This window comes from Acipenser ruthenus, chromosome 2, assembly GCF_902713425.1.
Source record: "Acipenser ruthenus chromosome 2, fAciRut3.2 maternal haplotype, whole genome shotgun sequence".
Taxonomy (NCBI): Eukaryota; Metazoa; Chordata; class Actinopteri; order Acipenseriformes; family Acipenseridae; genus Acipenser; species Acipenser ruthenus.
In genome coordinates, this window is record NC_081190.1 from 34,231,993 (window position 1) to 34,349,122 (window position 117,130).

General features: G+C 39.1%; 1 protein-coding gene across 2 annotated transcripts; it reads right to left on the reverse strand.

Annotated features, from left to right (window-relative positions):
• Nucleotides 1-1,258: 1,258 nt before the first annotated feature.
• On the reverse strand, nucleotides 1,259-69,633 carry LOC117408808 (chondroitin sulfate N-acetylgalactosaminyltransferase 1-like). 2 transcript variants are annotated; one of them, XM_058994691.1, is made up of 8 exons: nucleotides 69,412-69,633; nucleotides 48,376-50,375; nucleotides 36,631-36,847; nucleotides 31,118-31,219; nucleotides 6,233-6,411; nucleotides 5,715-5,809; nucleotides 4,883-4,964; nucleotides 1,259-1,888 (listed from the first exon to the last, which is right to left on the reverse strand). In XM_058994691.1, the coding sequence occupies exons 2-8, from the start codon at nucleotides 49,040-49,042 to the stop codon at nucleotides 1,599-1,601; spliced, it is 1,632 nt and encodes a 543-aa protein (XP_058850674.1). In that variant the 5' UTR covers nucleotides 49,043-50,375; nucleotides 69,412-69,633; the 3' UTR covers nucleotides 1,259-1,598. The 2 variants fall into 2 exon arrangements, with proteins under 2 accessions (XP_058850674.1, XP_058850678.1); XM_058994695.1 differs by lacking the exon at nucleotides 31,118-31,219.
• Nucleotides 69,634-117,130: the final 47,497 nt, after the last annotated feature.

The following is a 117,130-nucleotide window of genomic DNA, read 5'->3' on the forward strand; positions in this document are numbered from 1 at the left end:
CTGAAGACAGTTTACTGTCAAAAGTCATACACCATGGCAAGACTGAGCACAGCAACAAGACACAAGGTAGTTATACTGCATCAGCAAGGTCTCTCCCAGGCAGAAATTTCAAGGCAGACAGGGGTTTCCAGATGTGCTGTCCAAGCTCTTTTGAAGAAGCACAAAGAAACGGGCAACGTTGAGGACCGTAGACGCAGTGGTTGGCCAAGGAAACTTACTGCAGCAGATGAAAGACACATCATGCTTACTTCCCTTCGCAATAGGAAGATGTCCAGCAGTGCCATCAGCTTAGAATTGGCAGAAAACAGTGGGACCATCTACTGTCCGGAGAAGTCTGGTCAGAAGTGGCCTTCATGGAAGACTTGCAGCCAAAAAGCCATACCTCTGACGTGGAAACAAGGCCAAGCGACTCAACTATGCACGAAAACACAGGAACTGGAGTGCAGAAAAATGGCAGCAGGTGCTCTGGACTGATGAGTCAAAATCTGAAATATTTGGCTGTAGCAGAAGGCAGTTTTTTCGCCGAAGGGCTGGAGGGAGGTACACAAATGAGTGTCTGCAGGCAACAGTGAAGCATGGTGGAGGTTCCTTGCAAGTTTGGGGCTGTATTTCTGCAAATGGAGTTGGGGATTTGGTCAGAATTAATGGTCTCCTCAATGCTGAGAAGTACAGGCAGATACTTATCCATCATGCAATACCATCAGGGAGGCATCTGATTGGCCCCAGATTTATTCTGCAGCATGACAACGACCCCAAACATACAGCGAAAGTCATTAAGAACTATCTTCAGCGTAAAGAAGAACAAGGAGTCCTGGAAGTGATGGTATGGCCCCCACAGAGCCCTGATCTCAACATCAAGTCTGTCTGGGATTACATGAAGAGAGAGAAGCAACTGAGGCTGCCTAAATCCACAGAAGAACTGTGGTTAGTTCTCCAAGATGTTTGGGCCAACCTACCTGCCGAGTTCCTTCAAAAACTGTGTGCAAGTGTACCTAGAAGAATTGATGCTGTTTTGAAGGCAAAGGGTGGTCACACCAAATATTGATTTGATGTAGATTTTTCTTCTGTTCACTCACTTTGCATTTTGTTAATTGATAAATATAAACTATTAACATGTCTATTTTTGAAAGCATTCTTACTTTACAGCATTTTTTCAAACCTGCCTAAAACTTTTGCACAGTACTGTATATATATATATATATATATATATATATATATATATATATATATATATATATATATATATATATATATATGTGTCAAATCTAACAAAAATCTAAACTACCACCAGGTCCTTCATGTAGATACAGTTATACAGCAATCAGTCTAACCTTTCATAGGCAACATATTTATTATATGGTGCACACATATACATATAATGTAATATATGTTTCATATAAAACATACATGTATGAAAGAAGAAACTTGAAAGGGGTGATACAAGGCAAAACATGGCATATCTTCGTTTTCGATTCATGCCACACATTTATTTTCTACATGGGGCCTGTCCCAATGCTGGCGTCATTGCGATTCTGTTCTATTTAATCCATTGAAAGCCTCCACCTTGGCTATGCCACCCTCCTGGTATTGTTGTGCCCTCAAGTCTTCTTGAGGCTGGTCTTGTGCTTCTGTTTGCGCAGGTGGGCCTCGATCTCGCGTCGGAAGACCAGCATGCCGAGCTGGCCATGAGAGGCCTCGTTCATTGCCTTGGACTGCATGCACATCTTGTACTGCTCGGCCGTCAGCTCGTCCACGCAGCGCTTCTCATGCCACAGGTGGAGGAGGCCTCGCACCGGCGTCCGCACCACCACCAGGTTACTGTGCAGGTACTTCCTGTAGAGGTGCACGTCCTCCCCTCCCCAGCCTTTGATGTCCACATCAAAACCACCTGTTCGAGACACAAACATTATTTAATTATTTGGAAAAGAGCCGTAACAAGAGTTGGAGACTTGGGGGGGGGGGGGACACGCAGAAAGTCCAGAGAGGTAGGTAATAGGAACAGTTTGTGAAGTAAGCGGTTTCAGCACGTTGGCGATCAAAGCGGATTTAAAGCGCATTGTGTTTAGGTTCTGTAATACAGAGACTCTACAGGTGGTGAGCTTGTCTCAATCTGTTTCTGTACAACAGAAGCTGTGTCTCCCTTTTAAAAGTCTGAAGACCGCAACCTGTCGGCAAACAATACAATTGTTTACATTCAACGTATTTGTGTTACCTGCTTGCCTGCCTGTCCGTTGTCTGCCCTGTCACAGGGGTTATCTTCAGAATATATCTTCAGAGTACATTATTCTGAATTTCATCACATTCAATTAAAAATAACTTTATGTTCTGTTTTGCTCGGTTAAGTTGTGTAAATGTGCAGAAAATTTGAGTTTTCTTTTTTAGTTCCAGAACTTTGTTTTTGAAGACATGTACCCAACATAATTAACTGAGCTTTACAAATACTCCCCGCAGTTCTAAGATACTTTAAAAGCAGAAATTCATTCAACATGCTGATTTAATTTTTTTTTTTTAAAGTTAACATTTAGTTTTCCTTCTGGAAAAAAATATGCAAATCTGGGGCAAGTATTTGGTGAATCTGGCCCAAGGAATGAAACAGAAAAATGTCTATTCATAATACACTGAATTTTGATGTAATAAGAAGACAAACAATTTGACTCATGCCTTCATCCGTATAAAGCAGTACAAATTATACTGGAATCAAAAAATTCAATTTGCAATGTGCTTTACGTACCATTAGATGGCAGTATATACAAGCAGACTTTGTTCACATTTGATACATTTCTACATGTATTGATAATAATAAACCATGGAGAAGGTTCATCATTTTTTTTTCTCGGTTTAAATTTAATTAAAACATGAAATAACAAATTAAATACAGGCCCCTGGATTGCTGCTCATTTCTTATGATGCAATCAAACATTCTCATACATTATATAAAGTATGATTTGAAACAAGAAATAATTAAATCTACAGATGCATGTTTGCAAAATATACTGTACATCAGATTCTCTAGAAGTGTATGGTTCTTTTTTTTACACATTAACATTCTTATAAAGGATAACTGTGGTATACTATGTAATTGTGTAATAAAGTGTAGTAAATCCAAGTAAAACCAAAGTGAAATCATGGTAAACTACATGCAAGCATAGTAAATCACAGATGCAGTAACTATGGCCACGCAAGGTAAAAGCAAAGTAGACTAAAACAAATCAATGTGCAAGTTGACAGGATAAACTTTTATAAGAGTGGACTATCTTCTGCCTGTAACAGATAATAAAATGCATAACTACAGTGTGTCTAAATAAACAATTAGGTCAGCTCACCATAACAAGATTAAGATTAAGATGACTTTTGAGAAACAGCATTTTTACATCACTGTTACATTTTTTTAGTAATTTGTGAGTTTTTTGTTTACATAGAATTTGGCATCTGTAATGTCATTTAAGTGTTTTTTTTGGGATGAAATCAAAAACTTACTACCTTCAGCATGTCATAAGCATGCACAGAAATTAACGTGTTCTCAGGTTACGTAACACATTTTCGGGTTACGTATGGTTTAATAGAGCTATTTCACCAGGAGCGCGACAGATTACAAAGCAGAGGAAAAATCGTTGGAAACACACACAATAAATACCAGATATGGATACATTTTATATTGAACCATGAGCATCAAAACAACAAAACCCACAGAATGATGATACAGAACTTCCTTCAACAAGTTCAACCATAACCAGAACAGCGAGGAGGTGGTGCTGTGAGTAAAAAACATAAAGCTGTTATTTACCCTGCGAAATTAATGAAATATGAAGACAGCTACTTGAATTTTGGTTTTATTTGTACTGGAAGTGGAGATATACCTCAACCGCAGTGTGTAATTTGTGTACAAGTACTGTCCAATGAATGTTTGAAACCCTCCAAATTACAGAGACATTTAATTACCAAGCATGAAATATATAAAAACAAGCAACATTCATTTTTTGAGCGAAAGGTTAAGGAACTGCCTGGTACTAAAGCGCAACGAAATCCACAACTACCGCAGATAAAAAGCTGTAGTGTCATTGTACATAGTGGCGCAGAAAATTGCTAAAGCAAATAAATTGCGTACGATTGCTGAGAAGCTGATAATGCTGTCTGCCATTGCTTGGCCTCAGAAGCAAAAAGGTTGAGAACCCCTGCTACCTGGTTCTCCAAAAATGTCCCACTGAGATAATGTAATTGAAGGCTTCTGCTGGGATTAGTGCATAACTTAGAGGTTACACTCTTGTACCTGTCTGAGATGTGTTTGTTTGTTCAGGAATTAAATGTATCATGCATTTAAAATGAGATTCATGAGATGCAACATCTTGTTTTTCAGCACTGACCTTGGAAGAACACACTGAGCCACTGCCAAACATGACAAGAATCAACGTTCTTATACCAATCACGGAATTAAAAACAAACACTTCCATTATTATCAAATGGAAAGGCAGATTAGTTGATCAAACAGCTTCTAGAAATGTATGTGACATGATTGAAGGAAAGTACAGCGTAACAAACTTTTTTTTTATTATCACCTATCCCCTGTGATATAACGGAGGCGTCTGTGTCTGTGCTGATGTTTTGGTACACTGTGCTGATTTGTACTGTTTTCCATACTTTCTTTGTTTTGCCTCATTTAACATTGTAGGCATTCATTCAAGTTTTAAATGTTTAGATTTGCCTGGAAAACTGTCTGACCGGGCTGTTGGGAATATCATCAGCATGCATGTGTTGTATTCTCCACCTACAACCTCTAGCAGTTTGCTTCCATTTCATTACCTCATGTACAGGTTTGTTATTTTTTATATTGCACAGCACCCAGTAACAAATGCAACAAAGCTTTTCCCTGTAGGCACAAGCTTACCTATATTGATGAAATCAGATCTATATTGACAAGTCATTCCAAATCCAAAATCTCTCCAGAATCCTGTGTCTTTTTTGATGACCTATGAAAAGAAGAAGAAAAAAAAATAGTTGAAAGTGATATCACCATTGCAGGAACACATTTCTTGGGGTAAAATGCAATATGCCACCTACTCATTCTGTATAGGTAGTAATAAAAAAAGTGTTTCCAGGAAGAGAGGCTGAGGCACTAGGCACTTGTACCCTGATACAATATACACAATCACATGAAAACAAGAACAGAAATATCTAGTCAACCATTCGGGAATGGACAGGAAGTAAACAATGTTTGTCAAATCCAATGTTAAGTTAGCTTATTTGTCTTCAAATCAAGGCTGATTGTAAAACAAATTCCCCATTCCACTGGGATTTGTCTGAAATCATTTGTAATAAGAAGTCAGTTTGATGTGGAACAGGTTTATGCTTTTATCAAAATTGTTTAATACTAAATTAGCAACAACATTTTCATAATACTACTATATAACATCATTTGTGGCTGTGAGGCTATATTTGAGGCTACATTTTTTCCCCAGTACTGCAAAGACCAGGGTCCTCTCTGGCAGTGTACGTAATTAACCCACTTACACTGAAAAACAAAAGAAAAAGAAAAGATTGACATTTACTATTAATATTCGAATGTGGACAACTGTCAATACCGGAAGGACCTCTTAAATTAAACCCTTGAGTTATTTACCTGAAGTTTTTTAACATCATTGGTGGTAAATGCTTTGTGTAATGTGTACTACAGCACCAATAGATGACAAGGACTGGTTCAGTAAAGGATAAACACTTACTAATTGCTGTTCTATTGGGGGTATTGCATCATGATGACCGTAGATTAAACCAGGATTGTACTGACTGAAAAGGACTGGATAGAAAACCCTTTTGCCTAAAAAAACAACAAAAACGGTAATAGTTTCTGTCAGCAAACATCAGAAGAATACAATTATGTAAAGATGAATGTGGGTATATAAAATAGTATAGGCACAGATAAAAGCCAGATCTGACTTTTCATACCTTGTTTTCTAGAATAATGATATGTACACCATTTTTTTTTGTTTACTCTTTTTTGAAAGGATAATTATAATTTCCTTTAAACATTTTGTTTTGACAAATGCTTCCATGGACATGGTGCATTCATTATACTGAGAAGTCATCAAAATCAGACTAATGCCAAGCCCAATACGGGTGGTTTTTCATACACATAAGTTTCGTCACCAAAAAGTCTGTGGCTTGCCAGCAGTCGAATATTGATGACTCGTCCAATGTTCACAAAATGGTCCTTCTGACTTTACACTGTTCCCAGCCACACCTGGTTGTGCGTTTAGTCTGCAGGCGTTGAGGAACTCTGAGGTGAAGTAGATATCCACGTCACAGAAGAAGAGGAGAACGTTGTTTCCTTTCCAGGCCCGGGCGCCCACGTCCAGTCCCTTCCCTCGCGAGAACTCTTCATTCAGCTGGATGAAGGTGTAGTTCTTGAAGTTCACCACCCTTAGTGGGGACAAAACACATCATCATTAAGAGACTTCATTCACACCAACCGTCCCTGATTAATATTGACAGCACAACGACTGCAGTCTGATTCACATCAACGTTCATGGCATTGCCATAGCTTTACTTTGTAACTCTTGTGTTTATTAAATAGAATGATTATGTATATAATACAGAGGAGACAGTAAATGTTGTGTTTATTAAAGAGAATGATTATGTATATAATACAGAGGAGACAGTAAATGTTGTGTTTATTAAAAAGAATGATTATGTATATAATACAGAGGGGATACATTTGAGTTGATACATTTGTATGTGTTTATTTCTACTGGAAATGATTCAATTAAATTATTTCAATTTTAGCGGAAGATATAGAAATCCTGTTGTAGTTTAATCTTGGACATATTTAATTAACAAGTGCAAAATGCATCTCAACAGCTGTCACCATTTATTAAAAAGGTGCACCTGGCTAATGCCTTAACAACTTGATGTATTTTCATGATGTTATTTTTGCCATATTTTAATGTTTGCTCCTTTACTTTTGGAGTAACATACAATAGAAAAAAAGAGAAAACATGTGAGAGAGCAAGACCAAGTGAGAGTGAGTGGTTACTGAATACTTACAATGGTTGATATTGAATAGGACAGATAGATAAAAACTTAAATCAGGATTTTCCCCAGGCCTTTTCCGACAGGCGCGCCGTCTGGCTGAAAAAAACCCGACCCGCCCCTCTTGCAGATGCTACTGTGCCTTTAACAATGAGGACTGATTGCGCTTCTAGCAGACTAGATCACTTGCGTGTTTTTGGGTGAAAAAAAAAATCTTGGAACCACATGACAGCTGTGTTATGTCCTGACACAACATTTAACCAATCAGAGAGTTGAAGGGGCGGGTTCTCTGTGTTAAAATGTGTTATTTTCAAAGCAAAAACAGTGACAATTAATGCAGGATTTTCAAAATAAGCCAGCGGCCTCAATCCACCGCCTAATACTGTATCTGCACCGGCTACTTTATTAAATAAAATATTTAAATTATTTTCAGGTATTATCATTTGGTCCATTTTTTGTCGTATTATTGTACTGTAAGGTTATATATAGTACATAATAGCTATACATATGCACCAAAAAAAAAAGTGTATACCTTTTGTTGTGATATTGTAAAAAATATGTACCCAGGTCCTTGTGAGAGATATTGGGGGTTCATGTATAGAGGCTGTACGCCTTTAAGAAGAAAGGCATGATGGGGTATCAGCTGAACACTTGTCAGCTGACATACAAATGCGTAAGTACAGAGGTGCTGGATTATTACACTCCGATTTCATGCAACAGTTATGATGGTGACGAAATGTGTGTGAGTACTGTTGTGAAAAAAAAGGTTAAAATGAACAGTTGCATTCAAAAAATGTAGAACAAAGAAAAACAAAAATGGATGTGCATTAACAAAATGCCCTGAAAACCTAACATAAAGAAAACCATTTAAATGAAGTAATAAGCTCAATAATTAAGCTAAAAAGGAAGTGAAGAGGTTATCATTTTTTTATTTTTTTTGTGAACTCCGATAAACCTACGATATCTTTCCCCAGTCAGACAACAAGACAACACATTATTCAAATTCTTTGTTGTATTATATATTTAAGGTAAGGCAAGTGTATTTTTCCGTTAAAAGTGCTCCCGGCTATAATGTTCTGCCACCCGGCTGTACAGAATTCCTGGGGAGAACCCTGTTAACGTATAGTCATTGAAGAAAGGTGACATTGAGAGACTGAGGTAATATATTATAGGTGGCTATTGAATAGGAGAAGGGAAAGAGAGACAGAGATGGATAGGAAGGAGAGTAATTCTTGTTTTTATTTTAGTTACTGTACTGTATCAACAGTATAGACATACCCTGAACCCCCTCAGCATCACTTCAGCTGAGGGTTTGCATTTTACGAACTATTTAGCATTATTATGATAACATCAGCTACACTTATTAATTAATCCCAAAAATAACCAAAAATAACTGGCATGTTTGAAAAATCAACAGTTTCAGAGACAATCTCGAGTACAATAGTCAATAGTCAACAAAACAAATGGAGGGAATCACAAAATGTTACTTGATGGAGTCATGGCTACGTGATTTGTGGGAAACTGACTGATGCACTGAAGTTTTTCTTTTTTTCTTCTGTTTAAAGCCTGGCACACTTATTTATCATGGTATGCAATCAAAGGTCTTCTAAAGCTGTAGTGACGAGGCTGTCAGAAGTAGCTTTCCAGTGACTGGGTGTTGCTAGCTATTTATTCCTGAAACACTAATGCCTTAAAAGAATGACTTCTCGTAGTTTATTTTTCAAAGTGGATGCTATTTACTCTCATTTCATTGAAGTGGAAAAACATATTTTTATTTTAGTTCAATTTACTGTAAGGTCTCTAAAGCACATGTTGTTTCATTCTCATTTTGTAACATTAGCAGGCACAAAACACGGGTTATTATTTATTATTATTATTTATTTCTTAGCTGACGCCCTTATCCAGGGCGACTTACAATTGTTACAAGATATCACATTATTTTTACATACAATTACCCATTTGTACAGTTGGGTTTTTACTGGAGCAATCTAGATAAAGTACCTTGCTCAAGGGTACCGCAGCAGTGTCACCACCGGGGATTGAACCCACGACCCTCTAGTCAAGAGTCCAGAGCCTACTCCACACTGCTGCCCTGGGTTAATTAACTGTTGTGTTGATCTAAAAAGTGTGGAAACTAAATATTTATACATTTATAAACCTGTAGTCATCGACCGTTACTGTATTTTTATTGTACATAGTAATGACAATAAATGGCTTAAGTGTGTGTGTGTTTAAGACAGTGTGGATCTTATTGACCATGGTAAGTCTGCAAACTTTTGTTAAATAGTACAGGTGTCTTAAATTTAATTAAACTTGTTGTAAAAATTGAATTACACAAATGCTTTCAGACTCCTACTGCTATCAGTCTTCTGCAGCTGGGTTAAAATCCTTTGTGCATACTGTAAAAAAGGAAATTGAATATCTGCTATGTCTGCTTCATGATTAATAAATCAATTAATCTGCCTTTCTTAAAATGTAACAAAGCAGTCCATTTAAATGTTCTTTTTAAGTAAAAAAAAACACATCAGTTTATTTTAAGTCGGAAATAAAGTATTTGTCTTAGTTTTCTCCACTAGCTTCATTAATAATGCAGTAAAAGGAAAAAAAAGAAAGCCTACGCACCCCGAAATATATATTTGGTGTTGGGTTTGTAATTATTGTAAATAGTTGTGTTTAAAATAGGGATTGTATATTGAATCCCTGCATTGTGTCTAGTTCACCTCAAACAGGCAGACAAGCCAGCCAAGTGAGAATGTGTAACATTTATTTACTAAAGGACGTTAATTTTAGTGCATGCATTAAAGTGATCATTTATTAGTGCGTATGGAAACCAGGCTTTAACCACTGATAGGCACTATTTTTCTGGCCTGAAAACTAGTGATGTGCAGTTCGAGACTTTTGATTCATTTGGTTCATTCAGTTTAGTGAATCAATTCAACAGATTTGTTCGTTTGATTCACTGATTCACTGACACGAAATAAATACATCTTGCTGAATTACTTGGTTATGAAAATGTGTTTGAACGGAAAAATCTGGCAGCAAGGGTCATGTAAGTTATGACTGTTCACTTGGTGGTCCGCACCATAAAAATGAGATATACACACGCACGCACGCACGCACGCACGCACACACATTGTAATGTACATGAAACTGTCTATATAAATTGTATGTAGGCCAATATACTCAAATAAACTGCTTTACACAAAACACATTACCCCCACTGCACGATTCCTAGTCATCAATAAGTATGCAGGCACGGTTTCAATCAATTAATCAACATATTACTGAATGTATTTTATAATAGAAAATATGCAGATATAACTAGAAGCAGCTTTCCCAGAATGCTGACAGAAAAAACTCAATATCACAAATGTAATATAATGGGGAAAACAGTTAAAAAAAAAAGATTTGCTAGTCCACCACGTTCGCAACAGGTGTTCCCCACTGGAGGCGGAGTCTCATCTGTATGTGGGGCGGCTCCTTCAGGACAAATCATTCCTTAACAGTCATTGCCCAGCCCCCACTCCGTGAATATGTAGGCTGTTATTGCTATTATTAATAAACCCTGCTTTAAATGTACAGGACTTTTTGTTAGCTATATTCGTCACAATGACCACCACCCTATATATTTACACTGTGATATACACAAGCCTCTCGAGCACTGTTGTCCAATACGTTAGCCACTAGCCACACACTAGACACCGTCGTCAGGCATGTGATCTCAATACATATATTTGCACGTCATATGCATGCGTACACTGACCTTTTTGTGCGTTTGTTGGTGAAATGGTTAGATGAAAAGCAGTGCATGCAAGTGTTTTTTTGATCGTTGTTTGTTCTTTATTTCCTTGGTTTCTGCTTATTGGTTATCTAGATTTGTACATACACGACTTGAGCAAGGCGAGTGATACAAAAACTCCCTACCATGTACTTCAATGTGAGTGTCGACACTGTTTAAAAGAGATAGTGTTGCAGGACATGTAGCATTTGCTTTGTTCTGCTGGCCTGGAGCAGTTATTCTGATTGGTTGAGCTGGTCACGATTAAAGTACTGCTCGCAACAGCTGGACACAAGCCTAGAAGCTACACGAACGTATGCTGTGTCTGATCAAATCATGCCAGAACTTTGGTGAAAGAGAAAGGCTGCAAAGCTTCACAATGAATGGTGATGGATGTTTGTTGAGATGATGTTTGTCAAGTAAATTTATATGTAAACATAATTGTGTTGTTGTTTGTTGATTTTACCTCTACCACAGACTTGTGTTAAAGAAAAACACGCTAAAAATGATGGTACTGCTAAAATCAAACTTCCATTAAAATCGGCTAAATATCTGCAGTCAGTGCAATATGTAAAATAATAACCTTCTCATTAGGTTTATGTTATGCAAGTATTGCTGAATTTGCAATACTTAAATGATTGCCGTTCTATACCAAAAATGCTATTACTATTGTGATTCATATTTAGGCAGTAGTATGATATAAATGTTGGTTACCACCACTGTTATTATTACTTAATAAGCAGGAGGTATTGTTTTTGTGACTCCCTTGTTTCAGCAGCACACTGGTAATTACAGCTATAGCAGGTGTAGAATGCTATTAAGAGAAAAGAAAAATGATATTAATTCACATACAGTAACACGTCAACACATAATTTGAAAATGTCTGATCTGCCACTTCTGGATGACATTGCTAAAGGGCCTCTTGGCAAAAGAGAGCATTTTGGGATCGGTGTGACGTATTCGCAGCAAGTTCAGAAGAACTCTTCACAAGATACCGTGTTCCAAAGGCAGTCCTAATGGAATTGTGTGACATGTTGTGTCCTCTGTACATTCAAACAGACCAGCAGATTGGAGTAAAAAGGGATTTTCATTCAATTGCTGGGTTCCCCAATACGATCAGTGCTATAGACTGTACTCATGTAGCAATTAAAGCACCAAGAGTGAATTAATTTAATTTTGTGAACAGGAAACAGTACCATTCAATGAATGTGCAGGTTATATCTGATGCCTGTCTCCATCTACTAAATGTTAAGCTTAATGGCTAGGCGGAACACATGATTAATTTATTATTCAAAACAGCAGTGTGGGCACTCACCTAGAAAACAGAGCAGTGACAAACAGTTACATTGACCATTTCTCTCTATATAGGGATGGTTTAAATGCAATTTTATACATGCAAACAACTTTTGTGACATTGACATTTATTAATACCTATTAATTAGAAATGTGAGTGCAAGTGCCTTACGAAAGATTGATAATTTGGGTTTAATTATGCATGCGACAATTCTTAAACGTAATCCGTACGAACAAATCAAGAAATTTATTCACGCATGAATGATAAATATAGGCTCAGGTTTGTGTTTTGAAGGTTTATCAATATATTATTTCAGGTCACATTGCTAAAAAAATAAATAAATAAATACAGAATAGCTTTTATACCATTGTCTTCTCCAGTGAATTGCTGTTGTAGAACCATAAAACTAGACAAAGGATCAAACATCTTTATAATTAAAACTTTAGCACTGGCCTCATCTCCATAGCAACACTGATAAATTCCGAGGTTTAGCAACACTGATAAATTCCAACGCCCATGCTCAACCAAGTTTGAAAAAAAAAAACAAAAAAAAAAACAGTCAAGGTTACAGGAAAATTATTTATCTTTGTTTTGAGTTTGTCTAGTCAGTCAAAAAAATGGAGAGCAGCTTTTAACAACTTGAACTGCCAGCTGCAACATCTAGAAAACACCCAATGATTCAATAAACTTGGAAGAAAACTCAAAAATATTGTTCAAGGACTTAAAAGAGCTCCATTAACTGGGCTCGTCATTGAAAAAATAGAAAGCAAATCATTAAAGAATGAATTAATGGACTGAATTGGCCAATCTGGAATCGATCCATTTTAGTGGAAGAATATCTGTTCTTAATAAACAAAGGCTGAAAGGGGCACCATCCCTCCGAGTTGCCTCACACTGTATTAGTGCTGCAATCTGAATGAAGTATTTTCTCCACTTGAACTAAAGAATACAGAAACTATACTTGGGGAATGTAATAAATGTATATTTGCAGAAAGGTTGGTGATGTGAAATGTGAAGAGGTGGATCATACTTTGCTTTATAACACAAGGGCTAGTTTTAATCTTTCATGAAAGTAAATGGCCAGCTAAACAGCTATATCAATTACAAAGCAATCTATGAAATTGAATAATAGGTGCTGGGTTTTTTTTAAGAATAAATGAATGGGTGTTATAGCTGTGAATTCTAATTTTAATAACACATAGATAAACAATTGATTGTGATTTTGTAATCTCCCATTCAGTAGAATTCACTGAATTTATATTAATGTATTTACTGACTCATATTTACTCAGACAGTTATACTGTTATATACTCATGTTGTCAATTTGCTGACTTGGAAGTGTTGATGTTATTGTTGAGACAGTTTACAGAGAAGTTAATGAAAGCTTGCCTTTACACAAAGCATCTACACTGAAGCTGAGATATTACCTGATTATTGTTGCATTGAGATTAATGTGTTGATTTATGCTATTTTGATATTAACCTTCTATTCTACTTTTGTACCGTATTTTATTTACAAACATTTGATAAAATGTATAAAAGATAAACCAGTGTTGTGTGTTTTATTGTGCAGTTGTTTCCTCGCCATCTTGAACTTGTTTGAGAGAAGTTTGTAACTACCACTTTCAAACACAAATGCTGCTACTGAGCCGTCTCAGAGACGTTTAAAAAATAATTTTACATACCCATTCACACACCACAAAATTGCGCAATCTCTGCCAGTATAATACCGTCATAACCCTTTCACACAGCCAAAGGGATCATGTGAGTACAACTTTCAAACCTGTCAGTCAACAGATTGTTTTCATGGCAACGGCAACAGAAACAAAACAAAGCAAATAAATATATAAATAAATAAATAAGTCATAATAACGTGGGCAAGCTACCTAAAAACAAAAAAAAGAGTGGTGCTGGAGAACTGTAGTGTACTGTAAACTTCCCTGTGCTCGCTTTGTCCTCTCTATTAATATATATATATAGATATATATATGTGGAGAATTTTAATAAAAATATTTAAGCGGGGATGCATTATTAATATTATTTTCATTCAGGCGTTTGATACCAACTGCAGTAAATTAAAAGTTGCAGGCTTGTCGACCATCAATAAAAAAAAAGTTCTACCTATTGCATATAATGTTAACAGTTACAAAAAAATTGCAGATGCATTGTTTTTATATATTGTAAGGGATTGTAAGGGAAAAACTTAAAAAACTGAAAAACTTACCATAAAAGATGGTAAATACAACATAAACAAACTGGTTGGTAAACACTTCTTTGTACAAAGACAATACATGGGGGGCATTAGGACCATGGTGGAAACTACTGGAGTCAGGGATGGCTCCAGTTCAATTATTCAATTTAATGTCTAGTCAATTGTTGTTAATGATGTAATTGATTTAAAAACTCACTGTTTGTGAGTGTTGGATGAGGGAGAATGTGAGGAGTTTGGTTGGTGACTGGGTGACTGGGTGACTTTTACGTGATTTACTGGTAAATGAACACTGAAACAGGTATTTGGATTTTGACTTTGGATTGTGATTTGGTTTTGACGACGAGGGAACAGACTTGTATTTAGATAATATCACGACCTGTTTAGGTAGGGCCTGAGAATGGGTTAGGCTTTTGTTTTGTTTTCATTTATTTTGTATATTATAAATAATAAACACATGCTATGGCAGGGGTGGGCAATCCTGGTCCTGGAGGGCCGGTGTCCCTCCTGGCTTTTGTTCCAACTGTGCTCTAAATTACTTAATTAGACCAATAATTGGTAATAATCAGTACAATTAAGTAATTTAGAGCACAGTTGGAACAAAAGCCAGGAGGGACACCGGCCCTCCAGGACCAGGATTGCCCACCCCTGTGCTATGGTGTTTCACTGCATCCTGGCTGTCAAGTCTTTGTTTAAAGGAGAAAAGATATATGACTGGAAGGCAATCCATCACTATATTATATATATATATATATATATATATATATATATATATATATATATATATATATATATATATATAACAGTCTGTTGCTTGATTTGAGTTTCCTCTGCATTCTTGAAGTCTCCCGATCACATTAACTGGATTTGTGTCGGGTCTGCCCACAAATTCTATTGCACAGTTCAAAGTGCTGCAGCTGTTTAGTAGCTGCCTGTGGCAGGGTGCCTGACCTCTGTGTATATATTATGATTTATTGTATAGATGATTGGTGGAAAGCCCATATGATTATTGAGTATTATGTATGATTTAAAATGCAGGACGAGCAAGGTTCTGTCAGCCATGTTAGTGTGTGGTTTTGTTTTTATAAATTACCTTGTGGGAATGCGTGACTGATCAGCTACTGAGTGTTTAATTTGCTGACAGTCACTCATCTTTAGTAAACCCGTGCACAATGTGACCGAGGGATAAGTTAATTGCTAGCCAGTTAGTCCCTCGGTCACAACTTTAAAAGAGCTGCAGTCTAGCTGCACGGAGGAGAGTGTTAGAGGCGGGATGTGAGTCTGAAACGAAACAATTGCTGCTATAGATTTCATTATACTTGTTACTGTTTCTTCCGTGTTTTGTTTGACTGTTTTGTTTTGGCCCTTGTGCCGTTTTGTTTCGAAGTCTGTTTTTTTTCATTTCATGGTTGCGCTCAGCATTTAAGTGCTCAGTTTCACCAAATCCAAGTCTCAGTGTGTTCCATCATTTCCTGGTTCTGATAATATACACAGAGGGCGGGCACACTGCCACTCCTAGAATTGTGAAGTTAACAATTGCTTAACTTCTACCGGTCTCCAATTACTACCTTGTTCTTGATCAGTCATTGTATTTGAAAAAAATTAAAGTGTGTAAAACAGATGATTAGAAATACCCAACAGGTCTGGTATACAGTCCCATGTGATGTTGACTTTCAACCCACGCCCACTATAGCGTTTCAGTGCCGGCACAGCATTTAACACAGGAGTTAAAACGGTTCAGTGTCTTCTCTGAACTACCTCGCGAGGTAGTTAAAATATGATGGCTCTGTGACGGTATAGGCAATTCACACAGACTAAAATGCCACATCAGTGTTGGTTCTGAGCAGCCATAATTCGTCTGTGTGAAAGGGGTATTAAGACGGCTAAATGAATTAAACCATTACACATGTTACTTAATTATCTTTAATTGGGTATCTAAACACCAATTCTCCCTACACTGTATAAATGATTTACATGTTTGAATGTCAGCAATTTAGGATATGTAATTAAAGGAGTAATTTAAAATGTACTAAATCACTTTCTTTCTGTGTTTTTAATTGTATCTGAGAAGTACTGAACAGTAATTAAGATATGTTGAGCCCACCTAGCGAGGGCAATTTTGCAAAGAGAACTGGCATCTTAATTGAGAACCCTGATTTCAATAAAACAATAAAAGAAAGTTCCCCCCTCCAAACCATGCTGGAACACAGACCTTGCTGTGGTCATAGCTACTTTTTTTTCCTGTGAAGTTATTATTTTAACAAAAAAATATTAGAAAAGGCTTGCTTTTCCTCAGCTTGCATTTCAAAGATATCTGGCAATATAACATTTAACACTGGTGAATCTAGAGCTTCCGTTTTGAAGACAGCAAGGGAAAAAACAGATCGGTTCCTTTATGGTACACTTCCTATGGAGAAGCACAAACCAATTACGCACTGCCATGTTGTAGCATTAACAATGAAGCCAAAGTCCTTATGTTATTCACTAGTTATGACCTTTTAAAATAATAATGTAGTTTGTTATTTCTCTCTCTTCCAGGCATGAGCTGTTCTTTCTATTCCAGCTGCTTCTAAAAGCACTGTGCTGCCAAAAGATGTTTTGGAAACTGAATTTAAGTGCAATTTTTGTGCCAGCTGTACATAACCACTAATTACTAATCCTTTGCAGAGCAATATTCTTCCAATTTTACACAGCAAAAAAAAAACATTTTACAATTGCAATTGCTTTCAAAGGTATTTAAACAGACCCTCCCTAAAGGAAATTAAACCTATGAATCTTATTCTATCATATTCTATTTCCATGTCTGTTGATTACAGATTGAAGCAAGAAAGCTTTAACTGAGAAACCTTGTGTGCCTACAGCTTAAACAACCTTGGGGAACAAACAGGACAGCCAACAGTCTGGTTTCTGAAGAAGTACAGTGTAGTGCACAGAATGTGGAAATAACAGTGGTTATTAGTCACACAGGAATCACTTTAAGTACCAATAATGTTTCAGGAGAGGGCCTGCTAGTTTGCTACAAGGTATAACAAAACCAGTACTTTGCAAAGGATCTATTTATGAATTGCCAGGTAGACACTCCTTTAATACAGCCCCAGCTTTCTGCAGATCAAAGAGAGTGAGAGTATTTTATGGTACTCCCAGCCTCCCACTCCACAAAACTTAAACTTATGAGTTACGAGGTGCCTGGAGTTCTGCACTGAAATTTACATGAAAGACTTCAGAATAATTCTCTACTTGAGCCCCCTTTCTCTCGAGGAGTAATTTATGACAGAATGTACTGTGTCTCTATTTACAGTTTAAAAGGGGGAACGTTGTTGGATTGCATGTAGTAAAATGGCCTTGGTGCTTAAGTGCTTGGTTGTGGTAGGAGGGAAATAGGTTTAGTCACAGTCCATAGGCCTCATGAAATAACGCTGCTGGGACTTTTGTTAAAGTTTTAATTTGTTTTATACTGCAATACTGCATATATTCTCCTTTCTAATATATTGTGACAGGGTAGCAGTGTGGTGACGTCAGGCCAGATGCAGGAAGAAAAACAAACAAAAATATTACGGTGTAAAAGGCACGGCGTGCGCCGTTTTTATTTTTAAACACAAAAATAAATAAAAAATTTTAACAAAAAAACACTGCTCCCAGAGCAAAATTAAACAGTTAAACAAAAACAAATCTTGAACACACAACAAAACTCCTCTCACTCTGTTCCTCCTCTCATACACCCACCCAAAGTGCAGAGAGCTGCAGGCTTATATGCAGGTGACCATCTCCTGCAACAATTAATCACTTCATTAATTCAGGAGATGGCCACTTTCTACACAAGGTTTTTAATTACTATTGGCAGAGGACAAGCTGCTGACCTCGCCTCTGCCAGAACACATTTAAATAAAAATAGCGAAACAAATGCACGGCTACGCCGTCATTTAATAATACATATAAAAAAATTATAATAATAAACAAATACAAAAAAATACAACTGCACAGGGGAGGAGGGGTACCCCGTTCTAATATAAATAAACAAATACATTTGTTTAAATAACAAAACAAAACAATACAATTTATGGCAAGATATTTACAGCTTGTAGTTCAATTATAGTAGTGAAGTATTAACAGTGTAATCCTAAAAGGGAAAAGCAACTCCACAGGAGGGTCTCTAAGTTGTTGCAGAGCTTTAAGATATATTGAGGGGTTACAGGACATGACCGCACATCTAACACCGCGTGACCCAGTACAGTGCAACCCCACCACTGCGTGACCCAGTACAGCGCAACCCCACCACCGCGTGACCCAATACAGCGCAACCCCACCACCGCGTGACCCAGTACAGTGCAACCCCACCACCGCGTGACCCAATACAGCGCAACCCCACCATCGCGGGACCCAGTACAGCGCAACCCCACCACCGCGTGACCCAGTACAGCGCAACCCCACCACCGCGTGACCCAGTACAGCGCAACCCCAATGCCGCGGGACCCAGTACAGCGCAACCCCACCACCGCGTGACCCAATACAGCGCAACCCCACCACCGCGTGACCCAGTACAGCGCAACCCCAATGCCGCGGGACCCAGTACAGCGCAACCCCACCACCGCGTGACCCAGTACAGCGCAACCCCACCATCGCGGGACCCAGTACAGCGCAACCCCAATGCCGCGGGACCCAATACAGCGCAACCCCACCACCGCGTGACCCAGTACAGTGCAACCCCACCACCGCGTGACCCAGTACAGCGCAACCCCACCATCGCGGGACCCAGTACAGCGCAACCCCACCACCGTGTGACCCAGTACAGCGCAACCCCACCACCGCGTGACCCAGTACAGCGCAACCCCACCATCGCGGGACCCAGTACAGCGCAACCCCACCACCGTGTGACCCAGTACAGCGCAACCCCACCACCGCGTGACCCAGTACAGCGCAACCCCACCATCGCGGGACCCAGTACAGCGCAACCCCACCACCGCGGGACCCAGTACAGTGCAACCCCACCACCGCGTGACCCAGTACAGCGCAACCCCACCATCGCGGGACCCAGTACAGCGCAACCCCACCACCGTGTGACCCAGTACAGCGCAACCCCAATGCCGCGGGACCCAGTACAGCGCAACCCCACCACCGCGTGACCCAGTATAGCGCAACCCCACCATCGCGGGACCCAGTACAGTGCAACCCCAATGCCGCGGGACCCAATACAGCGCAACCCCACCATCGCGGGACCCAGTACAGTGCAACCCCACCACCGTGTGACCCAGTACAGCGCAACCCCACCACCGCGTGACCCAGTACAGCGCAACCCCACCATCGCGGGACCCAGTACAGCGCAACCCCACCACCGTATGACCCAGTACAGCGCAACCCCACCACCGCGTGACCCAGTACAGCGCAACCCCACCATCGCGGGACCCAGTACAGCGCAACCCCACCACCGCGTGACCCAGTACAGTGCAACCCCACCACCGCGTGACCCAGTACAGCGCAACCCCACCATCGCGGGACCCAGTACAGCGCAACCCCACCACCGTGTGACCCAGTACAGCGCAACCCCACCATCGCGGGACCCAGTACAGCGCAACCCCACCACCGTGTGACCCAGTACAGCGCAACCCCACCATCGCGGGACCCAGTACAGCGCAACCCCACCACCGCGTGACCCAGTACAGCGCAACCCCACCATCGCGGGACCCAGTACAGCGCAACCCCACCATCGCGGGACCCAGTACAGCGCAACCCCACCACCGTGTGACCCAGTACAGCGCAACCCCACCACCGCGTGACCCAGTACAGCGCAACCCCACCATCGCGGGACCCAGTACAGCGCAACCCCACCACCGCGTGACCCAGTACAGTGCAACCCCACCACCGCGTGACCCAGTACAGCGCAACCCCACCATCGCGGGACCCAGTACAGCGCAACCCCACCACCGTGTGACCCAGTACAGCGCAACCCCACCATCGCGGGACCCAGTACAGCGCAACCCCACCACCGCGTGACCCAATACAGCGCAACCCCACCACCGCGTGACCCAGTACAGCGCAACCCCACCATCGCGGGACCCAGTACAGCGCAACCCCACCACCGTGTGACCCAGTACAGCGCAACCCCACCACCGCGTGACCCAGTACAGCGCAACCCCACCACCGCGTGACCCAATACAGCGCAACCCCACCACCGCGTGACCCAGTACAGCGCAACCCCACCACCGCGTGACCCAATACAGCGCAACCCCACCACCGCGTGACCCAGTACAGCGCAACCCCACCATCGCGGGACCCAGTACAGCGCAACCCCAATGCCGCGGGACCCAATACAGCGCAACCCCACCACCGCGTGACCCAGTACAGTGCAACCCCACCACCGCGTGACCCAGTACAGCGCAACCCCACCATCGCGGGACCCAGTACAGCGCAACCCCACCACCGTGTGACCCAGTACAGCGCAACCCCACCACCGCGTGACCCAGTACAGCGCAACCCCACCATCGCGGGACCCAGTACAGCGCAACCCCACCACCGTGTGACCCAGTACAGCGCAACCCCACCACCGCGTGACCCAGTACAGCGCAACCCCACCATCGCGGGACCCAGTACAGCGCAACCCCACCACCGCGGGACCCAGTACAGTGCAACCCCACCACCGCGTGACCCAGTACAGCGCAACCCCACCATCGCGGGACCCAGTACAGCGCAACCCCACCACCGTGTGACCCAGTACAGCGCAACCCCAATGCCGCGGGACCCAGTACAGCGCAACCCCACCACCGCGTGACCCAGTACAGCGCAACCCCACCATCGCGGGACCCAGTACAGTGCAACCCCAATGCCGCGGGACCCAATACAGCGCAACCCCACCATCGCGGGACCCAGTACAGTGCAACCCCACCACCGTGTGACCCAGTACAGCGCAACCCCACCACCGCGTGACCCAGTACAGCGCAACCCCACCATCGCGGGACCCAGTACAGCGCAACCCCACCACCGTATGACCCAGTACAGCGCAACCCCACCACCGCGTGACCCAGTACAGCGCAACCCCACCATCGCGGGACCCAGTACAGCGCAACCCCACCACCGCGTGACCCAGTACAGTGCAACCCCACCATCGCGGGACCCAGTACAGCGCAACCCCACCACCGTATGACCCAGTACAGCGCAACCCCACCACCGCGTGACCCAGTACAGCGCAACCCCACCATCGCGGGACCCAGTACAGCGCAACCCCACCACCGCGTGACCCAGTACAGTGCAACCCCACCACCGCGTGACCCAGTACAGCGCAACCCCACCATCGCGGGACCCAGTACAGCGCAACCCCACCACCGTGTGACCCAGTACAGCGCAACCCCACCATCGCGGGACCCAGTACAGCGCAACCCCACCACCGTGTGACCCAGTACAGCGCAACCCCACCATCGCGGGACCCAGTACAGCGCAACCCCACCACCGCGTGACCCAGTACAGTGCAACCCCACCACCGCGTGACCCAGTACAGCGCAACCCCACCATCGCGGGACCCAGTACAGCGCAACCCCACCACCGTGTGACCCAGTACAGCGCAACCCCACCATCGCGGGACCCAGTACAGCGCAACCCCACCACCGCGTGACCCAATACAGCGCAACCCCACCACCGCGTGACCCAGTACAGCGCAACCCCACCATCGCGGGACCCAGTACAGCGCAACCCCACCACCGTGTGACCCAGTACAGCGCAACCCCACCACCGCGTGACCCAGTACAGCGCAACCCCACCACCGCGTGACCCAATACAGCGCAACCCCACCACCGCGTGACCCAGTACAGCGCAACACTTTGTTTTGACTTTCTTTTTTTATTTTGGTACTGTATATCAAATAATAAAAAAAAAAGTGCTTTGAACATGAATTGCTTCTGAAGTGTCCCTTATCGGAACTCTGCATGGAAACAAACCATGCAGCTACTTCACAATAACTTAAGACCCTGAATGCATCTCGTGCAGGCAGCAAGTATAGCTACAAAGTTGTGTGCGGTGATGCGCTGTAACGGGGCTCACAGTGGTGGTCTGTCGCTGTAAAGGGGTCCCGCGGTGGCGGGATTGCGCTGTACTGGGTCACGCGGTGGTGGGGTTGCGCTGTACTGGGTCACGCGGTGGTGGGGCTGCTGTAATAGACGCGCTGTAGAATCCGGATACGATATTGATGTCCATCCAATTAGTGGCAGATCTCGATACTGACATGATTAAAATTAGGCTATTGAGTACCTGACAGAGTTTGGGCCAAAATAAATGTTACGCAGACTTATTTGACAATAGCACCAAATCAAGTACATTTTTAACACCTCCTTTTCTCTTCCAAACATGCAGTCTGAAGGCTTTGAGCCTACTACCCACACATGTCATTATCTGCCACTTCAGGACCCCCACTTCAGTCATTAACACTTAATCAAAGATTCTGTACAGAACCAAGATTCTTTATCTGCACAGTACTTTCATACACATATACCGCATTGATTCATTCTGAAAGCACGTCATAAATAGTTTAATGCATTGAGTGGATTAATAGACACAAAGCTACTTAATAATTTAAGTCTTTTTAAAATGTCAGTCTGTCAGTATTTTCCCTTTCAGTCTTGGTTATTAATTTAAAAAAAAAATCTGATATTGATCTTTCAGAACTTCAGTAATATCAAAGTTGCTTCATTTACTGAACATTCGCAAACCTGCACTCTATGTTGAGCCTGGATCCTTTAACCCTTTGCGGTCCTATGTCAGGTCCGACATTGCAATTATTCCTATCCAGTCCAATGTCATCAAATCAAAAAAATTCAAAAAACAGGTTTCTAGTCGTTTTTTCTCCGGAAAAAGCCGAGAAAACCATTCAATGGCCGAGTGGGAGCGACAGGAGCCGAGACAAGCCGAAAAAAAAAAAAGGGCGTATCTCGTGAATAGTCATACTTGCCCCTGGCATCAGATAGGGGCGGCCATAAGGAAACAAGCTGGCTGTTACTGAATCAGCACACAGAGAATATCACAGACATTTGCAGAGCTTTTTTGAGATGTTATACTAATAAAATAATGACTTGGATTGCATTATTGAGGAGTTTGGTGAAGAAACGAGTGATCAGGAGATGATTGATCGGTATGTACGACTTGAAGGCGATGGCGAACGAAAGGGTGGGGCGGGGCTGGAGATGCCTAGTGAGTGCTTTGTTGATATGCAGGGCCTCTTAAACCCGTTTGACTGTGGAAAAAAATACTTTCAAACAGCGCGTCTAAAATTAACTGCGCGTGTGAAAATAAACTGGACCTGACGCGCACTTAATAAATGGACTGCAAAGGGTTAATCGGAAAACCCTCTCCTCTTTTTGGTTTTCAACATGGATTGTAGGCTTTACTCTGGTATTTCTGTGATAAAAAATTATATGTTGTAAATAATGTTTGGTTTGCGTGTTGGTAGTGGTGGTTGGAAAGGATGGGGTTAATTCCTATCCCTGCCAAAATCATGTGAGAATGTGGCTGGAGCCTTTATTGAATAACTGATGCTTAATTAGACTCCAGCCACATGGGATATAAGGGGAGAAAATCCTTGTTTGAGAGTTGTTGGGAGTCGGTGAGTGAACACTGTGTGGTTTGTTTTATGGCTACATATATCAGTGAAGGCGAATGCCCAGCCTGACATTAATATTGTTTTGTTTTTGGGACTTGTTTTGTTTTTTATTTATTTTTGTTTAATAAATGTTTAAACCCGCAGGTACTCTCTGAGTCTCTCTAACCCTTTGCCATCCTGTCACAGGCAGTAAAAGGGTTTGTGGCAGAGCAGGGCTCTGCCCTTGTAAATACTGGCAGGGATGGGGTTAAATTCTCCTCCCTGCCCAGGTTGATTGCGTCAGGTGGGAGCAATCAATCAATTAATTATTCAATTCTCACCCAACCACCTGGCATAAAAGGAAGCCTCAGCCACCCATTCGAGAGAGAGTTCTAGAAGGAGAAGGTGGTTTTGGGGTTTGCTGTGTTTTGTTCATTTTTGTAATCCAGTGACAGTAATACTCAGCCTGGAAGCCTTAGTCTTGTAAGTTGCATTTTGCGTTTATTTTGTGTCTTAGAAACCTGTTTTGTTTGGCCCTCGTGCCGGTTTATTTTGTATTTTTGTGAATTAAAAGCTTTATTTTGAACTTTTCACAGTGTCTGAGTCTCAACCGCTGTCTTCCTGTCACAGGGTTATTAACCTAGGATTCTCTGTTGTACCATTGTGTTTTAAAAGAAGTAAGTAGAAACATGCAGAACCAGTACATGAGGCTGGTGTTCAGTTATAACTAGTTCTCTTGATGCTTCTATTCCATCTCCACATCTTGGAAGGCCTCATTTTCACTGAAAAGCAGCCATTGCAAAACCAACCACCACTGTATTTGTCATCCCTATCTCAGTACTTGTGGTAGGGTAGTGTATAACCTCATTGGCATAGTAAAAATAGAATGAATGCGTGTTCTTCTTTAAAAGGTTACGGTACTATGGAATGCAACATTGCTTCTGTACTTTTTATAGTGTGGCACTAGAATAACAATTACATCTTATAATCTCTGTTATGTACTTCTGCCTTGGAAATGTGCTTACTATACTGTACCCCCGGAAACTCAAAACAAATGCTGCAGATGGGGATCTGTGTGGTTTAGCCAAACCCATATGTGTGTGGAGATCAAAATCTCTCTTGGATTACCTTATTTGTCACAGCCAAGTACAAAGATCTAGGACTTCTTGGAAAGATTAACCAATTTCCTCCACAAGCCATTAAAAATTCAGTGTGGTCTTGTCAAATATATTGTGAAACATACAGTGTGTTTAGTTACGGATTGAAGCAAAAAAGCTTCAACAAGTGAGAAAGCTTGCGTGACAACAGTTCAAACAACCTTGGGAAACAAACAGGACAGCCAACACGGTCTAGTTTCTGAAGTGCACAGAAATAAGCGTGGTCTCGTTAAATAAATAAAAAAACGCCTATGTGTCTTGGGAAGCTGAAATCTTGTGAGATGGGTTTAAATGGAAGGTTTGTTTAAAATGCAGATGCACAGGGTAATTGCAATGGCAGTATTTTCCTGCTTAATGAAACACCTAAAACTGCACAACTTAAATGTATAACGCACACATTAGAAATCATCTTTCTTACAATACCATTTGTTATACTGTAGATATTTGTAAGCAGTCAGGATTTGACAGCTCTGCTTCTAAAACTGACAAGTGTATTTTATATGTCTTATTTAGTATTTTTATGAAAACAAAAGATTTTACATTGGCATCTTTTTTGTGATCAGCTTACTTACTTGGTATTAAATGAAGTTGAACCCTAATATTTATATTGTCAAACATGAAAAAAAGGTTGTAACTAAGTTTAAAATTCAGCGACTACTTTGATCAATGTCATTTACATAAAACCTTCTGCCTTCTTAAGCATCAAAAGACAGAAAGCATGCAGTATTGTACCATGAGATAGATTCTTTGAAGAATCTGAAGTAAAGAATGTTGTCCTTTTAAGTTTCTGAAAATATATGGAAAGATGTAGATTGACGGATGGATTAAATTAATATGATATACATATTGAACTTCTTGTTTCATGAAGTAAAGGTCATCTGTTCCCAAGATACCCTTGATTAGTCCAATGAATATTAGCTGCCACTGTAATTATGCTAAAAACTGATGGCAGAGCAGATTTAACTCTTAACTCACAAATGGAAACTGACAGGAAAATTTATTCCAGTTTGGTAAAAGCCACTTAATGCACAAAGTAGCCAAATGCAGTTTAATTAATAGAGAGAGCATTCATTCCGAATTAGTAGCATTAAAAATGAACTCATAACCTACATCCACTACCCATAGCCCCATATTCTGATACTCTCAATGACTTGTCCCAAGCAAGTTTTTAGAAGGTCTGTTTTTATTATTAAACCAACTTTGTTTGAATATAATAATTGGACTGCCTGATTATTTATCCTGCCACATGACACTCCTATACTAATAAGCAATGTCATTAGCACACGGTATTCATTTTGTCATTGTTAAAAACATTTTTTCTTCAGAAAGATCATGGGAACCCCTGTAGATTCAGCACAAAAAATAATCATTTCACAAAGCAATGTAATCATATAATTCCTGGTGTTTTGCTTGAACCCTATTAATGGGTATTATATGTCAGTGTCATTTTGCACACTGTAATTGTATTGTAATTGCCCCTTTCACACTGGCATGCTCTACCCCGGCCAGAACCCGGTGTCATGCGGACCGGCTACGCAATTTCACACTGCTTTTGATAAAGCCGGGTTGACCTGGGTGACAGACGCAAGGACACAATGCGTGTATCAATGCATCAATGCCCCGGAAGCAGCTTGTTACAGATGCTTCCATCCAAGCTCCTCTGGATTGAACCGTCGGCCCAAATGTTGATTAGCGCAAATGTATGCAACAAAAATATGGCTAAACAGAATAAATAAAACATTGCTTGCGGAAGTGAAACCTTCACGCAGGTGTGGCAGTTTGTTATTTTGTCGGCTTAAGAACATTCGTCATGCATTTTTTCTCGCTCAACCCTGGTCAAAGTGTGTAGACCCACATCCTGGTTTCACACTACATGGGATTGTGACCCGGGTAACCAGAACCGTCAATACAAAATATAATAGTTAGTGATCTAAGGCACATACATTAGTAGTTTTCAATGGTTTCCAATGGATTCTGGTCTCCATTTACATACTTCTTCGTCTTGTATTTACTGTACTTTACAAAGGTGGAAAGTTAAAAGATGTGAACAAAACCTATAGTAAGTCAGTGGCTGAGTATTTACCAGGCTTCTTATTTCAAATAGCCACATTGTGATGACCTTGACCACCTGTCACCTGCAGACCACTCTGCCCAGCCATGCATTGCTGAAGACGCTGCCAGATGGCCACCTTTGTGGGAGTCACCTGTCTGCAGGGCCAGGAAAACACAAGAGCTCTGAGTAGACAGAATCATCTGTTTAATCAAGCTCAAGGAAAGCTTGATTCATAAAACAGGGAGCCTGGCAGCACTTTTCAGAGAGAATATTACATTTTTATAGACTTGTGTGTTAAATTCAAGTACAGTAAGCAGTCTGATATCAGTCTTGACCAGATCTATGTGCTGAGGGCAGAGGTCCTCTTGTTTTCCAGATAGGCAAGTAACACTTAATTGTTTACCACATGAACTTGCACATATTTATCACAAAGCTATCTTACATGTTACTGCAATCAGAATTTGTCCAAAATGACAAAAGCGTTTATGGTACTTGAAGTGGATTTTGAGTTTCCTGTCAAGATTTTACACGGTGGCACTAAATGCGAAATTAAAATCCCAATGATTAAAATCCCACTATTTCTAAGTTTTTAAAACACTACACACTTTCATTCCTACCATTGAAAATGCATCACTAATATTAATTTTAGATTATTTTTTTTTTAATTTAATCTGTCCCATGCCTGCCAAATCCAATAAACAATAACCACATAAAATGCATTCAGTAAACATGATACATATGGGAACTACGTGGCTGATAAGGAGCATAATTAAAATTGATTCACTGCTATTTTCCTTGCTATCCTTTAAAAATAAAATGAATTATATTAAAATAAATGTAAATCACTAGGAGAGAAGATTTCAAAAGAAACCCATACGCTCAACAACAAGGATTATAATTAAAATGTCAGCAGTAACAAAAAAAACATTCAAATGACTCTTCCCAGCTGAATATTCTTTGGAACTTTGTCTTTCTGTCTGTCAGTTTGTAGCATGCAGCATAATAAGTTTGCTGTCTACTCCTCTTAATTGAGTGGTAGTATGCCTGGCCAGGCTACATGCATATATTCCTATTATATTCGATCCTGTTCTAATAATAAGAATACAAAAAAAAAACCCTCTCTGTGAAATAATACCATCGTTGGTGTGTTAATGTTATATATTTTTATATATATATATATATATATATATATATATATATATATATATATATATATATACATATAAAGAAAACCACTTGGCTCCAGTCTGTGTTTTTTGCCTTGCTGAATTTCAGTGCTGTTTTAATTCTCTCCATCTTTCCAAAAGCGTTTTGCGCAGGTCCTTTCCGGTTTTCCTTAGTTTGTCAGTGATTTTGTCTTTGCATAGTGCCGGGTAGTTTAAATGGACAGAGAAGATACAGTAAGGAGAGCCGACTTTCTTTTGTACTTGTGTGATAATGCGGGCTATAGAACTATGGTTTAGTTTACCCATCCATTTATACAGCTTAATTTTCGTTAGTCTGTGTTTTGTTTTCAGGTCTAATTAGTAGTCAAACATATTTCCTTCTTTTCATTTGAATTCAATTTGGTTTGACTTTAGATAGTGATAAACGCAGCTTTTACTTTGTATTTTTTGTTATGATTTTTGAAATGTTTTTTCCACACAGCCGCCAGCCTACCTACAGCAAGCGGGGTGAGATCTATCCAATTGTTATCTTTTTCAATCTGCTGCTGGTATATGTATTTTTTTTGTGCGTGTGAATGGCCATTCCGTTTCGGGTTTTTTAGGAAGTATTTTTGTTTTTTTTTGTGACGAAGCTCGGGACTTGGACATTCATTTTGAACTACTTCTTTTTCTGCGTTATTTTTCAATGTGCTTTACAGAACTGCATTGTTTATTTTTGTGTTTGTTTATTTCACCACTGTGTGATGCTGTACATTCAGTGTATTAATTATGCTGCTAGCTTTAATAGTACAATTAAAGGATATACCTATTTGTTTCATTGGGTCTATGAAATACTGTCCGAGCAGCTAAAGATTGTTTAAAACCACTGGCTTCTTTCTCAGTACTCTATATTACTACAGTGTGACGGGTTACTTTGGGAACCAGTCTATTCTACTCTACTACAAAGTGACATTTTGTTTAGTTATATATATATATATATATATATATATATATATATATATATATATATATATATATATAAATGATTTCCATTACACAAGAGTAGATCTTAAAACTTCATGCTGATTTGTACTCGGCTCTCGCCAAGATAAGCACCAACTAAGATGAAGCTTTACAGTAAACTAATGTGATCCATCTGTGTCTCCATCTATTTGCGTTTCCTTCCATATGATGATGTAGATATCCTTCTGCCTGGTGTTGATGGCTGAAGTGTAATGCTGGCTCCAGGGATCAGCTTATTTGCCTCCCTAGCGCATCAGCACACACAACAGCTGCGATGCTGGCTCCGGAGATCAACCACAGTGCGGTCTCCCCAACACATCAGCATGACAAACATCTGGATTAATCTAAGTAGGGTACATCTCTGGGGTCTTCAAGTGGGCACCTTCCATCCTCTGTGTTTCGTCGACTAGCCCACAACACCTCAAGAGGGCTCGACGGTGATTCTGGCGTCCCAGCATCACCCCCCTTATTTTATCTAATGAGTATTTTGAAACAATCAATAACAAATAGAGGATATTCAAGTATTGTATATCTCTGTTGGTGACTATTGTAGTAGGAAGCAAATACATTTTTGTCACTGGCATTTACTGAATTTAAATGTTTTCTTTATTGCTGTACCTGGTTGCTTCATAAAGATTAAGTAATCCGTTACAAGTTCTGTATCGGCTTAACGGAACTTGACAAAATGCTGAAGATGCAGCTAAAGATACTTTGAAAGAAACTCAGCACAAACAACAAGAGAAACTGCTTTACTGAACAGGTTTCTCATTTGATAGATCTAGTAGCAATAATGTCTGATATTACGGGATTTACTCCCTCTTGGGTGCAACTCTTCCCCTTTTGTGTACTGGGATTGACATTAAAGATTCAATCAAGCAGCAGAAACCACACTGGTCTTTGGCAGCGACATTGCTTACTAAACGGTTTACTGTCAGATATCAGCAAGCTGTCAAAAAAGGCGACCCTCTTTATACCAGACTATAATTTGCTTGTTCAGTTCCCATCCAACCTTGCGTCCTGTTCAGGACATTAAAAACATATTGCAAACACAAACACATTTTTAACCACATTCAAGCAAATTGTTATCAAGATATAACCATCATAGCCAAAGACAACCAAGAAATCACAAATAAGTACAGAAACACCCTACTTACAAGAATTTGACAAATTAAGTCCATATCAAGCTTTATCAGAATTGGATGATCGCTTATCTATATACAGTGGCTCTCAAAAGTATTCACCCCCCTTGGACTTTTCCACATTTTATTGTGTTACAACATGGAATCAAAATGTAGATTTTATTTTTCACTTTGACATAATGGACTTTTTTTGTGTTGATCAGTGGCAAAAACTCCTAATTAAATCCATTTTGATTCCATGTTGTAACACAATAAAATGTGGAAAAGTCCAAGGGGGGTGAATACTTTTGAGAGCCACTGTATTTATACATCTAGTGGCATACAAGCACCTCAATATATTCCTACTAAAGAAAAGTTAAGAAAAGTATTCATATTTGGGAGCCAAGCTTTTTTTTCTTGTAAATGTCAATATGAGAAAAACAATTGCTGGCGTGGCTTCAAAGTAAATTTACTTTCCTTCACTTTTTGAAATATAAATATATAACAGTCTATTGCTTTTTATTTCATAGCCAAATAATTGATTGATGGCAGAGTCAATCCTGAACCACAGGGGAAGATGGAAGAAGTTACTTTTTTCTTGACTATCAGAAACATAATGTACTTTCTCTACAAAAATAAAATCCCTCCTGTGGTTGCAGAGAACAACAACAGGATGCACGGAGTGAATCATTGTCTTAAGGCACCCCCCAGCGATGCTTTAAATGTAAAAGATAACTTATCACAACAATACAATCTGATACTTACTTTGAAGTATTTTCCAGTATTGCTTTAACCTCGCTCACTTGATCTTTTCCAAAGTAAACCACAGTGAGGTGGATCCTCCCATCCTGTCTGACACAAACTTCCCTGAAAGAAGAACAGCAAATATTAGTCTATGGGCATCTAGAACCTGCATCAATAGATCCATATGGCTGTCTTCTTCAGCCCCAATGACTTCCATTAGACACAAATTCTCAAAATCACTTGAAACAGAGTTTCCTGATACAAAATGTCTCACCTTTTTCTCACACTATTTTGGTAGTACCTTTTGGGTAATTTGAGTTTCCATGTAGTTTTCTTTTAGGGAAAAGAGAGAAATTCTCCTTCCAAATGCAAATGACCTAATTAATATTCAAATACGGGACTACCGATATCGTGCAGCTTTCTTAAACTGCAGCCTGCCTCATTTGACCACCAAAGAAATTAATAAAAAAAGCCTTCTTTCCTTTGCTGTTTTCCACAATGAAACCCTTATGGTCACAGGCATATTATTCTCGGATTTGTGTGTGTTTACACATTGTTTTACATTTCGCCACAATTTGCAATTCTGTTTTAAATTCCACAAGCATGTAAATCAACCCGATCGAACTGTAATATAGCTTTAAGTTTTGAGAGCAAGAACAATGCTCCATATTAAATTGTAATCTTGTTTTAAATCTCGCAAGCGTGTACAGCCCTCCAATAGAAATGTAGGAATTTGCTGCCACTCAGTAGTTGGGGTGGGTTTGAAGTAGGGGTGGGCATCGATATGAAAATTGTATATCGATATCGTGCACGTATTTCGATATCGATAATATCAAAGTCTTCCAAAACAGTATATTGTGTTCCTAGCTCTGTTTTCAAGTTACAAGCACTTGAACACACCTACAGTCACAACACTGGAGCACTGAATAAGGGGGTGGTAGAAAGTACACATACGGGCATGCCTGACATTGAAACCGGAACGCTATCTGTTGAAGCAACAAAATAATAGGCAACAAACAAAACTTAGGAGCTGACTCATGTCACGTGACTCAAGCCTTAGTTTCGGTTTGCTGCAGTATCGCTTAGACTATTACGGTGCCTGAGATATTCACGAGAGAAGGTCGGGCCGGCAATACACTACACCTGGGCTCCATATGGACTCCAAAGCTAAAACAATTCAACCAGGCTACCTGGACTAGAATTATCCTTTGCATAGTGTAATAGGATGGGTGCCTGACAACTACAGCACACCCTCGCTATAGTGAACCTGTTAGGGTGTCAAGTCTTTTGTTCATTATATCGAGGGGTTCGTTATAGCGAAAAGACAATCAAAATGAACCATAAACTGTTGGAGTAAGTTAATGAGATGAGATTGTGATTAAAAGTAGAAATACATGTACCTGTTCGTCACATGTATCCAGTATTTTCTTTGCTTTATTCTATTCTTTAAAGAACTAAAAAGAAAAAAACCTAAATCGAAACTGAACTTTTACTCTAAATCAATCTTTTTTTATTGTTTAGTTGGGATCCAGAAGCCAGGTTCGTTACTGCCGGAGGTTTGTTATTATGAAGGTTGTTATAGTGAGGGTGTGCTGTACCTAAAAGGAAACAAAAATCAAGTCACTAAATCCACATAACTGATACTAAAGCACCGTGGGGTCTGACTGGACCCCAGGTTACCTTATGAGGGTTAAGGCAGTTTACTAAATTGCTCAACAAGTGTATTAAAATGTTGGAGGCTGTGGGTTTTAAAGTTGGCCTGCCTAAAGGCAGTTCTCATGTGAAGAGTCTGGGGTGGTCAGAGGCTACAGGAGCTACAAGAGCAGGAAATATTAATGCATATACATATATTAAATGTGCATCAGAATTGTAAACTGTGGGGCTCCCAAGTGGCACATCCAGTAAAAGCACTCGCTAGAGTGCAGGATGCACTCTATAGCCTGGACATCGCGAGTTCGAGTCCAGGCTATTCCACAGCCGACCGTGGACGGGAGCTTCCAGGGGGCGGCACTCAATTGGCTGAGCGTCGCCCGGGGGGGCGGAGGGTTAGGTCGGCCAGGGTGTCCTCGGCTCACCGCGCAGCAGCGACCCCTGTGGTCTGGCCGGGCGCCTGCGGGCTTGCCTGTAAGCTGCCCAGAGCTGCGTTGTCCTCCGACGCTGTAGCTCTGAGGCGGCTGCACGGTGAGTTCGCAGTGTGTAAAGAAGCGGGCAGCTGACGGCACACGCTTCGGAGGACAGCGTGTGGTCATCTTCGCCCCTCCCGAGTCAGCGCAGGGGTGGTAGCGGTGAGCTGAGCATAATAAAATAATTGGGCATTTCAAATTGGGGAGAAAATAATAAAAAAAAAAAAAAAAAAAAAAGAATTGTAAATTGTACACTTTTGTAGGCATTTCTAGTATTCTTTGGATTTTAACATGTACAAGTAGCAACAACAGTTACTTGGCGATATCAAATAAATAGTAAGACATAACACACAATGTTGCTTATCTGCACCCTGCCAATTGCTATGGGAACAAAGACAAAGGCAGAGGGTTTATTTTTCATTTGCAGTAGATAACTGCCTGGTACAAAATTGTTGTAAGAGTTAAGAATGCCTGCTAGGGCACTGCTACTGACTCCTTGACATCAGCAAGCTGTTATTCTGAACTTCCGAGGGAGGCCACAGCAGGAAGTATTTTCACAGCTTAGAAACTACCTAAACAACCTCAGTCAGCTTCAGCCACAACACTGAATTAACCAAAAGAAGGCTGAGAAAACAGTTATGTAGAATACTGTTTGAATACATAACATATTGCATTGAATAAAATGTGTGTTTTGACTCATTTTATAGTGCTAACCAAGGCATTTTTCTTGCATGTTCTTATTTGCAATATTATCACTGGTCCCTCTTATTCTGTTGAAACTCTTATTGTTCGCATTTTGAATTGAAATGTCTTCAAACCCACTCCGTTGTCCAGCTGAAATCACGCCATGTGACCTGTAGCAAATTTGCTGAGATGCAGCAGTTTATCTGTAATGCTGAGTTTGAAATTAAGTGAATTAGCTTAAAAAACAAGGGAATAGCCAAAGGAATACATTTGTGTACCAAGTAAGAAGTAAAAAGCCAGTATCTTAAAGTGTTAGGTGTTTATCTTCCGGAGATAAAGAAGTCACATGTGGCAGCCATCTAAGGTCACAGGTGAAAGAGAAGGGTGTTGTTAGATGTTGGCTGAGGAGTTTCCACAACACTGAAAATGTGAAGTTGCTAGGTGAAATGGTTTATGAGATAATAGCAGGTCTAGTTGCCAGCAGATTGGCAAAGTCATACAAGCTCCCTGATCTCAGTAAGAAAACTGATATTAAAACCATGTTTGCCATTATTTAAATTAATATGGCATACTGCCTCTTTAAAGATGGGAGTCTTGGAGACCCAGATGCCACTTACAGGTAGGTGACACTTATGGAATGAACACTAAGCTGTACAAACTGACACCAAGCACAGGAGCAGAGTGGAAGGCCACACAATGCTCTTTTCATCGGGGGGAATGGAAACATGTCTGCAGAATCCCTTGTGATCTCACCAAGCCCCAGTGAAATACTACACTAACAGTTAGCAGCTACTTCCTGAAATTCACGGCTGCTGACCTCACAGAGTCTGAAGAATTTACCATAGTGTTGTGGTCCGTGCATTCACTTTATTATAAACCAAGCCACCAGCATGAAGACGTCTGGATGCATAAAGATTATAAAAAGAGTGTAGTGCTTAAGCGGTATGCCGCTGTCAATAAAATGGTATCTAAATGTAAGCAGGCCAAGCCAGTTCAGCAGGGAACTCTAAATGTATCTTTCCTTCAAGCTCCATAGGACATAGAGGCACTTGAAATGACTAATGTAGAATGTGGAAAATGAATGCGAACTTCAGAGAACTTATTGATAGTCACAATAACAACAGTACCTTGGATCCTAACTTGTGCAACAGACTGGAAGAAAACACTTTTTTGGCTAGGTTGCAACCTTCAATATTGTCAATAGGATATGAAAGCAATCACCTCTATGCTGTCAGTTCTATTCCAGCCCGTTAATAGAAATTTCCAAATGGTGGCTGGAATAAATGATGGCTGATGAGATATGATGTGAAATGAGTTATGGTTACCTAAGCTCAGTTGCCAGGCATCAGATGTCCAGTGGCAGCTGGCACTGAATTAGCACCTTTGCTGAAAGAGCATGGTGACTGAACTACCTTTCCACCACTTTTAGAGGGCAGCCTTACAAGAGCAAAGCTTAACTGCTTTGGTAAGGCTCTGCATATTATCGGATGTTGTCAATGTACAATGCTGTCAACCCAGCACCTTTCATTTGAATTATTAAATCACAAGAAAATCAAAGCAAACAAAAACAAACAAGGAACCAACCCATAATAATAATACTAATATAATAATAATAATCTTTATTTTATATAGCGCCTTTCAAGTGCACATCTCAGGGCACTTCACAAGAATAAAAAAGCAATTTAAACAATGACATTTACTTACAAAAAAGACGACAATGTCCAATAAAACAAGAAAAACAATAACTACATACAACAACACATAACAGGTCAGACAATAAAAGCCAAAGTATAAAAGTGGGTTTTCAGTTTAGATTTAAAAATACTAACAGTATCACTGTCCCTTATGACCTTCAGAAGGTCATTTCACAGCCTAGGTGTTATACAGGAAAATGCTTGGTCACCAAAAGAATGCTGCTTAGTTCTAGGTACTGATAGTAGGCCAGAGTCAAAAGATCAAAGGCTACACATAGGAGTATATGGTGAAAAAAGGTCACAGATGTAGTTTGGTGCTAACCCATGCAGAGCCTTAAAAGTTAATAGTAGGATTTTAATTTTCACTCTGAACTCCACTGGAAGCCAATGCAGGGAAGCTAAAACTGGTGTGATGTGATCATAAGATTTTGTTTTAATTAGAATGCGGGCCGCTGAGTTCTGGACATATTGCAACTTGTTAAGAACATTTTTTGAAACACCAGCGAGCAAAGCATTGTCTATACGGGAAAAAACAAAAGCATGTATAAGCTTCTTTGCATCCGGCTCAGTAAGACAAGGGCGAATACGAGCAATATTCCACAGGTGGAAAAAAGACACCTTAGTAACATTGCGAATATGCTCTTCAAAAGCCCAATTTAGATCAAAAATAATACCAAGATTCTTTATACATGTGCAAGGCCGGGTTTCAATTCCATCAATAACCAGTTTAAAATTTTCGCATTCATGAAGCTGATATAAGGAGCCAACCAGCATTACCTCGGTCTTAAGGATTGTCTCATGGTGACATTTACCTGCATCGTTAGAATTTAAAAATACTAATACTTTAAACAACCTATTGAAATACAAATTGAAATTGTGTTAGATGACATGGCTTTTTTGTGTTGTTTTTCATCCAGATGCTTCCACAAGACTATGAAACAAAAAATACATAATTGTAATTCATGGCAGAAAAACTGTCAACCTTGAGTTGCTGGTCTACAGGATAAATAAAAAAATTAAAAAAGCAGCTTACCTGAAATTGTGCATGAACTGTCGAAATTTGTCTGCCCTTTTGGCCAGAGGCACGATAATATTGATCTGCATGTTGGAGGTGTCGACTCTTTCATTCTTCACCTTCATAATGGGACCAAACGGGCGGAAGAACACCAGCCGTTTAAATTCATGACTACGGTCACCTTTGAAAGTCAGTTCGTACAGAGTGCCTTTGTCCCTCTCTGTGCGGTAGATGCCTGCCGAGGAAATTGTATGTGGAACACAACGTTAGATGTCTAAAATCTATCAGAGAGCTCACACACTAATAAAAACTGTGTTGTGGAGCAGACATATAGCTTTCTTTTTTATTATTTTTTTTCAGGCTCGATTTGTAATAGATTTCAAAGTAAATGGAGCATGGAAGGCCTGGATAAATAACTTATCACCACAAATCTATGATGTTTGTGGATCCTACTGAATTTTGATAAATCTGTATATATCCCAGTAAGGTGTGTGTGGAATTTACTTACAGGGGTGTATTTGGCTAAAAGGTAAAACAACACTTTTGCCAGGACAACCTGCCTCAGAATTTTACAAATAATAGAAATAATCAGAAGCATTCAGGAAGTCCAGAGCAAATCCATTACATTATCACAGTGTTTCTCCTAAATATGACGACCACTTGCTCATTTACTGAAGGTCAACAGGACAAAACAGTAGGCTTAATTTGTGTCATATCCAGGATATGGCTCCATAGTAACTTGCAAACAACAGTAAAGAGGGTGACAGTCTAGGTAACTGTTTTAAGGCTTTCTCAAGCTGCAGTTGATCAAAACTATCAAATTCCACAACTGCAAGAGCATTAGGCGATTTTCTCAAACTGAACTGCATACCAGAAAAAAATGTAAAATCAATTTTCTTTATGAAACTTGAACATGTGAACGTGTAATGATGTTGTATTTAATGAATACATGCTTGTCTCCACCAGATCCACCAGTTTAGCCCTCACTGTCAGAGCCCGTGTTGTGCAGACAGGAAAAGGGATTCTTAAAAGGGTGGGCAACCTCTGGAGAGGATCCAGAGTAAACAGCACCCTGCCTTTGGGCCTCGGAAACCCCACATGGAAATCAAGTCATCAAAACAAATACGGTCAGAATCTTAAGCAGCTGCATTAATGTCCTTAAGTACATCAGCGTAATACCACCAACAGGATGTCACAGGAAGTGATTATTACGCACAACTGGCTTTCTGATATCATTGAACATAGCGCTGTCTCCTTGGGACTGCCCAAGGACTGAAAAAAAGGACCCTAACAGATTACTTGCAAAATCTTTAGACCTAATCCTACTTTTCAGCTGTATAGGGAACACAGACCTCTACACTCAGACTAACAAGATTGACTTTATGCAACATCATACCTTGTTTATTATTGACAGTATTTGAAATATCTGTCACACAGCTGTTCTTGGGGTCCGCTATTTATCTTTCTACTGCTGAGTATAAAAAGGATTTCAAGGGATGCTGAAAAGAGGGTTCCCTTCAGTATAAGGGGGTTGTACTGGAGCAGAGTCTGCCCCAAATCAACCACAATTGAAAAATTCTGCATATTCTCATCAGAAGTCCATGGTGTCCTCCAACATTGTGACCTACATATTGTAGGCCCATTTACATTGCTTGTTGATCTCAAGTGCAAGCGTGGATAATCAAAAAAGCCACACTAACCATAACATTCGATTTGATATGGTAATGCGGATTCAAGAAAATAAAAGGTTGCATTTAAGACGGATCGGACATTGCTGCAACTAAATAAGTGCACTGTTTATTTTCAATTTTTTTGCTTTAACAGTGGCAAACACAGCAATTGTTGCAGATTACTGCATGGAAGCCAAATGGTATGACAAGTGATTCAAGTACAGTACAACCTGACCTTTAGTCTTGCAGTTCCTGGTTCATTTCTTTTCAAAGCCAGTGTTATTAATGTCTGGCAGCAAGAAACCTCTGCCGTGGGCTGTTGATTAAAGTCAAAACCAGCAGTGAGGAGGAGACTTCCACTTTATGACACTAATTTATCACTGGATATATTACAAAATGAATTCCGGTGAATATATTTTAGTCATGGCTCACTGCAATACAATCATAACTGACACTAGGTAATATCATGGATGTAAATGAGCTATTTTACCATTATTAACCTCATTCTTAGTACTGTATGTACAATTAAATTGAAGGATAAGGGTCAATACAATGACAGTAGATGAGCATGCATTACCTTAGTCATCAATTCAAACAGGGATACATTAATAATAAAGAGATACAATTAAAACATGAAATGATATATTAGGAAAATGTCGGAATGGATACTAAGCTGTACAAACTGATTCTATAATATATGTATTTAAAAAGTATCCTTTTAGGCAACAGCATTTTTGTAAACAAAGAATTCCTTATTATTTTTATTTGTTTATTTAGCAGATGCCTTTATCCAAGGCGACTTACATTATTATTATTATTATTATTATTATTATTATTATTTATTTCTTAGTAGACGCCCTTATCCAGGGCGACTTACAATCGTAAGCAAATACATTTCAAGTGTTACAGTACAAGTAATACAATAAGAGCAAGAAATACAATAACTTTTGTTCAAGCAAAGTACAAGTGTGACAAACCACAATTCAATAATACAGCAGGTAATAGTGATAGTTACATCAGGATATGATTAAATAGTGATAGTTACATCAGGATATGATTAAATACAAAGTACTACAGGTTAAACACTTGGCAGATTACAGTATTCTGAAGTACAGGATTAAATGCAGTAAAATAGGGGGCAGATAAGAGCAAAATAAAGCACATTTACATGAAGGGTGATAGTGTCCCAGGGCAGCAGTGTGGAGTAGTGGTTAGGGCTCTGGACTCTTGACTGGAGGGTCGTGGGTTCCATCCCCAGTGGGGGACCCTGCTGCTGTACCCTTCAGCAAGGTACTTTACCTAGATTGCTCCAGTAAAAACCCAACTGTATAAATGGGTAATTGTATGTAAAAATAATGTGATATCTGTATAATGTGAAATACTGTATAATGTGATACCTTGTAACAATTGTAAGTCGCCCTGGATAAGGGCGTCTGCTAAGAAATAAATAATAATAATAATAATAATACAAACAAACAGAGGAGTTCTACAGGTGCTGTTTGAAGAGGTGAGTCTTAAGGAGGCGCCGGAATGTGGTCAGGGACTGGGCAGTCCTGACATCTGTAGGAAGGTCATTCCACCACTGCGGAGCAAGGGTGGAGAAGGAGCGGGCTCTGGAGGCAGGGGAGTGTAGCGGAGGTAGAGCTAGTCTTCTAGTGCAGGCGGAGCGGAGAGGTCGAGTGGGGGTGTAGGGAGAGATGAGGGTCTGGAGGTAGCTGGGTGCAGTCTGGTCAAGGCATCTGTAGGCTAGTACAAGAGTCTTGAACTGGATGCGAGCGGTGATCAGGAGCCAGTGGAGCGAGCGGAGCAGTGGAGTAGCGTGGGCGAAGCGAGGCAGAGAGAACACCAGGCGGGCAGCAGAGTTCTGGATGAGCTGGAGCGGACGGGTGGCGGACGCAGGGAGGCCAGCCAGGAGGGAGTTGCAGTAGTCTAGGCGGGAGAGTGCCAGGGCCTGGTACAGAGACTAGGGTGTGTGAACTATGCATCAGCTGCAGAGTCACTTACAATTACGTCTCACCCGAAAGACGGAGCACAAGGAGGTTAAGTGACTTGCTCAGGGTCACACAGTGAGTCAGTGGCTGAGGTGGGATTTGAACCGGGGACCTCCTGCACAAGCCCTTTTCTTTAACCACTGGACTATGCACAAGAAAGGGCATTCGCTTACTGAGCCTCACTCGCTATGAATTGTGATGCAGTATGTTAAGAACACAGCAAGACTGAAAAGGGAAGCCCTGTTTTACATTGAGTCAATGATACAATCCAGTAAAGAAGAGAGTGGTTTTGGCATTGTGAGCCACCACATGCAGCAATAAGCACTAATTGCACCACAGTTGTAATGGCAGGTATAATCCATAACTATTAAACACTCAATTGTGCTGAATGAAGAAATACCAAATTAAACTAAAATTCAATGAAAAATATTTTGAATAGAAGTCATTTTCAACGTCTTCTTCCAGATGGTGATGGATTGGTTTCTATGAAGCCTGATTTGTATTTCTGTTTCTTCAGTAATGGGTTTTGGATGACCTTTTATGTCTTTGTGGTTTTAGCTTCTTTTACTATTTCATAATGACTGGTATACAGAATATATTATTTTTGCAATTAGTTTGAGTGGTTCTGAATTATGTTGCTCCATATATTGAGATGCATTTATTCTCACTAAAGTGTCATATGTTTTTTCTGGAACCATCAATCACAGATATATGGCCAGACAACAAGGGTCTCAAGAAAGTTTAAAGCCAGTTAGAAACTGTACAAGCTATATAAAAACTAAAAGACCTCTAATGACTGTAAATATCACATTCAAATAGTTAAAGGAAAGGTTGAATTTGTAGCTATAGTGAAAATCAATATTAGGCTTAACTTGAAATGCGTCTGTTTAAAGAATGGAGCCCTGATTATAGGATGCTACTGTCTGGTAGTTGACTTCGTCAGGAAAATAGAGACTACCAAGCTATAGCCTTCTAATTCTTATATTTTCACTGGTCATAAAAACTAATAGTGCAAAGGTACAGACACGACAGAGCAGTGAAAAGATATACATGACATATCCACTTTGAGAAACTATAAGAAATGTTAACAGAAACAAAAGAAGTTTGTCTTTAAAGTGATGAAGCTGTCCTATAGACTGAAACAAAGTGTGATGGTGTTGCGTGGAGAGCACTGACGTCAAGACAAAAAAAAAAAGAAAAGGAAAGAGCCGAAAATAAAGATGTTATCATGATAGGCTTTCCGCAGGAAATATCTCAGAAGACAGGGAGAGAACAATGACTTTCTCATTTGCCAACAAGAAGGCAGCCACTGGACTCTACTGGCTATTCAAAACTTCTGAAACAGATTACATAGTACACCGTTTTTGGACAAATACCTCCTTCTTCCTTTATGAAAATGTGTTGGGGGAATGCCATTTCTGATAAAAGTTGCTCCTAATTGTATTATTATTACTTGTACTGTGATTCTTGAAATGTATTTTTGTTTATGACTGTAAGTCGCCCTGGATAAGGGCATCTGCTAAGAAATAAATAATAATAATAATAATAATAATAATAATAATAATAATAATAATAATAATAATAATAGGTAAAATTAACTATGTAACCTTTTTATAACTTAAAAAAAAACAAAAACAGAATTGACACTGTGATATTATTCTGATTCTATTTCTTTTTTTAAATCCCTGTTTTACCAAAGTTCATTTTAACTTCATATCTACAGTAGTTCAAAACAAACAGACTGGGCCATTGGGGTCCATACATGTCTTAACAATATTTCATTTTTCAAACCAACTGCTGGAGCTTGTATCATAGCAAGCCTCCATGTTTCCAGCAATGATACTGCACTTAGGAGCTATAATTCTTCAATAATTAAGAACATAAGAACATAAGAAAGTTTACAAACAAGAGGAGGCCATTCGGCCCATCTTGCTCGTTTGGTTGTTAGTAGCTTATTGATCCCAGAATCTGTCAGCTTCAACAACATTACTGGGGAGTTGGTTCCAGACCCTCACAATTCTGTGAGTAAAAAGTGCCTCCTATTTTCTGTTCTGAATGCCCCTTTATTTAAACTCCATTTGTGACCCCTGGTCCTTGTTTCTTTTTTCAGGTCAAAAAAGTCCCCTGGGTCAACATTGTCAATTAATAATGGAGCTTTATAATGCAGTATATTTTATTAATAGGGGATTTCACAGTTTAACTTAAATTGATCTATTATACTAACTTAAAACAGACAACCAGCTGTAAAACAGGTACAAAGAAACAAAAGTGACAGACAGTGAGTCAATGGCTGACTTTTTTTTTTTTTTACATTTTTAAACATGGAAAAAGTCCCACATTTCCAGACATAGAAGGTCTGGTATGTTTCTGTGGTCAAGTTAAACACATAAGCCAAAATCTGTTTCTGGGAGCTTATGTCCTCCTGGCACTTCTCTAACCTCAAATTCAGTTCAGTGACTTTTAATTGTTGATGTAACAAACTCCATTAAACACATCTCTGCCGATTTTCCAGGGTTTATGCCGATTTTCCACAACGACTGCATTACCAGTGAGGTAACCGATCCTATTGTAATATTCCTGCTTGCAATTACACATAAATGAGTCATTAAATTACATAACTGTACAAGGCAAAAATAAAAACCACAACTCCAGTTCCTTATTTCCGTGATTTAAGGTTATTTCTCCCCTTTGGGACACACAGTACAGCTTGTATTCCGTATGCCTGACATTTTCACAAAAGCAGAATGTTCTGTTCCTGTCAGTTCCTGTCACTCGCAATGCGAGATGAACAGTAACAGTACCGGCACTGAAAGAAACCCTGTAAAATGGAGGGCGCGTCTACAAAAAGATTTTTAACTAAGGGGTGCTTTGCATTTTAGAGCACTGAAGAATCCCCTGGATTTAATCAACCACCTACTCTTGTGTGGATGTGGTTACCCATTTAGTAGATCCTGAAGAATCTCCTGGATTGAATCAACCACCTACTCTTGTGTGGATGTGGTTATCCATTCAGTAGCTCTGTATTGCTATCTCTCCATCAATATTTTCTTCCATACTTAGCAGGGAAATTAATTATGTTCACCCTTTATAAAAGTTTACTACAGTAGTTTTTGCATGGTATTTTTGCAGTTTTCCAATGCTTTCCCCGTGGTTATATTATGTGTTTACCATTGTTTACCATGGTTTTAAATATGCTTAACCATACCTCTTGGGGGTTTACAATGCTTACCTGTGCTTTACCATCATTTCACTATGCTTTATTACACTTTACTATACTTTAACTACGGTAAACCTTTTATAAGGGACTATAGCTCACTCCACAGCATTATGTCAGCTATATATATATATATAGATATATATATATATATATATATATATATATATATATATATATATATATATATATAGATAGATATATACACATATATATTAAGTTCTGTACTCAGATCCAAGCTTCAGCTTTACGTTCACTCATCTCACCATTGTTTGTTTTCAGATTCATTAAGAAGTTTTTTTCCAGTCCTGTGAAAATCCCTTCGTCACAGTTACCTTCACACATTCCCTTACAAATTTCAAGTTGCCAATGAGGCTGGCTTGCAGTTATTCACACAGCGCGGACCCCTCTTGCACAGATAGCTGCTTGAAGTGAAGGGATTCCTGTAAAGTGCATTTTAGAAAGCTGGACTGCTCATTCAGTGAATGCTGAGACTGAATTACTCGGATTAGCATATCAAAATGTGGAATAATTTCTGTGTGTGATACTTAAATCTGCTTTGGAGCAGCAGCCATCTCTAACAACATAAACACAAGCCCACAACACTTATTCACCAAGTCTCTGAGAAAAACAAAATGCTATGCTTCTATACTTTTGTATAACAGGACTAAAATAATGATCAAAATGAACTAATAACTACCAAATCATGTATTTACGGTTTTTAAACCATTATTAATTTTGGCAGAAGACCCTTATTTAAAAATAAATAAATAAATAAATAAATAAATAAATAATAAACTTCCATAGTGCACCACTGAAATGTGATGAATTCTAAAAGAATACATCCAATAGGTTGAAGTATAGCTGAACATAAGTGTGTTTCCTTTACTAAATACAGTAATACATTTCACAAAATTGAATTTTGAAAAAGGCCATCCCCTTTTTCAGATTCTATTTTTCTTATTAGGCTATGGCACTGCTTGATTATGTCACATATAACATCCTTCTGCTGCAAATAATAATAGCAGTGATCCTATTAGGCCCATACTGGGACACAGTTGGGGGAGAAGCTTCATACAAGTGCCCTTACAGCTTAAACTGATGCAGTACAGTTTGTAAGATAAACATAGCTGCCTGTCAACAAGGTTTGCTTTCTGACAAAGTGAACAGAAAGCTTTTGAAGAATGTAGTAAACACCAGTAAAACGAAACATTGTGAGACACTGCGGCTTTAAGTAGAATAATATGGATATCCCAAAGGGAATTACGGTGTGGCAGTCTGGTCACTGTCTGGTTATTCCTCATCTAATTGTAATATACCAGAAATACAGTAAATAAGCTATGTGTTTGTGAAGTGAAAACAGCAATCTTCATCTGCCTTTGATCTTTGTACCTACATACAAACCAAAAACTGGACCCTTTGTGTGAGTCTTTCAAAATGAGAAACAATAGTGCCCAGGAATAAAATGTATGATTAATTTAGTCCCAGTTGGATCTCAATGCACACGAATGAAACAGTGGGTCAGCTCAAATATATCGCTATATTAACTGTAATTAAACATCCACCAGCAAAAGAGGGTCTGATATATCGTATCCCCTATAACTTAACTCTTTTAAAACTGCAGACCTTAAAGTGTTACTGGTAGTGAGCCGGTTGTACAGTTTAAAGCATAACGCATTACTTTCCCCAGCTTTCTGCTTTGTTGTACGCATTCCTGCAATATCTTTTTTGATTTTATTATTAACATATCCCTGGTCATAAATCAGTTTTGACCAGTTATTTTCGTTTCACATCGGTTACGCATTGGGTCTTCCTGTCAAAATGTCTACTGAAATCACATCAGCAGCTTCAATCTGACCTGTTCAATCAGAAACATTTCATTGGTTCCCAGACGGCTTTCACATAGTTCAGCATTTTGATTGGTTCATCTGTCCTACCTGCTCGCTCCAGCACAGTTTCAAGGGGTGGGAACAGGTTTATGAACAGGTTTTACAACTGATGTACATACAAAACAAACATGTAAACCGTCATGGAAATCATGTAAAAAAACATGAAAATAACACCTTTAGTCTAGTAACTGACAGACATTGAAACCTTTCAGCGATACGTACTACTATTTGTAACTACAGTACAACAGGCAAATATGTTAGAAAAACCTAATATTCAGGTTACAACAAATCAAGAACCTTAAACCCTGAATCAAAAGGTAAAAACAGCTCTACAGTAGCTAAATGCAGGACAAACCAATATAACATTTTAAAATCCCAATACACAAGCTCCCAGCAGTGGAAACCAATCATCTATTTCTTACATAAAAGTATTTGGAATCTACAGAAGTCACTAACACCATGGTTACTTTCCCATTGGTGAAATAGTACAGTAACTGATGGATAACTATATTGCTGATGTGCCATTGTATCTGGAGTCAGATTCAGTGATTATATGTAAATGGATCTTATTATCTCTACACCAGATATCATCTAAATTTATCACAAACACAATCCCACTCTAGTCTAAAACAAAAATGTTATACCCAGATAACTAGGTCTGGTTATTTTAGAATTGAATATAAGCTAAGAACATATGTATAACAAAAAATCTGTCCATGTATATTTTAAAACGATGTCCAATTATTATTTAGTTAAGAAATGGGATTCAATTAAGTTAACGGGATGAAGGGAATTGCTGCCTAAATATGTTTTCTGTCATTTATCTTTAACGTGATCCCTCTCAGCAGCAGGTCCCTTTCATCGTGTGTTTAAATGAACATCCGTCCTTTAACTGAGTATTTATTAGACCTGATTACAACACATATGTTGCAATAGTAAGCAGTGAGAATGTTGTAAAAGTCAGTCACGGTGTGCAACCAAGGCCTACATAAATTAAGTGTTGGTGGTGCTACTGGGGTTTCTACAAATTAATGTTCTTTCTTTGTCTGAATAAATTAATACAAAACTGTGCAAGAACTTCTCTTTAGTTGATGACTGAGGATGTGGTGAAGATACAAGTACATAGGGGTTGTGTTAAATGATCCTGCAGACATACTGTTATCAAAAATAAGTCACACTGCTATTAGCCTCCACATAAGATTCCAATACATAGGCTAACATCGAGGAACACTAATCCAGTCGTACATTATTCACATGTCTCTTCACCTGCCACTGTAAATCCAAACCTGAGACAAGGCCGTCCAATTCCAATAGATGTTAGTGCTTGCTGATTTAATGAAGCTTCTGGAACGTATGAGTTTGGCTTGGAGTTAACCTTTATTCTGATCAATACTGCAGGAAAGACACGTGACTTTGCTATTTAAGCACTGCAGGGTTTTAAATAAGCCATTGGTTTTCAAGACTTAATGACACAAGCGATGGCTATCTGGAAAGCCTAAACTGTCCTCCACCATTACCAGTTTTGTATTGATTTGATTATAGTCTCTGTATCTGCCAATTTGTGAAAGTTATTGTCTATGATAAATGAAGCTAATCAGTGAAATTGCTATGATACTTTGTGTATGTAATACTGAAATATACACAGCAAATTGGTCAGTGTTGAAATCCCAGTGTGAACTGTTAGTGTTGATTTCAGGTGTTACATTTTCACATTTGACGCCACGTGGTGTTGTTTCATATCTAAACCAAGGTATATTTCACAGTGTAAAATAAAGTACACTAATCCAGGGTAATAATATCAACATCTGGGATTTTAGTTGGCGGTTTCTGTAATGACGCCGCTTCTGCCCGTGCTGGAGAAGTTCAAGGTAGGCTAATATACTGTAATGGGCCAGTCTCCACAAATATGTTAATGAGCAGAAGAGGATGCTGGGAGTGGGAAATAGGGTAAGGGAAATACTGTTGTTATTGTTGTTATAAATGTGCCCCTATTAGTTATTTTGCCATACCCTGTAACTGTTGAACCCTTCCTATGTTGTTTTATGTACTATGTGAATGTCCCCTTGAGAGGCAGGGTAGTGCTCTGGGGTGGGGAAAGGGCTGTCTGTGTGTGGAGGGTGCTGACTTGTTGTTGGCTGCCCATGTTGTATCTGTGAACCTTGGTTGTGTGTCTCCAATTATTCCTCTGCTTGCTACAATATTTTCATTTTCGTTTGTGGTAATGAAACAATGTTTGACAAATTATAAAGATATTAGTTTACACTTGTTAAGTGTATAGTTTATATACAGAGAGTACAGTTGTGTACTCATATGAGTTTAATTGTCACTACAGCAGTGTTAATGTCACTCTCCCAGTGTTATTTCCCAACACTTAGGTAGTTAATTTTACAATAAACGGGTGCTAGTTATACACTGAAAGAGACGTAAATTTAACTCCCACAGTGTTAAATGTGGGAGTTAAAAGTTCTATTAACCTGCATCTCCAGTGACAGTATGAATTTTATTACCGGTGACAAATAAGCAATAAAAAGCTGTTATTGGAATGTTATTGGAAATAAATGCCCTTAATGCCCACTTATTCAATACCTCTTAATCCCTTCATAGCAAAGGGATACTTGTTATATAAAATTTGATACAGTACACGTGAGATAAAATAAATATATAATCTGTTTTGCAAGATGTTACATATTATACACACATATTTCACCTAAGTTTTTCTTCTCAGGAGACAGATACATTACTTATACAATAGCTGCATGGCTCTTACCAAAAATATATTCCAAACATCATTGAATCCACTTGGCATACATAAACTTTAATGAAAAAAAAATAAAAAATAAAATTAAGACCAGTTTTAAAGGTTTTTTTTTTTGAGGGATGAGGTGGGGTGGGTTATGAATTGTTATATTAGTAACCACAACCAAATTCTTAGAGAACCCCTATTTACAGAATTAAGATTAAAAAAATGTACAAATATTACATCTAAAGTTTTCACTCACCTTCAATGAAGTCAGAGGCTGCATACATGCGGCGGTGGATGTTCCCTTCCTCCTCAGGGGAGTTGAGCGTCTCCAGCGCCGTCTCGAGTGCCTCAATCAGCTCGTCCCGCTTGTCCTTGCGCACAGGCTTCTCTTCGGGGTGCCGGGTGAGGCCCGTCTCCAGCTGGTACACCTTCTGCAGAGTGAAGCTCTCGAAGGGCACCACGGCATACTCCGTGGGTATCTTAGTGCCGGCATTTACCTCTGCTCGGCTCAGCTGGGACCTCAGAAACTCCATGAGGTCTGTGCGGCTCCTCTCGCTCATCCCATCATCCCCTCCCATTAACCCTCCAACACCGACACCTCCCGCCCCAAAGCCCACCCCTCCGTGCTCCAGGGAGCCCTGCACGGTCTTGAGTTGCTCACTGCGCTCCTGTAGCTCGTCTTTCAGCTGGGAGATCTGCTTCTTCAGGCTGCTGATATAGTGTCGATGCTGCTCCTCATGCTCCTGGAGCAGGGCCTGGTAGCCCTCCTTGCCTGTGGGGCTGTTGGCCCGGGGGAGCGGGACCTGACTATCGTCTGCCCGTGGGCTGCATGCCAGCATGTAGATCAGCGACAGGCAGCAGCACAGTAGCACCAGCAGCAAAGCCACTCGGAACACCCAAGCCAGCAGCCCCCTCCGCAACATTATATTTGCTCAGGGGCTACATTGGGCGCAAGCCACTCTCTAAAACGCCTCCTTCAAAAAGCAACGTTTGCTTGTTTCAATTTTTTATTGTGCGGCAGTTCTGAGTTTTTTCCTTTTTATTTTTTACTTTAAAAGCTCACATCCAAAACGAAAACGGTTTTTCAATCCAATATTTGCACTTAAAAGGCCATAATAAGTAAACAGTGTCTAAAATATATAGTTAGGCAGAAAGAGTATAAGTACCAATTGTAAGGACCACCAGCTGCTTTGGTCACCCTCTTCTTTTGGATATGAAAGTAGATAATGCCAGACACAGATCCCTAAACTCACATCCAAATGTCAATCATAGAATGTGTTCTATAAAGTACAAATCTAGTTCTCTTGTCAGGTCAGTGGCATGTTTTGCAGTACAAATCCTGTCCTTTGATTCAATTGATTTGACAAATGTCTCTCTGGTCCCATCTGTAGGAAGTCAATTTGCCAGTCGGCATGTTTCTCTCCGAAACTGGCTAAATATTCAAGCACCAATAATCTGGCAGTTGTGCTTTATACAAGTATGCATAAATAGCTGTTATAGTGCAGTATATGACTCACTTAAAGAAGATTACATAGAGCAGCTCTGTTGTTCGGTACAGGACTCCCTTAAGCCTGACATACTCTTCCATATATATATATATTTATATTCCTATTGAGATCAATCATTATAGAACATGTAAAGTTTAAATATCACACGGTTTCCTTAAGGCAATGATGGCATAAATGCTAGTTGATTAGATCTCACCCTGAAGCATCAACACACCTTGCAACTTCTTAAATCGTCATATAAAGATGCCATTTCTGACCCAGAAGCAGCTTTATGGAATGTGTTTTCTCAGTACCTGCCAAAGGCAGTTAGGCATACAAGTGTTTTTTTTTATATATATTTTCAGTACTTGCTCAATGGTCAGTGATGTTTTGGATAATCCATTTTAAGCCATTGACATATTGCACATTAAAGCAGCTGCTATCAGGTTAAAGTCGTTGATACCTTCTGTAGTACATATACAAAGACTCGGTAAAGTAGCATCTGAGTAGTAGTTTACATCCGGTCCAAAGAAGGTTAGATGTAAAGGTGCAGGCTGGTCTGTGGTTCTGTAAAACAATCTTCTCATCTGGTTAAGTTGTTTATTCTCTTGCATCTGACCCACCTTAATGGCAACTAGCGTTGCCTATGCTTTGGATCCAGTTTCAGCCATTGTAGTTTATCTGCACAGGGGTTCCAAGGTTTAGATTGATGAAAAGACTTGTATTAAGACTAGACATAATTTCCTCTTCCTCGCAATTGCTTCAAGAGCTGGAATGACAGAGACACACAAACTAGTTAGATATGAGCTGTTAATACCTCCTGGAGTAACTTCAATGAGCACTTTCTAATGTTTCAAAGGAAAAAAAAAAACATGTGAATTCTCAAACTGCAGATGAGGTGTGTAGCACTGCATCTGTAATTGAAGAACGTGAGGTCTAGTAGGCAATTCACCAATTTCAATGGGCCCACTTATCTTCCACCAGGGAGAGAGTCCCTTCGAAATGCAACAGCAATTTAACAACAGGGACCAACAACAATGTAACTAACATGACTGTATTACACTACAACTGCAGCACATTACAGTACAATGCAGCTCATCTGATTTTAAACAGGAGTTACTATACTGTACCATAAACGGAGATCATCAATTGCAAAATAGTTAATTTACTCTTCTTGCTCATACATTATAATAATTAACAATAACTATAGTAATTATACTGTGGTGTGCTAATATGTTGTAGATACAGTGAACACATTTCATCTCATTCATGGCTGTGAAAATGATGCCTGTTATTTAATGACCACTAGTTAAGTTTTCCTACTGGATCTGGTCAGATTGTCTAGTCTTTAGCAAACATACAGTTCTGTTAATACAGTGCAAACAGACATACTGGTCCACGCTTGTGAACAACTGTGCTCATTCATTAAGTGAAACCTCTGGCTTGAAGTCAATACGGTCATGTGTTCTTGCACAGTAGCTTACTATGACTGCCTTAAGTGAAACCCCTTCAAAACGTAGGCCCCTGTAGTAATCTGCTGATACTACTAGAAGACCATTTTGTTATATACAGTAGTAGACAAAAAATAGAATTACCCTGTGACTTTTACAACAAGCACCAGGCAACCAACTTTTGACAAACACACAGACAACTTAACTTTTTGTTGAGCAACACAATAATAATAATAATAATAATAATAATAATAATAATAATAATAATAATAATACAGAATTACAGCCTTATATGTACAGTGTTGGTGTATATTATTTGGTGAAATAACAGACAGAAATTGTAGAACTGATTATTTTAATAGCAATTTTAGTTTTAACATTTGAAGAAAAAGTGTTGACATAAAATTGGAAACCAGAATGTAAAAAAAATGTAAAACACAACAAATAACTTCAGTATTTTTGTTTTATTTTATATCTGTCTGTCGTCTGTGAATAACATTTTAGATCTGCAGGCTGTTTGTATTGCAACTGACTATTTTGTTGTGTTCATATACTGGTGGTAATAGCTTGTTTTAAAAAATTGAGGTTAGCAGGTTATCATCAACCTTTTTACAGTATACACAGGCAATCTTATTATACACAGGTCATCACCATTTATGATATGACTGTAAAACACCAAACTTTATAGGAAACATATCTTTCACCATGTATTATAATGATAATAATACAGCCCAAAGTGCTATTTAGTAAAACAGCTCTGGTTTACAAAGGGACAACATGTTTATCAAACAGGAATGCTTTCATTTGATGCATTTTGTAGTTAATAAGTGAACACTATTTAATGAAGATTTCTGTTCCAGATTGTCCACCCCTGGTGCAAGATGGCTTGTCACATTCCTGCATCCTTTATTTATAGCTGGGTTGTGCTGAAATTGGATTTGGGAATCATGCTCTCCTGGTGTCAGGTCTATTTCACATCACCCATTCAAAACCAAATTTTTTGAGAAATATTTACAGTGCAGCCTCTGTCAATGAATGTGTACTACTTCTATGTCAAGTTTTTTTTTCCTCATAAAAGAAAGGACAAAAGTTCAGATGTTCTGTACATGTTCTCAGAAGTCCTGGCAAAAAATAATTACATTATGCGATGTCTAGCATTGCTGAAGAGGGTAGAAAGAACAGCAGTACTGTACTCCATCTAAAAAGGAAGTCAGGAAGTCAAAGCTTTACAGCAGCACTGTGTGTATGCCCCAGTTGACTGAACACAATTTGCCATTTGACAGCACCATTCTGGGCTTATTTTAGTCAAAGGATTAGTTGTGTTAGTGTTGAACACACTAAACTACATCTTATTGAACTGACAAACACGACATTTTATTCGGATTGAATAAGAGCAGCCTGTGGTAAATCTTAACTGTATTTTCGACATTGCCACTGCTTGGCAACCCCTTCTCCTTCACACCAAGGTAATGCACACACTTCTTTGAGAGCCTGTGGCAAAGTGCCCCGCCCCTGTGTGCATTTGTGTGTTCTATGTTGTATGTATGCGTGCGTGTGTTAATGTTGGTGTATAGATTGGTACACGGGATATAAACGGGTCTGTGTTTCACGTGTGTTTAAAATGTATATTTGTATTTAGGCACGAGGATGGCACAGCACTTCACGTGCAAGTAAAATGTAATATGTGAGCACGGGGAATTGCACTTTATTGATTCACGTGCAGTTGTACCGCGACTCCAATTGAATGATTGATTAGCAGTCGAGTCTCGGTACAACTGCATAAATAGATGCACGTTTCATTCAGTCGGGGTTAGGTGTTCAGAGAGTGGAGAACGGGTGAGAGAGAAGGAGTAAAAGCGTAATTATAAATATAATAAGTGTATACTCACCGTGTTTGTTCGTCTCCGTTTCACCTGTGTGTTAGTGTTTAGTCGTTTTGTATGTCTGTTTATTTTGGCGCAAGTGCCGTGTCCTGTTTTGTATTCCGTTGTTTAAACCTTTTATTTTGTTATTAAACGCTGAGTGCCACCATTGCACTCAGCTCATCATCACCACCGTCTCTGTCTGTGTTTGAATTCCTTTCTGGTCTGACGCAACCCACTCTGGCTGTCTTTGTGACACGTGGTGTCATCGTGGGATAGCCGCGCCTCCAAGCGTCAGACCAGGAGGGGTCTGGATTTAAAAAAAAAAAAAAAAAAAAAAAAAAAGGATTACAAATATTGTTTTGGGGAAAAAAAGAAAAAAAAAAAAAAGTCAATGGCAGAAGACGCCATCAAACTGCGGGGCTGGTTCCTGGAGAATGCTGGGCTGGAGGCCCAGTCTCTGCCCATAGTCGTCCGGGCCCTGTGGATGATGGACAGTGAGAGATGGGAGGCCTATCAGCAGGAACACACCCCAAACACCTTGGAGGAAGGTGTGGAGTTTGTCCTCAGCTACCTGGAGGCAACCATAAACGGAACAGCAGCCCAGGTAGCAGGACCACCAGCAGAGGAGTACCTGCTGTCCCCATCTCCACCAGCAGAGGGTGAGTACCTGCTGTCCCCATCTCCACCAGCAGAGGGTGAATGCCTGCTGGTTTTGCCTTCACAGCCCAAGCGGGAGGCAGAGACGGATAAAGAGGTGAAGGACAGGGAGGAGGAGTGCCGCCTAAGGGCCAGGCATCCACGGCGATGTAACAAGCCATCGCCGGGGTGCCTCCTCTGCGACCAGGATCACCTGTTCGCCCACTGTCCCTTCCACAGTTATGGGGAGGAGCCTGAGCGTCCACAGCCCAAGCGGGAGGAGCCTGAGCGTCCACAGCCCAAATGGGAGGAGCCTGAACGTCCTACGCCTGAGTGGAAGGAGCCCGAACATCCTACGCCTGAGTGGGAGGAGCCCGAACATCCTACGCCTGAGTGAGAGGAGCCCGAACGTCCTACGCCTGAGTGGGAGGAGCCCGAACGTCCTACGCCTGAGTGGGGGGAGCCCGAACGTCCACAGCCCAAGAGGGGGGAGTCGGTGCGTCCACAGCCCAAAAGGGAGGAGTCGGTGCGTCCACAGCCCAAAAGGGAGGAGTCGGTGCGTCCACAGCCCAAAAGGGAGGAGTCGGTGCGTCCACAGCCCAAAGGGAGGCAAGTCGGGGCTTCCACAGCCCTGGGACCCAAGCCACCAGCAGAGGGAAAATGCCTGCTGGTTCAGCCCCAAGAGGCGGAAGGGGAGGGGTTACAGGCTCAACCCCCTGAAAATTTTTTGGGGGGAGAAGGGCAGGATGCTGGTGTCCCCCAGCAGCCTCTAGCTATGCTGCTGAAGGCAGCACGACGCGCACATGCCCAGCCGCCACAGCAGAGGGAGCCAGCACCGCCACAGCCTCCCTCTGAGTGGCCAGCATCAGCCCCATCGCCTCTGCCTCCACCACCACCAGGAGCAGAGGAGCTGGAGCTGCCTCTGCCTCCACCACCGCCAGGAGCAGAGGAGCTGGAGCTGCCTCTGCCTCCACCACCACCAGGAGCAGAGGAGCTGGAGCTGCCTCTGCCTCCACCACCGCCAGGAGCAGCGGAGCTGGAGCTGCCTCTGCCTCCACCACCGCCAGGAGCAGAGGAGCTGGAGCTGCCTCTGCCTCCACCACCGCCAGGAGCAGAGGAGCTGGAGCTACCTCTGCCTCCACCACCGCCAGGAGCAGAGGAGCTGGAGCTGCCGCTGCCTCCGCCACTGCCCGGAGCAGAGGAGCAGGAGCTGCCTCTGCTGCCCGTACCTCCGCAGGGAGTACGGTGGCCGGAGCCCCAGAAAGGGGAGCTGCCGGCCAAGAAGAAGGGGGAGGAGGTCTGGAGACCACTTTCCCCAGCAGCAGTTTCGCTGCAGGAGTTCTTGTGGCCGGAGCCCCACAGGAGGGAGCTGCCGGCTACGAAGAAGGGGGAGGTCGGGGGACCACCCGCCCCCGCAGCTTTTTCGCTGCAGGACGGGACCAGCATGCTGTCAGCCGTGCCACTACCGGCAGGGGAGCTGACAGCATTGCCAGCCATGGGCCTACTGAAGCCTCCCTTCCCAGCCCGAGACTTTGTCCTGGACTGCTGGATTTTTAAGGGGGGAGGTGGCCGTTGAGGCCATGTGTGCTGCGCACAAGGGGGGGTATATGTGGCAAAGTGCCCCGCCCCTGTGTGCATTTGTGTGTTCTATGTTGTATGTATGCGTGCGTGTGTTAATGTTGGTGTATAGATTGGTACACGGGATATAAACGGGTCTGTGTTTCACGTGTGTTTAAAATGTATATTTGTATTTAGGCACGAGGATGGCACAGCACTTCACGTGCAAGTAAAATGTAATATGTGAGCACGGGGAATTGCACTTTATTGATGTTGTACCGCGACTCCAATTGAATGATTGATTAGCAGTCGAGTCTCGGTACAACTGCATAAATAGATGCACGTTTCATTCAGTCGGGGTTAGGTGTTCAGAGAGTGGAGAACGGGTGAGAGAGAAGGAGTAAAAGCGTAATTATAAATATAATAAGTGTATACTCACCGTGTTTGTTCGTCTCCGTTTCACCTGTGTGTTAGTGTTTAGTCGTTTTGTATGTCTGTTTATTTTGGCGCAAGTGCCGTGTCCTGTTTTTGTACTGTTAAACCTTTTTATTTTGTTAATAAACGCTGAGTGCAGCCATTGCACTCAGCTCATCACAACCACTGTCTCTGTATTCCTTCCTGCTTCTGGTCTGACGCCACCCACTCTGGCCGTCTTTGTGACAGAGCCTTAATATAATTCAATAGGTAGATCACAATGAAACCTGGTTTGTACTTCAGCCATTATTAATATAACAGCAACAGTACTTCATTACAATATAGTCTTTAAAGCATTATTTATACTTAACTCCTACTGCAAAGTATATCCAATGCTGATTGAGCTAACACAGTTGTTTTTGTTATCTCTAGAGACTATGCAGCATTCACAAAATATTTTTTTTCTAGTATGAAAGACAAATTTGTAAAAGTTTTTTTTTATTTTGACACAATGCGTATTACAGTTCTTTTAAGGGTTAAGCATAATACAAACCAGTAAAGAGCCACAATTGTCAATCTTTATCTCATTATAAAGATTATTCACCAAACAGGAGCAAGGGCTGCGAGGAATAGTTACATCCAATAGTTACAGCTATCATGTGAAGGATGATCAGTACAGACAAAAATTTGCTGTGTAGTAGTAATATACTGTATATGTGCAAAAATGTCACACCAAGCAATGTGTATTTATTAAATCCAAATCTGCAGATTCTTGACTCACGTACCGTACAAAAGTTTTGCAGTTAAAACCGCTGACTAAATAGTAGCTATAGTTTTTTCAACATTTGATTCATTATTAAAACCTTGTATATATATATGTCTTTTGTCAAACCCTGACTAATGAAAATAGTTACCAGGCTTTCTAGTCTTCAGATGAGGCTTTTGTTTCACAACAGCAATTCATGCCTTGTTAAAGTTTCTAGACAGAACCGGGAAAACCCTTTTCATAATTATTTATTTCTTAGCAGACGCCGTTATCCAGGACAACTTACAATTGTTACAAGATATCACATTATTCATTATTTCACATTATACAGATATCACATTATTTTACATACAATTACCCATTCATACTGTTGGGTTTTTACTGGAGCAATCTAGGTAAAGTACCTTGCTCAAGGGTACAGCAGCAGTGTCCCCCACCTGGGATTGAACCCACGACCCACCGGTCAAGAGTCCAGAGCCCTAACCCTTACTCCACACTGCTGCCCAAGCTTAAACACCTTCGAGGCCAGTGAAGTCAAGATGCTAACCAACTAATAATGTATATGTAAGAATACAGTTTGCATCATTGCCAGAAAGCTGTTAGGGAGTGGGTATCAAACCTATAGAGTTTCTTATTGCCTGTTACCTAGCAACCAGCAAGAGTTCTTGTTAATGAACAGGTTATTTGTTTTACTTTTTACTTTTAACCCAATGTCTCATTTCCAAAGAAGCAGTACAAACTGTTTATAAACTGGGAAACAACACAGCACTTCTTATTGGAGAAACAAAGAGACGCTTAGCTGACCGGTATGTTGAACATTTAAACATCAGGATTTACACCACATCTGCTGCTGCTAAACATTTTACCACAGATGGACACACCACTGATGACATCACAATGTGTGGAATGTACCACTGTATAGACAACTAGGAAACATAAGGAACACAGGTTTATCTTTGACAGGGTACCTCAGGATCTCTTGGGATGAATATACTGCCCTAATCAAAACATTCCCTGATGCCATGATTCATAAAACTAATTTGAAAATAAACACCTACTGCACGACATCCAGTTGAAGAAGGACATGACTGTTGGAAACATCCTGAACTTTGATAAATCAGTTAATGTGCATTTGAAGCTTTACTTCTCCTTCTTTTACAACTTTATATACACATCATTTTAACCATCCTTTTTATATATTAGTATTTATGTATATTATATGTAGTTTCATCTATTAATCGCGTTTCCTTTCTTGATTAAGAAATATGTAATAAGATATGATACCCAGGAAGATAAGGACCTGAAAATGATATTGATACAGTATACATATTTATTTTTAACACCTAGTAATTCTGTTGGGGAGAAGCTACCGCTGGTGCTGCAACAAGGCAAGATCTTGACTGGAAGCCAGCAATCAAAAAAATATGAAAGACAAACCGACCTCTGAATACAGGTGACTGAGATGTACAATCATTTAATTTTTTGAATTTGTGTTACCATGGTGACTGAACATTAAATAAATATGTTTGTCCATTCCACATCCTGTCACACTGATTGACTGCTGTCATTTTATGTATATTTTAGTAAAAATACGAATGTCCAACACTGATAAATCCTAAAATAGCATTAGCCAAATTGTGCTGAATTGAAAAATATTTCCTGTAAATTTCATGGCAAGACATTGATCTGCTTTACATCTGGGAAATGGCTAAAAAAGAACTGCCTGTCACATGTCAGTGTATGAAAGTCCTCAACCTCATTAGAACAATACCCATGGGTGCCAAGTATGTATTACAAGGCTCTAATGAAGGTGATTAAAACTGACTCAGATGTGGAAGAAAGCCATGGGATGTCTTGCATTTGAAAATCAACTGTAAGACCTTCTGAGTGGGATGCCTAAAAATCAGTGAACAAATGAATGGTTTGGCTGTTAACTGTAGCATCTTGCTGAATAATAGTACTGATTGCGCTTTGTGCAGTATAACGTCATGCCTATATTCTTAGATCAACTTCAAATAGCCTATATCTGATTAAAACCGGATTCCACTTGTTATATATTTTCCCCGCTGTTTAAATACAGGTTCACCCATCTTTGAAGTATCTTTTACTTCTGATTGGCTACTATAAAATGTATCTCCATAACTTTAAACACTTTAAATTCTCAGGTAAAACTATAAGAAACTAGGTTTTGGCTAATGCCTTCACCACTGGCAAGACATTTGAGCTTATCAGATGCACTTTATGCTAGTATTAATAATGGGTACTTGTCCGTATTTTACAAAAGATTTCTGCATATATTTCATTTCTTACCCTATTCACTGTACCCCAGATACTGTGTTGCAGTATTCTCAGTTTTGGATACCAGGTACATTTTTCCATGTGATGTACAACCCATTGCCACAACATGTACGATATAAACATAGCTGCATTTTTTCTTAGGAAGCTGTCCCATTCTTTCAAAGAAGAATATGGATGTGATAGATTTCCATAACACGAGAGTAGATGTTAAAACTTCATGCTGATTTGAACTCGGCTCTCACCAAGATAAGCACCAACTAAGATGTAGCTTTACAGTAAGCTAATGTGATCTATCTGCGTCTCCATCCATTTGCGTTTCCTTCCATCTGATGATGTAGATATCCTTCTGCCTGGTGTTGATGGCTGAAGTGTATGCTGGCTCCAGATATCAGCTTATTTTGTCTCCCCATCGCATCAGCACACACAATGGCTGCGATGCTGGCTCCGTGGATCAACCACAGTGCAGTCTCCCCAGCACATCAGCATGACAACCGCCTGGATTGAGCTAAGTAGGGTACATCTCTGGGGTCTTCAAGTGGGCACCTTCCATCCCTGGTGCCCACGACACCTCAAGAGAGCTTGACGGTGATTCTGGCGTCCCAGCATCACCTCCCTCCATCCCCCACTCAACTCAACCCAGCTCACTTACCCGTACATCAGCGTTTCTTAATTTCTATTGTGCTTGAGATCCCCAACCAGAATCTTTCCGTCTCAACCACAGCCAGTTGCTGCTCTTCTCTGCTGCTTCAGATAAGTTCTTCACTGTGCGACGCAACTCTTGGCCACTGAATCCGATGTCTCTGAGAAACCGGGTGATAGAGTGTGCCACACATCCTCGACAACCCACCTCCACTGGGTAAACCTGGACTCTCCAACCTCGCTGTTCCGCTTCAGCGGCTAGTTGAGTATACCGCAGTTTCTTCCTCTCATACGCCTCATCTACAGCATCCTCCCATGGCACTGTTAACTCTACCAGGTGAACAAGGCATGCTGATCCAGTCCACAAGACAATATCTGGTTGAACGTTAGTGGTGGCAATCTCAGGTGGAAAAATAAGCCATTGACCAACATCTGACAGCATTTCCCAGTCTCTAGCAGCTTCCAGTTGTCCTGGGTAAGGCTTGGTTTTAACACCTTTTCTTGGCAGTTGCTCTCCTGGGTGGAGGAATGTTGCCTTTTGTGTGTAATGTTTTGATGGAACTGGTGGCAACTTATTGGTCATGTTACGCTTGTCTGCCAATGCTAAGGCCAAACATCGCAGCACCCGGTCATGGCGCCAAGTAAAGCGTCCTTGGCTAAGACCCACCTTACATCCTGTCAAAATATGCCTTAATGTTGCAGGTGATGAACACAAAGGACATGAGGGAACCTCTCCTACTCAGAGGTTTAGGTTCTGTGGTGATGGGAGAACATCATATGTTTACCTGATGAGGAAACTGATCCTGCTCTGTTCCATTGTCTATAGATCTTGCCAGCCGATCTTGAGTTTCTCCCATCTCATCCATTCTCCCTGCTTGGCCTGGGAAACAGCGTTTACGCACCTCATCCTCTCCTGCTTTTGCACCTCGTTGACTACCAGCTTCCTCTGTTGAGCTGGGGCTGCCTTGTGCCATGTAGGAGGAGCTGAACTGAGACCAAGACCCCCTCTTCCATGCTGAACTTGCCCCATGATATCGCCGATTCAAAGGGCAGCCTTTGCATCTTCCACAGCTTTCTTTGCTGCCCACTTTCTTCTAGTTTTCTTCCAGCAGTAAAACAAATTAAAACCATTTGTCTATGTATTCAAAGTCTTGTTGTCGAACCTGTTTCCCAGCTAGCCTAGTGATCGAAAAAATTGATTCCTTCAATGAACACCCCACTCATCTCGAACCCACATATTTTTGGAGGTTAGCGGTGAGTGGGGTGTTGCAACAAGGATATAAAGGCAGTTATCTTGGTGTACTGGTGTATTTACCTTAAACTAAGACAAATATGTTCTATGGTCTTGACTTCAGTCTTCTAAGAAATAACAGCTGATCGAGGCTTGACCATGAAAAGAAAGGCTAGGGAGGAGAACAAAGCAGAAGGGCTGCCGGCATGTGAATTCTCAGCAGACATGCAGCTCACTCAGTAATACGATAGCTGGAGTGTTGTAGAATATTTCCACAAGGCTGTACATACTCTGTGCTACATTCAGTCTTCAGTTAAATAAGTGTTACAGCCTGGCCTAACACACATGGGTATCTAATTACATGTTACAATGACATGTTATTAATCAGTCTAATGTACTTGTGCTATATATATATAGTGTCTGTTTAAACTTGATTTGTAAATGTTGTATTTTTATCCAGGTCACTGACATGTGAAAGCCTTGTCTGAATGGTAAAACACACTTAAAAGCTACTCATCTAAATTAAGGCTACTGTATAAGCATAAGGGAGAGGTGTTCTTTGCTGGCAGAACAACGGGATACAGATTATAAAGGAAGTCTAACTTATTAATGAATAATGTATGTATTAATAGGTGAACAATTCACCAAACTACTGCAACATTTTCAAGTAGGCTTCTGGGAAAAAGACAGAATTGAACCAAGGGCTGTATACCTTTTTTTCTTTTTACAAACTGAAAACACTTGGAGGAACAAAAAAGCAGTAAAATACAAAATATCAGGAATTACTAAATATCGTTAACTGTGAATTCAGGTCAAATAGACACAACCTCACGAGATTCCCCTTTAAGTCACACAATTAAACAACAAGATCATTCTTTGGGGTATTACTCCAAATCTGTGCTTTTAATATGTGTGTCAACCTATATGTGTATACTTGAAAGTACTATAGCACTGAAATAAAATGTATCTGGTAAATGTATCTCCCACAGGGCAGCGGTGTGGAGTAGTGGTTAGGGCTCTGGACTCCTGAGTGGAGGGTCGTGGGTTCAATCCCAAGTGGGGGAAACTGCTGCTGTACCCTTGAGCAAGGTACTTTACCTAGATTGCTTCAGTAAAAAACCCAACTGTATAAACGGGTAATTGTACATAAAAATAATGTGTAAAAAATAATGTAACTGTATGTAAAAATAATGTGATATCTTGTAACAATTGTAAGTTGCCCTGGATAAGGGTGTCTGCTAAGAAATTAATAATAATAATACAGAAATTACACATTACAAAGAATTTAGGATCAGTATTCAGTATATCAATGTACAGTGTTGCAAAGACCAAAGCAACAAACTGACCAACATATTGTCATGAAATAGTATTGGGAAAGTTACTTTTAAAAAGTAAACTGTTAGTTACAAGTTACTTGAACAAAATTGTAACTTATTATTTTGAAAATAATTAACTAGTTACAGTTACAGTTAACAATAGTTACTTCTCAGGCACAGTTTACATGTTACAGAGATGTTTTTTTTTTTTTTTTTGATGATATGAAAAGTGCATTCATGTGACATTTAAGGTTTGAATTGAACTGTTAAGTTCTTTCTGATTTCCACGTTACGTCTTAGGCGTAGTCCTTTTTTTAAAAAGTAACTAAAAGTAACTACTAATGTGTTACCACATTTAGATACCTGTCTAAAAAAGGAACCATTACAGTTACAAGTTACTGAAGAATGTAATCAGTAACACTGTCAAGTAACGTGGCATACATAATTTAATGTTGTGAGTCCAATAGTTCATTATGGGAGACAAAGAAATACAATTCAAAATATCAGTAACTTTTAGCATACTATAAGCCACTGTAATTACAAGGGAGATCCTCTTTCTAAAGCAAATTTTACCAGGAAGGGTGAAAACTGACTAATTTGCATAACTGGAGCTGAATCTTCTTGAAACTTGGATATGAAATTAAGATATTTTTCCCAGACAGCTCCAAAGTTAAAGTCACCAAAGACAAGGACAATACTCTATCCCTCAGCGTGACGAGACAAGAGGAAAAACTGCAAAATAAATGTTGATCTTAAACACGTACCAGTCCTTCAGAAGCCCAGCTTTTCATTGTTGACATTTACAACTTTTACTGCAGTTTGGATGCTAATGGGACATAAAACATAGTGCTAGTGGCAACATCTTAACACACTGCTGGAGCTCAGTTCTTTTCCAACTCCGGGACCGCAAACTAAATTAATGAACTCCATTGAATGCTTTGATCTGCTCTTTTATCACTTAGCATAAGGCTGACACCTACTCAACCACACTAATATATTCTCCATAGTTCAAATGTATCTGCTAATTCATATACAGGTTAACAAGACTTGATTAATCTATAATTCAAAATACAATTATAATTCTTCAGTGGTTTTCTGGTATTGAGAACCACTGCAACTACATAGTAGGTTGGGGTAATTAAGCCCACACGATATATTACATTTTAATGGACAGGATTTCGAGGTTCCAATAGAAAATCTGTGATGCTTTTAATAAAGTGATAGTGCCTGTTGATGAAGGCTTACCATTTGGTAGTTGACTGTAATGGGAGTTATGGGTCCCCAGCCGAAGACGAGAGTGCTAATGAAAGTCAAGGTTAATTACCACAGGGCACAGCCTTCATTGATAGGGTCTATCGCTATTAGAAAACTATTTTTCTCATTATTGTCTTTAAAACTTTTAATGAGAGAATAGTTTTAGGAAAATAGTGCAAAAAATTTTCATAAAGGATTGCATACATAATGATATAGATCTAAGGACACGTGCAAAGTGATTTGCGGGTGCAAAAACCCCATAATGCGGTGAATGTAAAGAATGGTGTTCACCCGGCATTCTGCACCTGCTATCAAATTTGCCATCATTAATCCATTAAAAGTATATTGAAATGCATTTAAATGAAGAAAAGACCATGGAATTAGGCGGGATCTGGATACTAAGAGGGCGCAAACATTATAATGTGATGTAAGGATTTTGCCTTGCACTTAAGCAATTGCTGACCGTCCAAAAACTTTACACCTCTTCTTACGAGGTGCAAACCATTGTAGAATTGAGTAACTAAAAGCTGTACAAAAGCACACACCTGCAGAGACCTGTCATTAGCTTCAGGATGGCTGCTGCGGTACACTTCCTGATGCAGCGACACTTTCCTCTTGTTGAAGAGAGGCAGGAACACATTTGGAGAAGGGCAAGATGAAGAAGTCCCAGCATATTCAATCCCAGGGATACTTTGTTTGGGATGCTGGAGGATGCGGTGCTAAAGCGTTATCGTCTCACTCCGCAGGGCATCTTAAACCGAATAGCTGAATTGAGGGATGAGCTAGACCTCAGCGTCAATCTAGGGACCGGAATCCGTGCACATGTGACGGTGCTGTGTTCTCTGCACTACTTAGCCTCTGGTTCCATTCAGACCACAGCTGGAATGCCTGGAGGGATAGCACAATCCACCTTTTCCAGAGTGCTTGGCAAATTTCTGGATGTCATGCTGAAAAGGGCAGGCCAATACATATAATTTCCTAAGGATACTAGCATAACTGATGTGATTGAGGCTTTTCCAAACAACTCTGTTTTATGCTGAATGACCTCAGCCATAACGACTCTCAGCTCTTTCTCAGAAAACTTTTCTTTTCTGTGCACGAAGAGGAATTTGTTGCCCTTTCTCTGACATATATATATTTTTTTGGTTTGTATTTTCGTGCTTCACAAATGTCATACAGCGCCTACTGCTCTCTGTACTCCTAACTCTGCAAGTGTGGCCGCTAAATAGACCGATGGTCTCATTGAGACCCTTATTATCATACTTGCGGATCATTATTTGTTCATGTTGAGTAATTTGCATTGCTCTTAAGCTTACATAGGGCGCAGTGCAAAATAATTGCCTCGCCACATTGCAATTTGAATTTTACTGCACCTATAATTACATCTACCCCAATGAGAGAAAAATTAAAAAAAACTTTATTAAACAAATAACCTTTCACTTGTCAGAGCTGCTTATACTGTAGTATATCTGGATAGTGGAGCAATATTACAGTACTGTCCGGGCCAACTGCACTGTACCACTTAAACCGGTTTAATTTTGAGGTTTAAACTTCAAAATGAGTTTTAAAAAAGTGGTCTATGAGCTCAATTGCAACATACTAATTTAGACCACAAGGTGTCAAAAAGCATTTCCAATTTCAATGTACCAGCAGTGGCTTAACTTAAGCCCATTTTGCAGCCTATTTTGGACCATGTAGCAGCAGGTTAAACTGTGGGTTTTCTGACTTTGAAGGGGCAGTATTTTCATCACAAAGATACTTACTGATATACAAATAAATTACAACGGCAGGTAAGATGTTCATAAAACATACTCATATGACATTTTTATTTTATATTACAAAATTCTATAGGGGTGGGTATAGCTAAATGGCATTGGCATCACTATGTGGTATAATGATAACCACAAAATAGCATATTTCAATGAATTAAATATTAAGAATAAAATAGTTAAATATGTCAAACGTATTGAAAATCTAAATATTTTAAAACAGGATTTCATCATGGATACCATACATAGTTATGTTTCCCACTCAATTCATAGGGTGCACATTATTAGATTATCACTGACAGAGATACTGAGAAGGCAGCACAGAAACACCAGGAAACCAAATTATGTACCGTTTGTTAAAAGTTAGCACTTCACATCACACCAGACAATGCTGCTGAACTGTGTAGAAATGTATAATATAGTAACTGTACCATTATCACATGGATCGTGTCAAGATTGCAGCAGCCACAATTAGTAACACTAATGTATTCACCCTAATTGCAGTTCCGGAATTTTGAAGATATTGAAAAAGACTTCTAGTCGAAATGTTTGTCATTGAAGTTTAGTTTATTTTAATATTTCTTAGTTCACGAAAAAGGAAACACAAAACAGGATGATGTTTAAAAACCTGTAAGTCTCAACACAATGCTCTTTTACATCTACTGACTGTTTCTACAGCTGCTATCAGCCCACAATATATTATTATAACAAGGGTGTACTGTATATCAATAATGAATCAAACAATATTATTAACACTAATAAATATATACACCAATAAGTAAAAAAAAATACCAAACCATATATATATATTTAAGACTATCAAACACAAATATCATAAAGATACGTTATTTATACTGCTGCCTTACAGAAGCGAGCCCACTGACATTTTCATCATTATGGCTTTCAGTGCAACTCTTTTTTCTAAGCTAGAATTTGAAGGCTTTCAACCCAGTCACTTTACCACAGACATCATAGATTGATAAGGATTGTCCACACAGTTTAAAATAGAAACAAGATTATAAAAAATGTAAGGTCATGAAGCAAAACAGTAGCCTTGTCCAACCCTCACCAGAAAAAACATCTTCTTATCTCACAAATATTTTTTGTGTTGGTCAGAACAATTTCTTGTGAGGGTTTGGGCAATTTATTTTGGGGAGGCTTAGCCTCTTATACGTGCCGCCTATGTAACGAATATATATACACAGTCAACCTCGGTTAACTCGACTGGTGGATAACTCGACACCTTCGCTTAATTCGACAAACAGTCTTGGTCTTGAATTTTCTCCATGTAAAATGTATACACCCTGCCTCTTTTAATTTTTTAATTCGACGCCACACTTTACTCATAGGTCGACATTTATTACCGGTACCGAAGGGATTAAAAACTAATAAAAAGACTAGTGGATAACTCGACACTGACGTTTCACGTGACTGATCTCTGACTGGAAACGGATCATTCATTCATTCATTCGCAACTACCAAGTGCAGCTGGTTACAGTGTCAGTTCATAATGAGTGAGAAGCGAAAAATTAGTTCTCATTTAATTGGCTTTAAAGCTCAGAACTTTCAAAGCGTGTGTTTTTGCATGCGAAACAATCCCCAATGTTTGATTTCTGTGTGAAACTGTAAGTTGTTTATTATTGTTTTTGTTCATCGAGTTAATTCAGTATAATGTACATTTGTTAACTTGTGCTATTTAAGCCATCCAATTAGACAGTACAAGCAAATACCTAAAAGTACAGTGAACAGTTTGTGCATAGTTTGTGGTTGGATTGTTTTCATAAAAATAATCCTGTAATTATTTTATTTCAATTGAACTATATTATTTGTTTATTTAGCAGACACCTTTATCCAAGGCAACTTACAGAGACTAGGGTGTGTGAACTATGCATCAGCTGCAGAGTCACTTACAACTACGTCTCACCCGAAAGATGGAGCACAAGGAGGTTAAGTGACTTGCTCAGGGTTACACAATGAGTCAGTGGCTGAGGTGGGATGTGAAGCAGGGACCTCCTGGTTACAAGCCCTTTTCTTTAACCACTGGACCACACAGCCTCCCATAGGAGGAATTGTACCGAGTTTGTACAGTACTGTATACTCTAGTATACCGTTTTCATAAGGACATTAAATTAAAAAATAAACTTGTAAATACTGTAAACGTGTGAGTTCTGTTACTTATATGCATGTTAATGCCATGGCTCATGTGCACCCGTGGTTAACTCGACACCTCGGATAAGTCAACACTAAATGGCATCCCCGTGGGGTGTCGAGTTAACCAGGGTTGACTCTCTGACTCTCTCTCTCTCTCTCTCTCTCTCTCTCTCTCTCTCTCTCTCTCTCTCTCTCTCTCTCTCTCTCTCTCTCTCTCTCTCTCTCTCTCTCTCTCTCTCTCTCTCTCTCTCTCTATATATATATATATATATATATATATTCGCTTCCCCTTCAGAAGTTCCACTTCAATAAAAGATGCAGTCCAAACAACAAATATAATTGTATCTGGGATATAGTACTATCCACCACAGCAGCTGTGGATCCAGGCTACAAGGGTAAAACTAGGCTTTCCTCCCAGGGACATTGGATTATATAAGAGTGAGGTAAACCTTCTCCATTACAAAGGTTGGCTGCACACAGTGCCAGGCTCGCCTACACTGTACTGTTAGACCAGTCTCTAATGCTGCAGCTCTTTTAAATTGATTAAAATAAGGGTACATGGAAACAAATCGCTGTGTCATATGGAAACCAGCCAGGGTTATGAGGTCTGTTTAAAGCACAATTTAGTAAAGTAGGATAAACAGGGATCACTTTAAATGAATTCATGTGAGTTTGCAGTCCTTGCTAAATATGGACAATCTTTTGATGAACAGAAATGCCCTGGCAGTGTAGAACTGGATGATGGGTTGCCATGGACAGTCCGATTCAGCACATAGAAAATAGTTCAGTCCAGCATAAGGTAAACAATGTCAATGTAATAATAATTCTGTCTGTCAAGATGTAATGGGGAGCTACCAGGTAATCTGAGAAAGATACAAAGGTAGACTGTCAGCACCCCTGCTAGAGACCAGCGGATCAAGTGCTATGCTTTACCAGGCCAAATGGCTTGAGGATTGCATGATTCTGTGAGATTCAGTGACACTCTATGGCGTGTCTTAAGAAAGTATAGCCAATGACTTTAGCATGCTTCAATACAGTTTCATTGGATGTCATAGGCTTAACATCTCAATAACTCATTTTATATTGTTATTTTGTAATGCTTTTTCTAGTCCAAAATATCTTTGTTTTTGTTTTTGTTTTTTTAAATGTCAACAAATTCCTAATGAATTCAAGTGGAACACCACAGGTTTAACTGCTAATGCATTGTAATTCACAGGAATTTGCAGCTGTTATTTTAAAGTGTGACTAAAATAAAATATTTCAGACTTCATTTCATAAAAAACATAACAGAAGATTGTTAGTTACAATTCAGTATCAAGGATTTAAGATGTTGTTGATTAGCGTTGTTGGCTGAAGGTTAGTATTATATAATGAAGTAATGTTTTTTTTAGTATTTTACTGTGAACTATTTGAACGAAAATAAATGTAAACAACAATACACAATGCAACGACCTGTAACGACAAGTAGAAAAAATATGGACAAAAAACATTTGTCTGTTCTAAATTCTATTTAATTTAAATACATTTTGAAACTAAAAACCATGTTCTAAATCATATAGAAGTGACGGTTTAGCTGTGTGGGTGTGATAAATGATAAACAAGCGACACTTTACACGAGTCTGTATCCATCCATCATGCGCAGTACATTTGAAATTGTGACCAAATTTCAACATTAACAACTCTGTAGGACAGGCCATTTTTTTCACCTGCAATGATATTCCCTTCTATTTGCAACTCGCTGGACTACATACAAATCTCCGAGTTTCTATTCAGTAAGAAACGTATCTGCACACCGCGCTGCACTCAATGTAATGGTTCTGTCTGACTTGCTCTCAAAGCCACATGCCTATTCAGTTGCAGTCAATCTGCCAGTTCTAAACCATACTGAGCAATTAGCGGTCCACTGGGAGGTGTGTGTCATCTTTACCTCTTCAAAGCGAAGCTATCAAATGCCCCTTTACCTGCACTTTTAAAGTACATTAGTTTTACTGGCTCGATACACAAGTGCTGCAAAAGGCAACAGTACTACAATAAAATGCTTGGACCTCCCACGAGCCACAAGTACCATTTTTAATGGAATCGTTGTCCGACATGCAAGAGCACACAATGCAAGGTATTTTATCTGAAATATTTAGACATCCATTGCACTAAAGTATTGCATGAATGCCTTTCAGAAGGCCAAAATGCATTTAAATAATACAAGAAATACTGTCACTCAGACTGGTCTGTGCAGATATCCTGAAAACCAAGCATTAAAAAAAAACTATTTGCAGAGAATGAAGTTTGAATAACAACATTTGTGAAGTGGACAGCTTGACAGCGCAGCTGGGGAGCAACCAGAAAGTCATTGAAGAGAGTCTTGAAAATAAAACTTTAAATTCATGCATGTGTGAATATAACTTAAGCTTTAGCCAGAACAAGCATACAATCCTACTTGATTTCGCATGTAAACACTTACCTCAAGTGATACACTGACACCCAGCCCTACACCCACCGAGTTCAAAAGATAGTTACACGGACAAAACACCTTTAACCAAATCAAGTATCTATTTATCCAGTCTAAACTTCATTTGATTTTGCAGTCAAATTCCTTTTTGTGCCGACTGCAAAGCTCTCCACTTTTATCTGTCAGCTCTCCGGGTCTGCGAGCACAAGCAGCGCCAAGTGAGTAAAGCACACACACTGTGATACTGTAATTCCATCTCTAGCGAGTGCTGAGAGAGCCAGACTCCTCCCACTGCTGTACTACACAGGCACTGCTCTGTTACCTGCTATAAGAACTGCTAACCGATGAACACTTGCTTTATCTAGAGCTCGGACGAACATGGTGTTTTCATTTCTATCAAATTGAAATAATTATTTCAATATTCTTTCATTTTGAATCAGCTGGAAAAAAAAGATACTATATTTAGAATCGTTTACTGTGAGGAGTAGAATGAAACAAGTGTCCCTTCAAGTTCAAATGACTTAATAAACAAAATACATATTGTACCTCACTGCCCTGTACAGGAGAATGTGTGTGTGTGTGTGTGTGTGTGTGATTTTAATTTTGTCAGATGTCAGTAGTTACAATTACTAGGTATTTCTACTACAAATTCTCTATTAGGCATGCATTTTCTCAGGCATTTGCTAAATTACTTAGACGTTTGCTAAAAAGGGCAACACTGCTTCAAAGTAGTTGTTTCTTACTAATTGATTATATATAAATGTGCACTAAAGCTAAACGTCATGTTTCAATATCCATAACTTATTTGAATTGTGTAGTTCATCCAGCTGTATTGACTGTGAAAGGATAAAAGAGCAGCTTTCTGTGTCAGTCACTGCCAGCAGTGTCGTGTTCCACTAAGCAACACATGAACACTGAGAGGGGTAGGGGGATACTACATATTCAAGGTAAATCTAATAAACCTATTCATGCAGACAGATATAGTTCTGTTGCATACATTATTCAGCATACTGTCCCTATCAAATTCATGTTTTCCGATGTTCTCCCCAGTGCCCCCTGCTGGAGAGTAAAACCAGGCAAGAAACTTGTGTGAACATCAGACTAGCTTGTGACTATAATTTTTGTATTTGTTTTTTGAAATCTGCAACACACTTGTAGGCTGTAGGTTTGACTCATCTGTAAGTAGTTTTGATTCTGTAAGTAAATAGCAGTGTTATCCATAAAATGTGGTGTTGTGGGGCAGCAGTGTGGAGTAGTGGTTAGGGCTCTGGCCTCTCGACCGGAGGGTCGTAGGTTCAAATCCCAGTGGGGACACTGCTGCTGTACCCTTGAGCAAGGTACTTTACCTAGATTGCTCCAGTAAAAACCCAACTGTATAAATGGGTAATTGTATGTAAAAATAATGTGATATCTTGTAACAATTGTAAGTCGCCCTGGATAAGGGCGTCAGCTAAGAAATAAATAATAATAATAATCCCTAAGTTCACCAGTAATTGTGCATGTTATTTACTATACATGTACCAATGCTTTGCCATGCTGTCACTGTGCTTTAGTACACTTTGCTAGGCTTTCACTATGGGAAACTTTGATAAGGGATTGCTCAGTTCATTTTAGGTAAGAAGGATTTACCAACAGTAAGCACAGATGGACTGTCGTCCACAGAGTTCTGAACATAGTAAGGTTTACATCCTGGAGGATCCCAGGATAGTTTGACAGACTGCTGAAAATACACATCTTTCGCTTTGGACCCCATGCAGTGTAAAGCTGTTAAGATCCTGGCCTGGATAAAGCTGGTCTACTGCATGCCAATGTTTTATCTGCAGCAGCAGAGAACTGTGTCTGGGCTGTCAGTCTTTTACAAGATCATTACTGACTTAGCACTTCCAGAAATGTCAGCTGTCAGGCCAGGCATGTGTTCATATGTCCAGACTATTAGAAATACTGTACATCAGCTGCTCCCCAGCACATATTAGTCTACATCAGAAAACAAACACACAATTAGGCACGACAGTCCCTGCTCAGAGTCCCAGGAGTGTTAAGGTCAGGAATGAGGTGCTGATAATCTGCAGTAATATGTCTAAAGATTACTGAGTTACTGAGAAAAGTGAAGGGTGTTCCTTTCTCATCGCATTAATTTCATTGCAGTTCTGTACATTCATCGAATCATTACATTCAGCTTACCCTGGGTAAATATTTTAAAGACAGAATGTATACCATTGGACAGACATCTAGACTTACGATAATTTTGCCTGAAAGGTAATATAAAAGCCTATCAAGGAGGTAAAACTAAGTACGTTTTAACTAAATTGGTGTTATAAATGGGTAACCACAAAGGAAATGTTCACTTTTGATAATGTGAAGACTTTTATATCTGAGGGATGTGATACTACGTATAAAACCAACTGCAACACAAATATTCTAACTGCATACCCAAGAAAAAATGAAATAGCTCCTTTCTGGATACTTTTCAACAAGCTGTTAAATTGTGTATATGGAAAAAGGTTGTATAAATATTTACTGATCCCTCCTTAAGGCAATCTGTTATGTTTTTATTATACGTGAATATATCAGCTAACACAAACACAGGTGAAGAAGTTACCAGATTTATGTTGACTTGATAAACCTTTACCCAGATGGATAAATGACTGCTGGATTTTATTTACAGCAATGGGGAATCATTCCCCTGAATTTCATCAACCCATTCATAGATATCCTGGGATTACCCCTAAAAATAGGTGGTTTATGCAATCCAGAGGGATTACAAAGTACTGAAAAGTTCTCAAATAAAATCCAGCTATGGTTCATGGTGGCAGGGTACTAGTTAAAAAATCCACACCTTACAAATGTGAAATGACTATTTCAAATGACACACTTGTACATGAGAAAGCTGTATAAAGACCTTTATTAAAGCTTCCCCATGGCTATAAATATATCATTACCACATCCATCATATGCACTTGCAAAAATGTAATTGTGTCATACAGAGAAGCCTCCATATACCCCGAAGAGTCTGATTCTCTCAATTACTTGTGCTAAAGAATATTCTGACCCAATGTTTATCACAACAAAAAAAGTGTTTTTTTTTTATATATATGTATAAATGAGATGCCTCTGAAACGACTGAAATGATACAATCTGCATCTCGTTACTGCAAGACAATATTAGTCTTGATAGATATTTTGACAGCGGGCTCGCTCAGTTGGCAGGACATTCCTTATATCCAAGAATACGCAAATTACTGATGTTTCATGAAGAATGGGTCAAAAGTGCTGACTCTATGGGACATTCTAGAGAACTGACTAAAGTGCATAGTTGCAGATTTCCACTCCTGAAACTGACTTCCCTCAAGAAATTAGTTGGTAATCATTAAGAAATTTTCATATATTCCTCCAGAAAAAATGTAACACCTTGCAGCTTTCTTAGGTTAAATCAGTGCCGGTCATCCTGCCTATCAATTGTGGTATTTGTATTTTTCTAATTTATTTTAACTGTTAAAAATGTTCAAATATAAGAAGGGATTTGTTTAAAATCTTGGCAAGACCAAGTACTTGATACTGTTCAAAAAACAGAAGCAGCCTACTGTTGATATGTCTTTTAAAAGAAATGACTCACTGCATTATGTCAAGCCTCAGCATAAGATTCAGTCTTGTGATATCTGAATGTAGTGAATACATTATAACAACAAAAATGGAAAGACCAAAATATCATCTTTATGATGACAGCCTCTCCACAAACAATGTTATTTTCTCATTATTATTATTATTATTATTATTATTTTTGTGCTTGTTGAATACACATTAGAACCAACATAAAGCTGTATGTTGAGTCAAGTGCAGAGGTAACATGAATTGGGGATGGGAAAGAAACTGAGGGTCCACTTCACATAGGTGGGGAGTTTCACTTCTCTTTCTGGTTAAATGTTTGCATTGGAACCAGTATTTTCAATTTAAAACATATGATTCCTAAAAGATTTAAGTTGTCAAGTACAATCAAACTCACTGTTAAAGCCTTGCCCCAAAAGGCTTTTTGGCCCGGTCAGATTTTCAAATTGCATGCAGTCTTCACAGATGGCCATTCAGCTGCTCACCTCTGCTGATGCTGTTGTCAAACTTTACACTTCAACTCTGGCACAGCCTACTGATGAGTTGGCATATATGAAAACAAATCACTCCCTTTGGATCTCAGACAGACTTTGAATTTTAAAATCTGTCAGTTGGAGAATTGAGTTCCCAAGCTCCTGGTACATTTTGATAATTTGATGGAATATGATTCTAGTTTTGTTACAAACATTCAGACAGACTGCCAAAAAATGTCCTTTGGTCATATTTTATACCAAAATGTGGGTTAGCATTAAGCAAGGATAGACATAAAACAGCAAAATATGACAAAAGTACTTAGTTAATGAGCAGCTAAATGTCCCATTACCAAGTAAACCCAAGAGACTTGGGAAGAAAAGATGCCTTGCCAAACCAGTAGATGGTTTTGTTTGCAAATGCATGGAAAGTTATATGCCTAGAAGTATTTCCTAAAGTTGAATTCAAAGAGTGAGGCTTGGGGGCTCCCAAGTGGCTCATCCAGTAAAGGCACTCCGCGTGGAGTGCAGGATGCGCCCTATAGCCTGGAGGTCACCGGTTCGGGTCCAGGCTATTCCACTGCCGGACGTGGATGGGAGTTCCCAGGGGGCAGCGCACAATTGGCTGAGCACCGCCCCTGGTGGGGAGGGCTTAGGTCGGCCAGCGACCCCTGTAGACTGACCGGGTGCCTGCAGGCCTGCCAGTAGGTGGCCTAGAACTGAGTGGTCCTCAGACGCTGTAGCTCTGAAGAGTGAAAAGAAGTGGATAGCTAACAGCTAACGGCACACGTTTTGGAGGACATGTGTGCTCGACTTCATCCCTCCCGAGTCAGCGTGGGGGTTGCAAAGCATAGCTTTGAAAGATGAATACCAGTAGATTTCAATGAAGGTGATGCAGAAGGTGAAGGTGAAGGTGGGCAGAGGAGAAAGACTTTCAGAATGCATTCGGAAATGTGGGTTTAATCTTTTTAAGATTTCTTGGAGAAGTGGGGTGGAGCCTTGTCCCTACATTTGCAGCAAACCTCCAATTAAAGATAATATGGATTGTTTTGTTTTAGTCTATGACTACCCTAATGAAGTAATGAAGAGCAGACATTATTTGTAATATAGTCATGAATGGTGAGAATACATTGTACACAACTAAATAGTTAACTAGATATAAGTATTTCAGATGTTTGCTTCTTTTCAACTATTCAAGAAAATGTACATTTTGTTTAGTATTTGACGCGTACATTTTTTCAAATATCCTGTATATCCAGATGACTTTTGTTACAGTACGTGAACAATACAATACCATTTAGAGGACATTTTCAATTTTCCACTTCTTGAAGCAAATAGCTGGCATTGCAATGAACATTTTGAGGATTATCTCCAATGACACCAGACTTGGTATTGAAAAATAATTGCCACCTCTGACTATTTGACAATGTACTTTTTTCACATTAATTATAAATGGTATATTACCTTCAGTGCATATATGTCAATTGTAATAGTTTGGGCTAATGTCCAGTAGTGTATCTTTTAATAATTCCTCCCACTGAATAAATGCGATAAGATGCTTCAAAATGCCTGTAATTTGCATAATATGTTCATAAAGTTGTTAATTTCACTGCAGTATAACAAATATATCACACTGGGTCCAGTGTATGTGATTCACTGTCAGGTTTATGTCATTCAGGTCATGAAACTACTCTTCAAGTTTCATAAAGGAAAGATAATTTTATGTTGCAGGATTTTCAATGTCAAGGGAGATTCACTTTACTTAATTGGTTTGTAGGGCTTTTATTCCCTATAGCAAAGACAATATACATTAATTAATTTCTGTGGTTTTCTTTACATCAATACTGCATTACAGTGAAAAATAGTTAATTAATCTAACAAACATATTCAAATTATATTTTATTAGAATAATCCATCATTGTTTAATGCTTAATCGATTAGTATAATGTCCCAATGACCAATGTTGTGTTACAGGGAATGTTGTGGTATTTTAACAAATTTAATTTGTACCTATGAAACAGCTCAAATAAATCCATATATTCTTGCAATTTTATAGTTTTACTAAAATCACTAAAACAATTTTGTGAAAGACTGTGTTGTCTCCACCCTCACAAATTGACAAATGACTTATTGCTGTTGTTTCACAAGAAAAGGGTTATATGACAAATATAAAAGGCATTAATCATACAAGTGCCATTTTATGTCATTGATGACCGTGACATATATCTACAGTATACACAGAATCGTATAGAATATGAATTACCATGACACTTGGATAAACGATTCTCCAGTTATATAGAAATATGTAAGCTGTACGGACAGATAGACACCCCCTTATATCCCCAGCATCTGCCATTATCAATAATATAAGCTAATTAATGTTAATACCAACGTTCAAAACAATTGGATAAGCGGCCTTCCGGATATATGGATTAATCTGTGAAGTGAGATGTACGTACATACTGCATATATGACTACCTACACTATATCCCCTTTGCAGGGGACTTTATCATTTGAAATGAATGCCTAATGCTTCAATACAAAGGAATACCAATACAAATCTCAAGTTTACTACATAAACTGGACCCCTCAATATTTATCCAAATCCACTTGAGGTCTTAAAAATACACATGGATTTATAAAAGGCTTCCATTGATCAGTGACAGAGAAACAGTAATTCATTGCAGTGTTTATTGATATAGTTAGAAATGTATTGAGCGCTGAAGGTATCAATTACTAGGCACCCCACAGAGTGATAGGGAATAGATATTTAACCACGTATGTGGCTACAAACAATCTATAATTGGCTTGAAAACAAATTAAATAAATGAAAGCACAAAACAATTTTAAATAAGCTTGTTACGCTGGACTTTGAATAACCATCTTTTTGTGAAACAAAAATGTATATCTTCATACTATAAGTTTAAAAAGTTATGAAGTATATTGGTAACATACATTCCTTGTCATGGTTGTAATTTCAAATGTACACACAGACAGACAGGCATGTTTCTCTATATATCCCCATATTCTCATACTCTCCATAAGCAGCAGTAAAGAATTGGGGCCCATTTTCGACTGTAATGTAATGATAAGGCATGACTATGTATTCGGGAAAAACAACTGCTAAAATCATATTTTCTGTAATTACCTGTACATCTGTTTCATATGGTCCTTTTACTCTTGATACTGCTGATAACAGAAATTAAGGGCATTTTCCACTTAACTTAATAAAGGAAAGAGCAAAATCTAGGTCATGTAGCCACATTTTATCACAACTGGATTAGTGGTGACAAGTACATACCTACAGTACATGAAGACAGACAGACAGGTACCTCCTTATATACCCAGGACCTGTGCGGTTTACCGACACCTGCTCTATTTCTAGGGGTTCTGTTTTTTGGGTTTTATTACTGTAAAAACCTTTGTATAAGTCTATTTTCTAGGTATTTTTAGGGGGTCCTAAAAAGGGGGGAGCGACTTATACACTGGTGTGATCTATAGGCTATTTCCTGAAATTGTTGTCGCATAAATGGGGCGGGCGGGCAGACTTATACACCAGTGTGACTTATACATCGTTTTTTACGGTAATTGTATTTTTCACTGCTTATTTATGTAAATGTTTTTTTTCGGGGCTTTCGTTTTTGATATACTGTATGAAATTAGTGTTTTCTGTTACTTTCCAAAATGCTTGAGTGTTTTTTTCAGTCAAAATATGTATAGTAATTCAACAGTACTTGCACACTTACGTCGTACCTTCTTTCCTTTGCTGTCTTCCACAATGAAATCCCTATGGTCACGGGCACATTCTTCTGGGGTTTTTGTGTGCAGGCATTGTTTTACATTTCGTCACAGTTCTGTTTTAAATCCTCTGTATCTTAACAGTAATGCAGCTTTAAATCCCGCGAACAAGCCTCCATTCCTGATTGTACTCTCGTTTTAAATCTCTCAAGCGGCATCTCCAATAGAAATGTAGGAATGTGCTGTCACTCAGTAGTTGGGGTGGGTTTAAAGTATTCAGAATGAATCAATGATAGATACAAATCAGGAAGGCGGGACATTGCCCAGCAGCACTGGGAAATGTATTTATTATTATTTTTGTTGTAGATTTTATTTTTTAATGGGAAAAGCGTAAAGTCAACACGAATTGATTAACCATTTCCACAGTTTTTCAGGTGTTTATTGGCTATCCACCGATTTCATTTTTTTTGTATCGGGGGTGTTTTATCGGGTTTTATCGGTTAAAACCGAAAATCAGAAGCCCTAACTATATCCCCCCACTCCCTGGTGGGGAATAATACTTACTGGCTGTAACTACAGTACTATAGAAAAAAATCTGGCTGCTCAAAATAGAATCTATGAAAGTAAGAATGGCATGAACATTTGCTTCTGTGGGAAAAACCTGAGGTTCAAAGCCCTTACCAATGAATATAGATTAAATGATTGAATTGTGTCTCCTGAAAACTACTGTCCCACTCCAAGAAGCTATGAGAGTGCAAAAATTCATCCTATTTGCTTCTCTGGGAACAACAAGTTCAGAGCAGACTGAGGGAGATTTTCATCAATCTATACTTCAAACTTCAGGGGAATTTCCTAGTGTAGTAAAATGCTTGAATACAATCCAATGGTAGAATCAAATCAACCCCTGAGGTATAAATATTATATTGGGTTCATGAATGTTTTTTGAAGCCAGTCTACAGTATCCACTATTTTGAACCTGACTCCATTTAACTAAAGTTGCTGTGAGATCTCATAAGATTACAAAAGCCCCTTTCACACTACTTGAGTCCCAAACTGGGTTCTGGCTACTAGGGTCACAATCCCGCATAAGGTGAAACCTCGTATCTGGGTCATACACAGGATGACTCAATCGGCAGCGACACACCTCAGGATGTGGGTCGGCACATTTTGACCCGGGTCGAGCGAGACAAAATGCATGATGGGTTTCGTAAGCGGACAAAGTAACAAACAGCCGTGCCTGCGTGAAGGTTTCACTTCAGTAAGCAACATTTCTGTTTAGCTATATTTTTGTTGATTGAGACATGAGCCAGATTACAGCAGGGATGAAGAAACATTTGCTCAAATCAACATCTGAGCCAACGGTTTAATCCAGAGAAGCTTTAATGGAAACGTCTGTAACAAGCTGTAACAGTGTGAAGTCACGTAGCCGACCCAGGTCCAACACACATAGAACATGCCAGTGTGGAAAGGGCTAAAGACACAAGGAGATCATAACAGGATCCCACAGACTAGAACGTTTCCCATAGTAAAAGCATAACAAAGTGTAATAAATCTTAGTGAAAGCATGGTAACACATGGTAACAATCGTAAAGTACAGAGAGGTATGGTAAAGCCTAATACAAAAAATGGTAATCTTTGGTAAATGCATAGTATAACCATGGGAAAAGCATTATTACATATGCAAAATTTAACATTGAATTTACAGTGGTAACCTTTTTATATGATTTTACTTTGATAATCTAAAACAATATTCAGGACAGCTGGAGGGATAAACCAAACACTGAGCAAAAACAAACCAAAAGGTTATGATATAATAATAATAATAATAATAATAATAATAATAATAATAATAATAATAATAATAATAATAACTTACCAGTTCTGAGTTTATTGCCTTAATAAGCCATAAACTCAGAAGTGTTGCACTAACAACAAAAATAAAAAAATCATATTATACTATTAATTTTCTGAAAATATAATGTTTTTCCTTAAATAACACATAGAAACAGAAATGTTATAAACTTGTTCAGCCCTCCAGAGATCTTACTGTGAGAGAACCTTTTTGTTTAACTGAAGTAAAATAATTGCTTAAACAACAGTAACGCTCACCTATCAAAATGCTTTGATCAGAAGTTCAACAGATGACTTATAATCAATATCGTGTCACATATGTAACTGAGATGGATTCACCAGTGAGCAGGAGGAGGATGGGAAATGTAGTTCTGAGAGGTCCATGCCGGTGCATGGGAAGCCATCTTCAGGCAGGGAATGCAATGTAAAAGTTTAAGTAGTCAAAATGTCAAAAAAAAAAAATTAAAACAATACACACACCTTACGTAAACAGATGTAGCAACACATGGGAACATGTAACACAATAAAATAAAAAGGTCCTTATGTACCCTTTAAGCACAACATTGCAAAAGGAAAAATATCTGTGCTATTGCCATTACTTACTGTGAAAAGCATTGCACAGAGGAACTCCATCAAATTAACCATTAACTAGCTGCCTCACAGCTAGAGAAACAGATTTTTCTCTGTGTAAATAGCACTAGTGTACAGCGGAAATAGTGTCTGTACAGTACACCAGTTGTAGAAACTGGCTGAATACATCCTTTCAATATGCGGTTAGCATCGTCTGTATCCCTGGGTTGGCAAGCCCGCTCCCCAGAGAAACCAGCTGATGTGTTTCAAGTAAACTCAAGATTGAAGGTTGCTGCATACTCATGCAATTCGCCTTTCTTTGGCTTGAGGTGGAATTTAGTCCTCCCTAGTGAAATGAATAAATTGCCTGACAGTTCCCAAGGACAAACTCTCTCTTTCATACTCAGAAGAACATCAGCACAGCTCACTAACAACAAAGTTACTGTGCGATTCAAACACTCCACTCACACAACTTGAAACACAGAAATATGTGTGCCCTCAGGTAAAGCTTATTTTACTTAGATCCATGATGCTTGCTGTCTACATGCGTTTTTATAAACGTTCTGTTTTCTGTAGTTGTTCACGCATTTACAAAAAAAACTCCAGTAACACAGTGAATATGTTTATTGTTTCAATAATGCATCCAATGCAGCTTCCCAAGTTAAGCATGGTTAACAAAATTGTACCATAATATACATTTCTGTAAAGTACCATGGTTTTACTATGCCTTACTACACTTCGCTGTGCTTTTACCTTGGTAGACTAGAGAATCACAGAACTTTTTTGTAAAAGAAGGATGGATTATAGTACAAGATGTGCATTTGATTTCACTGACAATTTCACTGGACAGTTTTATGAAGCACATCGTTTCGAAAGTGTTGTTTTATATGTCATGTTCAAATTTCAAATCATAATTCAATTGTTTAAGTTGTCCTTTTAAGTCAAGTAATGGTTGTAAATTGTATTAAGAATGTAATGAGACAACTTAAGGAGACAAGCCTACTTAACAAAAACCTAGAAGAACAATTTAATATAATCAGAAGTGTGTAACATTCTTGGTTATGTACAAAAGTGACAGGTTAATGCACTTCATTATGACCTACTGTTTGAAACTCTCTGCATTCTGTTTAAATAACCCAATACTACTAGAATAATTTTTCACGGGACAGGAGCAAGGGCTGCATGGAGGAAGAACCTCAGGAATTGAGAATATGAAAGAAGTGCTTTGTGACTTAAGAAAGAGTACAGGTTTTCCCCTTGGCTAGCAGAGAGCCGCCCTCGCAGAGGTGAGACTGAACCTATCGGCCTCCAAGGCTCAGAAGCAACCATTACTTCCCTGAAGGGGAACCTAGAGGAGAGAGAATGGGAAAACGAAAGAGAGTTAGGATAGATCTGGCTGGGGGTTGCCTCTGGCTCACAGAGAAAGAGGACCCCCGGCTCCCCACAACTGCACCACCAATGCAAAGAAAATAAATTGAGGTTAATTATTATATAGGCCTATATATATATATATATATATATATATATATATATATATATATATATATATATATATATATATTGGGGTTTTTTTTATCAGTGAAGAGGAAACCCTGTTAGGAAACCTCATGAGGTCCCGTCAGAGAGATGGCCCCCACTCCGCGCATATTAGCAATACTTTGTTGGGCATAAGATACATCGTGGAGAGAAGAGCGGATGCAGTGAAAGACCTTACTTTTGGCTGCTGTTGCTGCAACAATAAGGAATGAATGGGGGGTATAGAATTGGGGAGGGAAGACCAGCTTTAGAAATGAGAGAGAAAAGATGAGTAGAAAACAGTTTTTTGTTATCATAGTATGGCTTGCATTAACCCTTTCCAGCCGATGCGCTTTAATTTCATTGAAAAATACATGATGACAAAAAGGTCATTTCTCAGCCGTCCAACCAGCTATCTTGTTTTTTTTTTGTGTGTTTGGTTCATTGCCATGACCACGGGCCGTGTCATTATACCATTGGTTTAAGGCTAGGATGGGTGTGGCATTGTAGAGTGGAATCTACAATTCCAGGACTGATATTCAGCACATAATCTAAAAGGTAAATACTTAAAATAATTAGTCGTTGTTTTTTTCCTTATTTTGTTTTTAAAACTTTATATTTGTTGGATTTAAAAAAAAAATTTAAAAAAAAAATACGCTGTATCATGTCTGTCTTTGTGTGTATGTGTGTGCTTGCTTGCTAGGCAGGGCTAAATTTGTAAGATCCAAACAAGAGTAACTACTGTACTAGCATATAACAAAAATAAAATAAAAATATTAAAGTTAGTTTCACTTCTGTTTGTGTTCATTTTAGTTTCTTTTCCCCCTTTAAGTTTTTTCTCCTGAGGAGAAAATAGACATACAGCGTGTGATGCGAAACTACATCAGCAGTACATGTTGAATATTCTTTCGATATATTTTGTTTGTTGTTTTTTTTTTTTTTTAAGGACGTATCATTCTTAGCTGTAACGTCAGTCAATATTATTATTATTTACCTGTTTTAATTTATTTTAACTTCCTGTAATTATTTCGTTTTTTTTTTTTTACTTTGTATATATGTGGGTAAAGAAGAGAGAGAGGCATGATTTATCTGTAAGTTAGTTATTATTATTTAGCCATGTATTTTATTATTAGTTTACTTTTTTATTTTATTTTGTTGTTATCAGTTTAATTTTTCTGTGTGGAAAAAAAGAACTGTTTATTATTATTAATTGGTATTTTAATGTTTTGTGTGGGTGTGTGTGCAAAATGTTGTTTATATATATATATATATATATATATATATATATATATATATATATATATATATATATATATAGCAATAAAACATTTCCAGTCTTGATTTATTATTTATTGTAGTTTTGAAAATAAAAATCTTAATTTTGTCTAAGAGTTTATTTTACCTTGAAATTTGCATCTATTTAAATAAATAAACATATATTTTTTTGACTTAATATCTTGTGTGTTGTTGCTTCATTTCTATACTTAAATATAGTTGTATCTCAAACAGGGTAATAATGTTTCCAATGAGTGTTTGGCAAGTCTTAGGCTTGGCCGACATTTGCCATTTCACAGGTTGATTTTTTTTTTTTTTCAAAAATTCCACACATTATAAAACCGTATCTAGCTCTGCAACTGTTCAAGATATTTCAATTCTGATTTCAGATTTTGAGAAATTGTGAAGCTACAATATTTTCTATGAAACTTGGAAAGAGGTTGAAATTAGCAGTTTTTTAAATGGTTTTATTAATATTTCATGCCATTTCCAGAGTTGATTTTTGTAAAATATTTGGTATTATAAAACATTATCTAGCTCTGCAACTGTACAAGATTATTAAATTCTGATTTCAGATTTGAAATCCTTGAGAAATTGTGCAGCTAATCTTTTTATGGAATACTTGGAAAAAGGTTGAAATTTGCAATTTTTAAAAATATTTTGTAAAAGAATTGCTACCACTCAAGGTTCGTTGCCCCTTTAAAACAGACCCAGGACACAGGAAATTGAGGTTTAAGCACTTACGCGCTATTTTTAATAAACCAAACAAACAAAAACAAAATAACCAAAACAAACACCTAGCTCTTTTTTGAGCAATAACTAACACACATGACGGGAACCTAACTATAAAACAGGACAGTTAAGCTGTTTCCCTGCAACACAAACCAAAACAAAATAAACACAGTTTTAACACAACACTAACAGGTTTCACACTACCTTCCTTCCTTCCTTTCTTTCTTTCTTTCTTTCTTTCTTTCTTTCTTTCTTTCTTTCTACACCTGCACGCACTCGCAAGCGGGCTCTTCACACAGCAGCCCCGAGCAGACTGGTTGCCTCTCTTTTATACCCAGCACCAGGCTCTAATTTACAATAATTGCCTGGTGAAGGTGATAATTAAACAATAAAACAATTAAACAAAATGTGCCTACGGACATGTTTTATCCAGGGAGGAATCCGGTCCTCTCCCTGCTATCTTACAATTTGTACAATCATTTTGATGATTAGTTCATATGGAAAAAAATAAATAACCCCACAACAAAATAAACCACATTACTGGAGGTAGAGGAGACAGCGAACTCAGAACAGTGGAGAAAACCGAAGGCAGAAAGGCAAAGAGATTCCAAGACTAGATCGATAAAAGGAAAGAAACAGCCTCGGGGGAGGATTGTGATAAGGTGAAAGAGAATATCAGTAGTAATGGGTGGATGGCAGGTGGAAGGAGGAAGGGAACACTTTGTCATCCCCCAAAGAAGGCAGACAGCAGGGATGGTTGAGAAAGGAGGGGAAGAATTACAGGATAGGAGATATTGGCTTTGAATGTCTTCTAGGTAGGTTTTGAGAGTTCTCAAGGAGAGGTGTAGATCACTTTTGTGTGAACTAGGAAAGACAGGATGAAGTCCTGATAGAAAGGTGTAGGGGAAACCGATTTTGCTTGCAGAAGGTTGTGAAGCCAGACCAATCAGTTGCGTAGGAGGAGCGAGCGATGGAGCGAGTAGATGGAATGAGGGTGGCAACCATGTCATCTTGAGTGGATGTGAGGAGATTGCAAAGGGATGAATTTAATTGAATATAAGATTGCTGAATTGAGGAATTGGCAGGGGGAACATATGAGGGAACCAAAAGACCCGGGGGGGGAGGCATGCTTCGAAGCGGAGAGTGTCCAGGGTTGTTGCTTACGAACTGTATTTAGATTAGGGCGCTTCCCTTAATGAAGTTGCCATAGCTACATGTGGAGTCTTTACTGGTAATGGTTAGGGACTACAGAATATTAATGACAATGATAATAATAACGAGTAAACAATAGAATAGTTTAATGATCGTTTTTGTAAACAAAGACAGTATTCATGCAGGTTAAACAAATACATATACATAAGAAACATGCGTAATGTAAATTATATGAATGTTTATTGTAAATGGAATGAATGTTAAATAATAGAGTTTATTTTTGTATAAAATGATTCCAGGTACAACCGGTTATTGAATAATTTATTATTATTTAATGCCATGTCTATCCTTAGGAAGGAGCAGTAGTATTAGGTCGTCAGTCGGGACCTTGTCCTGTGAATGTCAGTCATTGTGTACAACCTGTTAGTCATTTGGTCCAGAATCAGCTTGTCTGAATCAGACAGGTTTTGAAACAGAAGTGCATCCCTTTCCAAAAAAAGATTAGTGTAAGGCCACAGGTACTCTTTATTTGTTTGTTGCGATTGAGTTTTATCTTTTAAATAAATGTTTAGCTTATGTTATATTCTTTGATTTGTGATATATGGGTCTAAAAATAAGAACTGTTCCAATTATAACATCAGAACAATGACGGTTATTGATACATGTCACAGCTCTGTACACCTGCAACCCATGTGATTATGAGTTTTTCATTGCTTACCTGTTTGCCTGCCATGTTTGTTTCACCTTATCACTTTTAGATTCCCACACCAGCTTTGTACATATCAGACCCAGCGTAATTCTGCTTTGTTCTATGTAGAAAAATGCTGACAGGACTGAGATGCATTTCTTTTGAATGCATTCTGTATAACCACACAGGATGTGAAACCTAGGCTCCTGAATAGTGAACATAAACTTACAACTCACTGGGGCATCGGGACTTTACTTCTTATATCTACTATGGAATAAAAAATTGAGTGAATCAAGCATGGTCAATCATGATCTAATCATGGTCAATGCATTGCACAGACCTCAGGCACATACTGCAAACATACCAGTCACATTTATAATTGTATACTTTTATAAGGTATAGGCATCTATGAGGTAGATTTACTTGATGGTATGTAGTAATGTTTCTAAGTGGGTCAATTAATCACCCCTGGGTGAAAAGTTGGATTAATAAAACAGTTAAGAACTGTGCTATTTAGATTTGATCCACTAGACCCCTGTTTATTACTGTTTTTGCAGTGTTACAAAAATTATATTTATGAAATTGTATTAATGTATATCCTCAAAATGGCATCAGCTAGACATAAAATAAAATGTGTTGTCTTTTCTTACTCTCACATCACTACTATTTGCCTGCAGGCCTTTTTAAGACGCTCACACTTGTAGTTTTTTTTGTCCACAAACTGCTTTGCTTATTGAGGAGAGAATACAATTACCTCTTAACCGAAGCAACTCTTATCTCCATCTTCTACCAAATGGTTTCAACAGGGAATGCGTTGACTTACTGCATGTTTACCGTAGGGCAATTCCAGGACATTTTTGGTTCAATTTTAACAGAGCTCCTGGCTAATCCTTGACACAGGACATACATCAATGCTAACAGCAACATAAGAGTTTTGTACTGACTGCACAAGCCTGATATTGTGCACTGGATGCCAGTGGGAAATTAAGACTGGCAGAAATACAATTTCACCCAGCAGTGTTGTAACACAGATATCCATTATAAGCAGATTACATCACACTGTTGCTGGCAACCAGCAGCACTCAGTCAGGGCTGTCCATGATTTGATTAGTTCCTGGAATGTCCCAGGCAATTTGGACTAATGAAGACACCATCCTGTACCTGAACAGATACAAAAAAAAGCCCTGAGGTTACGACCCTGTTATCTTCACACAGCCCTGAGGTTACGCGCTCCTCAAGTTTTGACTTCAATAGGCCAGAATCAATATCACTGGAATGAATGTTGTATTGTATTTCAATAATTGTACTAGAGACTGTCTACAAGTGCTTTGCCCCTTCTGGGGATAATTGTTATCAGTACAATTCAGCAAATCATTTTCATTTGATACTGATTCTTTTTTAACTAAAGCAATTTCAGCTAAATCTGTTATAATCCATTTCAAGATACAGTATGTGACATTTTCCTCTGTCAGTGTATAATTTTACTTGCTCTACTCCTGTAAAATGCCACTCACAGAGGAGATTTACAAAACCATGCTCAGCAGCAAATTCTCCCATTCTTCATACACTGTGTTATAAATCATGTACGATACATCCACCAAACACTGTTAGATTAAGGGTTTGTCAACATTCCAGTGCCTCTTATCATCCTGTGTGAAAGATGTCACCCTGTGAATACAACATACAGTTCAAAGTTACAAATACAGTTTTTTAATGTTTACTACTAATTAACGAGTTTGTTTTTGTGATGTATAAGTTAATACATGGCATGTAGGGTTTCTTTATTAAAACCAAAATCATTTTTCATAGTTTAAGCAGCCTTTGCTTTGCAGTTCTCTCGTCTATACTACACAAACCTAGACACAACATATTACCTTATACATTCTCTACACCTTTATAAGCTTAAGGTATACTCAGGAGACAACTGCAACCAAATGTGTTAAGCATGGCATGCAAGTAAAAAAATAAAAATGAAAAAACTCCAAGCAGTCTTCACAGTAAATTGACAGAGCAAAAACCTATTACCTGTTCACTGCTGTTACCATCATAGCCCATCTAAAACTGTTCTCAGTTTTAAAAATATATATATATATATATTTTATGAAGTACTTACTGATATGATTTCACTTTGTACAACTTGAGTGTTTGAGTGAATGGAAGTGCATTTCCATTTACATTCTTGTGTAGGTTGTTAAAATGCTCACTGCCACCGTAGTTGCATTTCTAGCCTCTAGATTGCATTTAAGCAAAAAATATTTAAGTACTCACAATGACGGCTTCAAAATATATTCTACTTGTGCTTGAGTGTAAGGAAACAGGAAGGTATTACCTGTGTAGGGTGAAGTCTGAATGAATCTCTACCCAATAGCAAACTATAGAATGAGCTTGAACTTCATTAAAGACTGGTCACCCTTTAATATTTGCAGGAGAGTGGAACTATCTCATTCCTGTCTACTATCTCTTAAAGTGGATGCAGCGAACAAAATAATTCCATGAATCTTACATCACGTCATGCACGTTCATTTGCTACTTTACATAGGTCTCAAATGTGCAATTTTGAAAAGAAAGAAAAAACATGTTGTATGAATCACATATAATAATTTATTATATACACTGAGTTAAAGAAAGTTATCATTTTCCATGCCATATTTTGAAAGCAATTTTGCCCATATTTTGGCCAAGGAAGTAAAACCATAGCTTCCGCAAATAGAGTTTTCTTTAAAACTAGTGTAGTGGCTCCTGAGTGGTGCATCTAGTAAAGGCACTCCTCACGGAGTGCAGGATGTGCCCTATAGCCTGGAGATCGCAAGTTCGAATCCAGGCTATGTCACAGCCGACCGTGACTGGGAGTTCTTAGGGGGCGGCGCACAATTGGCCGAGCGCTGCCCGGGTAGGGAGGGCTTAGGTCGGCAGGGAAATCCACGACTCACCGTGCATCAGTGACCCCTGTGACCGATAGGGCACCTGTGGTTCTGCAGTGGAGCCGCCAGATCTGTGTTGTCCTCCGGCACTATTGGTCTGGTGGCATCGCTGTGGATCCGCAGTGCGAAAAATGACGGCTTGGCAGGAGCACGTTTCGGAGGATGTGTGTTCCAGCCGCCGTTTCCCCAAGTCGGCGGGGGGGTTGCGAGCGGTGAGTCGAGGATACAGATAATAATTGGCCATACTAAATTGGGGAGAAAACCGGGGTAAAAAATTGGCGACGACTACATTTATAAAACAAAAAAAAAAACTAGTGGAGTTCAATCACTATAAAACAAGAAGTACAAAGCAACAAGGAAAACAACAACATGTGGTATCATTATAAAGGGTAAAAAAGAAAACAGTGGAAGTAATTATGTAATCATCTTATGTGTAGGTTGTCAAAATGCTTGCTGCCACTGTAGCCCATTTATAGCCTCTATAATGCACAAGCACAGAACTTTTAAAGATCAATACTTGTCAACCACATTCTAGGTTAATGTAGAAATCCTACAGTGATAATACTGTCTGACTGGAGAAATGTATTTCAAATATAGACCTTTACAGGCATTTCAGTAAATGTCAGTTTCAGTGAGATGTAATTACCATCGCTCAAGTTTAACAGCAGGAGACGTGCTGTTTCTTTTTTAGGGATTGACAGATGTTTTAGTTTGCTCGTGGTCAAAGCCTTGTAGAGTGTGCTCGTATTGTTTTATTATGCAAAAATCATCGCGGGATTTAAAGGGACTCCAGCTATTTCTTTACTTTTTCTTCCCTGATAAGTAGTGCATTTAGGTATCCAAAATAATATAGGAATCAATGTATATTTGTTTGACCATGGTATAACATATTAGAGCTGAACACTTGTTTCTGCACCATTTCGAACTGAAGCATACAATACTGTCAAATACATATTTATAATGTCAACCCAAGATTCTACATCAACCTGGGGTCATTGCGGGGAAACAACTCGTTGTTTAAAGTCAGGAAAGAAGGTGTTGAAAGGTTGAGGACAAGTTCACTCTCCAAGGAAGTATAATGCTACCTGAAAGCATAGCTTGCAAACAGATATTTTAACCTACAATAGTGTAGGACCAGATATTGGGCAAGATTCACATTAAGATCAGAAGTTGAGAAGCAAGTTCTTGAAATAGTGAAAGATCCTTCAGGGTTCTGCCTTGACCAAATGTGTCAAAACAAAACTGTTGTGCTGTTGGAGGCCAGTGAAATGCTATAATGTTGCAGCACGTCAGTAAACGCCTCAGCTGCCTCTACTTTCCTAAATGTGCATAAGGCCTTAAACAAACACAAAAATGCTAATATCTATGTATGTATGTTTTCTCATGCATCACCTTTTGTAATATTATGTGTATGCTCTACATGGCTTTTAGATCGTCCATAACAAGGTACTTCTTTTCTAATTGATAGATTGTCTTGTTTTGAGTTTCTTTAACCAAGGGTTTGAAAGCCATTTCTAAAACAACTTGACGATGTTGGACTATTTTGGATTATTAAAAGCCTTTACTAATTTGTGACTTTGTAAACTATGCCTACTCTGTACTAGGCATTATGGGAGCTTGTGTCTGTGACAACACTCTTTAAAGTGGTTGTCCAGCTACAATAATCCACTTACTGCTGTAACATGCCTACTACTATAGGTCTATGCACACGACGGCAGCTATGCACAGGATAAGATGTGCTGCAATCCCAGAGTGATTGGTTGCATTCTCATATATGAGTTATGTATGATAATTCAACCAATCACTGAAGAAAAAATGTGATTACTTAAATAGTTTAAAGTTCTCCTTTTTTACCTTAAATCTCAAATGTGCTGAGAAAGTGCATTTAAGCATGTCATAACCACCCAACTATTGTATTGATTTACTTTGTATTCAAGTTCTTGCCTAGTCCAGCTTCAATGCAATACAAGTTCTACTGTACCTCCAAACAAACACCAGTTTGGACCTGGACTTGTACTCAAATCTGTCACATGAATGTGAACAAACCTGGATTTCAAAGTGTTTCTAAGCAAAATGAACAGAATGATAACCTTAATTTAATCCTGTTATGTTGATGCTCAAACTATTCCAGGTATGAGGTATCAAGGTGCATTCGAAATCTTAGGAGCTATGTACAATAGGAGATTACACCACTCAAGGTCCAAGCTTCAAGCCTCTACTTCCAACTTGAAAATGGTACTATGTGGTACTGTACATCTTCTCCTTGTACCTCTATTCTGTGCTTTTAATTGCTTTTCCCTTTTCATTCTCTAGGATCAGCAATATATCACTGGTTACATTTGTGCCCTGTCAAATGATGTAATTCAGGACAGGAAGACAGTCATATTTTTGAGGTTATATGATGTATATCGGATGGATTGCATTTCTGCAAAAAGTTTTATTTATGACATTCTTTAGGCCATTTGTCATAATTGCTGTCAGATGATAAATCTGTGTCACTGGTGCTGCCTAGGAGTTCTTTAATTAAGATATAATTCTCATACAACCAGTAGGAAACCAGCCCTGATAAATCACATCAGATTAAGGCAATTAAAACAATTAGTTACTACTTAAAGGAGATGAGGGCACTATGGCTGGTGGCGCTGGCATTTCATCCATAACTATAAAGCAATCAATGGTAGTATATGTAAAAAATTTAAATAAACTTTTAGAATTCAGTGACAAAAGTTTTGACTGTAAGTATTCCTCAATGTCTTATAGTTAAAACATGTGTCATTGAATTTAATTAAGCTGATATTATCCAATTATTCACCAGCTTTGGAAGGAAAACAACTGACCACAACTTCTTAAACTCACCCTAATAGCTGTTGGAAGAGGTGTACATATTGTATCTCTGCTTAAAACACCCTGCTTTATACAACAACAAACTATAGTTAGTGTGCTTCAGTAGGTTTAGTAACATTTCCAGACAGGTATAAACAGATGCAGGTTAGAGCTCTTTAATTACCCTTGTTGTTTGAACCTAGTTTTGAAACTACTTTTCTTCCTGTTTTGTTTTTATAATTCTTGTTTTGATGGCTTAAATGTACAGTGCCTTGCATAAGTATTCACCCCCTTGGACTTTTCCACATTTTGTAGTGTTACAACCTGGAATTAAAATTGATTTAATTAGGATTTTTTGTCACTGATCTACACAAAATAGTCCATAATGTCGAAGTGGGGAAAAAAATCAACATATTTTTCAAAATTTTTTTACAAATAAAAAACTGAAAAGTCTTGATTGCATAAGTATTCACCCCCTTTGCTGTGACACCCCTAAATAAGCTCTGGTGCAACCAATTGCCTTCAGAGGTCACATAATTAGTTGAATGGAGTCCACATGTGTGCAATTAAAGTGTCACACAATCTCAGATTAAATACACCTGTTTCTGGAAGGCCCCAGAGTTTGTTAGACAGCATATCTAAACAAACAATATCATGAAGACCAAGGAGCTATCAAATCAAGTCCGGGATGAAGTTCTGGAGAAGCACCAATCAGGGTTGGGTTATAAAAAAATATCCCAAACTTTGAACATCCCCCAGAGCACCGTTAAATCCATTATTAAAACATGGAAAGAATATGGCACAACCGTGACTCTGCCTAGAGAAGGCCGTCCACCAAAACTCAGTGACCAGGTAAGGAGGGCATTAGTCAGAGAAGCAACCAAGAGGCCAATGGTAACTCTGAAGGAGCGGGAGAGATCCACAGCTGAGATGGGAGAAACTGTCCATGGGACAACTATAACCTGGACGCTCCACAAAGCTGGGCTTTATGGAAGAGCGGCGAGAAGAAAGCCATTGCTGAAAAAAACCCATATCAAATCCCATTTGGATTTTGCCAAAAGGCATGTGGGAGACACAGTAAACATGTGGAAAAAGGTTCTCTGGTCTGATGAGACCAAAATTGAACTTTTTGGCCTTAGCGTAAAACGCTATGTGTGGCGCAAAGCCAACACTGCTCATCACCCTGAGAACACCATCCCCACGGTGAAGCATGGTGGTGGCAGCATCATGTTATGGGGATGCTTTTCATTGGCAGGGACTGGGAAACTGGTCAGGATTGAGGGCAAGATGGATGGAGCCAAATACAGGGAAATTCTAGAGGAAAACCTGTTTCAGTCTGCAAGAGACCTGGGACTGGGGCAGAGGTTCACCTTCCAGCAGGACAATGACCCTAAACACACAGCCAAAGCTACACTGGAGTGGTTTAAAAACAAGAACCTGAATGTCTTAGAATGGCCCAGTCAAAGCCCAGACCTCAATCCGATTGAGAATCTTAGGCAAGACTTGAAAATTGCTGTTCACCAATGGTCCCCATCCAACTTGACAGAGCTTGAGCAATTTTGCCAAGAAGAATGGGCAAAAATTGCAGGATCCAGATGTGCAAAGCTGGTAGAGACTTACCCAAAAAGACTCACAGCTGTAATTGCTGCCAAAGGTGCTTCTACCAAGTATTGACTCAGGGGGGTGAATACTTATGCAACCAACAAATGTCTTTTTTTTTTGTTTAATTAACTTTTGTGTCACAATAAAAAATATTTTGCACCTTCAAGGTGTTAAGTATCTTGTGTAAATCAAATGGTAAAAATCCCAATTAAATCCATTTTAATTCCAGGTTGTAACACTACCAAATGTGGAAAAGTCCAAGGGGGGTGAATACTTATGCAAGGCACTGTATAATTGGCAGTGTCATTTTTTTTGTTTCAGTTTTCCCAATTGCCGGAATTCAACAGGATATGCATTTTATGTCTCATTTGGGTGTTCTTTTTTTAAATATCTTTATAAAAATGGATTCTGCTGTGCCTACAAAGCATCTTCTCTGGATTTATTTGTGTCTCTTTAGATTATGGGCTACATTCTCAAAGCACATTTTTTTGCCATAAAAGTTACCGAACAAGAAATAAACAGCTAATACAGTATATTCAAATTATAGACCTTCATGTAGTATTAAAGTTGTTTTTTTACTACTTAAGAATTAAATTGGTGTTGTTTTCTCTTTCAGAAAAATAAGGCTAATAAGGACTTGGAGATATTTTTTTGTATGTATTTTAAAAGTGCCTGCACTAGTTTCTGAGGCTGGGCTTGGCAGTGGTACTCTAGGTAGACTGTGGTTATTTTTATATATAGAAGCTTTTCTCTGACATACTGTACATTAGGTGGAGAATGCATTTCCTGGTAATTTACACCAGGTGGGTCAAAACACTATTTTAGGCATGTCAACAAATACTTCTACTGTTGCTCCTCTTGCAAGTTATGGTTCGTGGTCTGTATAACTCTGTCACACATCTGCAAACATGTATGTATTCTTTTTATTTTGACTTTCAGACATCATGGACAGTTATTTAATCAATTTCACATGAACTGTAAAACATACAATTGCCTGTACTATAAGCCAGTGTACACTGATGAAGCTAGCTACAGCTTACAAACGGTAGGCTTAAAGTATTTAGGCCAGCCAGTCACTAAACACATTAACAACTGTCCCAAGTTCAACCAGTGCTGGAGCCAGAGGGTGCTGGGGTGGGCCCTGCACCACAAAGTGTCCCTTTGGCCCACCCAAGTTCACTCTCCTTAGCGGTTTAAAAAAAAAAATAATAATAATTTTAAACCGCTAAGGAGAGTAAGCTTGGGTGGGCCAAAAGTGTATATTATATTCCCTGTTTTATTGTCAAATTTTATCCAAAGTATTTTTTAACCTGTCTCCAGTATTTACAAATAGTTCTTGTCAGACACGCCTGAATGTAGATACTTGCAAATCACGTCAAATTATTCCAAAACTACCTGCTACTCTATTTCAATTTGACAAATTTTAAAGCCTTAAGAAGCCTTTAGAGAGAGTGATAGAGAGACGTAGAGTAGTTAAGAAAAGTTAACAGAGAGTGAAGAAAGAGGTTAGTAAATTGAGATTAGTGCGGTTCTGTACAACAGCTGAAATTATGAAACTCTTTACTACGAAGGAAATACATATTTTTTGCCATTCCTTCATTTTATTTAGTCATATCAATGATTTGCATACAGTTTTATTTACTGACACCGGGACCCCATCTTACTGTAGTTCTGCATCACAATGGATCGGTTTCTCGTTAGACAAAAAGAGCCTCTGCCTCACACTAGCACTGTTAATGAAAGTCTGTCACAAAAGGAAACAGAGGAAAATAAACTAAAATCTGCTGTTGCTTCTAGTTCTAGTGCAACTGCTGATGACAATCTTAATAAACAAGGCAGCCTGTTTTAAAATCCTATCCACGTCGACGTATGTTTGGACAGTGAGAGAGAAGCTTTAACACTAGTTGCTATAAAATGCGTCCCTGGCTTGAGTATTCTGTAACAAGAGATGCCTGCTTTTGTTTTCCTTGTCGCATTTTGGGGGTAATAAATGACAGGGATACAGTGCTTACAGTACATGGGTATTGGATTTCTGTTTTTGATTTCTGTATTGGATTTCTGTAATTGTAAATCTGTGCTTGAAAGCGAAAGGTGTTTTCACAAACATGCCATGAGTCGTGCTCATTTTCAAGCTGTTGCCGCTTGGGGTCAGTTTAAACAGAGACAGGAAGCCATTTGTTCTCTGTTAGGCCCCAAACAAGTGAAGAAAAACAGGCACTATGTTAAAAGCATTGGAGAGATAGGAGTGCATTTTCTTGTTGTCAATGAATTCCCCCTTCATGGGGATAGTGATAAAATGGATGTGGACTGTTTTACAAGTAGGCTTTGAATCCACTCTACAGAAAGACCCTACATTAGCAGAGATAGTGAAGACTATATCACATAATGCAAAGTATACATCAAAGATATACAAAATGAGGTGATAGAGACATTAAGTAAAATAGTCAAATTAAAGACAAATATATGCATTCTGAATCTAGTGGGCACTGTATCAAAAGTGATGGGACACAGGATAAGTGCAATGTAGAAAATCTGTCCATCATGGTAAGATTTGTTAGTGATTGGCTTGCTGAATTACATCAGTTGGATGCAGAATAATCACAGCTCAGGTACTTTAATGCTGACAACAGTGATGAGTGGTGTTAATGGCTAGTGTACAGGCTTTGCTGTAAAACTAGGAAGGCACATACCGTACATACATTGTTACAACCATCAGCTGCACTTAGTACTAGTGCATGCATTGCAGAGTGAACCATGTGCAAAGAGATTTTTTTTTTGTCTTTGTAATTCTCTGTATGCATTTTTTCATCGCCACTACATTACTCAAAGGTACAATGGCCCTACACTAAAGAGATTTCTGGAAATTTGCTGGAAAAGCCCTTTTGAAGTGACCAAATGTGTTGTTGATAATCAGGATATTATTCTTGATATACTGTCAGTCTCAGAGGATGCTTTTGCTTCCATAGACTTATATACAGAAGCATCTGGACTTTTTTTCTCAGCTTAAGAGACAGAACATCTTTGTTTTTGGAAAGTTCCTAGTCCATATTCTTGGTATTTTAAAGCCAGCAAAAGCTGCTCTTCAATCTGTCACGAGTGACCCTAACCTGTCTTCCCTTGTACAAGGTGCGAGCACTTTTTTTAAGTGAAAGGTGTATGTGGCAGAGATGGATGGCTCTTTGATAGAAACAGCTTAATTTATTTGAAGTCTTCCCACTGATGATAGGAATGAAAATGTAGAGATGGGAGCTCAGCTAACAAGATTTACATTTTTTGCAGGTATCTTTTAAAGGTAGCTTTTAATGACTGTCACCCACACCTGTGGTGGCTTTGACAGATTCACTGAGAGCAGAAACTGATCCAATACTCACAGCTACTGGCAGCAGGCTGGTCTTGGGATACAAATTGAACATTTGTGAAACTGTAACAAATATTGTAATGACTAGAATGTATTTTAAAGAATATAAAATCAGCAGAAATATTAAACAAATTGTTAAAACACATATATTCCTGTTTATAACAGTAGAAAAAATATTTTTATTATTTGCTGAACGTTCCAAAGCTCCCTTATCAGGCAAAAGCATCTTTTTTAATTAGAAACATCATATTTGAACTAACAAGTGTTTTTGCCTGTTTGGGGCTTTAGTGTAATACAATAGTAATAACAATAGGAGTCTTAATAATGTTGTTATATTTCTCAATATTAACATGCTTATAGTTTAATGGATTCACAGTCAAGTTTCTTATTTAGAAAAGAAGTAAGCTTGATCTGAAAGTTGTCTTTAAGCTAAACACAGGTATTCTAGAATAATTCAAACAGAATGTAAGTGTAAATGTTTTATTAAAACAGAGGAAGTGTTTTAATAAAAAAATCTCTGAGACACCAACACAAGAAAAGAACATGGAATTTGGTGTTGATACTAAGTGGGTGCAAACATTATAATGAGATGTAAGGATTTTTCCTTGCACTTGCTCACCCTCCAAAAACTTTGCACCTCCTACAAGATGCAAAAAATTCTAGAAGCGAGTAATTAAGAGCTGTATAAAATCACACACCTTCAGAGACCTGTCTTTGGCCTCAGGATGGCTGCTGTGGTACACTTCCTGATGCGGCGACGGGGATTGCACTTCCTGATGGGGAGGTCACGTAGCAACAGAGCTGTGAAACAAATCCGTTTCAATCACCTGCGGGGTCCGCAGCGATTGGATAGACCGGGATGCCGAGCTGACTGCGGGGAGGAGTTGCGCAGTATTAAGGGGCTGCAGCTACGTGAGTACGGACCCTTAAATTGATGACTAACAAACAGGAGCGCTGTGTTTTTGTTTTGTTTTGTTTTTGCTTATTATTGCAGAGAACGAGTAGCACGGAAGCTGCCACCACGGAGCCAGCTGTTGATCACCACGCACAAACCTCGCCACTCTACACAGGACACTTGTACAGCACTGGAGAGAAAAGACCACCTTGCTGTGCATGACCGGATGCAAATGTGCGGTATTTGTTTATTACTGTTTCTGGGACTACGATCCTTTCTGTGTGCTCCCTACCATCGCTTGGTAGTGGAGCAGATTATTATTTAACTGTGGGACTGTATCCTTTTTTGTATATGCTCCCTACCATTGCTGGTAGAGGAATGTATTATTATTTGTTGATTGTTTTTTTTTCTTTTAGAATAAAGTACCCCAAGGGGTTTAATAATTGCAAGTGCTGACTGGACATTGACTGCTTAACCCTCACGCACCACTCACATCCTGACAATGACCATATGGCCTCTTTGGTAACATAGCTGATGCTGGCTGAGGCTTTTCCAAATAACTTTTCTTTTCCATGCGCCAAGAGGACTTTGCTGCCCTTCCTCTGACATATTTTTTTGTTTGGTTTGATTTTCGTGCTCCACAAATCTCATACAGCGCCTACTGCTATCTATACATCAGGCCCTTTGTGTGATAATGGCCTGGTCTTTGTCCTGTGTTATAACATTAACTAAGATTATGAGAAGCAAGGCACCTCCAATAATGTGCCACCTACCACAGCCTTCAGTAACGTGATGGTGAAGAGAGAGTGTCCAAGTCATAACATTATTATATAGTGTTACATTATTGTAAAGCAGCCACATGTTTTGTGCTTGAACTATCTACTTTATTTGCCGCAACTGTAATATCATAGGGAAATTATAGATTGCAGTTGATAACATAATTCCCTGCACTCCAATTAAACATCTGAATTTGAAACAGATGGAATAAAAGATCAAATGTGTTTAAGCCTGATAAGACAAGACAGAAAACAATTTAAGCTGCCAATTTAGTTCTGGCAATGATTGAGTATAATTAGAAAACATTATTGCAGAGATACTGAAATGCAAACCGAGATAACTTCTTACTCTTAAGAATAAGAAAACAATGGAGAAACAGACATGTTATGCTGAAAAGCACTAAAACACTATCATGTCAGGTTTGGTGTAGATCTTATGATACAACAGTGAAATAATCTGAAAGCAAGTTCTAAACCAGACCCCTAGTGAATTCAATTAGGAGTTCAAACACATCTGGAGACACGTTCTGTGGAAGTTGGAGACATACTATCATTTGCAAAAGTTGCTTTTATGATTCTCTCACAATGTGGTATAGGTTAAAGTTGCTTCTGGTAAGTGACCACTTTGGTCCGCTTGGTTTGGTAGCTTACAGTAGCAGACAAAAGTATTGTCACTCTACACTTAATATAAGACTATTCAAGAAAACATGTTAAAAACAAGCATTTAGTGAACATTAGTCACTAATTAATATGACTGTGAGCGGTAGGTGTCAAACAAGAAAAAAGACAGAATCCGAAGTTCAAGTTCAAACTGCATACGGTGTATCTGAGAGTGTATAGAATATTTACAATATGTACAAAACAAGACTTTTAGAGCCGTCAGTTGGTTGCCGTGGATACCGGAGCCAGACGGGTCATGAGCTGGCTCCGTAGAAAAGTTCAGCGTTCGTCCTTCTCTGGGTCCTTGGTCACAAGGAGTCTTGTTTCAGGAGTCCTGGTTACAGGGACAGTACAACTTCCCCCAGCTAGCATAGTTTCCTATATGCTCCAGACTCCATCAATCCCACAGCAGACAGTCTGTAGCAAATTGGTCTATTGCTTAACCAAGCTATTGACAGAGTGGAACTGGGAGCGCCTGTGTAGCTGCCCTTACCAAGATGCCTGCCACAACCTGACTATAGACTTATTGCCAGTTCCATCTTGATAAGGGCAAGGAAGGTAGCCTAACTAGCACCTCCGTCTGTCGGGAGGCAAACTTCATTCCTTCTAATAACCCTCACCCTGTAACACCACAATGACAAAGATCAAAATACACAATTTCTGGTAAAACAATCTTTATTTAAAAAAAAAATTACATGTACAGCAGGTAGGAGAATCATCTGAGCAGCAAATAAAAAATTCAAGATTAACAGCCAAGGACTTAAATAAAGATTTAGAAGCATGAGGCAAAATAGTACATAAAAGAACTGTACAAAGAGACCAGAACACAGAAAAAACACAGAGAAAAAAGGGAAAGCCTTCAATGAAGAAAATCTTGTACCTACAGTTAAACATAAAGGTGGTTCGATCATAATATGGGGGTGTTTTAGCAGTTCAGGGACTGGAGACATTCATGTGATTGAAGATTGAATGAATGCAGCCATGTATCAAAACATTTTACAAAAAACAACGATGCCATCTGCTCATAGGCTGCGGGTAAGTCAACTCTGGAATTATTGAAGAAAACAAAGATGAAAGTTCTGGAATGGCCTTTGCATTCCAATAAAAATGCTTTGGACAGATCTGAAAAAATCTGAAGCCAACATTATGTATCCAATCTGTCTGAGCTAAAGGAAATATGCAAGACAGGATGGGCCCAGATTTCACCAACAAGATGTAACAGTTAAGAATGGTTAAAAATTATCATAAACATCTGAAAGCCATAATAATAATAAACAAAAGGAGGACACGCAAAATACTAAAGCAGGGGTGCCAATACTTTTGTCATGAACGAATACTTTAAATGAAATAAGCTTATTTGTTAAATTACTATAAACAGTGTATTTTGCTTTTAGTTTTATTAAAAAAGTGGTTAACATTTATTAAATGCTTGACCTTAATCTGTTGCCTTGAATTCTGGTATAATAAGTGCAGGGTGCCAGTACTTTTGTCTGTGACTGTAGCTTGTTTTTCCATGATTTTGGATCTGGCAGATCACAAGGTTAATACCTAAGAGAGAAACTTTTAGTTCAAATACTTTGCAAGACGCTTTGGCAAGCTTCCATTGTTCAGCAATCTACTGAAAGCCACTTAGTTCTGTGGAACTTGCTGTCTGTGATGTGTTGATTGCAACTGTGTTGTTGCAGATGGATAGGTTTCTCTTTTATAGTGTACATCATTTACATATGCAATGCGCTCCTGACAAGAATGCAGTTTAACGTAGGATCTGATTACGTCTGTGTACATATATTTGATAAATAACACACTCATATGAAGTGGCAAGCTTAGTACAGATTGGTGGTGCTTTCAATCATTTGAATGGCAGAGAATGTATAATGTTTGAGTGCTTCTAAAAGAATGCGTAAATGTCATGGATCAATTTTCACATTAAGGTTTATTGAAGCACTCAGCCTTGCACTGGTGTGGCCTGTCATACAGGAAGGGAAAACCCAGCTTTTCTTCCCTAATCACAGTTTATGTAATCCCACTTTTAACCAGACCCAACATAATGAGATAGTCTCAATGCAATAACCAGACTAACTATTAAAGTGGCTTTTTACATTGGCCTTTTGCAAGTGAGACATTCCCACTTTCTACTTATAATTATATTATTATTATTATTATTATTATTATTATTATTTGTTTATTTAGCAGACGCCTTTATCCAAGGCGACTTACAGAGACTAGGGTGTGTGAACTATGCATCAGCTGCAGAGTCACTTACAATTATGTCTCACCCGAAAGACGGAGCACAAGGAGGTTAAGTGACTTGCTCAGGGTCACACAATGAGTCAGTGGCTGAGGTGGGATTTGAACCGGGGACCTCCTGGTTACAAGCCCATTTCTTTAACCACTGGACCACACAGCCTCCTCCTAATTATACACAATATGTATTTAAAGTGATTGTACAGTAGCTAACTAAATATATGATATACATCTTACCTGTTGTGCACTTTCATTTGTTATCTATGTCTCAAATGTCTAGTTTCGAAAGCAGCACATTTTACTGTAAAAATGTATTTTTTGTATTATTATTTTAAAACATAATATCTGGTACAACGCTTTGTTAAAGAAACATCTTTGTCCCCACCCCTTTAATGGCTTATTACCTGTCAATAACCAATCAGCTGCTTCCCTGCTATTCATTGACATGCTTTCAGCCAGTAATATGCTTTAACCAGTCTATGAAACTCAATACACTTTTTATAGTATCCCATAGTCCTGCCCCTTTATTACACTTATACAAGGCAAAGTGTTGCACAGGGAAAGCTTGCGAACATTATCACATATTTGAATGACTTCCTGATACCCCTTACCTGCACCAAGAATAAGAGTACAACAACATGGAATGATTATTTTGCAGTTGTCAAACTGGTTATTTTTATGCAAAGTGTTTGTAAATGTTAGAGAAATAGAAAAAACAACTGGAGAGTGCTTAAGGGACCTTTTAGTCAGATTTCTCAATGTATTTTCTCAAAAGTTTGACTTGGAAAGCAAAGTAAAACTGTTAATGTTCCAAAACTACATTAGTGACAAGCTGTTTGAAACATCAAAGGTTCGATTTTCCTTTCAGAAAAGGGTGCGAATTGTACTTAACAGACCTTGATAATGATGGCCACTTGAATTACTTTATTGTTTGGTTTCTAGTCTTGTAAAATTGTCAGGTATTTTTCTTCTTTCAATAAATAGTAATTAATTGCCCAGAAATATCTTAATTAACCAGATACATTTTTTTATTTTAAAAAATGACCTGAATTGTTTGAGAGAAAATTTAAGCTAAATGTTTTGGGTGCTAAAAGTTTAAAAACTATTAACCAGGTAATGAGAACAGTGAGTATTATCTCAATCAATACTAACACTGCCTCCTTTTTTTAGTTAAAGCCAAGAAATGTTGGTTATTTTTTGCTCAGGTTTGTTGTTCAGTTTCACTTCAATTGGTTTAAATCAGGCCATGTGACCAAGCAGGAAGTAATCAGGGTGAAACGTTTTGTGCTGTACTTTATAAAAAAAAAAAAATATACAAAAAAAAAAAAGAACCAAAAATCTTCAACACAGGACCTTTGATAAATCTGCTACTGTTAACAACCTGTAGCCAAGTTCATGAAGTGCGGTGTTTGTACAATTTTTCCCTAGGTTTGGTAGAGAACCTTCTGATTGAAATTATAGTCTGACATTATTTTTAAAATTAAATGTAGTCAATAAATGGGATTATTTTACTAGCAATGGTTTCTGCTTTTTTACGCAGTAATTATTGATTGAATATGTTTGTAATTACATGCTAATGGCCTGCACCCTGTTCAGGGGTGCAAATCATTTTGATTGTTTAGCACCAGACAGCCTACTGGTGCTAAATTATCAAACCCTGCCCTGCAATTTCTACAGTTAAACTTCCCACATGACGCAAACCTTCTCTCCTGTGTATGTGGATGAGTGTGGGTGGGTCATGTGAGTAGTCCAGACTCAATGAGAAACTATCATCATCTAAGGTTGAGGTGCCTGTGCTGCCTTAGGGCACAGACAGGGGGGGGTAAAATAACTGCACAGCTTTTAAAAAATGCTTTGTGTTGCTGGAGTGCTGCAGCGTTACAGGCCATTGAGTTTCCCTGACTCGCTTGGTCGATCAGCTTAGACGGCACAGGAAATAATAATACAACATAAAAAAATAAAAAAATATATCTCTTACCCTAAATAAAATGTCAAATTAACTGAAGCAGCAGTCAAATCTATTTGCATTTGGATTTTAGCCAGTAACTGAAAAATAAAGAAATGTGTTCACTTCACTGGATTTTTTATATAGTTGTCTCATCTGGTGTTAAACTTTCAAAACAGTTTAGCACCAATTTCCAAAACGATTTGCACCACTGGGTATTCTGGATACTGACCAGAATGTTCTAACCATGTTTTTAATTGTGTTGCATTAATTAAACCCGCATCCAGGTCGTAAAACAGGTACAGTAACTACTTCATTATACATATTACACCCGGAGTTGTCCGTGCCAGATTTAATAATTTCAAACGTGATGCTGCTTCTGTGTAAAGAACTGCACGGGGCTCATAACTTTATTACATGTGCTACTAATTGCAGGTTTTCCACTTCTGTATATGTGTCCTGGTAAATTATAGCAGTAAAGCAAAATAGCATAGGCAGTTCCCTTTGCTTCCTGAGCTATAAACAAACTTGAAGATGGCATTTGCAACTCCCTACTGCTGCAAATAGTAGCAAATGCCAGCCTATTTGTCACATGTTTGCTTTTTTTCGTTGTTGTAAAAATTCAACATCATTATGTGACACTGCAGCTTTACTTTTCCCTGTGGGAATGAAACCATACATAACGTTCTGAGGCCAAAAAAGAGGCCATTTGAAAGTGAAAGACATGATATTAGTCTTGAAGATGCCTAACAGCACAGGGTCTTCTTAGCAGACTGTACTTTAGAACAATAGTTGTAACAGTTACCAATGGCCTCCGTATCTGATGATAAGGGCTTGATAAAGTTTCATCTTTTCTATTCAAAAGGTATGTTATCAGTTTCACAATCTCTCCCTCTAATCCAGTCAGTAAGGACTTTCAGTTTGTTACCTACCAGTAGAATTTCACACTTTCCCGTGTTTCGCCAAGTTGCATTCTTCTTAGCTTCAATACAAATTGAAAAAGCACAGGCCGACTTGCAATATCCTGGCATTGAATACTGTTTCCATTGATCTTTAAAATTTGATATGCTGCTCAATGGGAAGCATAGAATAAATCTGAATAATCTACAAAAATAGAAATAAAAAGGTACAGGCAACTGCAAGCGCCACTGTAGCTCAGGGAAAGCAAAGAAACATATAAAGAAATGCAAAAAGGTCATCATGTCCCTGGGAGCCTCATGTATGCTATATTGATTCTGAGTAGTGTAACAGATCAGGCAATTTAAAGGAACTTATTTTTCAGGTAAAAAGCCTGCATCCAAGTCACATTGGCTAACATTCAGTCCCAACAAAAGCAGACAGTTTTTTTTTTGTTTGTTTGTTTTTTTCTTTACCAATTTTTTTTACCCCGGTTTTTCTCCCCAGTTTAGCATACCCAATTATTACCTGTATCCTCGGCTCTCCGCTCGCAACCCCCCCGCCGACTCGGGAAACGGCGGCTGGAACACGTGTCCTCCGAAACGTGCTCCTGCCAAGCTGTCATTTTTCGCACTGCAGATCCACAGCAATGCCACCAGACCTATAGTGCCGGAGGACAACACAGATCTGGCGGCTCCATTGCAGAACCACAGGCACCCTATCGGCCACAGGGGTCGCTGATGCGCAGTGAGCCGTGGATTCCCCTGCCGACCTAAGCCCTCCCTACACGGGCAGCGCTCAGCCAATTGTGCGCCGCCCCCTAGGAACTCCTGGTCACAGTCGGTTGAGACATAGCCTGGATTAGAACCTGCGATCTCCAGGCTATAGGGTACATCCTGCACTCCGCGCGGAGTGCCTTTACTGGATGTGCCACTCGGGAGCCCTACTAAAGCAGACTGTTTTAATAAAGGCTTCCTTTAATTCCAGAGGCAAGGTGACACCCTGCAATTTTCCCTCAATGGTTTACCCCAGTCGTTTAAATTTGGACTTACCTTTTTCCCTTCTGTTATGACATTTCAATTCTCCTCCCATTCACCTCCTTTGGCAGTGGATCCCATCCCACCCAGCCTTTCCTGACCTCATAGGAAGATGGATCCTGTCAGGTCGAAAGGTGCAATCCTGGGTCACACCTTTCCTATAATATCCTGAAATAAATATTCTATTGCTTAATTGTGCTGTTGCTTCTCTTACTGAATGACCGTACTTAGTTCTAACACCATGTTCACTACTTGCTGTTCCTAGGCCAGTGTTATCAGTGCTTTGTATCCAACAGCATTTTTCACACTTAAAAGTAATTTAATAACCATAAAAACGAAATTGCAAAAGCTCAGGACTCAGCAGAACTGCAGCATCTCACAAGATTGTGGATGAGATGATGCACATGATAATTGTCACTGTATAACATTATCTCTATCACTCCAAGGCAGGCTGCAAAAGTGCAGTTCTCAAATGGCAGGTACCCAGCGGTGTAATGAGATTTTAAACATCTTTGTAACTGAGGAATTACGATTGCCACCTTGCTGTTGTAGATTACCTGACTGCGGGCATTGCAGTAACTTTCTGGTGTAGCCTGAAGTCAGATTGGAGTATTGAAATGCCACTTAGATAAAGCTTAGCCAAGTCTCCTGTACGTGTAAACTCTTCTGAACTGATGTGGGAATGCAGGCACTGAATGATAAATTGAAACTAGCCTTTTGAGACAGAGGAGCAGTCAGATCTTAAATCTGTTAAAAGTGGCACCATTTGAATCCATAAAAAAAGGCAGGTGAAGTAGCAAGCCAATCACCACTTTACAAGCAGGAGCTCTACAGCGGATGTAAACAAACTACTGGCTGCTAGAGGACAAAGGCTAGCCTGGCAAGTGTCCATTCAACAGCTCACTGGGTGCCTGGCCAGTAGGGGCCATTGTAGTGTGGAGAGGAGAAACAGTTCCTAACAATTATGCCTCCCCAAACTGTGGGAACCCCAATGAACATCAGCAAATTTACACAGCCAGGACGCTAACCTGCACTCCTCTGACTGTATGATTATTACCAGGTGAGCGGTACTTTAAAGGACCAGGTGACATGTGGTTTTCTTACATCATATTATTGCTGTAGGCTAGTATTGTGTTATACGAGAATATTCTAAGTGAAAATAGACCACATAATGTATAACTGTATGACTATGCAACTAATTTTGACACGCCTTTTTGAAATGGTTATGTGATGACCTGTTAGTTTACCATTAAACAGTGTGTTTCTCCGAACTATTCCAGAAACGTATTATTCATGCAATGAATGGAGCAAATGTGAAGCATTTTTTATTTGAATCAATTAACATATCAATAATTTAAATTAATCATTTCCATGATGTAACAAAACCATTTTTTTTTTGCATGTCAGTTTTTTTTCTGAATTGTTTTTTTACTCAGGTGAAACCCACACAGCACATAAAGGGATGCAGGCCTTTTAACACACTGAAATCAGCATAACAAGCCAACAGTAGGCATTTTACCAACAGGAATTAAAGAGAGTGGATATTATTTTTATTTTTTTTTGCAGCCTGCAGTCATTTGACAATGGAAAAATTTATGATTCATCAAATTGGGTCAAATACTTCTGAATATGTATACTTAAGTTTCCTAGACTATTATAAACAAGAACTTGTGAAAAAGTATACTTTTTTATAATAATAATCTTTATTTTATAAAGTGCATTTAATAAAGGATTATCACAAAGCACTTAACAAAGCAACGGAAGACAAGTAAAATAGCAATAAAACAAAACTCATGGCCTATATAGAATTGGATACAAACTACTAACAACATTAAAAATCAAGAAAATAAAAACAACAAAGAATCTAAAAGAATGCCAATTTAAATAAATGTGTTTTAAGGTGAGCTATAAAAACAGACAGGGACTCAAACTCGAATCTCGAGGGGGAGTGAGTTCCACAGCCTTGGTGCACAGGATGAGAAAGCTCCATCCCTCACTGTTCGCAGCTTGGTTAAGAGAACAGTTAAAAGACCAACCGTAGAGTGCGACCAGGAGGGTAATTTGACAGGAGGTCAGAGATATAAGGGGGAGAAATTCCCCTATTGGCCTTAAAACTCAACAATAAAATGTTATAATCGATACTGAATTTGACCGGCAACCAGTGTAGATATTTTAATACAGGGGTTATATGTTCACTGGAGCGGGACCCAGTTGACAACCTAGCTGCTGAATTTTGGACATGCTGGAGTTTTTGGATGGTATTCTTTGACACCCCAGCATGTAGGGCATTGCAATAATCAAGTCTGGAGGAAACAAAAGCATGTACAAGTTTTTCTGCAGCAGACATTGTCAAGACAGGGCGCAGTTGAGCAATGTTCTGAAGATGAAAAAAAGACAACTTGGTAATATTCTGAACGTGCGGCTCAAAAGTTAGACTAGGGTCAAAAATGACCCTCAAGTTTTTCATTTTGGAACAAAACTCAGTTAGTACCCCATCGATAATCATGTTTCGACAACTGGATTTACACAGTTGATGCGGAGTACCTAATAACATAACTTCAGTCTTGTCACTGTTTAACTGCAGAAAGTTTTCTTGCATCCAGAGTGTGATGTCAGCAATACAATTTGTGAGCACAGAAGCAGCCAAGTCAATATCAGGTGTGGTTTGCAGATAAATCTGGGTATCATCAGCATAGATGTGAAAATTTACACCGTGACTTCGAAAAATATGACCTATCAGAAGCAAATATATGCTAACTAGGATAGGTCCAAATATGGAACACCAGAAAAAACCAACCCAGTAGTATACCTGAAACCACCCAAAGAGACAAAATGCTTTCTCTCGTGGAGGTAAGAATTAAACCAGCCTAGGGCTGTACCAGATATGCCAAGCATGTTCTGCAGCTGGGCAAGGAGAGTTTTATTGTTCACAGTGTCAAAAGCAGCACTAAGGTCCAGTAAGACCAAAATAGAGAGGGCCCCAGAATCAGAAGCCATCAGCAGATCATTGACAACCTTGGCTGGAGCTGTTTCAGTGCTGTGCAGCAATCTAAACCTTACTGGAGTGGTTCATAAAGATTATTTAACATAAGATGATTATTTAATTGTTGTGACACAGCACGTTCAAGAACTTTGGACAGGAAAGTGAGGTTTGAAATAGGCCTATAACTGCCTAGGTTATCAGTGGGAAGATTTGTTTTCATCAATACTGGTGTCATAGCAGCAATTTTAAATGCAGAGGGCACAACTCCAGAGCTCAAGGACTCATTAATGATGTTAGTCACAAACTGACCGAGAGCCTGAAAACAAGAACAAACAAGGAAAGTAGGAATGGGGTCTAACAGGCAAGTAGTGGGCTTCATTTTCTGAACCAATTCAGTAAGCATACTGGGGGTGACATGAGTGAAATTAACCAGTGGAATGCCGGTAAAGAAATATTGATGATGAAACAAAATAGGTGGAGCAAGGACTTGGAATTGACATCTGATATTGTCAATCTTAGCGATAAAAATCTTTAAAAAATCATTACATAGACCTTGAGAAGCAGGTAATGCAGAAGAGCTGCTCGGCTCTAGCAATCTGCTTATTGTAGAAAACAAAAGTCTTGGATTGTCATGAGCATTCTCAATAAGATTACTGAAGTATGTTGATCTAGCCGAGGAGGAGACCGCATCCCTATACTCCAGCAGTGTTGTTTCCAAGCCTGCACGTACACAGTTAGCCTGGAGGCCCTGCACTTACACTCAAGTTTACTGCAAGCAGCCTTCATAGAGCGCAGCTGATCTGTATACCAGGGTGAGCAGTGAGTATAGGACACAGTTCAAGTTTTTTCAGGGGCAGTATTATTGAGAATGATAGACTGTTATTATAAAGTTTTTGTTAGGTGATGCTTCATTTTAATAACAGCAATCGCAGCTGGTTGAATTGTTTTCTGTGTTTGATGAAGTACATCCAGATTATCCAACTCGAGTCGGCAATTTGTGACACACGGTCAATTTTTATTGTCAATTTGAGTTGCATAAGCGCATAAGCACACCCTCCAATATATCAGTATGAGCACAATGCAGTAGAATTTAAATGAGAGCTGAAACATATGCTGCATTAACATATGCTGTTTTAAAAAGGAGTACACTGTTTGGCTAAACAGGGTAAAAACAAGCACTGCTGCAATAACTGCCCTGCATTTTCATACTGCAGCCTGCTTTTCAGTACGCTCGGCAGTTCTTGCATTAGACAGAGGTTGTTCAGAGGATGCAACACTATCTTCCAAGGTGATAACTTCAGATTCTATTCTGGCACCTTCCCTCACACCACGGAGCAGAGCCAGCAATCAAGCTTGTTTTAGTTCATTTCAGCTGTAGAATGGGATCCCGGAGAAGGTGACTGTATCTTACTGCACTGTGAGAAAAGTAAACTGCTGCATAACATGGCATTGCTGCAGACAGTCAATTTGCTCTAGCACGACAAAATGCTGGTCGTGCTAAACAACAAGCCAAACGTCTCAGGACAGGGCAGCAAGTCAATCGTTTTTTTTTTTTAAACCACACACTATTTAAGTTATTGCCAAATATAATAAGTGCAAAGACAGGCACATTTTCTGAAAAGAATAAAACAATGTGTTCTGTATAAAACTAGCAAGAAAGTGCTCAGAGCAATGTACCTACTCTAACAGCAGCTGCAACTTGATGTTTCATTTTAGTTTTAGGGTCTAGACTTAGAAGTGATTAAATGCAGTCAGCAGTTACAAGCAGGCATTAAGCCCAAGGAATATACAATGTCACCATAATCGGTAAGAGGTAATATTATTAACGGTATAATAACCCTCTTTCAAAGTGTCTGGGTCATGCATGATTTATTATCACATCCCATCTGTGTTGTTGGAATATTTAATTGATTTTGTTGCTTCTGTTTTTTTCACCAGGTTCACTACCTGATGTCCTTTGTATTGCTGTGTATTGTCTTGAGTTGTGTTTACATGCATTCATGCTGAATACTGGTTGCTTGTAATTGGTTTTTGGTGCTTAATATAGGGGATCAGACATGTGTCAGACTACGCTGTTTTACATGGGATGTATGAGAATAAGACATCATCATGCTAATGAAAACAATGGGTTGGCTTTCTGTGCTTGTATAATTACAGCTGGTGGAACTCATATTCACTTTAGTATGCAGTCAGCTGTACCAAATAATCTACAATAATTTTAATCTACAATGTTATTGAAGTGGCACTGCAATGGCATCTAGTAAAATGGTACCATAGTGGTAATATTTTCATATTACAATAGTATGAACAAATATACACTGGAAATCTATTGTTCATACCAGTGTGCTACTTTTTCAATACTACTGTGAAGTATTTGGTCAGCTATGGTTCTGCTGTGGTTTGTAACGGCTTGTACACTTTATAAGGTTTCATAATGGAATCCCAAATTACTTTTTGTTGGGGAGCTTTACTTTTTCTTGACATTTATAATAGCAGCATGGGTCATTATGACTCGTCTCCCTTTCCATCTTGGATTTGAAATGTGGATCTACAGGTAGTGGAACCCAAAGCTATGTCTCATGGGTAAATGTATTTTTATTTTTCTGTTTTAATTAATTAAATAAAGTTTGGTATGCGTGGTCGACATTGGTTTCCTTAACAACAATCACTGGTTACAAAACTTTATTTCATCCATCGAAACTTAAACAGCTTTGTGTAGAGGGCCCTGTGGCGGAGTACACTCTGACCCTGTGCGTATGTTATGTTTTGTGTTGTGTATCCTTATTTAAAATGTGAATTACATTCCCTTCCAGAGCAGTTCACGTGCAGGCTGTGCCTGGACTCGACTGAATGATTAACAAGCAATCGAGTCCCGGCACAGCTGTATAAAAGAGGCATGGATCTCTCACTCGGGGTTGGGTGAGCAGAGAGGAAGTAAGAACATAAGAACATAAGAAAGTTTACAAACGAGAGGAGGCCATTCAGCCCATCTTGCTCGTTTGGTTGTTAGTAGCTTATTGATCCCAGAATCTCATCAAGAAGCTTCTTGAAGGATCCCAGGGTGTCAGCTTCAACAACATTAAATAATGTACTATTATTAAAAACCCAAACAATAATTAAGATCAGCATCAGTGTTATAGTGGCAAAAATGATCTTATCAACTTAATGTGTGTTTTTCTTACAGTTCATGATATTTCAGTCTGGAGTTTACATACATTTGTTTTTCTGGGCATCTGCTTATTAAATACAAATGGTAATAAACTGTAATTTGAAACATTAGTTTTATTATATGTGAATTTTGCTTCTTTCTTTTTTTATTTCCAATAAAAACAAAAAAATCTCCATTTGTGTATCATATTTCTGAATGTGGATCAATTAAGATGTTGTAATCTTCCATTAGAAAAGGTATCTCGTGTGTTTTAAGTTTAACATTAATGCAGTTGTGCTTTCTTAAAAGTTATTAAAAGTGCACTCTACAGAAGATGGAAGATTAATCAATGAAATACAAAATAGAATAAGCATCTGTGCTGCATTAAAACAAAAATGATAACAACAAAACATGTTCCTCAAGGTCAGGCTTTGTTCCAGATCTGTTCTAAATTGTTTAATTGAACCACTTAAACTTCCATCCAGACCTGAAGAACTCCATTATAGTGTGTTATCTGTTAAACCTAGTGTGGAATGGTCATCCAGGACTGTGATTGGACAACCCTGGTTTAGCCATTCTCAGCGAATCCACTGATCCAAAAACTCCACCTACTTGTCACTTGTATGTGCTGACTGTTTCTGATCGTGTCAGCTGAATTTTTCAGGCAGGAAGATGTATTCATTCATTGGGAAAGACTGACCTCTGCTGGCAGACTCTGCAAATGCCTTTAAAAACCTAGAACTGTTTTTATTTCCCAGGTTGCTAGTTGGGGAGAGCTGCAGGATGGAAGGTGTTTGTTGTTTTTAAAAGTATCTGTTTAAACCCAGCAATTAGAAATACAGTAGATAACATGCTCATAATAGAAATGACCATGCTAACCATAGTTGTGCTATGTTGTACAAAACTTTGCTTAAAGTTTAGAGTAAGAACTTCAAATGTCGTTGTAATTTCTGTTTTTACATTTCCCGTACTGGTTTAGGGATTTTGCTCCATCATTGAATTATTCTCATTTTTCTCTACGTCTGCCTTTACCTGGCTTTGAGTTGTTTTGAACTTGTCTGGAGAATCCTAAGTGCCGGCACTGTTGCTTCTTCATTCCATTCAATGTGACAATGTGACAATGTGACCTTTCACCTCTGCCAATCCCATCTACTCTTCATTTACAGTATATAGGCAGAGGCAGGGCTGGCAGAGATGACATGTCAGTTTAACATTATCAACTGGTGTCATAAAAAACATAAAAACACCCATTTATCATAACTAGGTAATTACTAGCAATATGTAGTTGTACAAAATTATTCAGACAGTTACAGTAACTTTAAATATCCATAGTTCTATAGGTTACAGTTCAACTGTGTTAAAATGGTCTGTCAAGCTACCTTTAATTCATAAATAACATTTGGCCAATACAGGTGTTGGTTAAATGATACATTATACTAATCTACACTAAATCTGTCAATTTAATCTATCAAGCTATATCTATTAGGGATTTTTCAGGGGTGAAACATTGCTGTTAAGGCTGTTGAAGGGACTATTCAATATGCAAATGAGTGACATCATGGTGCAATGGTGTGGAAGGTTATAGCATGTAAGTCTTATTAGAGAAAGAGGTCATTTCACAGTGGTTTGATACTGTATGTTTGATAGTGTCATTGGTGGCCTTAATACTGAATACAGAGGTGGCCTTATTTTTGAAGGTTGCTTCATATTGCCAACATTAGTAGCAAATTGGAACTGTCAAAAAGTGATCTTAAATGTGGAGTGGATTTTACTGAATACTGCAGCAAGAAGGCCAATTGAATTTCAATAGAAAATGTACAGTAACTAGAGGTCTGCATATTGCAAAAGGATTTGTACTGCCATTTTACCTTTATCATCTTAATACTGAACTAAATTGTTTATTTATTTTCACTATTTGATTTATACATATAAAAAATGTGAAATGCTGAAAAGAGTGAATCAGTGAAGGGCTCGTATACAGTGAAATATAGAACCTTACCAATCTACTGTCAACCTAGCCTAACACTGAATTATAGACCTTTACCAATCTACTGTCAACCTAGCCTAACAGTGAAATATAGACCTTTACCAATCTACTGTCAACCTAGCCTAACACTGAATTATAGACCTTTACCAATCTACTGTCAACCTAGCCTAACAGTGAAATATAGACCTTTACCAATCTACTGTCAACCTAGCCTAACACTGAATTATAGACCTTTACCAATCTACTGTCAACCTAGCCTAACACTGAATTACCCTGATTAGTGAATTATCAAAAGAGCACTGCATATTTGCTTAACTAAACATACAGGACAAGTATTTATCCAAGTGTTTGACTTCCCCCTGTGGTGGAAAGTAGGCAGTGCATGGGAAGGCTCCATAGCTCCTTCAGCAAACACCACTTACCCTATATAATCCAAGGACAGTATTTAAAACTAGTCAGGATGAAGTTTTTTATTGCCATGTCTAAAATGTACAGTAGGTGAGTTTGGAGTTTTATAGATATCACCATATGGGATAATGTCGGACAGTAGGAGGGTTTTCAGTCTACTTTTTGTATGTATTTTTATACATTACACTCTGTAAATGTGTACTGCACACATGTTAAATAATGAGCTTGATGGTACTTAAACCCCCTAGAATACCCTCATGTCGTGACCAGTGTGAAACCACAGGGATCTGAAACCAATGCGCCTATTAAAGCTTTATTTATTGATCATTACTGACCATGTTTGCATAGCTGACAGAAGAGCTCTGTTTTAATTGAGAAAAGCAAATCACACGTCTAATCAACAATTTCCTAAGCAAAATGTGAGCAGTCACCACTATGATTCTGAATTCATATCTGCCAGAGAAGTTTATATGCCTCGAGTGCTGCTAAAACACACTCACAGATGCTTGCTTCTGATTTCTCCGCTGAAAACTGCTTCACTGTTAACTAATTACACACTGTTGAGAATGACTGAAGTGCCACCCCCCTCAATTTGCTGACATTTTGTGGGACAAGGCTCTGTCAGCCTTCCCTTTAGAACTACCAGACAGAAGATCTTCATTACTGCAGAAGCAGGCCCCCATCGAGTGTGACAGCACACTGCTTCTCTCCCTCAGGGAATTCCTCAAAGCTGTTTTTATGCTGGACCTGTGCTGGTGATCTCAAACATACTGATACTGAATACACTGTACCACAGGACAAATTACACCTAACTTGAATGGAGACTTTTAAAAAATACCAAATATAAAAATATTAAAAATTTTGATAAATAGAAATGATGTTTTTGGCATTGTGTGCAGTGTTATCAAGAGTAGGTACCTTTTGTAATGCTGTTTGCTCTCATTCTGACTGGCTCTGGGTGCTGTTGGTCCATCATTGAGTTATTAGCATTCTGTAAATCCTACCCGGTTTTTAGTTTGTCTGGAGAACCCTAAGTACTGGGACTGAACAGCAACCCTCGTTCCATTCAACGCATGTGACTATTTGACCTTGCAATTCTGCCTGCCTTGTCTATTCTCTGTCTACATGAATGTAGAGTAGATGCAATGGGCTGGCAGAATTCAAAGGTCACGTTGTCACATGCTGTGAATGGAAAGAGGAAGGCTGCTCAGTCACAGACAGCATTTAGGGTTCTCAAGACAAGCTCAAAGCAGCTCAAATACAGGTAAAAGATAAACAGAAAAATGACAAGAATTCAATATGGGAGCAACAGAAGCCAGAACCACTCTGAATGATTGCAAAAAAAAAAAAACATAAAAGGGAAATGTAAAAAAAAAAAAAAAGCAATTAAAATGACATTTTAAGCTGCTTACTTTTTAAATAATTGCACACGGTTTTCACGGTTGTTATTAGGTACTTTTTTTTTTTAGATGATTACATTATAAGGTTATTAGATAAACAATTCAAGGAGATGTCTTTTGTGTTGTAATGTTTATAACACAATGGAGTTTATCTATGCAGATCTAAATGCTGTTGCCGTTCAAACTGTGGTTGTATTTAGATCCAACACTTTTAGCTCAGTAAAATAGACCTTCATGTGTTTTGAAGGCTAAGGTTTAAATGTGTGTATTTTATACACTTCGTTTTTTCATTCTGTATAAAAAGATCTGTCCTTTCTTTAAAGCCTTTCTTTCAGTTCCCTGTGATGTTAATTGTAAACGTATATATTTACTGTATACAGTCTAGACAACGCCCCTGTGGAGTATTAATTCAATACTATGTTAATCCAGCAATCTGATGCATTCATTTCCGATTATTGTTACTGATTAATGATGAGGACATATTTTTGGCATCCACTAGAGGGAGTAAGAGATTCCTAACTTCGCCACAAGAAAGCAGTGGTACTTTAGAAACATGCACGTGTTTTCAAAACTGCACTTTTGAAACCTATTTAGCGAATGGACGTGCATAACAGGAAATATTTATGAAATTATTCTGTTAGCTACCTGCAGCCGACTGACATAAAGTTATGCAAGTAACTGACCCTTATTTAATGTGTTGTCATCCCTACACATTGAAGTTCAGTTTAATAGTCAAATATGATTCCTGAGTTACTACATTTTTTCACATGAAGAAGGTTTACCCTCACTGGCTTCTTTCTATGATAAAATGTCATCATGACTAGGTCTGTCTGTGCAGAAAAGTAATGGAATTCTAACAACTTAAATTGTCTTGGCAATACCCCAGACTTCCCATAATAGCTAGGTAGCTTAGTCACCTTAACACGCTGGACAAAAGTGCCAAAATTGACAGATGAACTCATCAGGGTGTCAATGTTTACAAATTATGTTTACTTAAGGCTGCTGAATCCTATTTTACTACAGTATACTTGAGAAGTGATCGTCTCGTGAGGGTGCTAAGTTTAACTGCCGTGCGGTGTTACGTGTAATGGCCTTTGAATTAAAATAACATTACAGTACAGTATTTTTACTGTCAGCCCTACCACTGCATGTAAGCACCTGTGGCTTACTTATTTTCTGTTGCTATGCAAATCTCATAGTTTTTCATTTAGCAGAGATGCAAAGATCTTTTGGATCTCTTTATGCAGAAGGAAACTATTTATCTCTCCATTTGTCTCTCCCCCCCTGAGGTGATACTGAAGCCAGTTCAGTCTGTATGAATAGGCTATATTTTATGCATCTAAAATAGGTATTTTGTGTGTTTCAGGTTTGCCCATAACATTCCAAGGTTTGCTATACTGAATGAGCAAGCTGCAAACACTGAAGCTGCACACTGAACATTAATAATGGACTGGAACACATACATAATTAGACCTCAGGGGACTTATCATGCCCACAGAATCAAAAACACTATGATGCCTTTAAAGTTTATGATGACTTCCTCAAATCTGTTCATGAATTTCAGGAGCTGGGTGCTTTGCCAGGTCTTGTTGATTTTGGCAGTGATGGAACACCATCTACATTCATGGTTAAAAAGGCATCCTTGCATCGGTCATGTCACCGGAAATTTAACAAATCAAAACTGGAGAGGGCAAGGAATAGGAAGAGGAGACAAGAAACAAAACCTGAAGCCCCAGAAGCACGCTGCCTTACGAGGTTATCAGCTGGCATTTTCAACAGCATGTTGTGCGATTTCTGTGGAACTAAAAACTAATTTAAGCTACACGAATACCCAACAGACTTTGCTGAGAGGCCCTTACAGCAGATGGCCATGGACATGGACAATACTGAGCTTATAGCTAAAATATCAGGTGGAAACAGTCGCTTTTCAAAGATGGATGATATCTGGTCCTGAGCAAGTAAGGCTACTGACTGAGTCTGAAAGTGAATATCTTCCAGAAGAGGATCCTGAGGTAAACAACAAGCATCGTGAGGAGGGCCTGTCCACTCAACAGCCTTATTCAGGTCATTAATGGGTACGGGAACCCATTTGAGGATAACTGCCCTGAGCTTCTGGTTTTAAACACCCGGCATTGTGCAGATGAATCAGTTGTGCCCACAGTTCATAACATTGAGTCTCTAGAGTTAGACCAATACCAGAAGTACAAGAAGGAGGTTCTTGTTGATAGAACCAAGTCAATTCATGCAGCCATCAAGAAAAAACCCACTGCCTTTGTTGAGGTCGTCAAAGGATAAGTCCATGAATAAAGGTTCCCAGCTGGCTGCTCTTCGCAATGATGTTAGTCTCTTTGCATGCTTGTACATTGCTAACCAAAGGCGTGATGGAGATCCTGAAGTTTTATTTGCCCATGAAAATCAGCTTCACTCACTATCACTATCTGATTTTGGGGAACTCCGTAAAGGAACAAAGTCAGATTTGCTGAAATGCTTAGATTCTGATGGCAAACCTGAGAATCCACCATGTTTGATGGTGGGGCTCTGGTCCACACTCTGTCCACAGCATCTATATTTGTAGACTATGCTCACAAGGTATTCATACAATTTCTTCTGGGTGAATTACAAAAGGGTAAAGGAATGGGTGTTATGTGTGGACAGCTACTTCCCCAACAGCCTTAAACATTGTACTCGGGAAAAGAGGGGAAGTGGTGTTCGCTTCAGTGTGTTTCTTCGGGATTCCCAAAGCAAGGAAGAGCTCTTTGCATTGCTATCACAAGAAGTGGCCGAGGAAATGTTTCCACAAGGTAAGGAGCTCTATATCACTGCAGGCACATCTGTTATCACAAGAGGCAGTGATCAGCTCATGGGAGATTGCACACATGAAGAAGCAGATACCAGGATCGTTGTACATCTACTACATGCACTTCAGACAGATGCAAAGAGGATCGTGGTCCGCACTGTTGATACTGACATCATAGTAATACTAATTGGCCAGTTCTTCAGACTGATCCAATGTTTTCCTGAGATGGATCTGTGGGTGGCTTTTGGTGTGGGCAA

Excerpts from the sequence above, each read along its gene's own strand:
- LOC117408808 (XM_058994691.1), bottom strand. The coding sequence starts at position 49,042 with ATGTTGCGGAGGGGGCTGCTGGCTTGGGTGTTCCGAGTGGCTTTGCTG. Across the intron at positions 36,848-48,375 it reads AGCCTCTGACTTCATTGAAG|GCATCTACCGCACAGAGAGG; the intron begins GTGAGTGAAAAC and ends TTTCCTCGGCAG. Across the intron at positions 6,412-31,117 it reads ATACTGGAAAATACTTCAAA|GGTGGTGAACTTCAAGAACT; the intron begins GTAAGTATCAGA and ends GTCCCCACTAAG.